General features: G+C 41.6%; 3 protein-coding genes and 1 long non-coding RNA gene across 5 annotated transcripts; 2 read left to right on the top strand and 2 right to left on the bottom strand.

Annotated features, from left to right (window-relative positions):
- The first annotated feature begins 8,523 nt into the window (after positions 1–8,523).
- Positions 8,524–14,902, top strand: EEF1A1 (eukaryotic translation elongation factor 1 alpha 1). Its single transcript, XM_027972283.3, has 8 exons — positions 8,524–8,556; positions 9,490–9,667; positions 9,926–10,105; positions 10,221–10,517; positions 10,598–10,748; positions 10,856–11,112; positions 11,196–11,430; positions 11,532–14,902. The coding sequence occupies exons 2-8, from the start codon at positions 9,524–9,526 to the stop codon at positions 11,654–11,656; spliced, it is 1,389 nt and encodes a 462-aa protein (XP_027828084.1). The 5' UTR covers positions 8,524–8,556; positions 9,490–9,523; the 3' UTR covers positions 11,657–14,902.
- Positions 14,903–23,798: 8,896 nt separating this feature from the next.
- Positions 23,799–54,759, bottom strand: MTO1 (mitochondrial tRNA translation optimization 1). Its single transcript, XM_015097285.4, has 12 exons — positions 54,444–54,759; positions 51,906–52,105; positions 51,690–51,807; positions 46,802–47,091; positions 44,792–44,904; positions 44,503–44,693; positions 44,137–44,267; positions 43,275–43,479; positions 43,022–43,193; positions 38,780–38,898; positions 35,884–36,044; positions 23,799–34,336 (listed from the first exon to the last, which is right to left on the bottom strand). The coding sequence occupies exons 1-12, from the start codon at positions 54,658–54,660 to the stop codon at positions 34,175–34,177; spliced, it is 2,079 nt and encodes a 692-aa protein (XP_014952771.2). The 5' UTR covers positions 54,661–54,759; the 3' UTR covers positions 23,799–34,174.
- Positions 54,760–57,634: 2,875 nt separating this feature from the next.
- LOC132660225 (uncharacterized) lies at positions 57,635–65,905 on the bottom strand. Of its 2 annotated transcripts, none has more exons than XR_009601584.1 (4): positions 61,958–65,905; positions 61,519–61,802; positions 59,639–59,764; positions 57,635–59,287 (listed from the first exon to the last, which is right to left on the bottom strand). It is a non-coding gene; the product is annotated as an uncharacterized LOC132660225 (long non-coding RNA). The 2 variants fall into 2 exon arrangements; XR_009601585.1 differs by having other exon boundaries at positions 57,635–59,171.
- CGAS (cyclic GMP-AMP synthase) lies at positions 65,890–88,462 on the top strand. Its single transcript, XM_027972282.3, has 5 exons — positions 65,890–66,666; positions 72,561–72,780; positions 78,674–78,916; positions 84,822–84,924; positions 86,825–88,462. The coding sequence occupies exons 1-5, from the start codon at positions 66,049–66,051 to the stop codon at positions 87,174–87,176; spliced, it is 1,536 nt and encodes a 511-aa protein (XP_027828083.1). The 5' UTR covers positions 65,890–66,048; the 3' UTR covers positions 87,177–88,462.
- Positions 88,463–144,179: the final 55,717 nt, after the last annotated feature.

Raw genomic sequence — 144,179 nt, 5'->3', positions numbered from 1 at the left:
AAAGAAAAAGATATAGGGCATTTAATCTTGGAAAGTACAAGGATGTGAAAGGACTTCAGAATTAAGGGTAACTAAGCTGCTCGGAGAAGGCAATGGCACCCTACTCCAGTGCTCTTGCCTGGAAAATCCCATGGATGGAGGAGCCTGGTAGGCTGCAGTCCACGGGGTCGCTACGAGTTGGACATGGCTGAGCGAATTCACTTTCACTTTTCACTTTCATGCATTGGAGGAGGACATGGGAACTCACTCCAGTGTTCTTGCCTGGAGAATCCCAGGGACAAAGGAGCCTGGTGGGCTGCCGTCTATGTGTCGCACAGAGTCGGACATGACTGAAGCGACTTAGCAGCAGCAGCAGCAGCAAGCTGCTTTTGATTTTTAAAGATCCTATCCTAGTTTTAAAAACTTTAACATTTATAACTTTGCAATATTTAATACATAGCATCGCCAAGATTCTGAAAATGAATCTGATAGGCAAATTAATAAGCAAATCTAAACTGCTGGATGTTAAATACAGAGTGCAAAGCAAGGTCATTGTGGCATCTTCTTAGTAAAGAAACTTCACTCTATGACAAGATTCCAGCTAACTAGGACTCAAATAACAACAAAAAAGAATAACAAGCAACAATTAAGATTTATTGGATGTTTACGAGGTTCCAGGCATTGAGTTAAGCACTTTACATCGACTGTCTTTATTCTTGCCACAGTCCTCCAGGGAAGATATCATTTATTATTATCTGCACTTTACAGATATGAAAACTGAGACTTAGGTTAAATCACTTGCCTAACATCCCATCACCAGCTATGGTGGACCCAACATGGATTTGGGTGAAGGCTTTCTGACTGCAGATCTGTCTCATTTTGAAAGCACTAGATAATACACGCATCAGGTGATAAAACAAACAAAAGGAAAAAAGGAAAATTCCCTGTCAACTATTGTTCTAACTTGGTACAAAAAACCATGCTCAGCACTTGAGATTCTTACCTTATTCTTACAGCAGCTTTACAGGGTAAGTACTATCATCTTCTTTTGATAGAGGAGGGATCTGAAGTTTAAAGAGGCCAATAAACTTGGCCAGAGCCGCACATTCAGCAAGTGATGGATCCAAGATTTGGACCCAGGTCCATTTGTCTCTGAAGCCCTGGTGTTCTTCACCGCTTCTTTGGGGGACCCAGTGAATACCCCAGGAAGATCTTGCTCTCTGTTTCTATCTGTGACGGTGCAAACTCTCCTTTCTCACCTTTTCTAGGGCAATCATCCAAAACACCCACCCTCCAGGGCCTCCTTCCACTGACCAACTCCCACAGTTCCTACCCAACCAGGTGAGACTCTGAGTAGATCTCCTGTCTGCTGTCCTCAGCCACTGCCCCAATCTGTGTCCCTCCTGACTGCTCAAATCACCCTAGGCTTACCTGCTTCCAGCGCTTATGTCCCACTGGAGTCACCTGCACATTGTTTGTTTCCTGTCCCTACCTCTCCAGAGTTCTGCCACACATACCATGCCGCAGTGATTGTTTTTGTCTCTTCAATGTCTTACTAAGCATCTGGCACACAGAGGTAGTTGTTCGTGACTGTGCTCAGCGTGTGGGATCTTAGTTCCCCAACCAGGGATCAAACCTGGCACAGAGTCCTAACCCCTGGGTCACCAGGGAATTCTCTCAACTAATGTTTGATGGCTGGATAAATAAATAGTGACTTCTGAAGTCCTATTCAACTACTATATTGTACTGAAGGCCATAAGTTGAAAGTTGCTGCCATTTATGGAACTCACACACATACACACACACAGTCACATAGTCACGTATATTGGTGAATTGACAGTTCTAATATTTACAAGGAATGGATTAAAGTACTCATTATTAGAATGAATAATTACAATTGGCAGAGTAAATTTCTCTGTGTTTTGAACAGATTTTTCTTTCTTGCTTTTTGAAAGTGCTAACAAATTTTTTTCTAATTAAAAGAGCACTAATGTGTGAAAGTGCTGCACTCAGTATGCCAGCAAATTTGGAAAACTCAGCAGTGGCCACAGGACTGGAAAAGGTCAGTTTTCATTCCAATCCCAAAGAAAGGCAATGCCAAAGAATGCTCAAACTAACACACAATTGCACTCATCTCACACGCTAGTAAAATAACGCTCAAAATTCTCCAAGCCAGGCTTCAGCAATATGTGAACCATGAACTTCCAGATGTTCAAGCCGGTTTTAGAAAAGGCAGAGGAACCAGGGATCAAATTGCCAACATCCGCTGGATCATGGTAAAAGCAAGAGAGTTCCAGAAAAATATCTATTTCTGCTTTATTGACTATGCCAAAGCCTTTGACTGTGTGGATCACATTAAACTGTGGAAAATTCTGAAAGAGATGGGAATACCAGACCACCTGACCTGCCTCTTGAGAAATCTGTATGCAGGTCAGGAAGCAACAGTTAGAACTGGACATGGAACAACAATTGTCACCCTGCTTATTTAGCTTACATGCAGAGTACATCATGAGAAACGCTGGACTGGAAGAAACACAAGCTGGAATCAAGATTGCCAGGAGAAATATCAATAACCTCAGATATGCAGATGACACCACCCTTATGGCAGAAAGTGAAGAGGAACTAAAAAGCTTCTTGATGAAAGTAAAAGTGGAGAGTGAAAAAGTTGGCTTAAAGCTCAACATTCAGAAAACGAAGATCATGGCATCCAGTCCCATCACTTCATGGGAAATAGATGGGGAAACAGTGGAAACAGTGTCAGACTTTATTTTTCTGGGCTCCAAAATCACTGTAGATGGTGACTGCAGCCATGAAATTAAAGGACGCTTACTCCTGGGAAGAAAAGTTATGACCAACCTAGATAGTATATTCAAAACCAGAGACATTACTTTGCCGACTAGGGTCCGTCTAGCCAAGGCTATGGTTTTTCCTGTGGTCATGTATGGATGTGAGAGTTGGACTGTGAAGAAGGCTGAGCGCCGAAGAATTGATTTAAACTGTGGAGTTGGAGAAGACTCTTGAGAGTTCCTTGGACTGCAAGGAGATCCAACCAATCCATTCTGAAGGAGATCAGCCCTGGGATTTCTTTGGAAGGAATAATGCTAAAGCTGAAGCTCCAGTACTTTGGCCACCTCATGTGAAGAGCCGACTCATTGGAAAAGACTCTGACGCTGGGAGGGATTGAGGGCAGGAGGAGAAGGGGACGACCGAGGATGAGATGGCTGGATGGCATCACAGTCTCAATGGACGTGAGTCTGAGTGAACTCCGGGAGATGGTGATGGACAGGGAGGCCTGGCGTGCTGCGATTCATGGGGTCGCAAGGAGTTGGACGCGACTGAGAGACTGAACTGAACTGAATGTTTGTAAAAATGGTCTGCATCTTCAGTTACATTATCTCAGTTTTGTAACATACATGTCATAAATATACTGTACGGTAGGATAATGAGTTAAAGGGTGACTTTTCACCGCAAGATCACACAGCTAATAAATAAAATTGCTTGGGGACTTCCCTGGTGGTCCAGTGGCTGAGACTGAACTTCTAATGCAGGGTACTTGGGCTTAATCCCTGGTCAGGGAACTAGATCCCACATGCTGCAACTAAGACCCAGCATAGCCAAATAAATAAATAAATAATTTAAAAAATAAAAAGGAATAATTCTAAAAATAAATTGCTGGGAACATACTGCGGCTCTTCTTTTAATCCAGTGTTTGTTCTATGTGTGTTCTATCTATGTATGTTAAGCAGATTTAGTCATGTTCAACTCTGGGCAATCCTATGGACTATAGCCCACCATGCTCTTCTGTCTATGGGATTCTCCAGGCAAGAGTACTGAAGCGCATTGTCATACCCTCCTGCAGGGCATCTTCCCAACCCAGGGATCGAACCTGCGTCTCTTGTGTCTCCTGCATTGGCAGGCAGGTTCTTTACCACTAGTGCCATCTGGGAAGCCCAGTGTTTATCTATGAAGACACAGATATTGTGGAGTCACAATAAGTAGTTAGGGAAGATTGTTTATCCTTTCCTTTATACCGAATGGGAAAGCATATATCCTGGTAGGCACTGGATTTGACATCATGAGAGCAGTAGCAGAAGTATTTTTAGTTTCCTTAATATTCCTGGCATATCCTTTATACTTTCTCTAAACTGCTAAAAAAAAAAAATGAGTAACATTTCGCTGTATAACTTATGTACATTTTTTCTACTATGTACCTATTTCAACATGTTTGCAAATAAAATGATAGCAAAAAGTTTATCTTCTCTACTGAATTAAGTTAGCATCACAACGAACGGCATACCAATTGAGGGCAGGTGTTCTGCCTATAGAAACATGGTCTTTACTAGATAATTGAATGCCCTTGGTGGTATCGTTTCATGTCATTGCATATTAGAATTGTGAGGTAGGTGCTCAGTATGAGTAAGGAGCAGACCCATGTAACACATGAACTGAGAAGCAAAGACTTGGGTATCACAGATCTGTAAGCAGCAGACAGACGTCTCCTTGAACCAAAACCTCTGCAATTTTCATTAGATTGTACTGCCTAGATCTGCTGGTAAAAGTCAGGACTAACTCTCTGGTCAGATTTTTTGGGTTTCAATGCTGCTCTGCTGGACACAATGTCCTCACAGAAAAGATCTCCAATATGTATTAAGTGTAAAAAGCAAGGCGATATATTTTATTTTACTACTTTTGCAGAAATAAAGCAAAACTTTAAAAAAGAATTTATGTCTGCATTTGCTTATTACCCACATACTCTCAGTTGCCTACAGGCTCTCCATCTGTAAAGTATGGGTGCTGGGATTACATTAAATATTGCAAATACCAGAACAGTGCCTGGCACTCTGAAGTACCATTTTACTTGGATTCTCAGTTCAAATTCCCTAGCATAATCATTTTCTAAACTACCCTTTTAAAAATCGTTTTCAACTGCAGAGGCAAGATGAAAATGTGGCAAGCTACAGCAAAAATGTAATTACTTAAAGCTGCTCTAAATTTGGCCCGAAACAGAGCGATTAGCCAATACCGAAAGACGCTTGGTGAATCACAATTACTGTACAGATATCCCAAAGAAATTGTTCACTACTTTACTGAATAATTTATTTGGTTATTACCAAGATCTTCCCCACACCCCTCCCAAAAAGGGTCGCGAAGATATTGACGACAAGGTATTTTAACAGCTCGCTACCCTGAAGGGTATAAAGCAACTTGAAGGAAAATCAAGCACAATAACGACCTTAGATTGCAATCCCCAAAACACATTTACAAGTCTCAACAACGTTATTGTTACCGCTTGAGCATCTAAGTTAAAGGCACACTGTAACTGCTGTAACGTCGTGGGAAAAGATGTGCTAGGATTACAGCACTGCAAAACTGGGGGTACGGGGAAAAGGGCGGACGCGCGAAGCTAACGAAAACCATCCCCCTCCCCCCTGCCCCTCGGCCACGCGCGGTTTTCAGCCTCCTCCCGGGCGCTTCCTTCCGCCGTCCGCGTCCAGAGAGTGATCTCAAGCAGGAGGCGGGGCCGGGGCGGGGCCGCCTCGGCGCAGAGTGAGCCGATTCCGCGGCCGCCGCCCCCCCCCGCCCCCGGCCTACCCACAGGTGTCGGAGCGCACGCGAGGCGCGGGCTCGCCCTCGCGTGCACGCCGGCGCGCCCTGCGCCGCGCGAGGCTGCCGTGCGACGCGCTTCCCGCCGCGCTCTGCGTCCACCCGGAGCACGGACGTGGGCTCTACTCCGAGCAGCGGCTTGGGGCCGCCGTCTAACCCTAACTCGCTCTGTGGCTCGAGATCTCTCCTGTTCTCTAAAGTCTCGGCCCTTAGCGCAGCAGGACTAAGAGCACCCGGTCGGTGGTGCTCAGTAGGTCACTTATGTGATCAATCAAGGACTATTGTAGGATTTTGCAGTTCCTTAAGAACTATTTTGAAGGACTTTTCTGGAAGGTATTTATAAAGTGTATATACGGATCCGCAGGCTCAGGCCTTGGGGACAACTTTCAATTAATTGTGCCTATTTTACAGAGGTCATGTGTCTCACTTTTATTTTTTTCTAAACTGAAATTATATTGGATGTTTTCCTCTTACCAATATCTGCTTTCATTTTGACTTTTCTTTCTTAGATTAGATGGATCTGCAATTCTGGATTTCATGTAAAACTTTGAAATACTCAACTTTTGGTGTCTTTAGTCTTTGTTTCCTTCCCTCCTGTCCCTAAATAACCGGTTCTTAAAGTTTCCAAAATGTTGTCAGTCCTGTTAGTATGACCTCCAATAATGTACACACCTAAACCATCTGAGGAGTATGGAAAGAAAGCATGGTAAAGAAGCGTGTAAAATAATAAATCTAATGTGGCAACCTAATCTTAATATGAAATAACACTGTGCTGTTAATATCACTGTTGTACACAAATATGACTGTGGGAATATAGTTCCAAGAGATTAGCCATTAATTAATATTTCCAAGTTAATAAGAGCAGAGGTATTTGCATTGTTCTATTGCTAGTGATTTATTTTCACTTGTACTTCTTACATCTTTCTTATTACAAACATGGACTAGCATATCAAGATGATTTCATTCCACATGTATATGACTGGGTAAGGACACTAGGAAAACGCACTGTGAAAAAAGAGTTTGTGGAAGAAGAAAAGCTAGAAATATAGACATTATAGAAAAGGCTTTTGTTGCTAGAAACAGATGTTACATGTGTTTCTAGAGAAACTTCATATGGCCTACTTTCTTTCATGAAAACTATATCAATGCTAAAACAAGCCTACAGACTCCTAATAAAGAAAGAAAAACTTGATTTTTAGAAATGTGTGGCTGCAAAGAATGTGTACAAAGGCTGTAACAAAAGACTTTCTTTTATAAAGAAAAAAAGGCATTTGGATTCTGAGAAGTGACTGGAAGCTAGGATTGGAAGAACTGTATTATAGAATGAAATTGAAAGTAAACACCATGGAAATTTGCCTATAACTGCTTCCCACTGTTTTATATATGTTTTCCTCTTCTAATTTGATTGTGGGTTCCTCTCCAAAAGGAGGTACTTCTTTTGCACGTGCCACAGTTTCACTTTGCCCTGGACACATAGTAGGTTCTCAAATTGTGTTAACAGATTGGCTGAAAAAGTTGTCCTGATGTGCTATATGTGGAAGAAGAGACAAAATGTGTGTTAGTTACTCTGTCGTGTCCGACTCTTTGCGATCCCATGGACCGCAGCCCACCAGGCTCCTCTGTCCATGAAATTCTCCAGGCAAGAGTACTGGAGTGGGTTGCCATTTTCTTCTCCAAGAAAATGATCTAGTAATTAAGCTCATTAAATATAAAGCTTCTTCTGCAGGAGTGTTTCTGAGAGTCTGCCCTTATTGCTAAACTAAAAAGGTCTCATCCAGTCTCACCTTAGATTTATGCCTAAAATGTAGTTAGAATCAACAGGATGAGGGAAAACAAAGCTATTTACTTAGACGGGATAGGCCATTTTTGGGAAGCAGTGATTTCGCAGCAGTGTCGGAGACTGTAAACTGCGTGGATAAGCTTGCTGATGCTGTAGATCTTAGTCTCTACATGAGATCATGTGGAAAGGCTGAATATGAGAAACTCTTTTTAGGTTTTCCATGCTTGCAATCAATCAAACGACTGTACACTGGAAAATGTACCAGAAGACCAGGCACAGACTCACGATTTCGTTAATGTAATAACACTAGAGTTAGAAGTAAAGCAAACTGCAGGATTTAAGTCTATTCTAAACTGAAAAACTGGACATCTGGAGTACCACATGGCGTGACTGTGTGGTATGAACTTTGAATAAAAGCTATGAATGGCGAAAGCAAAGAGGCCGCCTCTGGAGCATATTCGTCCGGCTGCTCGCCTCCGAACCGAACCAGTCGTGGATTCTCCGGCTCTGTCGGCCTCCGCCCTCGCCCGCCGCCCGGGTCCCCGGGCCTTAGACTTCTCTCCAGTCGGAAGGGGCGCGGAGGGTAGGAGGCGGTGAGACACCAGCCCTGGTACAGCAGGAGGCTCGAGGAGTTGGTCCGGAACCCGCGAAACTGCAAGGCTGGGGACGCGAGATGGACTGCCCTAATATCGGTTAAAGCGCTACCCTAATATCGGTGTCTGCAGTTAAACCGGGAATGGTATAGAGGGAAGCTTCTGGATGTCCCCACCCGGCCGCCTCCTCGCCGCCCCACCCCCCAGCTGTGCAGCGAGTAATTCATACAAAAGGACGACTCGCCTCTGCCCCGGGAAGCCCAGGGACCGTCGATAAACTCCCACTACCCTGGAACCGAGGGAGCGCTCGTCCCCGCCCCCCACCGACCCGCTCTCGTCCTCCTCTGGGTCTAGAGGAGCATGCGCGGGGCGCCCAGCGCTCGTCTGTGGGCTGACCGTACATCGCCTACGGTCCCCGAGACGTTGGGGGAGGGGATGGAGATTGAACTGGTGCCTGGTGGAGGCGGCGCGGGGTAAACTGGGAAAGTGGTGTCGTGTGCTGGCTCCGCCCTTTTCCCCGAGGGTGGGGGAGAACCGTATATAAGTGCCGTAGTCCCCGTGAACGTTCTTTTTCGCAACGGGTTTGCCGCCAGGACACAGGTGAGTGCCGGGTGTGGCTTCTGTGGGCCCGGCCTCCCCCGACGGCCGCGGCCTTCGCGTGCGTGTACTTCCCGCCGCGCCCGTGGGCATCTTCACCATGTTCTTGACCCGAATTTCGGGGTGTGAGCGGGTGGGGGTGGGGTGGGGTGGGGAGAGTTCGAGGCCTTGCGCTTTTCTCGCAGTACCTTCGCCTCGTGTTTGGGTTGAGGCCTGGGCTGTGGCACCGTGGCCGCTGCGTGTGGATCCTGCCGCGCTTTGCCGCCCGGTTCCCCCCACCCCGCCGCCACACACACTATTGAACAACTCCACACAGCCGCGGGTTTTCGGCCGGGGCGGTTCCCCCGAGGCCGGCCGGGGGCTGACAGGATGGGCTTCTCGGCGCTCGTCGGGATCTGGGGTGGGGGGCGGCCGCGAGGCGCGGAGGACTTGGGCCGGCTTCCCCCGCGCACATGCCATCGCGGCCTCGCTGGCCCGAGGCGGGGCGGGAGAGCCGTGGCGGCCGGGCGAGCAGAGCGCCGCCCCACCCGGCACCAGTTGCGTGCGCGGAAAGATGGCCGCTCCCCGGCCCCTCTGCACGGCTTCAAAATGGAGGACGCGGCGGCCCGGGCGGGGAGCGGCCGGTGAGTCACCCGCACAAAGGCCCCGGCCCGGTCCCAGCCTGGCGCCGCTTCTTTGGGACACCCACCCCCGCCCCCCGGGGCCGACCGGGTGCCGTCCTGGCCTCTCGATGCCTCGAGGTTCTAGAGCTACACATGGGGTGGGGGAGGGGAATCTGGACGGTGGAGCTTATGGGTGGAGACTTGAGTTGGGCCAGCTTGGCACTGGTTGTAATGCTCCTTGGAATTTGCCCTTGGAGTTTGGATCGTAGCTTTTTCTTCAGTTTCCAGACAGTGGTTTAAAGTGTTTAACACACCTCCACCCCTTTCCAATTAGGTGTCGTGAAAACCACCGTTAAACCTAAGCCAAAATGGGAAAGGAGAAGACCCACATCAACATCGTTGTCATTGGGCACGTAGATTCAGGGAAGTCTACCACGACTGGCCATCTGATCTACAAATGTGGCGGGATCGACAAGAGAACAATTGAAAAGTTCGAGAAGGAGGCAGCCGAGGTAGGCAAAATTAGAATGAATATTGGCTGAGCAAGTGCATTTGAGTGGCAATTTTCCGAAAACTAGCCACTAGTCTAGACTTACTAGTTAAAAGGTATATTGCAAAGTTTGCTAAGTCAGTTAACTTTTGAAAATAAGGTAAATGCACTTAAGTGTACAGTTGTAAGTGAAATCCAGCATTTTTTCCAAGTTAGGGAAAAGAATTTCGTGTTGGAGTTCATGTTTTAGTTACCAAGTAATTGTGGTTAATCTTTCTAGATGGGAAAGGGCTCCTTCAAATATGCCTGGGTCTTGGACAAACTGAAAGCTGAACGTGAGCGTGGTATTACCATTGATATCTCCCTGTGGAAGTTTGAGACCAGCAAGTACTATGTTACCATCATTGATGCCCCAGGACACAGAGACTTCATCAAAAACATGATTACAGGCACATCCCAGGTTTGTGAGACTAAAAACTACTGAAAATAACTCTGGGTCTGTTTTTACACTGGCAGAGCTGTGGATCCTTTTTAAGAACTTAGTTTAACAGGATGTGATTTGTTTTCTTTCAAAGGCTGACTGTGCTGTCCTGATTGTTGCTGCTGGTGTTGGTGAATTTGAAGCCGGTATCTCCAAGAACGGGCAGACCCGTGAGCATGCCCTTCTGGCTTACACCCTGGGTGTGAAACAACTAATTGTTGGCGTTAACAAAATGGATTCTACTGAGCCACCCTATAGCCAGAAGAGATACGAGGAAATTGTTAAGGAAGTCAGCACCTACATTAAGAAAATTGGCTACAACCCCGACACAGTAGCATTTGTGCCAATTTCTGGCTGGAATGGTGACAACATGCTGGAGCCAAGTGCTAATGTAAGTGATTTTAAAGTTTTTAAGACTTAAGGTCTGTAATGGGGTTTAGTTTGATGGTAACCCAGCCTTTCTTGTTTTAGATGCCATGGTTCAAGGGATGGAAAGTCACCCGTAAGGACGGCAATGCCAGTGGAACCACCCTGCTTGAAGCTCTGGATTGCATCCTGCCACCAACTCGCCCAACTGACAAACCCTTGCGTTTGCCTCTCCAGGATGTCTATAAAATTGGTGGTAAGTAGAATAAAACCATTAGAATTTGTTAGAATTTGTCTGGGTTGGTATAATACTATCGGCCTCCGTTTGAGGCATTTATTAAGTTCTGTAAACGTTTATTTTAGGTATTGGTACTGTACCTGTGGGTCGTGTGGAGACTGGTGTTCTCAAACCTGGCATGGTGGTCACCTTTGCTCCAGTCAATGTAACAACTGAGGTGAAGTCCGTAGAAATGCACCATGAAGCATTGAGTGAAGCCCTTCCTGGGGACAATGTGGGCTTCAATGTCAAGAACGTGTCTGTCAAAGATGTCCGTCGTGGCAATGTGGCTGGTGACAGCAAAAATGATCCACCCATGGAAGCTGCTGGCTTCACAGCTCAGGTAACACTTAGAGACAAGTTTTTATTTATTGCTATAACTTTAAGGGTCTTTGAGACACAACTAAATGCACGTCTTCTTTCCAGGTGATTATTTTGAACCATCCAGGCCAAATCAGTGCTGGATATGCACCTGTGCTGGATTGTCACACAGCTCACATTGCTTGCAAGTTTGCTGAGCTGAAGGAGAAGATTGATCGTCGTTCTGGGAAAAAGCTGGAAGATGGCCCTAAATTCTTGAAATCTGGTGACGCTGCCATCGTTGATATGGTTCCTGGCAAGCCTATGTGTGTCGAGAGCTTTTCTGATTATCCTCCCTTGGGTGAGGATGTTTTTCTGGTGTAATTAAAAACTAAATTTTAGAAGTAAACCTGAAGGTTTGAAAAATGTCTCTAATGGTAATACAATGTTTGTTTTTCATAGGCCGTTTTGCTGTGCGTGACATGAGACAGACAGTCGCTGTGGGTGTCATCAAAGCAGTGGACAAGAAGGCAGCTGGAGCTGGCAAGGTCACCAAGTCTGCCCAGAAAGCTCAGAAGGCTAAATGAATATTATCCCCAATACCTGCCACCCCAGTCTTAATCAGTGGTGGAAGAACGGTCTCAGAACTGTTTGTCTCAATTGGCCATTTAAGTTTAATAGTAAAAGACTGGTTAATGATAACAATGCATCGTAAAACCTTCAGAAGGAAAGGAGAATGTTTTTGTGGACCATATGTTTTGTGTGTGGCAGTTTAAGTTATTAGTTTTTAAAATCAGTACTTTTTAATGAAAACAACTTGACCAAAAATCTGTCACAGAATTTGAGACCCATTAAAAAAAGTTTAATGAGAAACCTGTGTCTTCTTTTGGTCAACACTGTAATTCCCTATAGTACTACTTTGGTAAGAGTTGCTTATAAGCTATTTCTAGTAAAACAATTTTCAAATTAAGGGTTTGTATTTCTAGGGTGGAGTTTCAGGTTTGTTAACCTTAAGTTGAGAGCTCATCTGTTTTAATAACATCTTAAGCATTGGTGCAACACTTTCTAGGTTAGGACAGATGAGCAAAGAGTAACTGTTTTATATGTAAGCTAGTTTGTAAGGTCAGATTCTATAGTATAGAAGCTCCTGTTGCATATAAAATTTTGTATGGTTACATAAATGAATAAATAGTCATTTAGTTTCCAGTTATGAGGATGTGCATTCACATTTATAATTGGTTAATCTAAAATGTGAGGCTTAAACAGTATTGAGTACTGCCCTGCTAGAGTTAATTGTATACAGGTTCTAGAAAAATAAAAGACTAGGAAAAATAAAAGATGCTGGAGGCTAATTGTGTTTCCTGTCACTTAAATAGAAATGAACTTTATAGGAATTTTTATCTAATGGGCAAGGTTGGGTGATGAGAACCAACTACATGGGCGAGGAGGGTATGGTCTTGAGCGTAGGTTCATCTAGTTAATGTTTTCAAAGTTAACTGCCATTTAAAAAACTAGAAAGGACGTTGGAAAGTTGTCATTTGCAGGTTGCTATAATTTGACAGTTGAATGAAAATAACCCTTAACACCAGAGGAATTTTGTAACCTGTCAATTGCAGGGCTTGGTCACAAATGGGAAAAGCTAGGTAGTCAGCTGATAATTGGTCTCTGGGTATAAGCAATGTAATTCTAAGTTAACCTTGGTTTTGATAGTAAGTCTTAACACATTTGCAGAAACTGAGTAATTCTGTATCTGATAACTTGGCTTTTATAATAGGAAAATTAATCCAGCTGAAGCTGGTGAAGTGACACCAGATAGCATTCTGGAAGCCTTTTTTGCAAATAGCATCCTGTGAAATGTAGACAGGTGGATTGTTAATTGCAATTTTTCCTGGATAAAAATAATTTATATGGCCATTGGTAGGGGCTCTAAAATGACAAAAGATTTGGTCCCTAGCTTGTTCCTTAATGTTTGACAGGTATGGGGTTAACTGATTTGAATAAAGATTGTTAGTAAATAGTGAAGATTTGTCTTCACAAGGAAGGTTTCATTGCAGAAAATAGCTTTCATTAAGTGTAAGTTTAAGGAGAGCAAGACAGTTGGCATACTTGGAGCCATAGATTTGTCTGTACAGAATTTCTGTGAGCACCACCTACTGGTGGTCACTACAGACTAGTTTAAAACATGAATTTCTAGATTCAGGATGAATGTTTTGCTCAGTTTTTTGTACAGTTGCCTTTTCCAATATGAACTGACTGAAAAGATTTTATAAAGCTAACTGGTGCTTGACCTTAAACCCCATTTTTAAAATTGCCTAGCTGTTGAAATGGAATCATGTTAAAACTTGGCCCCAGGAATTCTTGTGTCATTTCAGAATGAGAGGCAGGATGATTTCTGAAAAAATGATTCTTAATCCAATTTCCACAATAGGCAGTCTAGTTGAGTTTTGGCCAGATTATGCTTTGGGGGTTTTTTCAAGAGCATGAGCAGTTCATTTGTTTGGGTTCTGGTCTGCCCAAAAGCAGATTGCATATACTGAAGAGCTTGATTATTAGTAATTTGCAGAATGGGGTATATAATACCAGGACAGGACTATAGATTTTTTTATTAAGTATTTACCTTTGTTACCTTTTGTTAGGTTGAGCATTGAGCTCATGCCAAACACAGGCTGTTTCTGGCTCTATATACAATTCTTGAAATAGGCAACTCTAGAAAAGGGATGAAAAGTTGTGTGTCAAGATGTCCTTTTATGTTTTCGGTGGATAGGTGTTAGATGTCCTTTTGAAATGCTGCAGCACTATAGACAGTCACTTGGGAATTATTAAAGGTATATTAGTTGTTCCCTTGTATCTTGAATGAGCAGCATGAGTTCTCAATCTTGTGATAAGAGAAGAGCAAGCTCTTCCATATGAGAAGGTGGGATGAGATGTGTTTTCCTTTATTTGCAATGTTCCTGAAATTTTTCCTGACCTGGTTTTGCTTTTCATGACATCTCTCCTTTTTTCTTCCACCTTCTCACCACCTTTTTTCTTCTCTCACCCAGGTGGCATCAGAGTCCTCTGTTTGCAGGCCTCTGGGAACTTCCTAGACAAGTTAAAATCACAATTGAAGTTGCATTGCTTGCTCAGGTGATAGTGATTTAGAAAAAACCACATGGTTTCTGAAAGGTCATTGACCTCTGATCCAGTGGAAAACTTGGAAAGGACCGTAATGGGTGTCTTTTCTAAATAGGTTAGGCTACATAGTCCTGCTGTTAATAGGAATGAGTGAGATTAGTGAATTTGTCATATACCTGGGACAACCTTCAGCAGGCCCATGGATCTCCCAAGCCTTGAGTGCTCAGTGAGAACAAAGATCACGTTAATATTTCAAGTAAGCAATAATAGAAAACTTAGTGGAATATTTTAAAGTTCTAACCACTTTTTTCATTGAGGTTCCTTAACCTAAAATTTACCCTGTAAAAGCGTTTTGCAAGTTTTGGTAAAGTTTACCAAAAAATACTGTATTTACCACAATCATGGTATAGAATATTCCCATCACCTTTCCCCCTCCCTCAAATTCCCCATGCCCCTGTGTGGTCAATCACTCTTCTCTACCTCTTATTCTTCGTAACTACTGACCTATATTCTTTTCCCGTTTTGTTTGCAGCAGTGTCAGAAACCTGAGTTGATAATCATATGTAGCCTTTGAATCTGGTTTCTTTATAGCATGATGCCTTTGAGATCTGTTTTGCATGTATCAGTAATCTGTTCCTTTTTAATAACTATAAGCTTGTTTACAGCTGAGGGACATTGGTTGTTTTGGATAATTACAAATAAACCACTAAACATTCACATATAGGTTTGTGTGTGATTATAGGTTTTCATTTTCCTTGTGTAAAAACCAAGGAGTGGGATTGCTTATTCTTGGCAAGTGTGTACTTTTTAAGAAACTGCTAAAATTTTTCAGTGAACCGTTAGTAATTTAGGTGAAGTAAAGTTTTATTTTGATACGAATTTTTTGAAAATAATTCATTTGGCTGTTATTGTCGGGTCTCAGTTGTGGCACATGGGATCTTAGTTATATCACTATCTCCCATTGTAGCACAGCTAGGGGCCCTCTAGTTGTGGCATATAGGGTTAGTTGCCTGACCAGGGATCGAATCCACATCCTCTGAATTATTAATCATTGGACCACCAAGGAAGTCCTTGATGTGATTTATTTTTTAATGAAAATTAATTTGAATAAGGTTTCCCTTGTAGCTCAGTAAAGGATCTATCTGCAGTGCAGGAGACCTGGGTTCGATCCCTGGGTTGGGAAGATTCCCTGGAGAAGGAAATGGCAAACTGCTCCAGTATCTTTGCCTGGAAAATGTCATGGACAGAGGAGCCTTGTGGGCTGCAGTCTATGGGGTTGCAGAGTTGGGCTCGACTGAGTGACTAAAGTGTTACACTGAGACTCTAGGACAGGGGCGCCAGACACTATTCTGTTCCACACACTTGGGATAGGATTGTGAACAAAACAGATAAAAGGCTGTGCTCTTTGAGTTGACAGTCTACTGGGGGATCTAGATACTGAGTTAAGTAGGTAAAATTCTGAGTTCTGGTGATGCTCTTAAGGGAAAGAAGGATGCTGTGAGCAGCAAATGTGAAAGGGATGTAATTTAGATTGTTTAGAGAAGGTTATTTGTCAGAAATAGCTGAGATATTAAAGGATAAGTAAAAATTACTGAGTTGAAAAATGTGAAAACGTTGCACTACTTTGTAACAATTACATAGAATCAGAAGCCTTGTGGGTGTGAATCACTCGGTTGTGTCTGACTGTGGAAGCTCACACACTGTAATCTGCCAGGCTCCTCTCTCCATGGAATTATCCAGACAAGAATACTAGAGTTGGTAGCCTATTCCTTCTCCAGGGGATCTTCCCAACCTAAGGATCAAACCTAGGTCTCCTGCATTGCAGGTGGATTCTTTACCAGCTGAGCTTCCAAGAAAGCCCTAGAAAAGTCTTGAAAACCTAAAAACCGTTGAACTGCTCAAATCGATTTTGAATATTCTCATTGCAGTTTTTGGTTGATTACTTTGTCAGTGTGGGGTTGTCTGAGGCACAGTTGCTAGGTTGTGTCTGACACTTTCTGACCTCATTGATACTACTCTATTTGACTCCACTAGGCTTTTCTGTTCATGGAATTTTCCAGGCAAGAATACTGGAGTGGGTTGTCATTCCTATTCCAGGGGATCTTCGTGACCCAGGGATTGAACCCTCGTCTCCAGCATCCCTTTCCTTGGCAGGCAGGTTCTTTATCACTGAGTCACTTGAGAAAGCCCCATAGTGCTATCACTCCTATTACAAATGAGAGACTGAGGAATGGAGGCTACTAAATCATCCCATTGCTGGATGAAATTTTTTCTTTAAATATTATTGCTGGTAACATAACTAGGGTATTCTCTTGGTCTAATTGAATGATTTCATTTTCTTTTGTTAAGAGTTACTAATTTACCTGAAGACGCCAGTCACACCTGAGCTAAACACTTCAGTTCCTACAGCTGTTTCTTAAATTGAATAGTTGATTTACAATGTTTTTTTCAGGTGTACAGCACAGTGACTCAGTTATATGTGTGTGTATACTTTTTCAGGGGCTTCCCAGGTGGCTCAGTGGTAAAGAATCTGGCTACCAAGTAGGAGACACGGGTTCCATCCCCGGATTGGGAGCTGGTAACCCACTCCACTATTCTTGCCTGGGAAATCCCTATGTTCCATGAGGGCTATATTCCGTGGGGTCGCAAGAGAGTTGGACGTGATGTAGGGACTTAACACTTTTTCCCCAGACTCTTCCTATATAAGTTATTAAAAAATATTGAATATAGTTCTCTATACTATATAGTAGATTTTACTGGTTATATATTTTTTTGTTTTTTTCTTGGCCTCACTGCATGGCAACACGTGGGATCTTAATTCCACATTTAACAATGGATTGAACCCACACACCCTGCAGTGGAAGTGCAAAGTCTTAACTGCTAGACTGCCAGGGAAGTCCCTGGTTATCTTTTTATGTATGATTCCATTTATATGAAATGTCCAGACTAGACAGAGCCAGAGAGAAAGCAATGATTAAAAATATTCTAAATTTAGTGATGGTTACACAACAGTAGATATACTCCAAACCGTTGACTTATACTTTAAAGAGGTGAATGTTGTATGTGAGTTACATCTCATAGCTTTTTTAAAAAATGTCAGGTATCAGGACAGCCCAGAGGTCAGTTGCTAAAGGCCAAATGTCCATCATGGGCTGATTCTGCAGTCTGTCTTTGATCCACACACTACACAAAGCAGTTACTACACAGATTACTAGTTCCTTGCCCTAGTAGAAATCTGCACAATTGAGGGATCTCAATTTCTCTAAATAGGCTGATATTAGGTTGGGTGTGTGAATGTGTGTATGGCTTGTGAATTAAAGTGACTTGAAGCAGAACCACCTGTGTAACAGGCCCTGGCTGGCTTTTGGGTATGTGAGTCGGGAGAGGAAGGAAGGTGTCCCAGTTTTCTGTTATTTAATCACTAAGTCATGTCTGATTGCACCCCCATGAACCATAGCACACCAGGCTTCCCTGTCCCTGTGCTTCTCTATCTCCTGGAGTTTGCTCAAGCTCGTCCATTGAGTGGGCAATGCTATCCAACCATCTCATCCTCTGTTGCCCCCTTCTGTCCTCAATTTTTCCCAGCATCAGTCTTTTCCAATGAGTTTGCTCTTCACATAAAATCACCTGTGACCATTTCATGTGGCCTGGGTTTCTTTGTGGCAGGCACTGGGTTCCATGAGTGAGAATCCTAAAGGAAACAGATGGAAGCCTTATTATCTTTAATAGGACTCAGCTTTGGAATTCATGTAATGTCATTTCTGTAGTCACTGGCTCACTCCAGAAACCCCAGCTCTAGGTGAGAGGAGTGTCACTGTCATGTGGTGGGAAGAGCATGTGAGACAGAAGTTGTGGTCATCTTTGGAAAATATGGTATTTTTATGATAGTCTGTATAGTGCAGTCTCAGTCATGTCCAACTCTTTGGGACCCCATGGACTACAGCATGCCAGGCCTCCCTGTCCATCACCAACTCCTTCTGGAGTTTACTGAAACTCATGTCCATTGAGTCAGTGATGCCATCCAACCATCTCATCCTCTGTCGTCCCCTTCTCTGCCTTCAATTTTTCAGGGTCTTTTCAAAGGCATCAGTTTTTCACATCAGGTCGCCAAAGTATTGGAGATTCAACATCAGTGTTTACAGTGAATATTCAGGACTGATTTCCTTTAGGATGGACTGGTTGGATCTCCTTGCAGTCCAAGGGACTCTCAAGAGTCTTCTCCAACACCGAGTTCAAAAGCATCAGTTCTTCGGCACTCAGCTTTCTTTATAGTCCAATTCTCACATCCATACCTGACTACTGGAAAAACCATAGCCTTGACTAGATGGATTGTTGTTGGCAAAGATGTCTCTGCTTTTTAATATGCTGTCTAGGTTGGTCATAGCTTTTCTTCCAAGGAGCAAGTGTCTTTTAATTTCATGGCTGCAGTCACCATCTGCATTGAGTTTGGAGCCCCCAAAAATAGTCTGTCACTGTTTCCACTGTTTACCCATCTCTTTGCCATGAAGTGATGGGACCAGATACCATGATCTGAATGTTGAGTTTTAAGCCAACTTTTTCACTCTCCTCTTTCCCTTTCAAGAGGCTCTTTAGTTCTTCACTTTCTGCCGTAAGTGTGGTATCATCTGCATATCTGAGGTTATTGATAAGTCTCCCAGCAATCTTGATTCCAGCTTGTGCTTCATCCAGTCCAGCATTTCACCCGATGTACTCTGCATATAAGTTAAATAAGCACGGTGATAATATACAGCCTTGACTTACTCCTTTGCTAATTTGGAACCAGTCTGTTGTTACATGTCCATTTCTAACTGATGCTTCTTGACCTGCATACAGATTTCCCAGGAGGCAGGTCAGCTGGTCTGGTATTCCCATCTCTTGAAGAATTCTCCACAGTTTGTTTTGATCCACACAGTCAAAGGCTTTGGCATAGTCAATAAAGCAGAAGTAGATGTTTTTCGGGAACTCTCTTTTTTGATGATCCAGCGAATGCTGGCAATTTGATATCTGGTTCCTCTGCTTTTTCTAAATCAGCTTGAACATCTGGAAGTTCATGGTTCATGTACTGTTGAAGCCTGGCTTGGAGAATTTTGAGCATTACTAGTGTGTGAGATGAGTGCAATTGTGTGTTAGTTTGAGCATTCTTTGGCATTGCCTTTCTTTGGGATTGGAATGAAAACTGACCTTTTCCAGTCCTGTGGCCACTGCTGAGTTTTCCAAATTCAGTGTGTATATGTTAATCCCACGGAGAAGGCAGTGGCACCCCACTCCAGTACTCTTGCCTGGAATATCCCATGGACGGAGGAGCCTGGTTGGCTGCAGTCCATAGGGTCACTGAGAGTCGGATACAACCGAGCAACTTCACTTTCACTTTTCACTTTCATGCATTGGGGAAGGAAATGGCAACCCACTCCAGTGTTCTTGCCTGGAGAATCCCAGGTATGGGGGAGCCCAGAGTCAGATATGACTAAAGCGATTTAGCAGCAGCAGCAGCAGCATGTTACTCCCAAATTCCTAATTTATCCTCCCCCAGCCCTTCCCATTTGGTAACCATAAGTTTGTTTTCTAACTATGAGCCTATTTCTGTTTTGTATGTAAATTCATTTGTATTACTTTTTAGATTCCACATACAAGTGATGATCATACTTGTCTTTGGCTTAGTGTTATAATCTTAGGTCCATCTGTGTTGCTGCAAATGGCCTTGTTCCTTTTGTATGACTAAGTAATATTCTGCTGTGTATATATACCACATCTTCATCCATTCATCTTTTGATAGTCATTTACATTGCTTCCATTTCTTGCCTATTTTAAATAGTGTTATGAACATAGGGGTGCATGTATTTTTTTCAAGATACAATTTTCTCCAGATAAATACCCAGAAGTGGGATTGCTGGATCATATAGCAACTATAGTTTTTTTTTTTTTTTAAGGAGCTTCCATACTGTTCTACATAGTGGCTGCATCAATCTACATTCCTACCAGTATGTAGAGTGTTCCCTTTTCTCCACAACCTCTCCAGCATTTATTATTATTAATTTTTGATGGTGACCATTCTGACTGGTATGAAGTGATACCTTATGGTAGTTTTGATTTGCACTTCTCTAATAATTAGTAATGTTGAGCATCTTTTCATGTGCTTATTGGCCATCAGTATGTCTTTGGAGAAATGTCTCTTTAGGTCTGTAGTTCATTTTTTGACTGGGTTGTTGGATTTCCTTTTTTTTAACATTGAGCCCTATAGCTTTTCACTTACATGCATTGGAGAAGGAAATGGCAACCCACTCCAGTGTTCTTGCCTGGAGAATCCCAGGGACGGGGGAGCCTGGTGGGCTTCTGTCTGTGGGGTCGCACAGAGTCGGATGCGACTGAAGTGACTTAGCAGCAGCAGCAGCTGTTTCTTAACCTAGATTCTTTCCATGCCATTCTGCCAGATAGTTTATAGCTTTAGAGTGTTTTCACCAAAATTAAACATTATGACCGTGGATACATTAAAAGACTGGTTTCTTAACCTAGAGTGTACTTTCATTAATGTGATCCAAGAGATAGTCACCCAAATTTCTGTTTCCTAAACTGATATATTTGACTAGATCATCGGAGTGCTGTAAATGGATAAAAGCTGTCCTTTTCATCATCTAGCCAGTGGGTACAAAACTATCTATCTCTTAAGACTGCTGTGACGGTGAAAAACTGCCAATAAAAGGTAACTTTTATCATTACAGTCATTTGGAAGATCAGTTACTTTGAGCAATACCACTATTTCTATGGACTTCCCTGGTAGCTCAGCTGGTAAGAATCCAGAAGACACGGTTTTTCTTTAAGCCTGGAACTGATGATTACACAGCAAAGGACTCTGGAAGACACGGTTTTGATTCCATGGTTGGGAAGATCCCCTGGAGAATGGAGTGTGGCTACCCACTCCAGTATTCTTGGGCTTCTGTGGTGGCTCAGATGGTAAAAAAATCTGCCTGCATGCAGGAGACCTGGGTTTGATCCCTGGGTTGGGAAGATCCCTTGCCATCCCTTGGGCATGGCAACCAATTCCAGTATCCTTGCGTGGGTAACTCCCATGTTCACAGAAGCCTGCTGGGATAAAGTGCATGGAGTCACAAAGAGTCGGATACAACTGACTGACTAAGTACAGCACACTGTACTTCTGGATTATTCTAAATATTACCTGATTTTTAAATATAATTCCATTTATATGGAATATCCAGAATAGGCAAATCCATAGAGACAAAACTGATATTTAAAAAATTACCTTTGGCTGTGTTGCGTCTTTGAGTTCCAGAAAAACATCTGCTTTGACTATGCTAAAGCCTTTGACTGTATGGATCACAACATACTGTGGAAAATTCTTAAAGAGATGGGAATACAAGACCTCCTGGCCTGTCTCCTGAGAAATCTGTATGGAGGTCAGGAAGCAACAGTTAGAACCCAGCATGGAACAATGGACTGGTTCCAAATTGGGAAAGGAGTATATCAGGGCTGTATATTGTCACCCTGCTTACTTAACTTTTGCAGAATACATCATACGAAGTGCCAGGTTGGATGAAGCACAAGCTGTAATCAAGATTGCTGGGAGAAATATCAATAACCTCAGATATGCAGATAACACCACCCTTATGGCAGAAAGCAAAGAGGAACTAAAGAGCCTCTTGATGAAAGTGAAAGAGGAGAGTGAAAAAGCTGGCTTAAAACTCAACATACAGAAAACTAAGATCATGGCATCTGGTCCCATCACTTCATGGCAAATAGATGGGGAAACAATGGAAACAGTGACTATTTTTTTGGGCTCCAAAATCATTGCAGATGGTGACTGAAGACATGAAATTAAAAGACGCTTGTTCCTTGGAAGAAAAGCTATGGCCAACCTAGATAGCATATTAAGCAGAGACATTACTTGCTAACAAAGGTTCATTTAGTCGAAGTTACAGTTTTTCCAATAGTCATGTATGGATGTGAGAGTTGGACTATAAAGCAAGCTAAGCACCGAAGAATTGATGCTTTTGAACTGTGATCTTGGAGAAGACTCTTGAGAGTCCCTTGGACAGCAAGGAGATCAAACCAGTCTATGGTTAAGGAAATCAGTCCTGAATATTCATTGGAAGGACTGATGCTGAAGCTGAAGCTCCAATACTTTGGCCACCTGATGTGAAGAACGGACTCTTAAGACCCTGATGCTGGGAAAGATTGAAGGCAGAAGGGGATGACAGAGGACGAGATGGTTGGATGGTATCACCAACTTGATGGATATGAGTTTGAGCAAGCTCTGGGAGTTGGTGATGGACAGGGAAGTCTGGTGTGCTGCAGTCCATGGGGTTGCAGAGTTGGACACAACTGAGCGACTGAACTGAGTCTTCGTTGCTTTTTTGTTGTTGTTTGGGTTTTCTCTGGTGTTGAGCAGGGGCTACTCTTAATTGAGGTGTGTGGACTTCTCAATGCAGTGGCTTCTCTTGTTGCAGAGCACAGGTTCAGTTCCGCTCACAGGCTCAGTGATTGCAGCTCTTGGGCTCTAGAGCTTGGGCTCAGTGGTTGTGGTGCAAGAGCTTAGTTGCTTCATGACATATGGAAGCTTCTCAGATCAGGGACTGAACCCATGTCTCCTGCATTGGTAGGTGGATTCTTACCCACTGCACCACACGAATAAGTCCCAAAGTTGACTGATGCTTGCCCGAGACTGGTGAAGGGGGACTAGAGAGTGATCTTTAATTCAGGCTTTCTTAGATGGGGTGATGAAAATGTTCTGGAAGTAGATAGTGACTGGTAGTTTTGTGACCTTGCAAATGAACATACTAGAAACCACTGAACTGTATATTTCAAAAGGGTAAACTGTGTTATAAAAAAAACATGTATATGTACATACATATGTGTATATATAAAATGGCAGAAAACAAGAGTGACAGCCAAGGGTCAGAGTCCTGCTGTTACTATGCTTGAGCACAGCCAAGGGATCCTCTGCCCTCACTCTCACTGACCTGCCATGAGAACTGATGTTTTTAAACATAAGTTATATTTTAGGAAGATCTCTTTTAAGTTGTACTGAATTTTTTTTTTTTTTAAACAGGTAAACCTTTATTTTGGAATAACTTTAGATTTATAGAAAAGTTGCAAAGATAAGTAAAAGCTCCCATATACCCCTTACCTATTTTGTTTCTCCTCATGTTATCATCCTGCATTACCATAAAACATTTATCAAAACTAAGAAGCCAACATTAGTCTCTAGACTTTATTCAGATTTTGTCAGTTTTTTTTCAAATGGCCTTTTTATCTGTCTCAGGACACAACCCAAGATACCACTGTGTGATTAACTTTAAAAACTCAAATGTTCGGAGTTTACATCTCTGCTATACTTTATCATTTTGTTGAGATAATTTTGCATTTGGAGCCATGTTAAATAAAAATGGGGGCTTTGCCATTTATACAGCTAGTATTTTGTGTTTCTGTAGTTTTACCTTAATTATTGATAAGTACTGAGCAAACCAGGTCCAGAAACAGGGAACTTGGTATTACATTAGAGAACTATTGTTTGACTTTGGTCTCACCAATTGCAAATGCACCTAATACAATAACCTGTACCATACTTTACCATTTTAATCACAGGGTCACCACAGTGAAAACTTTTTCTTTTTTTTTCAGACTTTATTTTACAATACTGTATTGGTTTTGCCATACATCAACATGAATCTGCCACAGTGTACACGTGTTCTCAATCCTGAACCCCCTCCCACCTCCCTCCCCATACCATCTCTCTGGGTCATCCCAGTGCACCAGCCCCAAGCATCCTGTATCCTGCATCGAACCTAGACTGGTGATTTGTTTCTTATATGATATTTATTACACATGCTTCAGTGCCATTCTCCCCGTAGTGAAAATTTTATCAAATGTTTGGTTAAAGAAAAGTGAAGTAGGTGAAAGCTTTAAATTGACTTGGCCTTTTTGAGCAGACAAAAAAAAACAAAAAAAAAAAATCTGCAGAATTTACAGTTTCTATTTTAACCAGTCTACACTTTCCCTAAAAGAGTTCAGGTAGTTTTGTTTTTTTTTTGTCAAAGTTAATAACATATGCAGTCTGGATATTGCCTTTAACACTGTCTCTTTTGATACATTGTATAGAATGTAGGTTATTGCTTGCATAAAGCCAAATCAATTTTAAAATGGACAGAATCAAAAGTAGGTAGTTTATTTTAGTGAGAGTAACTGGCAGCAAAAACCAAGCCGAGAGAGCGTGGTATGATCATGTACGTGTGGTTAAACAACAGATGGTTAATATAAAAAATTACTAAAAACCCGAAAATATTCCACTTGGTTGAGTTTTCAGTAAAATCATCTGGTTGAGAGAATACCCTAGTTGGTGTTGCACTAACCATAGGGTTGCCACATAAGGAGTTTGAGTTCCGGTGCTGTCTGGAGGAACCCAAGGTGGGGATGTGGTCTTCTCAGCCTGCTGGTGAAGCCATCTGCAAAATTTTCGGAGACTTGGGTTGTAACCTTTCAGATGTAAGGACTGCAGCTATGCCATTGCAACAAAGGAAGGACCTGATCTAGACTTGACCTGTAGCCCCTCTCTTTTAACTATTGCCATACCTTCCTGATTGATCCTTTGGACTTCTCTGTTTAGCCTCCTACAGGATTCTGTGTAGAAACTGGCAACTCGGTAAATGTCTGAGAAGTGAGGTGGTTTTTATTCAGTCATGGTTCGGTATAAAAAACACTTTCCCAAACTAACTCTTTGAGTCTAGGGGTTGCATCTCTTGGAACTTAATTTCTCATATTTTATATAGCTGCTTATAAGTTTTCTTCTTCAAATCTCTGATACCTGTCTCTGCAGTTTGTTAAATTGCCCCCCTTGAGGTTTTTCTGTATAAAATTGGAAATAAAATCAGTCAAGTTTCACTGGTTGAAACACCACATGCTTGCACTCACGTATATAGTCTGGTCTTGTATTAAATACAGTAGAGTCTAGATGTTTCATTTTAAATTTATGCAGTGTGTTTTTATGTATATTTATGCATTTAAAACTTTCAATTTCCCATGTATCAAGAGGGTACAGACTGGACTTCCCTGGTGATCAAGTGGTTAGGAATCTGCCGTGCAATGCAGGAGACACGGGTTCTATCCTTGGTCCAGGAGGATTACACGTGCTGCCTGTGAGCTACAACTACTGAAGCCTGTGCACCCTAGGGCCTGTGCTCTGCAACAAGAGAGGCCACTGCAGTGAGAGCCCTGCACACTGGAACTAGAAGAAGCCCGCTGCAGCAATGAAGACCCAGTGTAGCCAAAAATAAATTTTTGAAAATTTATAAAAGGGTACAGACTAACTCTAAAACAGAATTAAAAGAAAAACCAACATAAGACTAAAAATGAATTAATCAGGAGGCACTGGATTTTAAAAAATAGTCTAGCAAACACTTAAAGCGTCTAACTCCATAAATACGTAGTATGAAATGGTCTGCAAAGAGTGAGAGTGGGAACTGAAGGGTAAGCCAAAACAGACTTCTACCCTATGTTGTTTAACAGGGAGGAAGAAACACTTTATCCAGTGGAGGAAAAAACCTACTTGAAAGTGACAGGCATTGTGAAGTCAGAATATCTGAGATCCATGCTCAATAGCAACTTGGAATTACATTCAGATCACATCACTTAATCAGGCACAGCACAGGGAGAGACCAATGTCTTGTTTTAAAAAGCTTTTTAGAAAAATTTGAGGAATGTATGTGTGTGTGTGCGCTTAGTCACTCAGTCATGTCCAACTTTTGTGATCCCGTGCACTGTAGCCCACCATGCTCCTCTGTTCATGGAATTTTCCAGGCAAGAATACTGGAGCAGGTTGCCATTTCCTACATGGAACAAATATGCCTCTTAAAATTTATGAAATATAGTTTGTACATAAATTACTGAAACAAAAGTATTAGAGCACTTGCTACATATGACAAAAAACTGATTTCATGATCTGATAATGAATTGCAGACAGCAGTTATAAAAACGTCGATTTAGCTCAGTGACAGTCAAAGGTGAGGTTTCTAGATTAAAATAGCTGCATCTTTTTCTTTATGGCATAAAAACATAGGACCTCAGGGCTTCCCAGGTGGTTCAGTGCTAAAGAATCTGCCTGCCAATGCAGGACACAGGTTCGATGCCTGGTCTGGGAAGATTCCACATGCAGCGGAGCAAATAAGCCCAAGCGCCACGACTACTGAGCCTGTGCTCTTGAGCCCAGGAACCACAACTACTGAGCCCACGCACCGCACCTGCCGAAGCCTATGCACCTGCAGCCTGTGCTTCACAACAAGAGAAACCACCGCAGTAAGAAGGCTGAGCACCCAACTAGACAGTAGCTTTCACTCCCTGCAACCAGGGAAAAGCCAGCGTAGTAACGACCCAGCACAGCCAAAAAATAAGTAGATAAAGCAGCACAGGATCTCAACCTATGTATCTGTCCACAGGCATCAAGTATATCCAAAAGTATATCCAAAAGTACATTTGAAAAAAATTTGCTTGCCTACAAATTACCATAGCCTACCTCTCACTGAAAGCTGGAACAGCTTTTAGACTTGAATTTCTGTAACAATGTGAGTTCACTTTTCTGCACAACTGAACTGCTCTAGTATTCCTTCAACAGTACAAATTATTTGTCATCTAGGTTCCTGAGCCATCACACATTATAAAGTTATAGCTTTGTTTCTGCCACAAGCTACCCAGTGGATATTTAATTATGAAGGAAAGTCAGTGACTCTCACAGTTGGCTGAGCATCAGAAACACAGATGTGTTAGGAAGGAAGTTAGACATGAGCAACAAGGGGAGGCTTGGCTCAAAGGGAGGCAGGCTGATCTCTAAACTCCAGCTCAGATGCACCCAGGAGAGCTGACATATGCCATAAAATAACCAGAGACTTTTCAACTGGTGCACATGCGCCCTGGGCACACAGTGGATACAAAATAACCACAGGGGCTTTTCCAAGGAACTTTAGGCAGTTAGGAGCCCAGTAAAGACTCTGATGCTAGGAGGGATTGGGGGCAGGAGAAGGGGATGACAGAGGATGACATGGCTGGATGGCATCACTGACTCGATGGACGTGAGTCTGAGTGAACTCTGGGAGTTGGTGATGGACAGGGAGGCCTGGCGTGCTGCGATTCATGGGGTCGCAAAGAGTCGGACACGACTGAGTGACTGAACTGGACTGAAGGATTCAGGAATATTTTACATCTAATTTTAACACACTGAATTATTGGAAGACATATGGGAAGACATAAACAACATAGCTTACAATTATTAATTGGCCTTGAGTGTATGCTTATTTGCATTCCTTTTCATTGACTGGTGGTGGGTATAAGCCCTACTTTGCACACAACATAACCAAAGGAGGAGACTGGCAGTACAAAAAGGGGAAGCCAAGTGGGATCGGGTTGAAGAATGAGGAAGACTCCTTTAGGATCAGCCTGCTCCCATGTCTAGGGAGTGTCTGTTTAATAAAAGATCTGTCTGCTTGAGCTGAACTGGGCTATAACTTGTCTGTTGTTTTTTATACTCTTTAACCACTGCTCTAAATTTTTGTTGTAATAAGACAGGAACTCAGGAAGAGAGATAAACTGACTTGCCAGATGCCAAGACATTTCCAATGAAACTAAATTAGAATTGCCTGTGATAAAGTTGGCTGTCTACAAGCTAGTATTGAAAATTCCGATGTCTTAACTAGATCAACTGTAAAGAACCTGGAATGCAGGAGACCCTGGTTTGATTCCTGCGTCAGGAAGATCTGCGGGAGAAGGGATAGGCTACCCATTCTAGTATTCTTGGGCTTCCCTGGTGGCTCAGCTGGTAAAGAATCTGCCTGCAGTGCGGGAGACCTGGGTTCAATCCTTGGGTTGCGAAGATCCCTTGGAGAATGAAATGGCTACCCACTCCACTATTCTGGCCTGTAGAATTCCATGAACTGTATAGTCCATGGGGTTGCAAAGAGTCGGATGTGATTTTCACATTTTTCAACTAGGTTTTGGGGCTTCCTAGGTGGCACTAGTAGTAAAGAAACTGCTTGCCAATGCAGAAGAAACGCAGGTTTGATCGTTGGGTCAGGAAAACCGCTGGAGGAGGGCATGGCAACCCATTCCAGTACTCTTGCCTGGAGAATCCCATGGACAGAAGAGCCTAACAGGCTACAGTCCATAGGAGAGTCAGATACAACTGAAGCAACTTAGCACATATACACATCTAGGTCTAAGAATCACTGTTCAGTGACATCCCTCGTGGTCCAGTGGCTAAGACTCCATGCTCCCAATGCAGGAGCCTAGGTTAGATACCTGGTTGGGGAACTAGATTCTGCATGCTACAACTAAAGCCTGACACAGCCAAATGAAAAAAAAATTTTTTTTAAATATGTTTCAAAAACATTTTTTAAAAGATTAAAAAAAAATCACTGCTCAAGGGCTTGCCAATCATACATACTTCCTTTATTTTTTATAACAGCTTTATTGATACGTCACATACTATAAAATTCACCCTTTTAAAGCGTACAATTCAGTGTTCTTTAGCATGTTCACAAAACTGTACAACAATCTAATTTCAGAACATACCATCTTAAAAACAGGTGCCCTTTTAAAGAGCAAAAACGCTACCTAGAGGACGGCCTTTCCAACTCATTGGGTGAGTCTGCACACCAGCCTCAGGCCTAGACCAAATGCTGGGGGGCTGCCATGACCAAGATTACTCTAAACTAATGAAGAGTTTAAGCTTCTCGGGCTGTGGAAGGAAAGAGTGAACGAAAGCATGGTTCTTTAGGCAAGGAGGAGGGCAGTGTACAGACATGGCTATCAGGAAGACAACTAGCAGTGTTTCTTAATATTTCCAAGTGTTGTTTCTCTTGTCTGTAGAACAGGAAGAAAACTGTTTTATCATGGATTAAAGAGCAAGAATCCATGTAAAGCCCTTAACTTCGTATCTGACACACATAAACGTTATTAGGTAGTAGCTACTCTTTTAAAAGAAGGCTGAGCTCCAAAGAATTGATGCTTTTGAATTGTGGTGCTGCAGAAGACTCTGAGAGTCCTTTGGACAGCAAGATCGAACCAGTCAATCCCAAAGGAAATCAACCCTGAATATTCACTGGAAGGACTGATGCTGAAGCTGAAGCTCCAATACTTTGGCCACCTGATGCAAAGAGCCAACTCACTGGAAAAGACCCTGATCCTGGGAAAGACTGAAGACAAAGCAGAGGGGGAGGCGACAGAGGATGAGATGGTTGGATGGCATAAAGACTCAATGGACCTGAGTTTGAGCAAGCTCAGGGAGATGGTGAAGGACAGAGAGGCCTGGCATGCTGCAGCCTAAGGCATTATAGAGAGTCAGACATGACTTAGCAACTGAACAATGAAAAGCATAACTCTCCCTATGGGGTTATGTGATTTCTCTTAGATTTTAGTTAATAGGAAAAAGTTTTCTTCTGGTCTCCTTGATGGGACAGAAAGAACTGGGGTTTAACATTTAAATGCAATGTGCCTTTTCCTCAGATAATCTTTAAGTCTGAACCCTTCTCTTTAAAATATCTCAATTATATTTTTAGAAATAAGAAGGGGATAAGTTATCAATCAGCAGGTTTTAGAGTCTGAGATACAAGTTAATTCATGGCTTTTAAAATTGTTATACACTATAAATTTTAACATCTTAATCAGTTTAAAAAAAATTTATTTGGCTGTGCCAGGTCTTAGTTGCAGCACAAGGGATCGTCGGTACATGGGATTTTTTTTTCAGTTGTGGCTTGCAAACTCATAGTTGTGGCATGTAGGATCTAGTTTTCTGACCAGGGATCAAACCCAGGCCCCTGCATTGGAAGCATGGAGTCTTAGCCACTGGATCACCAGATGAAGTCCCAGCATCTTAAATTGTTTTTAACTGTAAGGTGGTTTTAAGTACATTCACATTGTTGTGCAACCATTAACACCATCCTCCTGCAGAACTCTTCATCTTGCAAAACTGAAACTCTATCAAACAGTAAATTCCCATTCCTCCCTTGCCCCAACTCCTGGCAATCACCACTCTACTTTGTCTCTGTAAATGTAACTACTCTAAATACCCCATGTAAGTGGAATAATACAGTCTGTCTTTTGTGACTGGCTTATTTCAGTTAGCATAATGACCTGAAAGTTTGTCCAAGTTGTAGCTTGTGTCAGAATTTGCTTCCTTTCAAAAGGCTGAAAAATATCTCATTCCATGTACATACATTGTTTATCCATACATCTGTTGACGTGCTTAGGTTGCTTCCACCTTTGGTTATTGTGAATAATGCTATGAACATGGCCCTTGAACAGATCTCAGACTCTGCTTTCAATACTGTTGAATATATACATGCATGTGAGATTTCAGGGTCATACGGTAACTCTACTTTTGAGGGGAACTGTCACCCTGTTTTCCAAAGTGGCTACACCATTTTACACTTCCACCAGCAGTTCTAAGTGTTCCATTTTCTCCACAGTGTTCTCAACATTTGTTGTTCTTTTTAAAAAATCTATCATGTATTTTTTTGCTGCACTGGGTCTTAGCTGTGGCATGCCAGATCCTGGATCTTTGTCGTGGCACCAGGGATCTTTAGTTGCAGCATGTGGGATCCAGTTCTCCCACCAGGATCGAACCCAGGCTCCCTTTACTGACAGTGCAGTTTTAGCCACTGGACTACCACAGAAGTCCCAACGTTTACTATTTCTTGATTGTTAACAGCCATCCTAACAGGTATGAAACGGTGTCTCTTTTTTTTTTTTGGCCACACTGTGCAGCATTTAGAATCTTAGTTCCCTGACCAGGGAGAGAAACTATGCCCCAACAGTGTAAGCTTGAAGTCTGGACACCGGACAGTCTAGGGAGTCCCTCACTGTGGTTTTGATTTGCACTTTCCTAATGACTAGGGATGTTCAGCATCTTTTCATGGGGTCATTGGCCATTTGCATATCTTCTTTGGAGCTATGTCTATTCAGGCCTTTTGCCCATTTTAATTTTCTTTTAAATGCCTTTTACTTTTTTGCTGTACCAGGTGGTTTATGGGATCTTAGTTCCCCGACCAGGGATCAAACCTAGGCCCTGACAATGAAAGCACTGTGTCCTAACCACTGGACTGTCAGGGAATCTCCTCAATTGTGTCTTTAACCTGGCTTTTAAATTAGGAAATATTTTCTGATTGAATAAAATGGCCTGAATATAAAAAATAGGCTTTAGTATCATAACAGGAGCAGTGACAAGCAGGGATAACAGTACAGAAAGATAGAGGAAATGAAACGAAGAGAATGTGAAGACAGAAGAGACGGAGAAAGGCAAACGCATAAGTATGCAGCTCTTAATATGTTATAAATCTTTTTATCCCATTTAATTATTCAGTCAAGTTTTAGTTTTGCCATCTCTTGCCTTTAGTACTATTTTTTCATTTATTCAAAAAACATGTTCTGTCTACAACCATGCCGCTGCCTGCATTGAAGAGGTTTGCATGTTGATAAGAGTAAGTTAGAGTAGGACAGGTATTAAGAATTCAGGTGGATGAGGTAAGCGCAACAAGAGAAGACTGTGAACAGGGAGCCTGGGGAAAGTTTATCGATAACGTGTACCTTCTAGCGTAAGCAGCTCTGCCAACTCTGAGGGAACCCCTAGTCTGCTGGTAGCTTCCCTGGTACTTCTGACCACTTCTCCTGAGCAGGGCATTCTTCTAGGAGTTGAAATTTCTGAAGGGGAAAAGTCATGGCTATTCCAATGGAGGCTGGAACTCAAAAGTGACAAACCAGTTTAAAACTCAAACACCTGTCTATAAAGTAACTTCGTAATTCAAGGCTGTGATGGTTTAATTTAGCATAGGTCCTTATCTTCATATTCCCTCCCTCCTCAACCAATTTGACAAGTGCTTAGTGTTTCTTAGTCATTTCCTTTTTTGGCCGCTCAGTGTGGCTCGTAACATCTTAGTTCTCTGACCAGGGATTGAACCCATGCCCCTCCGTTGGAAGTGCAGATTCTTAACCATTGGACAACCGGGGAAATCCCTCATTTCCTCATTTTAAGTTTGGTGTTCCTGTTGAAATGAACGTCAGTATGTGCCCAACTTTTCAAACTACCAGGCTATGTGGTCTGTGGTGGGTGGAGGAGGTCATAAGGCCAACTTCTGTTGGATGCTGACTGTTGTCGTTGAGGGATTCCCATGGAGTAACTGGACTAAGGTTACATTTTCAGCTGATTTGTTCTGAAATATTCTGTTAAGTGAGATAATTCTGTATAATATATATAACAATATATTTTAAATTGTGGATTTCAAGAGGTTTCATATCCTAAACTAAATGCAGAAGCTAAAACATGTTTTCTATCAAACATTTTTCAGTAAGATAGTTACTACTGTAATGGAATCACATTATAAAACCCAAGCTTCTTTATATGTGGTGTCACCAGGCCCAAAGTACAGCTGTTGAGAACCTTCCAAAGCATTTAGGAATTTTTTATTTCCTCAAAATAAATTTTTGCTATATTCCATTCAATAAGCACCCTACTCACTGCTTTTACTCCTGCAATTAGCCAGAAAAAGAAAAGTTTACAATCAGTGGTTCCCCTCTCGTGATAAACAGTAGTACAAAATACCCTCTTTTAACAAACACCATACAGAAGTGTACTCAATATGCCTCTGTGGTAAGAATTCTGCCTAGGAATGGCCATAATAACTAAAAAGTTACCAGTTACTGAAATTACTACATCAAGTATCAATAAGAATTCACCACTGCTAAAACATCCAGCATTACACATATTGGGTTGGCCAAAAAGTTCACTCTGGGTGTTCTGTAACATCTTCTGAACAAACTTTTTGGCTAACCCAATGCTTTTTACTTGCTACTGATCCTGGACTGTGTTATGGAAAGGCAAAATTAGATGAAACTCATGGAAACCGAGCTACGTCCAAGACGCTATATATGATTATAGCAAGAAGATATTTGCCCCACATCCATAATCAGGCTTAACACACAGATCTGTAACCAAAGTGATTTCAGGGCGCTTAAAACTGTCTGATACCTGCTTTGGCTTGAGGCTGACATGGGAGCTTCTCCCCGGACTGACAGGAAAGGTCTGAGTTGGCATTTCCAAGGATAAGTAGGGTCCTCTTGTCCATTTGGCTACATTCATCCTCTAGTCAGTGAAGAAAGGTCAAGGTGTCTGAGGAGTTAGCCAAAGACCCGGCTGGTCACCACCCCCGACCCCTATAATCATGTATCACAAGTACTGGAGAGTACCAGCACCACTGAGATTTTTCTGTCAATTCTGACTTTCAACAGGGGAACTTTAGTCACCATGCTGCAGCCCAGCACTGGAAATTAGCTGAATGATTCTGGATGATTTTGCACAGTTTCAAATTTTTAGCCTTAAGAATTTGAGGGCTTTGAAATAACACAACTAAGCAGAAGCCTGCCAACTTTCAAAACTAATTGAAAGATAAGACTTTTAATTTGGTACCTTTTATGGACAAAGTTCTTATTATTTACTTTTGGCCACGCCATGCAGATCTCAGTTCCCTGACCATGGTTCCAACCTGGGTCCCCTGCAGCAGAAGTGCGGAGTTCTAACCACTGGACCACCAGGGAATTCCCAGTTAATTAGTCCTTATGAGTAGGCAAATTCGCAAGCTGAGATTTTTTTTTTCAGGTTCTGTTTTAGTTCCACTGTATTTCTCTTTGATGAACACTGCCCAAATTTATATTAATAGGTATACTGTATTAGAACACCTGAAACAAAGAGTATAAATACACTTTATAACTGTTTTTTCAGATATACAAAAAAGCAGAATTATAGCCTATTTATAAATTAATGACAAAGCCACAAAACCTAATTAAGAGTGTAGACAGGAGATAAGAAGTATTTATATTTAGCACCTGTTAAAATAACTTTATTTTTTATTTTTATTTTTAAAGTTATTTTAACAGGTGCTAAATATAAATACTTCTTATCTCCTGTCTACACTCTCGTTCAGATTAACTCTTCTATCAATAGAAAGCTACAACTGACTCTCTTCAAGTCTGTCTGTATCACGTAACTGTTGATCAATTTTGGGAACTCTATTCATAGCTGCCTGTCTTTGCTGAGTGGTCTTCACAAATCTGAGCAGGTTGACGATGGCAGCAGCTGTCACTCCAGGTATACGACTGGCAGCCCCAATCTAGGAATTAAAACCACAAGAGAAACATAAATGAGCTATGTCAGTTATAAGCAAATATATTTTCCTCTTGATAATGATCTGTACGTTACAGTTTATAAAATATTTTCAAAACTTTATCTTAATGTACTGTCAAAATAACTGTACAAAGTAGGTAAAAGAAATGTGGTTATAATTAATATCTTCACTTTAAAAACAGGGGAAACCGAGCCTCAGAGACATTAAAATGACCTAAGATGATATAACTAACAGATGTTAGAGTACCTAACCTTTTCTTTTTGTTAAACTATAAACTAACATTACTAGCAGTGTGCTGGTCAGTACCCTATGACTAATCTCAGTGATATTTCTATGGTATATTTTTGCAGTGAAATGTATGACTTATTCACTCCACGCGGTATAATAGACCTCATATCAGTTCACATCTGTTTTGCCACCAAATGACTCTGTAGCAAACGTTTGCCAGGGCTTTCGGTATTTCAGAATTTTGGTTAAGAGGTGAACTCTGATGACCAATATAATGCAACTGAACTTTTCTGTGATAATGGAAAATTTCTGTAACACTGGCAGTGTAAAAATATAACTGTACAGTATGACAGCCAATAGCCTTTTGTAGCTACTGAGCATCTGAAATGTGGCTAATATGACTGAGGAGTTGAATTTTAAACTTTATTTCATTTAAATTACTGTAAATGGTTGCACTTGGTTAGCGGCTATCATATTGGGCTGTACAGCCTATGACTATCCACAAAAACATAACCCAAAATGAGTAAGATACAGCTATAAAACTTCAGGCCTCTCTGCTGCTTTCCATGATGACTATGACTAAGAATACCATATTAGTTGATGAAATCACTCCTCTTTTAAAAAAATCTTTTCAAAATTTTTTGCAGGCCATGGCTTTGTTAAGTGCCCCTTTATTTTATGATCCACTGAAAAAAATTAAAAAAAACCCAACGCAATGCCCATTAAACTATGATACACCATCAATTTTTAAGCTACAACTCAGAGATGTTAAAAATGTATCTCAGAATCAATAAATACAGCCTACAAGTCTTTCAATATTTGTTATTACAAATTCACTGCTGTATGCTGCCAAGTTTTTAACAGATGTGTACAGCCCATGTACTCATGCAAATGCAAACCACATACAGACACACACAGGATCATGGGTGGGGGCCTCTCTGGCCCTCTACTTCCTCCTACTGGCTTCCAAGGCAACACTATGGAACTCCTTGGAGGGATCCAAGCAGTGATCTGAAAACCACTGACATGTATTCTATTTTAACCTGAAGTAGTTTAAGTCATGCATATAAACAAGCGTGCACATAGTTGGATAATTATAATCAACCCAATTCTTGACTTCCAGATACATATTTAGACTAAGCTTTTTTATCTCCCATAAAAAATATAATGACATATAAAGAGAATATGAAAATAAGAGGTTAAACTTTTTATGATGACATAAAATATTAGTTATATGGCCACTATAAATCCAGCTTTTAAAAATTAAAGCATTGGCTCTTTATGATCTGTTCCTGTTTTCTTACCGTCTGTGGGCGACTCAAATGGAGCTTCTCTCGAACTTCATAGGACAAAGATATATCCTTGAGAGTCAAATAATCTAGGTCCTTTGGTAGTTGGAGAGCTTCATCTCTCTGAACTTCCTTTATTTCTTGTTGCTGATGGAACAGTACTGATTCATAAGTGGCTGGTGAATGAAATTAATTATGTTGTGATACTCAGGTAACATTAAGAACCTACATGTTTCTAGCTTTTTACAATTTACAGAGAGCTGTTGCATATATGATCTCAGTATCACGACAGGTGGGGTAGGTGTTCCCTTTCACAGAAGAGGAGACTGAGGTTAAAATAAAAGAGAGGGAGTATCTTGTGTATTAACTACAATATTCTGTCTGGCCGTTTATTCCATGTCCTTCTCATTTAAAAAATCTAGAAAATTTTAAGTAAAAAAAAAAAAAATTGCTTTCTTTCTCAATGCAAATTTTGGTGGAACACTTTCTTCATTAGGCTATAGGTTTGAAGTTCTAAAGATTAGGTGTTTCTCCAAGAAGACGGTTTTCAAATAAAGCTATAATTGTTAAAAGTATATATTCTTGGATGATAACATATAATTTAAATAAATTAACTGATGTTTTATTCAGAGTGAAGTTAGAAAGACAATTCAGCAATTATTTTGTAATTAACGCATCCCATTTTTAGAAAAATAAATCCAAGACCTTCATTCTGTCCTGTTTAAGAAAAGCAAGTCTTCCCTAGAGGTTCTGGAAGCTTCTGCTTCTATCACTTGGCTGGTAGCCAGAAAGTCTCAGCTCTGAGCCTGGCTCCACCAATAAATTACCCTCTGACAATGAACACATCATGATACTTCTGGGCCTCAGGCACCTTATCTAGAAATGTTACGGGCTGACCCAGAGACTTATGATGGTCTTTCTGACAACAAAGGAGAGCTGTGAGGTGCACAGGCCTTGCAGACAGATATACTAGGTTCAGAGCCCAGTTCTGCCACTCCCCAACTGTGTGACCCTGGGCAAGTTATAACTATCTGTAAATTAAGACATAATGCTAGTAGCTATCCTTTACACGACACTTTTTAAGTATCAGATGAAATAATTCACATAAAGGGATTAATATAACACATCAGCATGACAAATTGTAATGAAATTTTATGACTCAGGAATAGACTACAGGATCACAGAATATAAATAATGTATATATTAAAGATATATTTAATTTTTCAAATATGTATAGCAAAACATGAGAGATAGTACAAAGAAGACTCTGAAACTGATTTCTGCCTTCCAGAAATTTGTCTAAGGACTTCCCTGGCAGTCCAGTGGTTAAGACTTCACCTTCCAATTCAAGGGGTGCAGGTTTGATCCCTGGTCAGGGAGCTAAGATCACATATGCCTCAGGGCCAAAAAAACCAAAACATAAAACAGAAGCAATGTTGTAATAAATTCAACAGATTTTTTAAATGGTCCACATTAAAAAAAAAGAAAAACTTATCTAGTGGAGGATCTAGGTAGTGATTTGAAAACTACTGATATATGCTATATTTTAACCTAGTGTGGTTTCTTTTAAGCCATGGGTATTAGTTAGAGTCTTTATATATGCCAGTCTTCAAGAACAAGGCAAAACAGTAACTACTCCATGGCTGAAGTCAGGGTTTCCTATGAACAAGTTGAAGATAATTATTTTGGACCATTTATTGGACACAGTAAAACAGCAAACCAAGTTTAAAATACAGAGTTTAATCACCTTTTCCCAGATGCTAATGGCCTAAATGTTCAATAAAGTAACCTTTACTCAATAGAGAGATCATGATGTTGAGATATAAGGTTAACAATACTTCTTACACATTAGCAAATGACCAGGCATGTTCATTTGTAAGAATGACAGGCAGCACTTGGGTCATTCTATATAAGCAGTCAAAGCATAGCAGGGTGACAGACCTCTCTGGAACTGAAAGAAAATGTTATTGCTAGAAGGACTGCAGCATTCTTACCACCTTCGCCGGTCCCCAAGGAGCCTGAAGGCCTTTCCTGTTTGAACAGTCCACCTTTTATCATGCTTTTCCTACCCTTCTCTCCCATCTCATTCTGGTTCCTGACTTTTTCTGCACACAATTTTCCAGAGGAGGAAAAAAAAAATCTTCTATCACATTGCAGAAGCTAATGCTATTATCAGTATTCCTGTTTGAATTTTTTTTTTTTTTTGGCATGCGGGATCTTCCCTAACTGAGGATCAAACCTGTGCCCCCTGCATTTGGAGTATGGAGTCTTAATCACCAGGGAAGTCCTGAAATATTTTTTTTTTATAAAGAAAAAGTTAAAAATTGCAGTACAACTCCAAAAGTCACATGTGACTTTGATGGTCAATATATTGACTAAGAGTGTGAGAACACACCAAATGTTAGAACATACAGGAGCAGACTCTGAACTTCTTTGCCTGATACAAAATAAGTCTTTGTTAATGGAAGAGTATTATAACATATCATCAAAGCCAAAGATAGCATTATTTTCCTCATTATTAGAACATTTAAGTGGAGAAAACATTAAAAGAAAAAGTTCAAAAGGAGAAAAGTTTTTTTTTTTTTTTTTAAAGGAGAGCTCTACAGTGGCACTTCCCAACATGAAATATACACACAGATCACCTAGGGAATCTTGTTAAAATGCAAATGCTCACTCAGTGGGTCTGGAGTGGAGCTTGAGATTGTGCATTCCTAACACATTCTGATGTGTTACAATGCTACCTGGGAAACCTACTCGGAGTGGTCAGAGCCTAAGACGGTAGATCTTAGGCTGGTCTTACGGTAATAACGGCTCCTCTTGACACAGAGCTCTCTGTGTATCTGCAGTTCATTCATTATTAGCACAAATGAAGAAGATAGCATACAGACATTCTCAGTAAAATATTTTCTACCTTCTATTTTCAGTCTTTCGGCCAGCTCTCTACATTGGGTGTACTTCTTCAAGGGCTCTGGAACAGCCCTGGCCAACAACTCCATGTCAACTTCCTCATACTTCAGAACATCAAGAGCTCTACAAACACAGAAAAGTTTCATTAACACAAGGGTCCATATTATATCAGGCAGATTAAGAACAAAATTCCTTGAAAGTAATACCAAATCTCAGAATAAATAATATCAATATATTTCTAATTTTCCCCAAGTATACTGAGCAAACACAGCAGCATCTGTGACACAGCGAGACCTCTAGAAGATCAGCATGTGATTCTCAGGCTGAATTCTGTTGAAAGCGTTTCTGCATCTACTGAGATTATCATATGATGTTTATCTTTCAATTTGTCGATATGGTGTATCACACTGATTGATTTGCGTATATTGAAGAATCCTTGCATCCCTCGGATAAACCCGACTTGATCATGGTGTATGATCTTTTTAATGTGTTGCTGAATTCTGTTAGAATTTTGTTGATTTTTGCATCTATGTTTATCATAATATTGGCCGGTAATTTTCTCTTTTTGTGATGTCGTTGTCTGCATTTGTTATCTGGGTGATGGTGGCGTCATAGAATGAGTTTGGAAGTGTTCCTTCCTCTGCAATTTTTTGAAAGAGACCATGTGATTCTCAACTCCTTTCCTTTATCAAGATGGGTAAGTAGCTGGTAAAGTGGTACTGCAACAATCCATTTGTCCTCTGGAGCTTTCCTATTAGGACAGAATATCCTCTGAAAACAAGGGTGTGATTGAACTCCCTAAGAATTCACATCTAAGTCACGTTAAGCCCACGTCCTGTGAACGCGTCATCCTTCTACACACATGCTCAGAACCAACTAAAGGAGATCTCCTGCTTGTTCCAAGACTGGAAAATACCCTGCAGTTTCCTTCTCATTTTGCTTGGTTCTCACAAGGTTTCACTGATCTGTACCCTTTCCCCACACTACACTTACTGCCTTAATTTTATTTTTATTTACTTTGCCCCCCTCTTTCAATAGATTGCTTTTTTGATCAACTCTGTCCACCCAAAATCAATTAAACCAATTAAGTTATCAAGTCAAAAGAAAGTCAAATCTGCCCACCCCAGGGTCCCAAGTCCCTTCAGGCCTCCCAGATGTGTTTTTTTTCTTTTTTTGCAGCTCATTCTATCACCATAGTCTTGTGTCACACTCTGCAGAGGCCTGTCTCATCTCAGACAGTCTAGGAAAGGCCAGACACCTCTTTGCACAAGGAGCTGTCAACTTTGTTGTGCTCCACAAGATGAATTATGTCAATTAATTTCAGAAGTCTCATCAGATAAGCTATTGATACAATGAAACCAAATAACCCTAAACTCCAAAAGGGGTTGTCCTTTCAGAAGTTCTAGAACAAGACTTCCCTGGTGGCTCAGTGGTTAGGAATCGCCTGCCAATGCAGGGAACATGGGTTCAATCCCTGGTGTGGGGAGATCCCACGTGCTATGGGGCAACTGAGCCTGTGTGCCAGAACTACAGAGCTCACTCGCCTTGGAACTGGTGCTCTGAGACATGAGAAGCCATCACAACATGAAGCCCATGCTCTGCAACCTGAGAGCAGCCCGCACCAGTCACAACTAGAGGAAGCCTGCATGTAGCAACGAAAACCCAGGGTGGCCAAAAATAAAATAAAAAAATTATAGAACCTACAGGAAAATACCTCCTAATGACTAACCAAAAAGAGAGCAATCTTAGAGGATGGTGACCTCAAAGAAAAGCCTATGACCATTTAACTTTTAAGAAGGTTTTAGGGTTCCCTGGTGGTCCAGTGTTGAAGTTAAGAATCTGCCTGCTAATGTAGGGGACGTGGGTTTGATCCCTGGTTTGGGAAGATCCCACAGGCCATGGGGCAACTAAGCCCGTGTGCCACAACTACTGACCCAGCACTCTGGAGCCTACCAGCTGTGACTACTGAAGCCTGTGCTCATCGACAGGATAAGTCGCTGCAATGAGAAGCCCCAGTTTCGCAGTGAAGAGCAGCTCCCGCTTGCTGCAACTAGAGAAAGCCCACAGGCAGCAGTGAAGACCCAGAGCAGCCAAAATAAACACATCTTTTAAAAGGCTTTTAAGCAATTTGTTTAGAAGGCTTGGAACTATTTGCAGGTCCAAACTTCAAAACCAGCTTTGAATGAAGCCTAAGCGTCAGAGTACAGAGGGCTGCCACTGAAGGACTCGTTAGCACACTTCTGCAGAACACAAGAGACAGTTCCTGCACTACCTGACGCATCAGTGGGTCTCCCTACGATCCTGACAGGCAATGTGCGCGCGTGCTCTGTGGATCTCTTCTGTCAAAAAGGTAGTTCAAAGTCTAGTCCCATTTCTCAGTGCCTGGCGGACAGCTTGCTATGTGTGCGGCAGACACAATACATGTCCTTGGACCAATTTTCTATCTTTCTGGCTTTATATGTCTAGGAATTGATCAAGTGAGTTCTTTCAGGGAGGCTCAACACTAGATTATAAATATTCTACCAAAATCAAACAGGAGGATGAGGCCCCTGTTTCCTTCTGAAAGGAAAGACACCTGAATTAACAAGAAAAGCATTTGGTCAAATTACTGTTTAAAAAAAGGTTACCTTAACAAAATGGGTACTCTTGGGATTAGGTAAAAATATAAAACTGACAGCCCCCTCCTTTTTCGTATTTTTATTCATCAATTAGCATTCTAAACAGTGTTGAAAACAATCACTTCCCTTGCTCTCACTATGACCTCAATCCACATGAGTCACATCGAATGCAAATTCTAATTATATAAAATCTAACACAGTGCAATATTGGATCTATGCTAAGCATAATGCTATAAATTCTTCTGCAAAGTTTGAAATAATAATAAACTCTCTTAAATTTAAACAAATAGCTGGACAACAGAGTGAAATACAAAACTGTGCTTATACTACTACCATCTCCCAGGACCACTTAACTGGTAAACAAATAAATCTGCCACCCTTATCTGTGAACCAAGCTGTCTTTCCTGTGAATGAGACCCCCTGGTTTAGGTGACAACCATGCAGATTCTTTATTATTTATTGTTGCTAAGTCACTTTAGTCATGTCTGACTCTTTACTATCCTATGGACTGTAGCCTGCCAGGCTCCTCTATCCATGGGATTCTCCAGGCAGGAACACTGAAATGGATTGCCATGTCCTTCTCCAGGGGATCTTCCTGACCTAGGGATTGAACCCACATCTCTTAGGTTTCCTGCATTGGCAGGTGGGTTCTGTACCACCAGTGCCACCTGGGAAGCTGATTATTTACTGTTACTATAATTAAAAACCTGCTTACTATCCTCTATCAGTGGTGCCAGTGCTTTGGGAAATTCTCATGAAAATGAAAATTTGGGAACACAAACTGTAAACAAAAAACACTGTGATGAGATGAAAGTCAAAGACATGTTATGCCTGGCTGTTAGTTAAAAAGAGAGCAGTTAGAGAGATTGGGGATGATAAAAAGTGGCATTAAAATGAATATACCATTAAGTCTACAAATTTCCTCACAAGCAAAACAAGGACTGAGAAAAAGAAAACTATCAACAAAAAACATACTGGAGACACAGCAGCAAGATCAAGTCAGCATGTGTGCTTCTAAGACACAATGATTGTAGATTTATACCTTCTAAACCCACCCTCCAATCCCCCTCTCCGCATTAGCTTACATTTTTTAAATGGGAAAAATCAGTGGTGACTGATGTAAATTGACTGATGTAAATTCTGAATTACATGAGGTTTTCAGAAATGCATCTCTGAATCATAAAAGCTCTCTATTGATGTCCTTTAGAGTCCATACAACCAGAATGGTAAAAACAAGGACAAAAAAACTCCTAAAATGTAGCAAGGGACTCTTCAAGAATTGATAACACTGCTTAATCAAAGCTTCTCTGCTATTATTCACAGGCAAGATGAGACCATTCCAATTGTTTAATGCCTAAAAAAGAAAGCAGATTATGCTATTTCTTGGTTTATGCCCTCTAGATCTTAGGAAAGGCAGAACTCAATGGGAACCACAGAGAAATAAAATAAAAAATAATTTAGAATCATGTATATTGTCATTCGTAACGAGATTATCTCTAACAAATGTTGAAAAGAAGCAAACATTAAGAGCTGCATTCATTTAAAATGTGTAGCTAGAGAATCTATAGGTAGGATCTGAGATGACTCCATTTTTCTATAAAAAGAAAGTTTATACAAAAAATGCATACCTGAGAGGCAGACTTTTACCACTACTTATAGAAGACTCTGGAATTAGGTTTTTCCATTTAGTACTTAAAAACTCAATGGATTTTAGCATAGAAATGCCTTCTTCTAAAGAAGACTTCATCCAAGAAGCTCTTTCATATCGTTGTTGGGACACACAACCAGCTTCCTTGTACCCTAGAAGGGGGGAGGGGGAGATTATAATGAAAGAGGTCTTAAAGGAGAGAAAGTCTGGCTGCAGGACTCAGTGTAAGTTACCTCGGAATGTGAGCCTGCTGTCGGCGTTATCAGGACGCAGTGACAAACGGAACTCGGCTCGGCTGGTAAACATGCGGTATGGTTCGTTGGTGCCCAGTGTGGTGAGGTCATCAATCAAGACTCCTATGTAACCTTCTGTTCGGCTAATGACAAAAGGAGGCTTGTGTCTGACCCGAAGACTTGCATTGATTCCAGCTATCACGCCCTACAAGAGGACTGAAATGTTTAAAAGGCCATTATGAACTGAACCAAGGGCTATCCTATTCAGACACTACCTGGAAAAAATGGTTCAGGCAGTAAGGAAGCAGGCCTGCCCAGAAGGGACACAACAGAGACAGAAAATGTGGTTCACATTTACAAACAGAATATGGGTAATGTACCACTTTAGAATGCTATAATTCACTGTTTTCAAAAATATCTAATATTCTTGATAAACCAGGTGGCTAATCTTTAAAAAAAGAAAAATCCACTTGTAAGACTTTTTTAGCCTTTTCCCACTTCCAACTAAAAATGACATAACTTTCTGTTTAAAAAGGAGTAACAACAGGGTAATTTTCAATAAAGTTAGGTTAGGTTAAAAGAACTAAATTTTCTTTTTTTAAATTTCAGAAGCAATACAAAAATCTAATCAAAATATGCAACTGGATCTAGGAGCTCAGAAAAGAGTAACAAAGACACAGTGTTTTAAAAATCCTGTTGTATACAGAAGCCACCCTCATATGTCCTGAAATAGAAGTCAGTTTTCTATTACAGTTATGAGTTGTATCTAAGCTCTATATAGCAATCATGACAGATGTCAAGCGGAGGAACACCAGTTAAATAGTTCTTTTCTGTTTATAGTAACATTTGAACCACTTCTTACTTGAGCTGCAGCTTCCTCGTAACCAGTAGTGCCATTTATCTGTCCAGCAAAGAACAGCCGCTGCACCAAACGAGTCTCGAGAGAAGGAGAGATCTGCCGGGGGTCCATGTAATCATACTGAACACCGTAACCTGGCCAAAGAACAGATGGTACAAAAAGCAAAAACAGGGCTGGGTTTGCCTCAAGGCGGAGATGCAAAGATTATCATTAAATGCTCTTCAAATGTGAAGACTATTTTATTAACAAACGTGCAGATGCTGGGTTTTGTCTTCTGGGGCTCTAAGCACCATGACTGTAGCTTCAATTTTCCGCTGCCTGCTAAGCAACGCTGAGCTCAGACCAAAGGGCAGCTGGCAGTCCCTTTACCTGGCTGAATCATTTTAGCGTTCTCCAAGCCTCTGATGCATGTGATCATTTTCTCCTGTAATTCAGCTGGCAGTGTCACAGATAACCCTTGGGGGTAGATGAGGTCAGAATCCATTCCTTCAGGTTCCAACCAAACTTGATGTACACGGTTTGGAAAACGCAAGACCTTTGATTCAATGGAGGGACAGTATCTAGAATAGGACATTGGAATTTAAAAATGTAATGAAACAAACAAAAGAGGGTTGACATTATTCCTTACTGCAATTAAGCACTGGTATTTTGTCCTTACCGGGGTCCTCTTGTAGTTTCCTTAACGTGACAGTTAAGGTGAAGGTTCTCAAGGACAATCTCATCCACTTGAGGGTTAGTGTGAGTCAAGTAACATGGCAGCTGATCTTCTGGCTAAAACATGAGAACTCGTCACAACACTGTTTCGCTTCTCTATTAGTTTGCCTCTAATTCAAATAAATTCCATACATGATATAAACTTACTTGTACAGACATCAGATCTATGCACAAAGCCAAATACTAATGGAGGAATATGCTTGTTAAAAACAACTCAAAAGATGAACCTAAATTTACACAAGCCTCCAGATCAACAGTTCATAAGAAATATTGATGATGTAGGAACATGTTTAAGGCACCAGAGCAGTGAAATCGGACAAATCTACAAATCTAGAATGTAGGAAATTCCAGAAATGTCTGAGTTTCTTCCCCATGTAGATGTAAAAGAGGGTCCCCTGGTAGCTCAGGTAGTAAAGAATCCACCTGCAGTGCAGGAGACCCTGGTTTGATTCCTGGGTCGGGAAAATCTGGAGGAGAGCATGGAAAACCCACTCCAGTATTCTTGCCAGGAGAAGCCCCATGGACAGAGGAGCTTGGCAGGCTACAGTCCATGGGGTTGCAAAGAGTTAGACATAACCGAGCGACTAAGCACAGCACAGCACACAGATGTAAAAAAGAGAGGAACTATTATAAGATATGTAATGTATGAATCTCATTCGGTTCTTGGTTCAAATAAAACAACTATAAAATACTAGGAATGCACTTGGAACATTGTAGTTCAACTATACTTCAATTATATATATATTTAATACTAGGGAAAATTGAGCACTGAGTATCAGATGATACTAAGAAATTATGTTTTGCTATGTGCGCTAATAGTATTATGGTTGATTTTTACAAAATCCTTATTTGTTAAAGACATGTACCAAGCTATTTCTGGATGAAATGATATCTGAGACTTACTTTAAAACTCAGTAAGACAAAGTGTTGAGGAAAGATAAGAATGTCAAAAGAGGGAATTCCCTGATCGCTTAGTGGTTAGGACTCCACACTTCCACTGTAGGAGGCATGGATTCAATCCCTGGTCAGGGAACTAAGTTCCCACAAGCTGTGCAGCATGGCTAGATAAATAAATAAATAGCCACTCATCAGGGTAACACTCACCCAAAATTAGGACCGTCAACTACTAGCCCTTAATTTTAAACACACAATATAGAGCTTGTTTTTTTCTTAAATTACAAGAACAGGTAAAAGTAGCCTATATCTTCAAAAGTATCAGTACTATTAAGACTGAGGAACTATTCCAGATTAAAAAGAAATGACAATTAAATGGAATATATGATGCTAGGTTGGAAAAAGAATGTTGGGACAAAAAAATTTATTGGGGTGGTCAGAAAACTCTATGAATTTTATTTTCGATAACAGCACTGTCAACGTTAAATTCCCCAAATTTCATCACTGCACTGAGGTTATATGAGGATGTCTTTGGCTTAGCTGAGATGCAGACTGAGGTATTTAGAGGTAAAGGGTCATGATCTCTGCAACTTACTCTTAAATGTTTTGGGAAAAGAAAAAAGAATAAAAATAAACGTGTATGCTACTGTTCTATATGTTAAATATATGTATCTATGTCTATATATATGGAAAGGGCAAGTAACAGTCCTATAACTTTTCTGAAATTATTTCAAAAAATTTAAATAGGTAAAGTTATCAAAGCAATGAAATTTAAGAATTTATGGGATTTGGGGAGGGAGGTGGAGGGAGGGTCAGAATGGGGAACACATGTACCCCCATGGCTGATTCATGTGAATGTATGGCAAAAACCACCACAGTACTGTAAAGTAATAGCCTCCAATTAAAAAAAAAAAAATTTATGAGGAAATACCCAAGTAGCCAAATCAGCTAATCCTTCTAAAGAACACATTTTTGTGCCCTAATTAATAGTGATGAAAAATGAATACAAAAAAAAGTCTATATTCCCTGTTTAAAGCCACATTTTCATAAATTATCTCACCTTAATCCACACTGTCTGATTGATAAAGCTGAATGGTATGGATGGATTATCTGGTGTCTGCTTGTTTAGAATGCTGAAATTAACGGATTCTTTGGCAATTCGGGGCGGAGTCCCAGTCTTCAATCTTCCCACCACAAACCCCAACTTCTCCAGAGTCTGAGCCAACCCTATGGAAGGCTGATCCCCTAAACGTCCTGCTGGATGCATCTCCAAGCCGATTACAATCATGCCTCTCAGAAACGTCCCAGTAGTCAGAACCACACTCTCTGCAAACACCGTACTTCCATCCGCTAAAGGACAGGAAAGAGAACAAAACTCATGCTCTAATTGTCACCATGGATCAAATTAGAATGTTACGCTTTTGTAAGAGAACTACAGAAAAATTTGTCTTTAGAAACCTGAAAAAGATTTTAAATCAGTAAGAAGGCTATATGTTACCAATCTGAAGAATCCAAAAAAGCTGAGATGGAGGGCATAATGTATTATCACAGATACACATGTTCCCAAAGTCTTGTCAGCACTGAATAGCTGGTCTCAGTTAATTTTTTAAATTAATTAAATTTAGACTTCTAGTTAAATTTAACAGATCCCACCTCACATCATTTCTTCTCCTTCTTACAATTCCGAAAGAAAATAAAAGGAGCAAAAAAGATATGAAACCACAAGAACCACAAGAATGGGAAAGAACTTGTCAAAAGATAAAAAATTTCAAATATTTTTGAAAGATAGAAAGTGGTTGGGGGGATAGATAAATTAGGAATTTGGGATTAACATATACACACCACAATAAATAAAATAGTCAACAAGGACCTACTGTATAACACAAGGAACTCTACTCAATATTCTATAATAACCTACAGTGGAAAATAACCTGAAAAAAGAATGGATAATATACATTATATACGTTTAACTGAATCGTTTTGCTGTATACCTGAAACTAACACAATATTGTAAATCAACTATACTCTAACATAAAGTAAATTTTTTTTGAAGTGGTTGGAAGAGTGATAACTGACTGAGCAGAGGGGAGAACACTGTAACTCAAGAACCTGAAGACAACATACAGATGACAGTGAAGCACTCTGCCCTGCAGCAGTGCAGAAACGGGAGGACTGAGTGTGAGAACTGTGGGAATGTAGCTGGGGGTTGAAGATGAGAAAGAGCTGAAATTCACATATGAAGGTTTGTCTATAGATGGATCTACCATACAAGAAAATGTAGGTTAATTCTTTGGGTAATAGAGAGTTACTGTTAATGGGTACAGTATTTCAACTAAATTTCAAAAGTTCTAGAAATGGAGAGTGGTGACAGCTGCACAACACTGTGCGGGTACTTGATGGCGTGGAACTGTATATTTAGAAATGGCTACAGTGGCAAACTTTATGCTATATACATTTTACTACAATAAAAAACTGATTATTGATAAGCTATAAAAAACTGATTATTAATAAGCTATAATGGAGAAGACTGAAAAAGAATATTTATATCACTTCACTGTACATCTGAAACACTGTAAATCAACTACACTTCAGTAAAAAAAGTTAATTAAAAATTGTATTGTTGGGCCCATAAAATATAGACAGGGTCCAAGAAATAGCATTTGAAGACACTAATTTAAATAACAAGTAAAAATAATTAAAAAGGATAAAGGGCTACCCTAATAAAAACAATATAATCATCAGTCTGGAGAGGAAAGGAGGCAGAGAGAAAGGGAAATGAAAATAAAAGTAGTAACTGTTCAACATAGGGAAGTCACGAAACGCTGACAGAAGGGAAGATTAAGTGTATTACAGAAAATCATAGTTACTAAGGTAATCACAGAACAAAAGCCATGAACTTGAAGGAAAGACACATAGCTCCCAAAAAGCAAAGCAAATACAGACTAAGTGGTTAAATAAAGTACAGCAGAGTGTGTACAATATGTTACTACTGTGTGTGGGGGTGGAATATATATACCTATGCGTGAAGCCAAGGATAAAATCACAGACAGAAAGACCACACCAGTGCCTAAGAATGCTCCTGAGGAAGGAAACCGGCTGCCTGGAGCACAAGATGAGAGACAGCCCACCTTTTCACTCTGCCTTCTTTCATCCCCTTTAAACTGTTGATGACGCAAAAGGAACATTTAAGTTTTTAAATACCTGGGTTGAGTTCCTGACTGTGATATTTTCTAGCTGTGGGACTTGGGGAAACTACTTGAACTTTACGAAAGTTGGCTTTCTAATCTATGAAAAGATATGCCTACATCATAAATATACTTATATGGAATTTAAAAAATTCAGGTGGAATGTAGAGCAAATTGAAAATTTCTTCAGACCCCTGGCTTTAATTGCCTGTGGTAAATGGCAATTTTTCTTAAAAAAATTTTTTTTAGGCATTAGCTGGCTGCAGCTACCATGTTTGTTTATTATTAATGTTGCAGTTATTTATTAAGTAATTCACTATAATTGTTTATTAAATATTATATTATGATCTATTAAATCCTTACTATATGCCAACCGCAACATTAAGTCACACTTTTCTCATTTGGTGAAATATACATTACTCTCCCAATTTTGTAGATGAAGAAACTGAAACTCAAAGCTAAGTCTGAACACTAGTCTAATTCCAAAGCACCTTCTCCAGCCAATGTATTTTCTTTTTACTCTTTGATTCCACCAAACTCCTCACAGTAAAGTTTGAGCAGTGTCTTTCTGCTTTTCTTCGTTTTGTCTTTCCTTTTTCCTTTTAATTAGAGGATAACTGCTTTACAATGCTGTGTTGGTTTCTACCGTAGAACAACTATATGAATCAGCCAGACATACACACATGTCCTCTCCCTCTTGAACCTTCCCTCTGATTCCCCATCGATTCCACCCCTCCAGGCTGTCACAGAGCCTTGGATTGAGCTCCCCGTACTATACAGCAACTTCCCACTTGCTATCTATTCTACACATGGTTTTGTATACGTTTATTTTTTTTTCATTTTGGATTTATTTATTTTTAATTTTACTTTACTTTACAATACTGTGTTGGTTTCTATACGTTTTAACGCTACTCTCTCAATTCGTCCTACCCTCTTCTTCCCCCACTGGGTCCACAAGTCTGTTCTCTATGTCTGTGTCTCTATTGCTGCCCTGCAAATAGGTCCATCAGTATCATTTTTCTATATTCCATATGTATGCGTTAATATACGATATTTGTTTTTCTCTTTCTGACTTATTTCACTTGTTTAACAGGCTCTAGGTTCATCCACCTCATTAGAACCAACTCAAATTCATTCCCTTTATGGCTGAGTAATACTCCATGGTGTGTATGTACCACAATCTTTTTCTCCATTCATCTGCCGATGGACATCTAGGATGCTTCCGTGTCCTGGCTGTTGTAAACAGTGCTGCAATGAACACTGGGGTACATGTATCTTTTTGAATTATGAAATTTTCTCAGGGTATATGCCTAGTAGTGGGACTGCTGCATTGTATGGCTACCACAGTATTTGATTATTGATTTTACTTGTAACACCAGATATGTTCAATGTCTATGTGGGATGTAAATTATAGGTGACGTATTTATGTCACAATAGCACTCTCAATATAAGTAATTCCTTATCCAACTGACACACTTTCTTGACTAATAACTCTAATTTTCCTTGGGTGAAATATACCAATCAAAAATATTTATCTTTTCACACCAATCTGAGGCCATAGAAGGCCATTAGGATGCAGTTTTGGTCAATGGACTTCAAGAAGATGCTGGGCTAGACTTCTATTAATAGGAAGGTGGAAATCCTCTTTGAAAGGAAATGCACCTTGTTTGCTCTGTCTTTGTTTGGTCTTTAGCCTTTCCCTCTTTTTCCTTTTCTTTCTGATATGATAATGGATACCTGGATATGTGACTTTGGTCTTGTGAACACTGGAATGAAAGCTACAGCCACAGGTGATAGAGCAGGACAATGGAAGGGGCACGGGTGTCTGGTGACATGGCTAGGACTTTCATGTGGATTGTCTACCCATGTCCTTCTTACTGTGTAAGACAAATACACTCAATTTTTTCTAAGTAAAAAAATTAATATGTATATCCCATTCTAAAAAATAAGTCTACAATAAAATTTAAACAGGGAAAACAAGTTAATAAGTGTATTTTAAATGATAAAATTTTTATGGCTGATTTGAGATGTTATATGGCAGAAACCAATAAAACACTGTAAAGCAATTATCCTCTAATTAAAAAAAAAAAAAGGATAAATTTCTCCAGTGCAGCCCCTTCTACTACTTTGTTCCTAGAAAGCTAACAGTCCAGTCCTCTGGCAGAAGACTGATTCTTCTCCTTAGGACTAACAGACGTAGATGTTTGGGAATTCCTCAACAAAAAAGCCAGTTCAATCCCTAATCATTAGACTGTACAGTCAGTCAAGCCATAAAATAACTATGCACACACAAATCTCCCAATTAGTGTTTGCAGTGAAGGCTAAAACAGCTGAAGTGGTTAAGTCTTTAAAGGGAGAAAACAGAGATAAATTGCTTTTCCATTCTTCTGTAAAAAATATGTGCATGTGCAATTTTATTTTAAAAATTAACATGTAACTCAAATAAAAACATAAATAATCTTGTAAAATAATAAATTTAAAATGTTGAAAGTCAGAACTAAGAAAAATAAAAATTATCACAGAAATACCAAGAGGAAAATACACAATTATGCAGGCTATAGAGTCCCAAAATAAGATGGTACCGAATGTGAATTTCATGATGAAAATGAAATGAGGAATAGGATTTTTTTCTATACAGTTTCCCTCATACTTGAACAGAAAACACAATTTCCTAGAATAAGCAAAACATCTCCATACACTACTCAGGATAAAATTTTCACATGGAGTTTGATGCCGTTATTATCATCTATAAGCAGTACATACCCAAAACAACGCCACTGACACGGTATTTCCCAGTGTGCTCAGGCTCTGGTTCTGTAAGGATGAGATCTTCTACAGCTCCCTCCTGAACAGTAAGCAGCGGTGTATTGAGGATTTCTTTCTATCAAAAGAGAATGCAAGTTGAAAATAACTTGCTAAAAATAACTTGCATGTTAAATAATCACTACAATCCTTCCTGTTTTCATGCCCTGTTCTTACCTGCATGTTCTGCTTATAAAGCTTCCTATCAATTTGAGCTCTCAGACCCCAAACAGCTGGTCCCTTGCGCCGGTTTAATACTTTGTAATGTATACCAGACTGGTCACAGATTCGAGAACACAGGCCATCCAAGGCATCGACTTCCCTCATTAAATGCCCCTTTCCAATGCCACCAAAGGAAGGATTACAGGACATCTGACCTAAAGAGAACAGACATAAACAAAATAAATATATGAGCATCTTGCACATAGTGCGTGCTTGATAGGGAAATGTCTGTACAAGTGACTAGAATCAGGTGATTAAAAATAAAAAACTTGATGCAAACACTAAAACTGCTGAAGGCCCAGTGGGACGCAAGAGTTATTCAGGGCATCTTGGAAGACAAACCATTGCTGGACGTTTCTTTTGAATCTTTCTCTTGCACATATTTTTAGCACTTCATTACGCTGCCTCTTCCTTTACAATGTGATTTTGAAAACTTTACCTCATGAAACCTTCCTAAATCAAGCATAATTTAAGAAATTTCTTTGTACTGGTTCACAGTTATAATTAATTATGTCTTCCATAAAGGCCATCTGCTGATCCTGTGACCAGCATTTAGGCCTCCAAAAGTTTTCATGGTCTCCAGAGGGAGGCTGAATAGTGCTGTCATCATGGGTTAGTACCAAGGCAGAGTTCTGGTTCAGTGCCTATATTTACCACTTATAAGCTCTATGTGATCTTGGCAAGTTGTCTAATATTCTGTATCTCAGTGTCCCTACAGTAAAAACAGGGATGACAGCTGCGTAGATTATTTTCCTCCTTCCTTTGATATAGAACCACTGTTTATTTAGGTAAATACTCTTCCTGATGAGGCTTTGTGCTTGGGGAGTGTGACCTAAACTTAGTTTAGGGATAAATCTTTATTGATCTAAAGTAATCCTGTTCCTACTTGCCAGTGAGTGGTTTGGTGTTAAAAGACTTCTCTTTCATCATGAATGGCAAACACGTTTGTCAAAAAGTATTATTTCCCAGGTTATTAATAAAATAAAAAATTTTCTACCTCTGACTTTATTATGGCAGATGATATGACAGAATTGATACAGGACAATTCCTGCATTCTGTATTCCTATGGAAGTTTAACCTTCTAAGTCAAAGCTATCTTTCTGAGAACAAGCAGAAATACTTCATACTCCACAACATCAAAGTACCTTAAAAAAATGAGACTTTGATTTTAAGATAGAACTGTCATTCATTAAGCTCATTTATAAGAGTTATTAAATATCTCTGAAATCCATTTATTTAAAAAGAAAACTTAGGTCACACTGTATTGGTATAAAAATATAAATACAGGTTTTGATGGGAATTCCTTTATCCTTGACAAAACTACACCACTTATACTATTATCTGATCATCTTATTTCAATAATAATTTTTGTTCATTCAACTTTTAAAATTATTATTATTGAAATGCAGTACCTGCTTTTTACTTGGGTAATCACATAGCCTCTATCCAAAAGAATCGCTGTTAACAAAAGTATATATTTCTTCACAGTTACAAACTGAATGGTTATTTCTAAACAGTATTTCAGTACAGAAAGCATAGTTAACATTTCAATTACTGTTCCCTCGTAAGCAAAATGCACAAGGAAAGACACAGGCATGCATAATTTACAAGATAGTGTCCTGCTGCTGCTGCTGCTAAGTCACTTCAGTCGTGTCAGACTCTGTGCGACCCCACAGACGGTAGCCCACCAGGCTCCTCCGTCCCTGGGATTCTGCAGGCAAGAACACTGGAGTGGGTTGCCATTTCCTTCTCCAATGCATGAACGTGAAAAGTGAAAGTGAAGTCGCTCAGTCGTGTCCGACTCTTCGCGACCCCATGGACTCCAGCCTACCAGGCTCCTCCGCCCATGGGATTTCCCAGGCAGGAGTACTGGAGTGGGGTGCCATTGCCTTCTCCGAGATAGTGTCCTAGCTGGCCCTAGCTGGCATCTATGATGATGCCAGAGAGGGGTCTTGCTTTAAATTATGGCCGTCCAGCCACTGCTTGTGAAGTGCCAAAAACCACAGTCGGGTCCTAACCATAAAACTGGGGAATAAACATTCAGTATGAATATAAAATACAATTTAAAAAGTAGCCTCGTTCTTCAAAAGGGTTTCACAAAAATCTCGAGAAAAACACAATGGGTATTTAATAAACGAGTACTAATAACGTTGATTCACTCTTTAACCGAGGCAACAAGCTAGTAAAGGGCAAAAGACAACACTGAAATAAAGTATCACCAGTGTTCTTAAAAGTTTGTTCTTTTCTTAACGTATCTCTCCCCCAGTCCTCCTCCAACTAATTACCTCTGTCAACAGCAGCACAATTCGTGGTCCACAGAATAGCCGAGACCAGAGTTCCGGCCCGGTCCCGCCTGATCTGCGAAACACACATCAGGCTAAAACAATATTCGGTAGGATTCTCACCAGAGTAACGGGAGGAAAAGGTACTGGGAGGGGGAGGAGGACCCTGGCAGCGTGCGTCTCTCTGCAAGCCTCACACCGCGCCACTCACCGATGGTGTCCACTCGGTGCGTGAGCAGCAGAGTCCGGGAGCCGCACCGAGCTGCTGCGGCGGCGGCTTCGGTCCCTGCGTGTCCTCCGCCGATGACCACTACGTCGAAGTGCGGCGTCCAGGGCGCCGCGCTGTCACCGCCGAACCGGACCGACGCAAGGTGCTGTTTGATGAGGGAAGCCGCGACCCGGCGGCCACAGCCTCGGATACAGAACATTGCCAAGTCTGTAACTCTGATCCTGACACGAGCGAGGGGAAAACACTTAGGAGAGAAAGCCTTCAGGGAGCAGCCATCTTGCTATGATGTCACAGCGTCACGTCTACGTCCAGCGTCGCCGCTGATTGGCAGTTTGGCGCGACTTTCCTGGCGAAGCGCGTTGGTGTGCACGTGGATTGGTGCGCATGTACCTCGTTTCTTGCCTGGCGGAGGTTGTTGGATTACCTGTGGTTGGAGAAGGGGACGACAGAGGATGAGATGGTTGGATGGCATCACCGACTTAATGGACATGGGTTTGGGTGGACTCCGGGAGTTGGTGATGGCCTGGCGTGCTGCGGTTCATGGGGTCGCAAAGAGTCGGATACGACTGAGCGACTGAACTGAACCTCGTTTCTTGCCTGGCGCAGGAGGCTGTTTGTTGGATTACCTGTGGTTCTGGATTTTGGGGTCAGGGGAGACTTCTACTCAGTCATCTTTTGTTCTTTTCAGCGAAATGCTGCCCTAATCACCAGGTGACTGCCTACAAACAATAATTTAGGTCCCTTTGCTTTATAGGGCTTCCCTGGTAGCTCAGACGGTAAAGCGTCTGCCTACAATGCTGGAGACCCAGGTTCGATCCCTGGGTCGGGAAGATCCCCTGGAGAAGGGAATGGCAACCCACTCCAGTACTCCTACCTGGAAAATCCCATGGACTGAGGAGCCTGGTAGGCTACAGTCCATGGGGTCGCAGAGAGTCGGACACGACTGAGCGGGTTTTGTATTTTGTTTTGCTTTATATGAGTCTTCGAAATTTATGGTGCAGCCATCACCTTGCCTTCTGTTTATGAAGATTGGGATAGATTCCAGAGACATTCAAATGTATTTGTGGATGAAAGGTTCATGAAGGCTAGTTAGAAGAACTGAAAGGTTGAAGGTTAAATGTCCAGCCTTTTGGAACTGATAGTTTTAAAACCTCTTTGTGGTCAGGTACATCGCCTGCTCTGTGTGCATGCCCTAGTCAGCCAGTGTCTACCTCACCTACACCCTACTCACATGACTGACTTTCCTACATACTCTTGCCCCAGACCTTAGCTGGTGACTGCTGAGCCTGCTGAGGGGGTCATGACCCAGTAACTTAACCATGTAACTGCTAACCTCTCCCTTTCACTGGGAGGGAATTCTGCTGTGGTCTGTCCCCGCTGCAAGGTACGCAGTGGGGTGTCGCTGGAGGACCTTGTTGCAGACAAGCAAGCATTCCCTGTCCCTTAAACCATTGATGTCTCTGTGCTGACTCTAGGCTGTTTCTTGAGTTTTCAAGCTGTGCAAACACACCCTGATTGAGGGGAGGAGGGTAGTGTGCAACGCAACACCTTCTTTAGAAAGGAAAATTTTCACTGGTTGGATTGTGAAACGATCCATGTGGTCGTTTTATTATTCTGATTATTAATCTCTATCGAATACATAATTTTTGTCATTACATTATTAGTATCTTTCATACACAGTTTAAAGCTTACAGAAATACAAAACTTTGAGAGTTAAGGAACTTGTAACTTCCATCGGGGCCTTCGGACTTTCATCTCTAATAATTGTCAGCATTTTGTTGCTAATACCTTCTAATTTTTATTAAAATAAAGACTGCACCAGGTCTTATTTGTGGCATGCGAACATAGCTGTAGCATGTGGAATCTAGTTCCTCTGACAGGGATTGAACCCAGGCCCCCTGTGTTGGGAGCGTGGAGTTTTAGCCACTGGACCACCAGGAAATTCTCAGTGTCTCATTTTTTATAGTTATACCAATGCTACTGTTATTTTGCACATGTAATATGTTACATGTGATTATATTGTTTTTTAGTTTGCTGCTTTTTTAAACAATTTTTTTTTTACTATCTCTATGCCAATATATATGAATCTATCTATCTCACTTTTTAGTGATCTAGTCAGTTGTTTATATGAACCATAGTTTATTTTTGAGCAGATGGCTACAGCAGTTGATTGCTAGATGGTGGGCATTCCTGGTTTCCATCCTGCGTTCCCTCAGCGCTCACCATCCAGACATGTGGTGGCTTGATGGCTCCAACATCCTTTGTTTACTAATATGACAAGCAGCATTCTTAGTTCACATTTCTAATTTTTTGATATTATGATCATCTTTGTACATATATCTTTTAAAAGTTATGGGACTCTTGGGCTTCCTTGGTGGCACAGTGGTAAAGAACCCACCTGCCAATGCAGGAGCCATGAGTTTGATCCCTGCCTAATCCAAGAGGATCCCACCTGCTGCAGAGCGACTAAGCCCACGCACCACAACTACTGGAAGCCCATGCACTGCAACTTAAGAGTAGTCCCCACTTGCCGCAACTAGAGAAAAAGCCCTCACAGCAATGAAAACTCAGCAGAGCCAAAAATAACTAAATAAAAACTATTTAAAAAAAAGTTACGGGACTCATTATAAGTGAAAATTCTGGGTAAAAGGACTCCTCAATGTTTAAATTTTTCATAACTACTAAATTAACTTTCTAAAATCTTTGTGTCAGGTTGCATGGACAGTGTAAGATTATTTCATCTCATCGTAGCCAGCACTGGATTTTAATTTTTAATTATAAATGTATTTTCATTATCTTTTAATGAAAATATGTCATACTGTGATCTATATACACTGTTTGGTAACCTACTTTTTTTTTTTCTATTACAACATCATTATTTATTAAAGCACAGCATTCTGTACAACAAAGGGCCTTAACAATGGTCTATTCTCAGCCAAATTTCTCTGTAAGTTAGTTTCTCTTAATAAAAAACATGTTATACTTTACATTAATAATTTAACTGATGAGGAAGTTACCGTAATACCTATTTTAACATTGAACAAATCTAACCACCTATTGGACATTAATGTAAAATCCTGACATAGAATTTGATTTAAAACTTCTCAAAATAAATTTATTAAAGCAAGTTCCCTGTGAAAATATGTAAGAATGAAAGCCAGCATAATAGCAGGTGCAGTCTTTACATTTTATTAACCGTAAAAGATACTTTTTTAAAGAGTCTAATAGAGACATTAACTGTGCAAAACCTGATGAGATTTACAGTCTTAAATACAAGCACCAACACAGAAAGGAGATTGTGTCAGTTCAGTTCAGTCGCTCAGTCGTGTCCAACTCTCTGCGACCCCATGAATCGCAGCACGCCAGGCCTCCCCATCCATCACCAACTCTCGGAGTTCAACCAAACTCATATCCATCGAGTCGGTGATGCCATCCAGCCATCTCATCCTCTGTCGTCCCCTTCTCCTCCTGCCCCCAATCCCTCCCAGCATCAGAGTCTTTTCCAATGAGTCAACTCTTCACGTGAGGTGGCCAGAGTACTGGAGTTTCAGCTTTAGCATCAGTCCTTCAAATGAACACCCAGGACTGATCTCATTTAGGATGGACTGGTTGCATCTCCTTGCAGTCCAAGGAACTCACTCTCAAGAGTCTTCTCCAACACCACAGCTCAAAAGCATCAATTCTTCGCCGCTCAGCTTTCTTCACAGTCCAACTTTCATATCCATACATGACAACTGGAAAAACCATAGCCTTGACTAGATGGACCTCTGTTGGCAATGTAATGTCTCTGCTTTTTAATACACTATCTAGGTTGGTCATAACTTTCCTTCCAAGGAGTAAGCGTCTTTTAATTTCATGGCTGCAATCACAATCTGCAGTGATTTTGAAGCCCCAAAAAATAAAGTCTGACACTGTTTCCACTGTTTCCCCATCTATTTCCCATGAAGTGATGGGACCAGATGCCATGATCTTCATTTTCTGAATGGTGAGCTTTAAGCCAACTTTTTCACTCTCCTCTTTCACTTTGATCAAGAGGCTTTCTAGTTCCTTTTCACTTTCTGCCATAAGGGTGGTGTCATTGGCATATCTAAAGCTCCATTAAATCTACACTTAAGAGGATCTTTTCTTTATGTCAGCACAATCTCATTTATGAATTACACATGATATGCAGTTTAGGATCCATCTACATTATGTTTGTAACTGCGTGCCGCTGCTGCTAAGTCGCTTCAGTTGTGTCCGACTGTGTGTGACCCCATGGCCTGCAGCCTACCAGACTCCTCCGTCCATGGGATTTTCCAGGCAAGAGTACTGGAGTGGGGTGCCATTGTCTTCTCCTTGTAACCTACTTTTGCATATAATAGTTCATCATGGACATTTTTCTATGCCAAGGAATACAGGTTTATGTCATTTTCAAGGCTACACAACGTACTGTTTTATTAATAAGTATTTAAAAATTAGTAGCTTGAGCCTTTGATTAGAGAATCACAGGCCTACGTTTTCAATTTGACCATTCCTTTCACATGGTGTATATTTATTTTTAACTATTTATTTGTTTATTGGCTGTGGTGGCCTGTGCTGCTGTGGGGGCCTTCCTCTATTTGTGGCCAACAGGGGCTGCTCTCTAGTTGCAGTGCACTGGCTTCTCATTGTGGTGACTTCTCTTGTTGTAGAGGACAGGCTTTAGGCTTCAGTATTTGCAGCTCCTGGACTCTGGAATAAAGCCAAAGTGAGCTGCAATTACAGGGGGCATGATCCTGCCCACAACAGATGATAGGAAATGCTTCTTAAAATAATTGATTTATGAAATGGACTTGAAGTCAGTCATCCTAAAAGGAAAGCACAGTGGTTGGATTCCTTATTATCTGGCCTCCAAATACCTTCTTAGTCTTTTTTCTTTTGCATTTGCTGTTCCTTCAGCCTGTAATACATTTTTCCTTTAACCCTTGCCCTGCAACCACATCTCCCCACAAACTTTATGGTATTTCATGCTTAAAAAAAGAAGAATAGCATTCAGCAGAAAAGGAAGTTAACTGTAGGCAAGAAGGTGGACATTTGTATGGTAATCTTCCCCTTCACAGCTGTTTCTTTTTTGTAATACTGGATTATAACATGATGTGCTTCACCTGCACCATATTATGGGCTTCCTAGATGGCACTAGTGATAGAGAATCCACCTACCAATGCAGGAGACACAAGAGACACAGGTTCAATCCGTCGGGCCCCGGGAAGAGGAAACAGCAACTCACTCCAATATTCTTGCCTGAAGAATTCCGTGGACAGAGAAACAGGCTACAGTCCATGGGGCTGCAGAGAGTCAGACACAGCTGTGGAACTGAGCACAGGTTCCACACTGTATTTCTTCTCTGTATACACTACAGAAGGGTACTCACCACCAAAAGTGTAGTTTCCACCAGTCACCATACAGTTGACCCCCTTTACCCATTCACTTTCCTTCCACTCCTTTTTCCCTCTGGTAACCAATACTCTGCTCTCTATATCTGTGTGTTTTTGTTTGGTTTGGTTAGTTCACATATTTTGGTTTGTTTAAATTCCACCTATGAGTAAAATCATATGCTGTTTGTCTTTCTCCATCTGATATATCTCACTTTGCATAATATCCTCAATATTGTTGCACATGGAAAGATTTCATCTTTTAATGGCTGAGTAGTAGTCCATTGTACATATAGACCCATCTTCTTTTTTCATTCATCTGTCAATGGGCACTTAGGCTATTTCCATATCTTGCCTATTGTTAATTTTAATAATACTGTGGTGAACAAAGGGGTACATATCTTTTCAAATTGGTGTTTTTTTGAAATTCGTCAGATAAATACCCAGAAGTGGAATAATGGGATCATATGGTACTTCCTTGGGCTTCCCTGGTGGCTCAGATGGTAAAGAATCTGCCTGCAATGCGGGAGACCTGGGTGTCAGGTTGAACCTTGGTATCTTCATTTTGTCAATCCCCTGCTACTCCCTCTATTATGTGGAAACTGCGGGAAACGTCTTCCTGCAATGTTCCTCCAGCAATTTCTACTGAAAAAAGTTACCATAGTGGGCACTTTCAAAGAGAAATGCTTGGGCTTCCCTGGTGGCTCAGTTGTAAAGAATCTACTGGCCAATGCAGGAGACACTGGTTTGATCCCTGGTCCAGGAGTATCCCATATGCCACGGAGCAACTAGGCCCATGTGCCACAACCAGTGAGCCCAGGCTCCAGAGCCGGGAGCTGCAACTACTGAGCCCATGTGCCACAACTACTGAAGCCCGCACGCCTAGAGCCCATACTATGCAACAAGAGAAGCCACAGCAATTATAAGCTTGAGCATTGCAACCAGAGAGTAGACCCAGCAAAGGCAAAAATTTTTCTTAAATATATAATTGATTTAAAATAAATAAATAAAAGAGGAATGCTTAGCGGAATTCTGTTTATCAGTAAGCTTTTATTGAAGGGCGTGTTTGAAGCTGAGAGGCATTAAGGGGATAACCCACCCTCTTCCCCTGGGTATCCCCTCCTTTAACTTTTGCTCAAGTGTCATTCTCTCACTATTTTACTGAGAGTGAAAGTTGCTCAGTCTTGTCCGATTCTTTGCGACCCCACGGACTACACAGTCCGTGGAATTCTCTAGGCCAGAATACTGCAGTGGGTAGCCTTTCCCTTCTCCAGCCCAGGGATCAAACCCAGGTCTCCCACACTGCGGGTGTATTCTTTACCAGCTGAGCCACAAGGAAAGCTGAAGAATATTGGAGTGGGTAGCCTATCGCTTCTCCAGCAGGTCATCCTCACCCAGGAACAGAACCGGGGGTTCTCCTACATTGCAGGCATATTCTTTACCAATTGAGCTATCAGGAAATCAGTAGAATGGGAAGGACTAGAGATCTCAAGAAAATTAGAGATAGCAAGGGAACATTTCATGCAAAGATGGGCACAGTAAAGGACAGAAATGGTATGGGCCTAATGGAAGCAGAAGATATTAAGAAGAGGTGACAAGAATACATGGAAGAACTATACAAAGAAGATCTTAATGACCCAGATAACCACAATGGTGTGATCACTCACCCAGAGCCAGACATTCTGGAGTCTGAAGTTAGGTGGGTCTTAGGAAGCATCAATGAATGTTGAGTTTTAAGCCAGCTTTTTCACTCTCCTCTTTCATTTTCATCAAAAGGCTCTTCAGTTCCTCTTTTTTCTTGCTGCCATAAGGGTGGTGTCATCTGCATATCTGAGGTTATTGATATTTCTCCCAGCAATCTTGATTCCAGCTTGTGCTTCACCCAGCCTGGCATTTCACATGATGTACTCTGCATATAAGTTGGAGGTGATGGAAGTCCAGCTTTCAAGTCCTGAAAGATGATACTGTTAAAGTGCTAGACTCAATATGCCAGCAAATTTGGAAAACTCAGCAGTGGTCACAGGACTGGAAAAGGTCAATTTTCATTCCAATCCCAAAGAAAGGCAATGCCAAAGAATGTTCAAACTACTGCACAATTGCACTCACCTCACACGCTAGCAAAGTAATGCTCAAAATTCTCCAAGCCAGGCTTCAACAATACATGAAGCGAGAACTTCCAGATGTTCAAGCTAGATTCAGAAAAGGCAGAGGAACCAGAAATCAAATTGTCAATATCTGTTGGATCATCGAGAAAGTAAGAGAGTTCCAGAAAAAACACCTACATCTGCTTTATTGACTATGCCAAAGCCTTTGACTGTGTGGATCACAACAAATGGACTCGTTCCAAATTGAGAAAGGGAAAGGAGTACATCAAGGCTGTATATTGTCACCCTGCTTATTTAACTTATATGCAGAGTACAACATGTGAAATGCCAGGCTGGGTGAAGCACAAGCTGGAATCAAGATTGCTGGGAGAAATATCAATAACCTCAGATATGCAGATGACACCACCCTTATGGCAGCAAGCAAAGAGGAACTGAAGAGCCTTTTGATGAAAATGAAAGAGGAGAGCGAAAAAGCTGGCTTAAAACTCAACATTCAGAAAGCTAAGATCATGGCATCTGGTCCCATCACTTCATGGCAAATAGATGGGGAAACAATGGAAACAGTGACAGACTTTATTTTCTTGGGCTCCAAAATCACTGCATATGGTGACTGCAACCATGAAATCAAAAGATGCTTGTTCCTTGGAAGAAAAGCTATGACCAACCTAGACAGCATATTAAAAAGCAGAGACATTGCTTTGCTGACCAAGGTCAAAGCTTGGTCAAAGCTTCTTTCATAGCTTCTAGTCAAAGCTATGGTTTTTCCAGCAGTCATGTTTGGATGTGAGAGTTGGACCATAAAGAAAGCTGAGCGCCGAAGAATTGATGCTTTTGAAATGTGGTTTGGAGAAGACTCTTGAGAGTCACTGGGACTGCAAGGAGATCCAACCAGTCAATCATAAAGGAAATCAGTCCTGAATATTTACTGGAAGGACTGATGCTGAAGCTGAAGCTCCAATACTTTGGACACCTGATGGGAAGAGCTGACTCACTGAAAAAGACCCTGATGCTGGGAAAGATTGAAGGCAGGAGAAGGTGACGACAGAGGATAAGATGGTTGGATATGAGTTTGAGCAAGCTCCAGGCGTTGGTAATGGACAGGGAGGCCTGGCATGCTGCAGTCTGTGGGGTTGCAAAGAGTCAGATACAACTGAGCAACTGAACTGAACCGAACACTATTTTAATATTGTACGATTCCTCATTCCTGATTTTTCTTTTGCACTATTTTTTTTTCCTGTTATTTCTTGCACTGTTTTCCCCTGGTAGCTCAGACAGTAAAGAAGCTGCCTGCAAGGTGGGATCCCTTGAGTCCCACCTTGGGGATCTCCAAGAGCCCCTGGAGAAGGGAATGGCTACCCACTCCAGTATCCTTGGACAGAGGAACCTGGCAGACTATAGTCCATGGGGTTGCAAACAGTCGGACATGACTGAGCAACTAACATTTCACTTCAACCCTTAAATGGTCCCATGTTCCATATGTTATTTGGGCTTCCTTGGTGCCTCAGGTGGTAAAGAATCTGCCTGCAGTGCAAGAGACTGTGTTCAATCCCTCAGTCGGAAAGATCCCCTGCAGAAGGGAATGGCAACCCACTCTAGTATTCTTGCCTAGAGAATTCCATGGACAGACGAGCCTGGTGGGCTACAGTCCATGGGATCCCAGAGTTGGACATGACTGAGCGTCTTCCACTTTTTAAAATACAGCTCATCATTTTCTGTGATATGGAGTAATTTATGTATGTGTTATTTTATTGTGTTTTTCCCTGCCAGAGTGCAAGCTCTAGGAGGGCAAGATCTTTGTTTATCAGTATATTGTGAGCGCCTATGCTTGAGCTTGGCACATAGTATTTGTGCCAAATATTTGTTGAATAAGTGAATTACTGAGATAAACATGGGACATAAAATAAAATATATAAAATCATCTAGGTAAAATATATACCCATAAGCAAATCTCTTGTGTTTTCCTACCTGATAAAGTCCAAACTCCATATAGTCATTCCTTCTGTGATTTGGACATTGATTGCTGCTGCGAGATTGAGCAAGGAATGTTTTCCTTTTTTGACAGGTCAGCAGAAGAGGTACTTGATTGTGGTCTTGTGGCCTGTTGCTTGCACGCTTTTGGTTAAGCTAACACTAGTGCACTTTGAAAACAGCTAGAAGACAACATTCTCCACTACTCTTGACTGGAAAATCCCATGGACAGAGGAGCCTGGTAGGCTGCAGTCCATGGGGTCTCAAAGAGTGGGACACGACTGAGCGAATTCACTTTCACTTTTCACTTTCATGCATCGGAGAAGGAAATGGCAACCCATTCCAGTGTTCTTGCCTGCAGAATCCCAGGTATGAGGGAGCCTGGTGGGCTGCCGTCTATGAGGTTGCACAGGGTAGGACATGACTGAAGCGACTTAGCAGCAGCAGCAGCCGCAGAAGACAGCATTAAGCCGGCTACCTCAGCATTTACAGGATTTCAGGACAGGCATGGAGCCCTTGGAGGACAAAAACAGAATCACAGAGCAGAGGTCTTCAATGTGGAAGAGGCATACTCCTGCACATCCTGGAAGACAGTCCGAGGGACCTGAGATTTTAAGGAAATGGCTTCCAACTTTCAGCTTCCGTTTTACTCTTGCCTGAAATTGGTCTGCTTGAGAAGTCTGACTACACACTAGTCCTCCTTCCATTTTACAAAAGAAAGACATCTTTTAAAATTCAGAGAAGGATATATCAAAATAGTGGTTTCAAGGAAACCTTTTAGAAAAGTAATCAAGGCATTTTGTCCCTTGACAGATGAATGGAAAACAATGTGTTTTATATACATACCTATCAATTCAGTCAGTCGTGTCAGACTCTTTGAGACCGCATGGACTCCACCACATCAGGCCTCCCTATCCCCCACCAACTCCGGACTTTGCTCAAACTTATGCCCATCAAGTTGGTGATGCCATCCAACCATCTCATCGTCTGTCGTCCTCTTCCCCTCTACATACATGTAATACAATGAAATTATTCAGCCTTAAAAAGGAAGGCTGAGGTGTGCTACAACATAGAGAAACCTTGAGGACTTTATTATTGAATAAGCTCATCATGAAAGGAAAAATATGATTCCACTTACATAAGGAACCTGGATGGTCAGATTAGAGACAGAAGGGTGCTTTCCAGAAGACAGAGCAAGCAGGAGGGAATGGGGTGTTAGTTTAATGGGTAGAGTTTCAGTTTTTCAAGATGAAAAATTCTTGAGACTGATGGTGGCGATGGTTTCACCCTGAACTGTACACTTAAAATGGTTAGGATGGTTAAAAAAAAAAAGAAAAAGTACCAAGGCACGCTAAACCTAGGACTTTCTATCAAACATGTATTTCTGTAAAGGACTTGGCTTTAGAAATCGATACTTAAAAGCTTGTATTGAAATACTCTGGAATCACAACGGCCGAAGCAGTATTATTTAAAAATATAAGTGCTGATGTGCCGATGTTTGATGGGCTTTTGAGAACCAGCGGATAAAACTCACCAATAAGAACTTTACACTTTGATTGTGGGTGCTTTTAAAACGATGTTTTAAAAAAAGGTTAAGTAATATTTATTCCCTATTCAATCCATATTATTCAATCCAATTATTATTCAATATTCAATCTTTATGATTCCACCTAGTAAAAAAAAATCTGTTTACTATTAATAAGAAAATCCTTCACTTATACTTGCATTTAGAAAGTTGCTCCGTCAAGTTCAATGTGTGAGATAGTTTTTCCCAAATGTTCTTAGGCGATACGCCATTAAACGCCTCTCGCTTTCAGAGCTCTTTTGCGCTTTCCTCGGTTCGGTTCTGCCTAGTTCCCAAGCCACAAGGCAGCGCTCGACGCAAGGAAATCCAGCGGACACCTGGGCGCGCGCGCGCTCGCGCGGCCCCGCGCTTCTGAGGCGGGGACGTGCCTCCGCGTGACCGCCCCGCCCCGCCAGGTTTTCCGCGCGTGCGCCTCACCGCGTTCGCTCAGTTCCCGCCACATTTTTAAGTTTCATTTCTTACCGCGACTGCCGGTTCCTCCTCCCGCGCGGCCTGTTCCCCGAGCTGGTCTCCCTTAGGGAAACAAGAGAACGCCAGCCATGGCCCCACCGCGGGGAAAGGCGACGCGGAGAGCTTCGGAAACCGCCTCCGGGGTCTCGGCGCCGGCTGTGGAGGGCGGAGCGTCCGCGGCGCCCAGCGAGCCCGCGGCTGTCCCCGAGGCCGCCCGGCCCCGCGCTCGCAGGTGCGGTCCCGCTGGGGCGTCGGGCTCCCGGAGGGAGAAGAGCCGCCTGGATCCTCGGGAGAAGCCGCAGGTGCGCGCGCGGGCGGCCCGCGCCGAGGACCAGGCGGAGGGCCTGGCGGCTCCGACCGCGGACGCAGAGCCTCCCGCGGACCCCGGGCACCCCTTGCCCAGGGCTACCGCTCGCAGCCGGGCGACCCCGAGCTCTGCTCGGGCGCGGAGACCCCAGTCCGGGCCCCCGGAAGGCCCCGGCCCGTGGGCCCCCGCTCCGCATCTCGGGCGAAGGGAGGAGGCGCCCGGTGCCTGGAAGCCCCGGGCCGTGCTGGAGAAGTTGAAGCTGAGCCGTCAGGCGATATCCATGGCGGCGGAGGTGGTGAACAGGTTGGTGGACCACCTGCTGCGGCGGCTGAACAGTTGCGAGTCGGAGTTCAAAGGCGTCGACCTGCTCCGCACCGGGAGCTACTACGAGCGCGTGAAGGTGAGCCGCCGGGCGCCTCCTCCGCGCCCCTCACTTCGCTTCGGAAGTAATGCTTGAGTGAGTGGTCTGTGACACCTGATAAAACGCTGATTTGTTTTGCCTTTCCATCTAGATTGTAAACTGCACCGTCAGAGAATGTTTTACATCATTTTGAACCCTATATGGCTGCTCATTGTTATTGGTCACAACTTGGAACCCTATATGGCTGCTCATTTTATTGGTGTGGGCTCAGTGCTATTTGAAGTTCATTGTTGAAGCCGAAACTCCAATATTTTGACCACCTGGAAGAGCTGACTCATTTGAAAAGACCTTGATGCTGGGAAAGATTGAAAGCTGGAGAAGGGGATGACAGAGGATGAGATGGTTGGATGGTATCACCGACTCAATGGGCATGAGTTTGAGTAAACTCCGGGAGTTGATGATGGACAGGGAGGCCTGGCGTGCTGCAGTCCATGGGGTCGCAAAGAGTCGGACATGACTGAGTGACTGAGCTGAACAGTGCTATTTGAGCTTCCCGGGTTAGCACAGTGGTCAAGAATCGCCTGCCAATGTGGGACACCTGAATTCGATCTCTGTATGGCGAAGATGCCCTGGAGTAGTAGTTGTTCTGTCACTAAGTCGTGTTTGTCTGACTCTTTGCCACACCATGGACTGCAGCGCACCAGGCTTCCCCGTCCTTCACCATCTCTGGGAGTCTGTTCAAACTCCTGTCCATTGACTGTGTGATGCCATGGAACCATCTCATCCTCTGTCTCTCCCTTCTCCCCCTGCCCTCAATCTTTCCCATCATCAGAGTCTTTTCTAATGAGTCAGCTCTTCCAGGTGGCCAAAGTGTTGGAGCTTCAGCTTTAGCATCAGTCCTTCTAATGAATATTCAGGGTTGATTTACTTTAGGATTGACTAGTTTGATTTCTTTGCTGTCCAAAGGACTCTGAAGAGTCTTCTCCAGCACCACAGTTTGAAAGCATCAGTTCTTCACAGGTCCAGCCTTCTTTTAGGTCCATCTCTCACATCCATACATGGCTACTGGAAAAAGCATAGCTTTGACTAGATGGACTTTTTTTGGCAAAGTGATGTTTCTGCTTTTTAATACACTGTCTAGGTTGGTCATAGCTTTTCTTCCAAGGAGCAAGTATCTTTTAATTTCATGGCTGCAGTCACTGTCCACAGTGATTTTGGAGCCCAGGAAAATAAAATCTGCCACAGTTTCTGTATATTCTCCTTCTATTTGCCATGAAGTGATGGGACTGGATGCCATCATCTTAGTTTTCTTAATGGTGAATTTTAAGCCAGCTTTTTACTTTGCTTTCAGCTTCATGAAGAGGCTCTTTAGTTCCTCTTCATTTTCTGCCATTAGGTGGTATCATCTGCCAGATGGTGATATCTGCATATCTGAAAGTGAAAGTGAAGTCACTAAGTTGTGTCCAACTCTTTGTGACCCCATAGACTGTAGCCTATCAGTCTCCTCAGTCCATGGAATTTTCCAGGCAAGAGTACTGGAGGTTATTGATATTTCTCCCTGCAATCTTGATTCCAGCTTGAGTTTCATCCAGCCTGTCATCTGCATGATGTACTCTTCATAGAAGTTAATTAAGTAGAGTGACAATATACAGCCTTGACTTACTCGTTTCTTAGTTTGGAACCAGTCCGTTGTTCCATGTTCGGTTCTAACTGTTGCTTCTTGACCTGCATACAGATTTCTCAGGAGGTAGGTAAGGTGGTCTGGTATTCCCATCTCTTAAAGAATTTTCCACAATTTGTTGTGATCCACACAGTCAAAGGCTTTAGCATAATCAGTGAAGCAGAAGTAGATGTATTTCTGGAATTCTCTTGCTTTATCTGTGGTCCAGCAGATGTTGGCAATTTGATCTCTGGTTCCTCTGCTTTTTCTAAATCCAGCTTGTACATCTGGAAGCTCTTGGTTCACTTACTGTTGAAGCCTAACTTGAAGGATCTTGAGCATTACTTTGCTAGCGTGTGAAATGGGTGCAATTGTGTGGTAGTTTGAACATTCTTTGGCATTGTCCTTCTTTGGAATTGAAATGAAAACTGATCTTTTCCAGGCCTGTGTCCATTGCTGAGTTTTCCAAATTTGCTGCCAGTTTGAGTGCAGCACTTAAAACGGCATCATCTTGAAGGATTTTAAATAGCTCAGCTGGAATTCCATCATCTCCACTAGCTTTTTTTTGCAGTAATGCCTCCTTAGGCCCACTTGACTTCACTCTCCAAGATGTCTGGCTCTGGTTAGTGACCACACCATCGTGGTTATCCGAGTCATTAAGACTTTTTTTTTTGTACCGTTCTTCTGGAGTAGCAAATGGCAACCCACTCCAGTATTCTTGCCTGGAAAATTCCAAGGACTGAGGAGTCTGGCAGGACAGACCACTTGGTCCCAACAGGTTGAACAGGACGGAGCAGGAACGCATGCAGGATATTTATCACAGGAAGATGTAGTGTATGTACCTGGTTTTGGATTTTAAATGCTTTTAGCACTGAAGACCTCTCATAATTTCATCTAAAGCTACTTGAAAGCCAAGTGAGCAAAACTTATATCAACTATCTGTCTAGAGCATGATTCTTATTACATAAATATCAAACTGTTCAGTTCTATGGATGGTTCAAAGGAAAAGAGAAAGTTATTAGTTAGAACTCAAGGACAATTAAGACCTTTACAGAGCAGTGTCCAATCAGAATCACTGTCCTTTTTATTTTTTAAAAACTTTATTTTATATTGGAGTATAGTTGATTATCAGTGTTGTGATAGTTTCAGGAGTACAGCAAAATGATTCATTTATACATATACATGTATCCTTTTTCAAATTCTTTTCCCATTTAGATTGTTATATTGAGCAGAGTTCCTTGTTATCCATTCACAAGTCTCCTTTTTAAAATCAAGCTGATGAAAAGAAACCCAATGAAATTTGTTTTATCTAAAACATATATTGATTTAAAAAAATTGATTATAAAAGGTCTTCATGTTCATTTTAGAGTTGACCCAGTGCCTGCCCTCCAGTAGTAGACCATGGCACAGCAGTATGAACCCTCCATACTTCTGTCCTCAGCCTCTCCCATATTTGCCAGTGTTCTGTGTTGATGTCCCTGGAAAATTCAGAAAAGCACATAAAAGAACAATATTATTGCTTTTTATTTTGTTCACTGTTATTTTGGTGTATTTTTTAGTTTATGCATGCACTTGAATTTCAAAATGGGATTCTAAACTTTGTGACCTGATACCATTACTTTGAAAAGTAAAAGACACTTCTCATTAACCTTTCACTTGGATTCATGTTGATGCATTTCCATTCATGTATGTAATATCAAATTCTGGGTGAAAATATGGAAATTTTCTTGTAGAAATTCTCTGTGGGATTACCAGTTCATATGTTGTTTTTTTCAATCCCCAGCACCTCACCTCAACCCCCATCTAAGCCAGCATCTTTCACCTGAACTTTTGCCTTTCTGATCTCCTTATTTACCTTCTTGTATTATCTTCTCCACAGATGCCAGAGTAAATTTTCAAAAATAGAAAGCTAAAACCTGCATTCTCAATGAACATGGTGGAATAAATCTGAACTCCTTTCTGGGATCTACATGTCCTCGCAGAATCTGGGCCCTGGCCTCCTCTTCAGCTTTGTTTCATGTCATCTTCCTCTTGTCCACATGAACCTATTTTTTGCTCATTGAGCTAAAATTTTAAATGTTAAAATTTTGACAATTCCAAGTTTGAGGAAGCAACTGAAACTCCCTTATGTTGATGATGGGAGGATAAATTGGTACTTCTTTTGAAAACTAAAAATTTTTCTAAAGTTAAAGGTTTGCCTGTCCTATGGTCCAGCAGTCCCATTCCTGGGTGTATAACCAATAGAAATGAGTGCCCATGGCCACCCAAAGACATATGTAAGAATGCTCAGAATAACTATAATAATTAAACTCAGAACTATTTGTAGTAAAAATTGGAAACAATATTCAACAACAGAATACATAAATCTATTTTGGTATATTCCATTAATTCAATGGAATACTATAAAGAATGAGAAAGAACTGCCACTATAGATACAGTGATATGGATGAATCTCACAAACAATGATGAATGAAAGAAGTCAGATGTAAAGAGTTCCTACTATATGATTTAGTTTATATGATGTTCCCAAACAGGCAAACCTAACATTTGCTGTTAGAAGTCAGGGTCGTGTCTACTCTTGATGGAGGTTTCTGATCAGAAGTGGGACTGCTGCTGGGCATGGCGGTAGAATGTAGAATTTAGAATGTCCACAAGGCTCATTGTCCTTACCGAGATTCAGCCATTTTTCTTGAATAAATCCTCCTTGGATTGTTGCAGGTCATTTGGTTAATTTACAGAGACCTGAAAAAGCTGAATTTGACCATTTCTGGAGGAGTGGATTTTCAGAGGCTTGTACTTCATTCCCACGGATGGCACTTCAAGTGTTTGTTTTACCCTTGTAGTATCTCCAAGTCAGCTTGGGCTACCATAACAAAATATCATAGACTGAGAGGCTTAAACAGTAGACATTTATTTTCTCACAATTCTGGAGGTTGGAAGTCCATGATTAGGGTGCCAGAATGGCTAGGTTCTGGTGAGGGCTCTCAGCCTGCTTTGCAGATCTTGTCCCTGTATCCTCACCGTGTTCCTCAGCACGTGTACAGAGGGACATGACTGATCTCACTTCTTCCAGTCCTGTCAACTAAGACCCTCCCCTTTATGATCTCATTTAACCTTCATTAATTCCTAAAAGCCCTGACATTGAGGGCTAGGGCTTCAGTATATGAGTTTGGAGAGGATATAGTCCACACACCGCCTGGTACATCTCAATGTGGACTAGCCACATTGATGTGGGAGGCAAAAAACATAGGGCCACCAGATAATTGTGTTCAATAAGACAGTCCAGTACCCGTATTTGAAGCTTACCGTTAATGAGTGAAAGACTTGTGCATTTAAAATATTTATTTTTTATTTATTTTGGCTCCATGAGGTCTCCGTTGCAGCACGTGGGATCTTACGCGGTGGCTCATGGGCTTCTCTGGAGTTGTGGTGCACAGACTAGAGTGCACAGGCTCCGTAGGTGCAGGTCTTGGGCCCAGCTGCCCCACAGCGTGTGCAGTCTTAATTCCCTGACAAGGATTGAACCCATGTGCCCTGCATTGCAAGGCAGATTCTTAACCACTGGGGAAGTCCCTGCATTTTTAATATAAGAAAGTAATCACTGATTATAATTGCTATCATTATTATTGCGGTGATGAAGAAGATTCTTTGATGCTCTTTATATATATGATGATATTTATTTTTTATCCATGCTGTGCAGCTTTTGATATTTTCGTTCCCCCACAAGGGACTGAACATGTGCCCTTGGCAGCAAAAACTTGGAGTCCTAACCACAGGACTTCCAGGAAATACCATGAAGCTTTTAAAATGGTGTGGTTCAAAGACACTAATTAATTAGTGTGTGACTTGGAGCTAATACTCAGTTTGGATGACAGCTATAAGGCGAGGGCCCTTCATCAACTAGCCAGGAGGTAACTACACACACTTTTGAGACCAGACAGGAGGGTGGCTCAGTGTGTAGCTTGTGACATAAAAGGTAGCATCTTAAAGGTCTTTAATTTTATCAAGCTTTGAACTCAGGGAAAAAACTGGTACAGATTTTAAACCTTGAATAGTATTTTAAATTGTTTTTAAAAATGAGTATAAATGAGAATAGAACCTGCAAGTGAAACCAATAATATTCTCCCAGCTCTACTAGTCTCAGTGGGTATAAATATTAGGATTCTTGCTTTACACAGTATGATTTTAAGTGGAAATTTCATGAAAAAGATTGTAGTGGGTTGGAAAATATTCACAAGCAAACACAATCAGTGCTATTTTTCCTGTTTCTTAGATTTCTGCTCCTAATGAATTCGATGTTATGTTCAAACTGGAGGTTCCCCGAATTCAGCTGGAAGAATATGACAACAGTAGTGCTCATTACTTTGTGAAATTCAAAAGAAATCCCAAAGGAAGTCCTCTGGATCAGTTCTTAGAAGGGGGAATCTTATCGGCTTCTAAGATGCTGTCCAGGTTTAGGAAAATCATTAAGGAAGAAATTAAAAATATTGAAGGTAAGATCTTTGACTTTTGATTCTTTAAGGTGTAATCATACCTACTAATTTCTTCTCCTAATCTTTTTTGATTTCCCTGCAGCAGACTGTTGACTGCACGCATGCCAAGTCATTTCAGTCGTGTCCAACTCTTTGAGACCCTACGGAAACTGTAGCCCACCAGGCTCCTCTGTCCATGGGATTCTGCAGGCAAGAATACTGGAGTAGGTTGCCATGCCCTCCACCAGCGGATCTTCCTGACTCAGGGATTGAACCCATGTCTCTTAGGTCTTCTGCATTGGCAGGCGGGTTCTTTACCACTAGCACCACCTGGGAAGCCCAGACTGCCTTCTAGAAACAAGCTTTTGCTCTTCATTTTAGTCTACTACATTTTCTTGGTATTCATCCTAAATGTTGATTGGCTCTATTTTGTTTGTTTTTTGTTTTTTTAGCTGTACCATGTGGCCCTGCAGAATCTTAGTTCCCTGATCAGGGATTGAACCTGGGCTCCTGGTGGTGAAAGCACAGAGTCCTAGCCACAGGACTACCAGAGAATTTCAAGTTGGCTCTATTTTGATCTTCACTGAATATTTGCTGAGAAGCTGCCCGCACCCTTGGGTGTAGGTGGTTGAGTAAAATCAATGGGACTCCCCTCCTGAATTTGCAAAAACAAATTACAGTGTGTGCTTTGAAGGGAATGAACTGGGAGGCGTGGTAGCAGTTGGGATAGAGTGGGTGGTGGAGTAAAGCCCTGTGGCGGAAAAGAGCTTGATAAGCTCGAGGAGCAAAAAGAGGGCCGTATGGACAAGGGGAGGAGTGACATGAAGTAAAAGTGGCTATGGGCCAGATTCTAGGAGGACTTGTGGATCCTGGAAAGGAGTTCAGATTTTATGCCGTGTTCCATTGAGAATTCAGGTCTTAATTAGAAGGTAATTGATTCCCTTGTGGCTCAGCTGGTAAAGAATCTGCCTGCAATGTGGGAGACCTGGGTTCATCCCTGGGTTGGGAAGAACCTCTGGAGAAGGGAAGGGCTACCCACTCTAGTATTCTGGCCTAGAGAATTCCATGGACTGCAAGGTCCATGGGGTCACAAAGAGCTGGACACAACTGAGTGGCTTTTGTTCATTAATGATTGATTGGCTTCATACTTTTAAAAATTTGCTCTGACTTCTGTGAAGAAGATAGTTTAAGAAGGCAGTTGGGAGTTTGGCTTTGGATAAATTAGAGAATCCTATGGTGAAAAAGTATTGTAAAGTGAGAGGGTTCAGGAATGCTGGGGGCATGGCCTGGGGGCAGTATTAAGCAGAGTGGTAAGAAGAGGATCTCATTAGGGGCTGGAGAGAAGAGAGGGAGCAAAAGGAGACTATGCATGTTCTGTAGGAGTCATCAGTGTTTACAGCGCACTAACATCCAGATCATGTTTGGACTTGGTTTGGTTTGTTTTGTGGGGATTGTTGGTAAGTTTGACTCAGAAGTTTCAGTGGAGTCCTCAGCACATGAGAGAGAAAGGTCGGGATGCTGTAGAGATAGCATCATGGTAACTCTCTAGAAAGTGTTGGCTGCAAAGGAAGTGGAAGGATGGATAAGTGGGGAGGCAGCATAGATGCAGGGTCAACGGAGAGTGTCCTTTAGGATGAGAGACACTGGATCCTCTTTGTGTGAAGTCAGGAATGATCCGGTAGGAGGGGAGGCCACCGATGGGAGAGGAAGCAATGGAAGGAATGAGGTAAGAAGGAAGGGATCCAGAGACCATGTGTGGGGTGCCTCTGAATGGTGGATGGACACTCCTAGGTGGTGAAAGGACTAAAGGAGACGTAATGGGTAAGAAGGAGGTGGGTTTCTGGATTTAGTGACAAAGAAAATGAAGGTATGCAGTGGGATTTTCTCCTTGGAGATACGTCCTCTCTCCCGTTGTGGTCCTTTCTGAAAGTCTTATCTGGGAGCGGTCTTTCACTACTGCTTGTACACCCCGCCCCCCAAAGCCAGTATCTCTCCTCTAGAAGCCTTTCCCAAATTTCTGGCCAGTGGCCACCTCCAGTTGGGTGTCCCACATGTACCTAGAATTCAGTGTAGATGAAATGAAGTTCATCTCAATCCAGTCTTTCTTCCTTTAGCCAACTCTGTGTTGAACAGTAGACTCAGCGTCAACCATTTCCCAGGCCAGCATCACAGGATGGCTTCCCCGACTCCTACCTTCTCCCTTACCTCACAGATTCAGTTTTACCTACCAGTTCAGTTCAGTTGCTCAGTCTTGTCCGACTCTTCGCAACCCCATGAATCGCAGCATGCCAGGCCTCCCTGCTCATCACCATCTCCTGGAGTTCACTCAGACTCACGTCCATTGAGTCAGTGATGCCATCCAGCCATCTCATCCTTGGTCGTCCCCTTCTCCTGCCCCCAATTCCTCCCAGCATCAGAGTCTTTTCCAATGAGTCAACTCTTCGCATGAGGTGGCCAAAGTACTGGAGGTTCAGCTTTAGCATCATTCCTTCCAAAGAAATCCCAAGGCTGATCTCCTTGCAGTCTGAGGGACTCTCAAGAGTCTTCTCCAACACCACAGTTCAAAAGCATCAATTCTTCAGCGCTCAGCTTTCTTCACAGTCCAACTCTCACATCCATACACGAGCACAGGAAAAACCATAGCCTTGACTAGATGGACCTTAGTCGGCAAAGTAATGTCTCTACTTTTGAATATACTATCTAGGTTGCTCATAACTTTTCTTCCAAGGAGTAAGCGTCTTTTAATTTCATGGCTGCAGTTACCATCTGCAGTGATTTTGGAGCCCCCCAAAATAAAGTCTGACACTGTTTCCAGTGTTTCCCCATCTATTTCCCATGAAGTGATGGGACCGGATGCCAGTTCTATTAATTTGAACCTCTTTATTGCTTTCACTTCTGCTACATGGGTCTTTTTAAAAAAATAAAAATTGTCTATAATCGAGGTGAACAACGTGATGTTTTGATACACATAATGAACTGACTAGCACGGTCAAGCTAATTAGCATCTTCTCCCAGAGTTGCCTTTTTTGTATGTGAAGTGAGAGTATCTGAAACCTACTCTCTTGGCACATTGCCCGTAAACAGTACAGTTGTATTAACAGTCACCACGCTGTACGTTAGATCTTACTCTCCCTACATAACTGCAACTCTGTACTCTTGGATGAACGTCTTCCCATTTTCCCCACCTGCCCACCACTGGTAACCACTGTTCTACAGTCTGCTGCTATGTATTCGACTTTTTTAGATTCTTTGTATAAATGAGGTCATGCATTTTGCTTAGCACAATGACTTCCACTGCTGACCTGTACTTCCGCAGGAGACACTCAAACACAGTTCTGTCTCAGTCTCTGTGGGGTCTTTGGGTCCTGGTGTGCACAAGGTTTGTTTGAGCCCTCTGAGCATCTCTGGCAGGTATCGGGTTTGATTCTAAATGTAATTTTGCCCCTCCTTCCGTCTTGCTGGGGCTTCTTCCTGCCCTTGGACGTGGGGTAGCTCCTTAAAGATGCTCCAGCGCTGCTCAGCCTCTGCATTGGGAGCGAGGCATCTTAGCCACTGGACCGCCAGGGCTGTCCCCGAGTGTCTTCTGAGTGTCCTCTGAGATAGAGGGGTCATGCTCAAACTTGGAAAACAGAGCTGAGTAACAGCTGACTTACCTGCTCCCACAAGCAGGGTTTCAATGCAGGCCTGACACACCCTGACACATGGGAAGCACTCAGATGGCCTGCCCAGGATGCTGAGACTGGATAGGAAGTTGGGGGGGGGGGGCTCCTGTCTTGCCCTGCTCTGCCCCTTCCTTGGGTGGGGACCCCAGCAAGGCTGGTGGAGCTTTGTCTCCCAGGCTCTAGCTTCCTCTCCTTCTGTGTCACTGGCTGGGCAAGGGTCCATCCTCCCCAAAGGTTTGCTTCTATCTGGTTCACTCTGTTCCCTCTTCCTTTCTTTCCTTTCATACTTTCATCTTAATCCCTTTGAGACCTGAGGCCTCAAGCCTAGACCGTGTCAGCTCTCTTAAATGTTCAAGCTGGATTTAATAAAGGCAGAGGAACCAGAGATCAAATTGCCAACATCTGCTGGATAATTGAAAAAGCAAGAGAGTTCCAGAAAAACATCTGCTTTATTGACTATGCCAAAGCCTTTATTGTGTGGATCACAACAAATTGTGGAGAATTCTTAAAAAGATGGGAATACCAGACCAGCTGACTTGCCTCCTGGGAAATCTGTATGCAGGTCAAGAAGCAACAGTTAGAAATGGATATGGAACAACAGACTTGTTCCAGATTGGCAAAGGAGTAAGTCAAGGTTGTATATTGTCACCGTGCTTATTTAATTTATATGCAGAATACGTCATATGAAATGCTGGACTGGATGAAGCACAAGCTGGAATCAAGATTGCTGGGAGACATCAATAACCTCAGATATGCAGATGATACCACACTTATGGCAGAAAGCGAAGAACTAAAGAGCCTCTTGATGAAAGTGAAAGAGGAGAGTGCAAAAGTTGGCTTAAAACTCAACATTCAGATCATGGCATCTGGTCCTATCACTTTATGGCAAAGAGATGGGTAAACAGTGGAAACAGTGACAGACTTTATTTTGGGGGGCTCCAAACTCACTGCAGATGGTGACTGCAGCCATGAAATTAAAAGACACTTGCTCCTTGGAAGAAAAGCTATGACCAACCTAGACAGCATATTAAAAAGCAGAGACATTACTTTGCCAACAATAATCCATCTAGTCAAAGCTATGGTTTTTCCAGTAGTCATGTATGGATGTGAGAGTTGGACTGTAAAGAAAGCTGAGCACCAAAGATGCTTTTGAACTGTGGTGTTGGAGAAGACTTGAGAGCCCCCTGGACAGCAGGGAGATCCAACCAGTCTATCCTAAAGGAAATCAGTCCTGATTGGAAGGACTGATACTAAAGCTGAAACTCTTAATATTTTGGCCACCTGATGCGAAGAAATGAGTCATTTGAAAAGACCCTGATGCTGGGAAAGATTGAAGGTGGGAGAAGGGGATGACAGAGGATGAGTTGGTTGGATGGCATCACTGACTCCATGCACGTGAGTTTGAGTAAGCTCCGGGAGTTGGTGATGGACAGGAAAGCCTGGCATGCTGCAGTCAGTGGGGTCACAAAGAGTAGGACACGACTGAGTGAGTGAACTGAATGACTTCCACATTCATCCACATTGTTACAAATGGCAGGATTTTCTTCCTTGTTAAGGCTGAATAATATTCCATTGTCTGTATGTGCCACAGTTTCTTTACTTATTCATCTGTCAGTGGATTTTCTCCATATCTGGGCTATTGTGAATAATGCTACAGTGAATGACAGTTGATCCCTGTGCCTTAATGCTCACTGCCTCTCTGTATGACAGGCCTCTGCTCTCTGAGTTGGTCTGTTGCTGCGGTCTTTTTTTTTTTTTTTTTTTTTTTAAATTTGGCTGCACCACATGGCTTGTAGGATCTTAGTTCCCAGACCAGGGTTTGAACCCCTACCCTTGGCAGCATCAGCTCGGAATCCCAACCATTGGGACTATTGCTAGGGACTTCCTGCTGAGGACTTCTAAATCACGTCTCTCCTCCGTGCTGGTCATCCTACCTCGTAGGCAGGCCTCCCTCCAACTGCCAAACAAATATTGAAATGAAAATTTAATCACAGCACTCCCAGATCCCACAGTCCTTGGGGGCTCTTCGTTTTATATATGAAACAGAATTTTCATGATACCCCCACTGCTTGAGGGGTATCAGTCAATACTGGTTAAATGAGTAAAACACTGTCTTGTGGGGTCATTTTCTTCTTTAGAACTAATTTTTGTCTTACAGTTAGTATTTACAGATCTCCAATTATAGTTATTTTTCCTGTGTTAGAGAAAAATGGATTGATAAGCCCTTTCTTCCTTATTATATCTTTAAACAGATACTGATGTCATTATGAAGAGGAAGAAAAGAGGGAGCCCTGCTGTAACACTTCTGATTAAAAAACCTAGAGAAATATCTGTGGATATCATCCTGGCTTTGGAATCAAGAAGCAGCTGGCCTGCTAGCACCCAGAAAGGCCTGCCCATCAATAACTGGCTTGGAGCAAAAGTTAAGAACAATCTAAAACGACAGCCATTTTACCTGGTACCCAAGCATGCAAAGGAAGGAAGTCTTTTCCAAGGTATCTTGATTATGAAGCTTTATGTAAAGATATCCATAGATAAAAGAGTCGTTAATGTTACATCCTAGGGCAGTGAAAGATCAACTGGTGCTGTTGGCGTTTCAAGAACCGTTGGGCTAAGATGGGAGTTTGGTGAGAGATGGAATTGCAAAGGGCATAATTTTAATAGTAATATCAAATACTCAGCTTTAAAATGTTTACTAGCCCACGTTTGAATGTTGTTTTTGTTTGTTTCTTGCTAGTAAAGAAAAGTAATACTGGCCTTGCAATCTGACTGCCCTGGATTTAAATCCTGAGGCTTCTTCCCTCATTAGGTGTGTCATCTGGAGCTAGTTATTAAGCCCCTCTAAACCTGTTTTGGTCATCTGTGTATGTGGGTTAATCAAAACTACTTGAAAGGTTCTGGGAAGATAAAAATGAGGTGGTGCTTGCAGAATCCCTAGTTGAGTTAATAGCAGCTGTGTATTCCTGATGTTACCACCAGAGCCTCAGCTGTCACTCCAGCCTTGTTCCTCTCTTTCCTCTGTCTGCTTCCACTGCTCCCCATGCCGCTGGCAGAACTTCCTTGCAGCCTCAGCTGCAGTTCTGCCCACTGATTGGGTCTCCTCACCCGTGTACCCTGGTCTCCTGGGTCAGGACAGGTTTTCAGGTGGTGCTCTTGGGTAACATTCAAATTGTGAAGACTGGGCTGAGATAGTCTACAGGTGAAGCTGAATAATGGCGATATCTTCTGAGGTAGAAAAAAAATTCACCTATTATTTTCTTTTTCTCTCATAAATTATAAAGGACTTTTAGCACCTACTACTGCTGGACTCCAGGGAAATTGGAGGACAGATAACAAATGAAGTCAAGTTATCCGATAACAGATGAGATCAGATAACAAATGAACATATCCGAGAAATCGTCCATCATGCTTAGTTTGATGGATTGTTTTGTGGACACACATCATAACTTTATATTGCATATATGTAGGAGTCATTTTCTGTAAGAAAAGTTGTTTATAAGAAGGAATTACATGTATCATTATAATTTTATGAAAGAAATATAACTTCTGGAGAAGGGTGTACAGTTTCTACAAGGGCTATCCCAAGAAACCCTCATTGACTGCTCTCTTTGTGGCCCTTGGCCAACTACCTTGGGGTTGACTGGGAGACTCATCAGCCTAGGGATGAGGAAGTATCCTTCAGTGGCCATGTGCTTATACAAAGGCCAGTGTGGTTGGATAGTTCCTCATATCCATGCCCAAGATAAAAGTGGAGGCGGTCAGGCACTCAGCTGACCTCTGCTCTGGTACCCTTGGCTGCTCTCCATCTCTCCTCATTTCAGATTATTCATATGTAGGCAAAACCCTGTGGCTATGTCTGTGTGTATGTGTGTATCTGAGTGGCTAAGAGGGGCAATGAAAATAACTTGTATTATCAATAGATAGGCATGTATTATACCTATTTTAGCTTTTTTCTTTTCAAATGTCTTATTACAAATTTCCTGGTCACAGGTATATTTTAAAATATATACTTTGTTTGATTTTTTATCAAAAATTTCAATCTTTTTTAAATAAAAATCTAATATGATTTTGATATTATCAAAAAATGAAAAATTGATATTATCAAAATAATAATACAGGTGTTGTTACCAAGAATATAATAATTTTTTAAAAGTATAAACTTTATTTGCAGTTCTTTTTGTTAAGATAAAAAGACAGTCAAAATATTAAGTTTATTTTTTGACCTTAAGACTTGAGACATAGTTTTTATTACACTAAAATGTACAAACATTAAAATACAAATTCCTTCAAACTGATAATCATCCATAGTTGGCTTTATCTAACAAAAGAGATTGAACGTCAACTAAATAAAAATATCATCATGTATAAAATAAAACTAGAAGATATTTCTTTGCATTAAAGATCATTTTCAGAATGATACTTAATGAGCATGGCAAGGACTATACATTTATCACATTTATCAATACCTCATGTCAAGGCATGTGTGCAATGAATGCTAAAATAGAAAAAAGTCAGTAAAGCTGTAGTGTTCTCAAATATCTAAATTGTCTGTCTGCATTTTAAATTCATTTAAATGCAAAAAAGTTATTCATCAATTTCAGTTCTGATATTCCAGTCAATGAACATGAAAAGCTTTATTTAAAAAGAATAATCCATACACTGTTGATGGAAGTGTTAAATGGTGCAATATTTTAAGATTTTGTGTGTTTCACTGTTTGCAAATGTATCAGTATCCACCTGCATGATCTCTGCCCCATGCCATGGGGCAGCTTACTGAGCAAAGACCTATACTAAGCTCATGTCTGGTCCCCAAAGTCAAAGCTAAGAATATGTTCTGTATGTTTTCTGTCCATTAATTAAAAAGTACAAGCATTCATATATATATGATGAGTACAGTATTTTAATAAGTTGTGGCGAAACAGATTCTCATTGAAAAGGCTCTTGTATAGTTAAAGTTTCTCCAAGATTAACCTGAAAGGTGGAGTCATTGACTGGCATATACAGTAACTTTTGTAACTGGTAACTAGTTGATGTATAAATCATGTCATGATAATGTTCGTCTATTTTAGTTTGTCAAGGAATAGTAAATCCATATCTAATTTTGCTAGTATTGCCAACTCATTAAACTTTGGAATGTTTGCCAATAATTCAAAAAGGGAGAAATGATGCCTCAATGTCGTTATTTAAAATAAACTTTTAATTTTAGAATAGTGTAAGATTTGCCAAAAAAGTACAAAGATAGTATAGAGAGTTTCTATATACCACATAACCAATTTTCCATTTTAGCATCTTACATTAATATGACACACTTGTCACAATTAATGAACCAATATTAGTGTAGTCCTGTTACTCTGATTTCCTTGGTTTTTACCTGATGTCCTCTTTCTGTTCCAGGAGCCCATGTAGGACGCTACATTCCATTTAGTCGTCGTGTCTCCTTAGTTTCCTCTTGACTGTGACAGTTTCCCAGTCTTTCTTTGTTTTGATGACCTTGACAGTTTTGAAGAGTACCAGTCAGATATTCTGTGGAACAGCCCTCATTTGGCATGTGCCTCATGTTTTTCTTGTGATTAGATTGCAGTTCTGGGTTTGGGGGAGGACTGCAGAAGTGAAGTGCCGTTCTCAAAACATTGCATCAACGGTACATCGTGGGCCTGACTTAGCACTGCTGGTGTGGACCTTAGTCTCCTGGCTCAGGGAGTGTTTGCCAGGATTCTTCCCTGTTAAGATCTTCTCTTTCCCCCTTTTCGTACTGTGCGTTTTGGAAGGAAGTCACTGTGCACAGCTCACACTTAAGCTCACCTCTTTAAGAGCAGAGTCTTTACACAAATTATTCAGAATTCTTCTGCATGGGAGATTTATCTCCTCTCTAATCTGTTTACTTAAATCATATCAGTATGGACTCATGGGTATTTGTCTCATATTTTGGCCTATAATTCAATACTGCTTTCATTTTGTTGCCTAAATTGTTCTAGCTTTGGTCTTCAGGAGCTCTTGCAGTTGGCTCCTGTATCCTTTGGACATATGTCCCATAATTGTGGGGTTTTTTGTTTCTATTTTCAGCACTAACTCACTTTCTGGCACTACAAGATGCTCCAGGCTCATCTTGTATAGTTCCTGCTTCAGTCCTAGAATCAGCCATTTCTCCAAGGAACTCTCTGGATCCTTTTATTGTAGAGTGTGTACTAGAACTGTAGAAGTGTGATTTAGGTGCTGTGTGTGTTCTGCTGCTAGAGTGTCATCCCTTTCAGCTGGAGGAGCAAGGAAATATTTGTATGTATACTATCCCCAGGATATGCACAGCTCACCACCTGTATCTGTATCAAGTGCTACATGAGTTCATGCTGATGTCTCTAACTGTAATCCATTACCACGTGGGTCATCCTGCCTTTCCTCCTTGCTATCTGTGACCTTTCCTTCCAACAGTGAGAAGCCTGGCTCCTACCATCTGCTACCCACCTAGCCCATCGTTCCTTGTTCAGTTCCCGCCCACACATATGGGCGCGTCAGAATTGCAAACCCATTCCCCCGTGTGCCTGGGGCACGTGTACTGTTCCTTTCACCTTCAGTCTTAGAGATTCCATTTCCAAAGCAACTTCAGTCAGCACCTTTTGCCCCTAGCCCCTTCAGGGAGGTTGCGTCATATGTTTGTGATACAGTTAGAGCCCCTTTGCACAGTCTGCATTCCTTCCTGAGATCCCTTGACCATCTAAATGACTTTTTAACAGTTTGTGTACGTTAAGTTTCACTCTTCATGCCATGACGTCCTATTGATTTTGACAAATGCATTGCATCATTATCTATAATTACATAATAGTTTCACTTCCCTGAAAAGTCCCTCTACTTACTCAACCTTCACCATTCCAAATCTCTGGCAACCACTGATCTGTTTACCATCTCTACAGAGTTTGCCTTTTCCAGAATGGCATGAATGGATTGTTTTAAATGGATTTATATAGCAGCAGTGAGCACACCTCTCTCTGTGCCACCTTTTCCATATATTTATTATCTGTATATTGTGTACATATTATATGCTTTATTCTGTCCCCCCAAAATCTTTGTCTGTCCATGGGCTATATACCATTATGTCATACATAATGTCACTTTATAAGTCTTGATATTTGCTTTCCCACTCTGTCCTTCTTCAAGAGTGTTTTAGATATTCTTGACTCTCTGTTATTTTTATAAAAATGTTGGTATTGTCAAGTTCCACAGTCATTTTTTCCTGGAGTTTTGATTGTGAGAGCATTGACTCTACAGATGAATTTGGGGAGACGTGATGTATTTATAATAATGAGTCTTTAATTCATGTGCAGCTGCACATCTCTGTTTATTTGGATTGCCTCTAATAGTTTTCAGTGAAGTTTTAGAATGTTCTTCACAGAAATTTTATATATCTTTTATCAGATTTACTCATAGGCAGTTGTAACATTATGAAAAGTTGTAAAACAGAAAAGTAGACTGAAGAATATATGGAACTCACACATACCTGTCATTCTGTTTCTTTTGTATTTTCTATATACACGATTATATCATCTATCAGTAATGATGGCTTTGTTTTTCTCTTTCCAGTGCTATCACCCTATTTTTCCTTCTCTTACTGTGCTTGCTACGATAGCTATTGCATGTCAAACAGAATGAGGATAGCAGCCTGCCTTCCTGTTTTCAAAGAAAAAGCTTCAACTTTTTATGTTAGATTATCATATTGCTATCATCAGATCCAGGTTCCATCTGCATTTAAATTACTGAAAGGTGTTTTAATGATGAATGAATATTAAATTTTATTGGCTGCATTTTCTGCTTCTGTTGAGTTGGTCATATGTTTCTCCCCTGTTCTGCTAATGAGACAGGTTGTGTTGATTGATTTTTAAAACGAAAAACCAATTCCTGGTATTAAAACTCAACAGTGATAGGATGGGTCAGAGCTATCCATGGTAAAACTTGGGGAGACGGGGGAAATCATTCTATTCTTATGTAAACTTCCAAAAAATAGAAAAAAAGGAAACGTACCCTGATTCATTTTGCATAAATACTAAAACTTTGCAAGGATAGTATAAAAGAATAAACAAAAAATTTCAATCAGTGCAAATTATTATAGAGACAAAACATCAGCAAACAGAATTTAGCGACACATAAAAACCAATAGATCTTACCATAGCTCACTATATTAAGCTCTGACTTCTTCCGCTAATTGTTCTCTATCTTGGCCCATTGTTTGCTTGGTCAAATCACTTGTTTTAATATGTAATCACATTATTTATCCGTTCACTTCTTTTGGTCTGTCTCCCCCTAGAAATTTTTCAGAATTATATTATAATGAAGGAAATCACTTAAATATTTGTTGTTTGTAAATTGATGTTTTTGGTAAAGTGCTTTTCTGTTTTTCTTTTGGATATTAAGAGGAAACATGGCGGCTGTCCTTCTCTCACATTGAAAAGGCCATTTTGAAAAATCACGGACAATCTAAAACATGCTGTGAAACTGATGGAGTAAAATGTTGCAGGTAAGCTCCTTATTTTGTAAATGACAGACATACCAATAGAATGCTTAGTTCTTTGCTGACTCTAGTTGAAACCTGAAGATTACCACTGCTGGGTTGAGTTCTGGGGGCAGCACATGGCTGGATTGACCAGGGGTATTGGAGTAAGCATGAAACCAAGGATGCCGGGTCCAAGGGACTAAGGAAAGAATGTTGTTAGAAGGCAATGCTGGGACCTCCCTGGTGGTCCAGTGGTTAAGACTTCAGCTTCCAAATGCAGAGGGTGTGGGTTCGATCCCTGGTCGGGAAGGTAAGATCCCATGTGCCCTGAGGCACAAAAACTAAAACAGAGAACAGAAGCAGCATTGTAACAAATTCGATAAAGACTAAAAATGGTCCACATTAAAAAAAATAATCTTAAATAAAAAGGGATTGCTGGGGAGCATAGACCTGAACCTGGATGCTGTGGACGTCTGAGAGGAGGAAAGAGTGGAGAGTGTGAATACTAGTCATGACTAGCCATGACAGTTGGGTTTGCCTTAATGTTCTGGTTGGTTCAAGGCAATGAATAATAATGTTGCATAATGGGAAGAGACCAAAGGACCACTCTTACTGGATTCTGGGGCTTGCTTTGAGATGGTTTAGCTATGAGGAAGGCTAGGGAATGACAAGCCAAGTTTGAAACAACACTAAGATGTTGGTAATTATTTTTCTTGATTAGCATACATACCATAAAGTACTGAGTTTTGAAAAGAATCATTCATTTCAGTTTTTAAAGTCAGGCTTTCCTGATAGCTCAGTTGGTAAAGAATCTGCTTGCAATGCAGGAGACCCCGGTTTGATCCCTGGGTCGGGAAGATCTGCTGGAGAAGGGACAGGCTTCCCACTCCGGTATTCTTGGACTTCCCTTGTGGCTCAGCTGGTAAAGAATCTGCATGCAATGTAGGAGACCTGGGTGTGATCCCTGGGTTGGGAAGATCCCCCGGGATGGGGAAAGGCTACCCACTCCAGTATTCTGGCCTAGAGAATTCCATGGACTGAATATAGTCCATAGAATTGCAAAGAGTCAGACACGACTGAGTGACTGTCACTTTTACTTTCAAAGCTGAATAGAATAAGGATCACAAAAGTTAAAAGCTTAAAGCAAGGATACCCAAAGTGTGAGCACAGGGGGTCTTTAAGGCTTCACATGCAGGTTTTGAAGCAAGCATTAAGAAAAGTATATTGTTGATAAGGCTTAATAATTGTATAAACATTAAATTTTGTCAGCTACCAAAATAACTGAATGATTAATGTAAATCAAAATAAGACAATGATTTTATAAAAATTAAAACAGGATTTTTCTAAATACTAAGCTGGATGAATAATGTAAAATATCTGCTAGTTTTCATGTAGTTGAATTAATCCTAATAGAATAAAATACTTAAGCTATGAATGAGGAAGAAGGAAGGAGAAAATATGTTTTTGAAACTTTTAAAGTATGTATTTGAAAAAATAATTAGGTTTTAGAATGACTCTAATTATATTATTTATACATATCAGTGGGCTGCCCTAGTAGCTCAGCAGTAAAGAGTCCGCTTGCAATGCAGGAGATGTGGGTTCAATCCCTGGATTGGGAACATCTCCTGGAGGAGGGCATGGCAACCCACTCCAGTATTCTTGCCTGGAGAATCTCATGGACAGAGGAGCCTGGTGGGCTACAGTAAATAGGGTCAGAAAGAGTCCTACAGGACTGAAGTGACTGAGCACATACGCACACATACATACCTTTATTGTTTTTTGTGTCTTTATAAAAAATGTATTATATATCTGTATTGTTTATTACATCTTTGTATGTTTTTCCTGTAAGATGCCTAAAGTTCTTTGTGGAATGAAAAAGGTTGTAAAGAAATAAAACTAAATGCTTCTCTTTTCTGTTCAACAGGAAAGAGTGTTTAAAGCTGATGAAATACCTTTTAGAACAACTGAAAAAAAAGTTTGGAAACCGAAGGGAACTGGATAAGTTCTGTTCTTATCATGTGAAGACTGCCTTCTTTCATGTCTGTACCCAGGACCCACATGACAGTCAGTGGCATTACAAAGACCTGGAGCTCTGCTTTGATAACTGTGTGACATACTTTCTTCAGTGTCTCAAGACAGAACACCTCGAGCACTATTTCATTCCTGATGTCAATCTCTTCTCTCGAGACAAAATTGACAAGCTAAGTAAAGAATTTCTGTCAAAGCAAATTGAATATGAGCAAAACAATGGATTTCCAGTTTTTGATGAATTTTGAAATTTTGCTTTTAAGAAGAATCCAAGAATTAGAGTGACTTTATAATAATTGAAATGTATCACAACAGTGATTGACTAAAATGAATATAATTATTCAGCCATCAGGTTGTCTTCATCAAGTCTAATCAATATAAAAGGATGGATTATCCTAGAAAAGAGATTATGTAATAGAAGCAAAGGAGTATTTAAGGGTCTCCATTGTGGTCCAATGGTTAAGAATCTACCTGCCAAAGCAGAGGACATGAGTTTGATCTTTGCTCTGAGAAGATCCCACATGTCCCGGGCGACTCACCACGTGTCGCAACTACTGAGCTTGAGCTCTGGAGCCTGCAAGTCGCAACTGCTGAGCTCATGTGCTACAGTACCCCCTAGAGCCTGTGCTCCATAACAAGAGAAGTCACTACAGTGGAAGGTCCTCAAACTACTAGAGAATAGCTCTCATTCTCTGCAACTAGAGAAAGCCCTCATGCAACAACGAAGACCCAGCCATAAATAATAAGTAAAATATAAAATATAAAAGCTTCATCAGAGTGGGGTGAAAAGAAGGACGAAATACAGATCACCTCAATTAAATTCATCAAACACTTACTGAACAGCACTCCTCACCTAGCACAAGTGTGTGGAAGGTGGCAAAAGACAGTGTTAGAAATGATCATTGCCTCTATGAACGGGTAGATTTTGTTGAACATATGGACATATTTGGAAGCAGGGTCCTGTCCTATGTGATAGGATAGGTAAGAAGGAAATGAAAAAATTGGTTCTGCATGTCTTGGGAAATTGATTATCTTTTATAGAAAAATATAGGATACTTTACTACATGGCTAAATATAAAACATAACTTATTTTCTTTTACTTTAAGTAATACTTTTATATGTATTTCTAAAAAAGCAATAATACACATATGGTACAAAACTCAGAGTATGAAAATGTTACCCTCTCTCTGTATTCGGGAAGCATTCAACTTGAGGGAGCTGCTGCTTGTTAACTTTTTTCTATTTATGTATTTTGCACATTTTCTTATTGGCTATTTTATAGTTTTCTCATCGTCATTTTATTTTGTTGTCATTCTCATGTAATGAATAACTTCTGTGTGGATTGTCTATATCATTTTTTGTGTCTTCGTGAGTGAGGTTTTAAAATTTACTTCTTGAACTTATCAGTCTTTATGCTTATGTGCAATTTTATGTATCTTGTTTAACAACCTAGTGTGTTTGAACATACTAATCATTGGACATTTGGAGAAGAGTTTCAGTGATAAATAAATAGAAAATCGAGCAAACAAAAAAATCCAAGCTTCTTTTAACTCCAGGAAAAATTGTATGCAAGAAAAGAAAATTAATCATAGTCTAGTTTGAGAAAATTGCTTAGCTGTATTTATGAAGTCAAAGTAATATTATAACTATTGGCTGTTAATTGTATCAGAATTATGATTAGTTATATGGAGAACATAGGTTAACAGTCTGAGTGCTTATGTGTAACAATGATGGTGGAGTTGGGCTACATTGGTTTTCTACTGCTGCGTTAAACTTACCGTGAAATTAGTGGCTGAAACAATACATATTTATGATCTCACCATTTCTCTGGGACAGGATTCTGGAATGGTTCTGCAGAACACCTCACAAGACTTCAATCATGGTGTAAGTGGGGGTTGCAGTCTTATCTGAGGCTTGCCCAGAGAATTCAGTTTCTTACAGTTGTAAGACTGAAGACTTCAGTTTCTTGCTGACTCTTGGCCAGAGATTGTCCTCAGCTGCTAGAAACTGCCTTCAGTTCCCTGCCATGTGAACCAGCCAGCATTGGCAGCCCTCAGCATGTCAGCAGTTCACTGCTGGCAAGGGAGGGAAAAACTCCAGCAAGAGGGTGTAACAGTCTTATTTCACCTAACAGTGAACACGTAATCATGTGTATCTCATAACCTTTACCACATAATTGGTTGAAAGCAAGTCACTATTTCCACTCATATTCAAGGGGAGGGGAATCACTGAAGAGTGTTATGTCAGTTTAAACAACCGTATAGTTGGGGGGAAGACAGTTCCCCTAGACCAGTCCTGACACCAGTTGCAGCTTGAGGAGGTTCTCCAAATCATTCTTAGGTTTGATAAGTCACTGGAAGATAGAACTCAACTGAAACCAGTATATTCATGATTACAGTTTATTGCAGGGTAAAGATACAGGTTTAAATTAGCCAAGGGAAAATGTCCACGAGGGTACCAAACACTGAGGTTCTGTTCTTTTTTCCCTGGGAAGTCATGGGTATGTTTTTTATCTTGTCATTCATGAATATCAATAAACACAAATACTGCCAAGCAGGGAAGCTCACCTAAGTTGAGAGTTTTTATTGGACCTCAGTGATTGTCTTAATGAAATGCTATGTTTTCAGTTTTGTTATCAGTTATCCTAGCTTTTGGGCTTCCCAGGTGGCTTAGTTATAAAGAATCCACCTGCCAAGGCAGGAAACACAGGTTTGATCCCTGGGTGGGGAAGATCCCCTGGAGGAGGAAATGCCAACTCTCTCCAGTATTCTTGCCTGAAAATTCCCATGGAATTTGGTGGGCAAATTGGTGGAGCTTGGTGGGCCCTAGTCCTTGAGGTCTCAGAGTTGGACACAACTGACTAACACTTTGACATATGTATATGCATATGCTGGGCACAACTGAGCAATTTTCACTTTCACATACATGTATAATTTTACTTATATGTACATACGTTATGTCTTGCAAAAATATTTCAAAGTAATTTACACATATCACTATACTTCATCCTTAAGTAGATCATCCTTCTCTGCAAACCAGTAATTCCCTACCTCATACTATTCTCATACTAACAATAATTATCTAACACTACCTGATATCCTTTTCTCCAACTCTCAAGATCTGAGAACTTTGAAAGGCAGAAGTCCTATCCATAAGTGATAAGATATTTCCTTAAAGTTTAATAAATGTAATTGATACATTATGGTTGGTAATAGTTGAGTATAATGAAAAATGTTCTGGTCTGTCACAGCACAGCACACAGCACATCCTAGCTTTACATGAGTTGAAGAATTTTCATCTTTTATTTCTGGTATGCCAGATTCCTCTTGAAAGCCCTTGATTACTTATCCTGTTTCTTCTGTTTTATCTATGCAACTTAACTACCAGGTAAAATTTGCTCATTTAGGAAGATATAGTCACACTTGTGAATTCATATTTGACATACAGTGATCCAGTGGTTAGGAGTTCGCATTGCAATACAGGGGACATGGGTTAGATCCCTGAATTGGGAAGATTCCACACGCTTGGGGGCAACTAAGCCCGTGTGCCACAGCCACTGAGTGTGCAGCCTAGAGCCCGTCTCTGCAACAAGAGAAGCCACTGCAATAAGTCTGCCCGCCCCAGCTAGAGAAAACAGGTATAGCAAGGAAGACTCCGTGCACACAAAAATAAAAGGAGTCCGTCGCTTTTCACCAAACTTGTATTTTCTAATTTGTTAATTTCTACTTTTACCTTTCCTTTTCTCTACAATCTGCCTATCAGTAATACCAGGAAACTTACTACATAAATAAATAATGTAAGATTAGGTAATAAGGGCCTAACATTATACACAAACATAAATACTAAATGTTAATATTAGTGATTATCATATAGGGAATAGAATACACAAAACTATAGCGAAAAGTAAGAGAACATCAGTCATATGTTTTCATGCAGATGAATTTATCCAGGATTTATTCTAGCATGGGGTGCTAGTCTAAAATGTAAGAAATAGCTGTTACATATTTTGGTCCCATGAAATCCTTTCACTGTTTCATCTCAAGGTAGGTTAAGTTTTAAAGTACTAAATAATATTTGGTAAGTCTAAAAGGCTATGGAAAAAGATCACTTTGTTTCTTTTTTCATAAAAAATTTATTGTGTTGACAGCTTTTTCACAGCTTTGACAACATTGAAAAAGCTTTTAACTCTTTAAAGACTGCTATTGAGAAAGATCAATTTGTTTCTTTTGTCATGGAAAAAAATTTACTGTGTTAGCTTCTTTTTCACTGCTTTGACAACATTGAAGAAGCTTTGAACTCTTTAAAGGCTGACCTTAACACAGTAATATTATAGGAGATAATATTTACTTTTCTTTAAATATAGTAAAACCCTATGTAAAAATGTATATACTCCTTAAGTGAAAAATGTTATAGTTCTTAAGATCCATACATGAAATTTCAACTCAAATTTAAGTACCTGGGGTTTTACAAAAACACTGAATTCTACATTTTTAAACATTTGTTTTAAGAATCAGTCAAGTCTCTCCAAACTGCCATCATGAATCCAGTACTTCCATATATTATTTAAATTTCTCCAAGAAAACTTGAGAAATGTAAAACACACACACACACACACACACACACACACACACACACACACACACACCCAAAAATTGATGTTCCCAAATCCTTTAAAAAATTTAATTTTGATAAAATTTACTGTTCTAACCATTTCAAAGTATATAGTCCAGTAGTATGAAGTAGCAGCTATCCTAATTGAGGTGTGGTGAACTTTTTTATTTTTTATTTTTTTATTTTTAAAATTTTAAAATCTTTAATTCTTACATGCGTTCCCAAACATGAACCCCCCTCCCACCTCCCTCCCCACAACATCTCTCTGGGTTATCCCCATGCATCAGCCCCAAGCATGCTGCACCCTGCGTCAGACATAGACTAGCGATTCAATTCTTACATGATAGTATACATGTTAGAATGCCATTCTCCCAAATTATCCCACCCAGGTGTGGTGAACTTTAATTTGCGTTTCCCTAGTGATAAGTGCGGAGAAGGCAATGGCATCCCACTCCAGTACTCTTGCCTGGAAAATCCCATGGATGGAGGAGCCTGGCGGGCTACAGTCCATGGGGTCGCGAAGAGTCGGACACGACTGAGTGACTCCACTTTCACTTTTCACTTCCATGCATTGGAGAAGGAAATGGCAACCCACTCCAGTGTTCTTGCCTGGAGAATCGCAGGGACAGAGGAGCCTGATGGGCTGCTGTCTATGGGGTCGCACAGAGTCGGACACAACTGAAGTGACTTAGCAGCAGCAGTACCCATGATAAGTGACCATCTTTTCACTTGTTAGCCATTTGTATGTCTTCAGGAAATGTCATTCAAGTCCTTTGCAAGTTTATTAGTTTTTATTGTTTTAATTGTAGTTGATTTACTATGCTGTGCCAATCTCTGCTGTACAGTATCTTTGCACATTTTAAAATCAGGTTGTTTTGTTCAGTTTTAGTTCTCCATGTTGTTGCCATTAATCTCTTGTGCTATGTGATTTGCAAAAGTATTTTCCCCACAGTTTGTTCATATTGCCCCCTACTGGGCATTTATGTTATAGTCTTCCTGCTGCAAATACTGCTGTAATGTGTAAATCTTTACTTGCATATACAGAGATATTTATAGATTACATTCCTAGAAAGGGAATTGCTGGATTAAAAGGTATATGGCACCCCGCTCCAGTACTCTTGCCTGGAAAATCCCGTGCACGGAGGAGCCTGGTAGGCTGCAGTCCTTAGGGTCGCTAAGAGTCAAACACGACTGAGCAGCTTCACTTTCCCTTTCACTTTCATGCATTGGAGAAGGAAATGGCAACCCACTCCAGCGTTCTTGCCTGGAGAATCCCAGGGACAGGGGAGCCTGGTGGGCTGCCGTCTATGGGGTCGCACAGTCGGACACGACTGAAGTGACTTAGCAGCAGCACTTAAAATTGATGCAGTTCAGTTCAGTTCAGTTCAGTCATTCAGTCGTGTCTGACTCTTTACGACCCCATAAACTGCAGCAGCCAGGCCTCCCTGTCCATCACCATCTCCCAGAGTTCACACAGACTCACGTCCATCGAGTCCGTGATGCCATCCAGCCATCTCATCCTCGGTCGTCCCCTTCTCCTCCTGCCCCCAATCCCTCCCAGCATCAGAGTCTTTTCCAATGAGTTGACTCTTCGCATGAGGTGGCCAAAGTATTGGAGTTTCAGCTTTAGCATCATTCCTTCCAAAGAAATACCAGGGCTGATCTCCTTCTGAAGGAACTGGTTGGATCTCCTTGCAGTCCAAGGGACTCTCAAGAGTCTTCTCCAACACCACAGTTCTAAAGCAGCAATTCTTCGGTGCTCAGCCTTCACAGTCCAACTCTCACATCCATGCACGACCACAGGAAAAACCATAGCCTTGACTAGACGGACCTTGGGTGGCAAAGTAATGTCTCTGCTTTTGAATATGCTATCTAGGTTGGTCATAACTTTCCTTCCAAGGAGTAAGTGTCTTAATTTCATCTGCAGTCACCATCTGCAGTGATTTTGGAGCCCCCAAAATAAAAGTCTGACACTGTTTCCATTGTTTCCCCATCTATTTCCCATAAAGTGATGGGACTGGATGCCACAATCTTCGTTTTCTCAATGTTGAGCTTTAAGCCAACTTTTTCACTCTCTTCTTTCACTTTCATCAAGAGGCTTTCTAGCTTTTCTTCATTTCTGCCAGAGGGTGGTGTCATCTGTATATCTGAGGTTATTGATATTTCTCCCAGCAATCTTGATTCCAGCTTGTGTTTCTTCCAGTCCAGCATTTCTCATAATGTACTCTGCATATAAGTTAAATAAGCAGGCTGACAATATACAGCCTTGACATACTCCTTTTCCTATTTGGAACCAGTCTGTTGTCCCATGTCCAGTTCTAACTGTTGCTTCCTGACCTGCATACAGATTTCTCAAGAGGCAGGTTAGGTGGCCTGGTATTCCCATCTCTTTCAGAATTTTCCACAGTTTATTGTAATCCACACAGTCAAGGGCTTTAGCATAGTCAATAAAGCAGATATAGATGTTTTTCTGAAACTCTCTTGCTTTTTTGATGATCCAGCAGACGTTGGCAATTTGATCTCTGGTTCCTCTGCCTTTTCTAAATCAGCTTGAACACCAGGGAGTTCATGGTTCATGTATTGCTGAAGCCTGGCTTGGATAATTTTGAGCATTACTTTACTAGCATGTGAGATGAACGCAATTGTGTGGTAGTTTGAGCATTCTTTGGCATTGCCTTTCTTTGGGATTGGAATGAAAACTGACCTTTTCCAGTCCTGTGGCCACTGCTGAGTTTTCCAAATTTGCTGGCATATTGAGTGCAGCACTTTCACAGCATCATCTTTCAGGATTTGAAACAGCTCAACTGGAATTCTATCACCTCCACTAGCTTTTTTCGTAGTGATGCTTTCTAAGGCCCACTTGACTTCACATTCCAAGATGTCTGGCTCTAGATTAGTGATCACATCATCACAATTATCTGGGTCATGAAGATCTTTTTGTACAGTTCTTCTGTGTATTCTTGCCACCTCTTCTTAATATCTTCTGCTTCTGTTAGGTCCAGACCATGTCTGTCCTTTATCGAACCCATCTTTGCATGAAATGTTCCCTTGGTATCTCTAATTTTCTTGAAGAGATCTCTAGGCTTTCCCATTCTGTTGTTTTCCTCTATTTCTTTGCACTGATCGCTGAAGAAGGCTTTCTTATCTCTTCTTGCTATTCTTTGGAACTCTGCATTCAGATGCTTATATCTTTCCTTTTCTCCTTTGCTCTTCCCCTCTCTTCTTTTCACAGCTATTTGTAAGGCCTCCCCAGACAGCCATTTTGCTTTTTTGCATTTTTTTTCAAGGGGATGGTCTTGATCCCTGCCTCCTGAACAATGTCATGAACCTCAGTCCATAGTTCATCAGGCACTCTATCTATCAGATCTAGGCCCTTAAATCTATTTCTCACTTCCACTGTATAATCATAAGGGATTTGATTTAGGTCATACCTGAATGGTCTAGCAGTTTTCCCTATTTTCTTCAACTTGAGTTTGAATTTGGTAATAAGGAGTTCATGATCTGAGCCACAGTCAGCTCCTGGTCTTGTTTTTGTTGACTGTATAGAGCTTCTCCATCTTTGGCTGCTAAGAATATAATCAATCTGATTTTGGTGTTGACCATCTGGTGATGTCCATGTGTAGAGTCTTCTCTTGTGTTGTTGGAAGAGGGTGTTTGCTATGACCAGTGCATTTTCTTGGCAAAACTCTATTAGTCTTTGCCCTGCTTCATTCCACATTCCAAGGCCAAATCTGCCTGTTACTCCAGGTGTTTCTTGACTTCCTACTTTTGCATTCCAGTCCCCTATAATGAAAAGGACATCTTTTTTGGGTGTTCTAAAAGGTCTTGCATTACTACCTAATTGCAGAAGAGTTTCTACCAAATTATACCTCCACCAGCTCCATTATGCTCTTAATGATCTTTCTGTACAACTTAATGTTTTTTTCTCCCCTCTGAATTGATACTTCTAAGATACATTAACTAGAATTTAGGTGACAGATAAAGAATAACATCTGTTAGTGATTCTTAGAGATAACACTGATTGCAATACACACACCTAACAAAGCCTAGTTAAGCAAAATAGGTATTTGAAGATCCATGTGTTATTCAAATTTTACCTCTTTTAAGTAGGCTGGTACCACTTTTCAACAGACAATAAAACTTGTGGGGTTTGCCTTGAGGTCTTCCTAATTTGTTTTCCATTTCTTTTTTCAGTTTAATTGCTTTATATCTCTCACATACGATCCTCTGAAGCCATTAAATATATATATTGTTTATTTTATTTTATTTTTTTTTGGTAATGGGTTTTTAAATTTTTATTTATTTATTTATTTTTCCTTTTTAATTTTTAATTTTACATTATTTTACTTTACTATACTGTATTGGTTTTGCCATACATTGACATGAATCTGCCAAGGGTGTATATGAGTTCCCAGTCATGAACCCCCCACCCACGTCCCACCCCATATCATCTCTCTGAATCATCCCCGTGCACGAGCCCCAAGATCCTGTACCCTGTATCGAACATAGACTGGCGATTCGTTTCTTACATGATAGTATACATGCTTCAATGCCATTCTCCCAAATCATCCCACCCTCTCCCTCTCCCTCTGAGTCCAAAAGTCCGTTCTACACATCTGTGTCTCTTTTGCTGTCTTGCATACAGGGTCATCATTACCATCTTTCTAAATTCCATATATATGTGTTAGTATACCGTGTTGGTGTCTTTCTTTCTGGCTTACTTCACTCTGTATAATCGGCTCCAGTTTCATCCATCTCATTAGAACTGATTCAAATGTATTCTTTTTAATGGCTGAGTAAGACTCCATTGTGTACATGTACCACAGCTTTCTTATCCATTCATCTGCTGATGGACATCTAGGTTGTTTCCATGTCCTGGCTATTATAAACAGTGCTGCGATGAACATTGGGGTACATGTGTCTCTTTCAATTCTGGTTTCCTCGGTGTGTATGCCCAGCAGCAGGATTGCTGGGTCATAGGCAGTTCTGTTTGCAATTTTTTTAAGGAATCTCCACACTGTTCTCCATAGTGTGCACTAGTTTGCATTCCCACCAACAGTGTCAGAGGGTTCCCTTTTCTCCACACCCTCTCCAGCATTTATTGCTTGCAGATTTTTGGATCGCAGACATTCTGACTGGTGTGAAGTGGTACCTCATTGTGGTTTTGATTTGCATTTCTCTAATAATGAGTGATGTTGAGCATCTTTTCATGTGTTTGTTAGCCATCTGTATGTCTTCTTTGGAGAAATGTCTATTTAGTTCTTTGGCCCATTTTTTGATTGGGTCATTTATTTTTTTGGACTTGAGCTGCGTAAGTTGCTTGTATATTTTTGAGATTAGTTGTTTGTCAGTTGCTTCATTTGCTATTATTTTCTCCCATTCCGAAGGCTGTCTTTTCACCTTGCTTATAGTTTCCTTTGTTGTGCAGAAGCTTTTAATTTTAATTAGATCCCATTTGTTTATTTTTGCTTTTATTTCCAGAATTCTGGGAGGTGGATCATAGAGGATGCTGCTGTGATTTATGTTGGAGTGTGTTTTGCCTATATTCTCCTCTAGGAGTTTTATAGTTCCTAGTCTTACATTTAGATCTTTAATCCATTTTGAGTTTATTTTTGTGTGCGGTGTTAGAAAGTGATCTAGTTTCATTCTTTTACAAGTGGTTGACCAGTTTTCCCATCACCACTTGTTAAAGAGATTGTCTTTACTCCATTGTATATTCTTGCCTCCTTCGTCAAAGATAAGGTGTCCATAGGTGTGTGGATTTATCTCTGGGCTTTCTATTTTGTTCCATTGATCTATATGTCTGTCTTTGTGCCAGTACCATACTGTCTTGATGACTGTGGCTTTGTAGTAGAGCCTGAAGTCAGGCAGGTTGATTCCTCCAGTTCCATTCTTCTTTCTCAAGATTGCTTTGGCTATTCGAGGTGTTTTGTATTTCCATACAAATCTTGAAATTATTTGTTCTAGTTCTGTGAAAAATACCGCTGGTAGATTGATAGGGATTGCATTGAATCTGTAGATTGCTTTGGGTAGTATACTTATTTTCACTATATTGATTCTTCTGATCCATGAACATGGTATATTTCTCCATCTATTAGTGTCCTCTTTGATTTCTTTCACCAGTGTTTTATAATTTTCTATATATAGGTCTTTAGTTTCTTTAGGTAGATGTATTCCTAAGTATTTTATTCTTTTCATTGCAATGGTGAATAGAATCGTTTCCTTAATTTCTTTTTCTACTTTCTCATTATTAGTGTATAGGAATGCAAGGGATTTCTGTGTGTTGATTTTATATCCTACAACTTTACTATATTCATTGATTAGCTTTAGTAATTTTCTGGTGGAGTCTTTAGGATTTTCTGTATAGAAGATCATGTCATCTGCAAACAGTGAGATTTTTACTTCTTTTCCAATTTGGATTCCCCTTTTATTTCTTTTTCTGCTCTGATTGCTGTGGCCAAAACTTCCAGAACTATGTTGATTAGTAGCAGTGAAACTGGGCACCCTTGTCTTGTTCCTGACTTTAGGGGAAATGTTTTCAGTTTTTCACCATTGAGGATAATGTTTGCTGTGGGTTTGTCATAGATAGCTTTTATTATGTTGAGATATGTTCCTTCTGTTCCTGCTTTCTGGAGAGTTTTTATCATAAATGGATGTTGAATTTTGTCAAAGGCCTTCTCTGCATCTATTGAGATAATCATATGGCTTTTATTTTTCAATTTGTTAATGTGGTGAATTACATTGATTGATTTGTGGATATTGAAGAATCCTTGCATCCCTGGGATAAAGCCCACTTGGTCATGGTGTATGATCTTTTTAATGTGTTGTTGGATTCTGATAGCTAGAATTTTGTTAGGGATTTTTGCATCTATGTTCATCAGTGATATTGGCCTGTAGTTTTCTTTTTTTGTGGTATCTTTGTCAGGTTTTGGTATTAGGGTGATGGTGGCCTCTTAGAATGAGTTTGGAAGTTTACATTATTCTGCAACTTTCTGAAACATCGAAGAATATGTGCACAGAATAGGGGATAATGGAAGAGCAGGTTAAGTAAGCATAGTCTACTCACAAAAAGAGCTAACCCTGGCTCTTCATTTTCCTGACTATTCTTATCTTGTTTTTTTTTTTTTTCATTTGAAGTTGTTCAGTGGTGTCCAACACTTTGAAAACCCATGGACCATAGCCTGCCAGGCTCCTTAGTCCATGGTATTTCCCAGGCAAGAATACTGGTGTGGGTTGCCATTTCCTCCTCCAGGGGATCTTCCTGGCCCAGGGATCACTCATGTCTCCGCATCACCTTCATTACAGGTGGATTCTTTACTGCTGAGCAGTAAAGCCAACTCTCTTGCTGGCCCAGAACCTGCTTTGCTATGTTATCCGTGTCTTTTTGACCTGTTCCAGAACCATCAGACCCCTCTGTGATTAGTGGCATGTAGCTGTTTCCGATTCCAGTCTTGGGTTTATTTCCATAGTGCCTCAATTTAGCTATACTCAGTGTCAAAGTTGGCATATGTAAAGGGACCTTTTTTTCCCTGTGAGCGTGATCATAAAACCCCTGAAACATGCTGTTTAAATAACTGCGGATCATTTAGATTCCAATTGTTGTTTGAATGGCAGAGTTGAGGTTTTGCTGCTGCTGTTTTTATTCTATTTTGCTAGCTGAAACATAATGAGTATAAATCAAGTTACATTGAAGTTCTTTTCCCCTCTTCTTTGAAAGAGTATGAGGGTATCTATTACCCTTATCACTAGAAATAATTAGAAGATCACCAGTGAATTAATTTTCTAGAGGAAGCAGGAGTCATTCTCAGGCATAGAAGTCAGACAGTAGCCCCAGGTAGGGGCACTGGGAAGTAACTGATGGGCCATGTGAGCAAGAGAGCAGTGCACTTACTGATGGGTATTTTGTAAGATCAATTTGGATTTTAGAGCTTGAGGATTCAGTGCTTAGGGCACAGAGGGACATGTTTCACTTTGCTTGGAAGATGTCCTGTGATCACTGTGGAGATTCTCTCAAGATCTGGAGGCATTTCAGCATATTGTAGAAAAGCTGTTACATTGAAAGAATCATCTCAATCCTAAAAATATATTTAGAGAGGCAGTTCTAAGATGGCAGAGGAATAGGACGGGGAGACGACTTTCTCCCTCACAAATTCATCAAAAGAACATTTCAACGCTGAGTAAATTCCACAAAACAATTTCTGAATGTTGGCAGAGGACATCAGGCACCCAGAAAAGCATATCATTGTCTTCAAAAACACATAGGAAAAAATATAAAAGATGAAAAATGAGACAAAGGAGGTAGAGAGGGAGCTCTAGGGATGGGACTCCCTTCCCGGGAAGAGAATCTTAAGAAGAGAGGTTTCCAAACACCAGGAAACAGTCTTGCTGCTGAGTCCGTGGCAAGCCTTGGAAGCACAGAGGGCAACATAACAGGGAAGAAAAATAAATAAATAATTAAAACCGACAGATTATGAGCCCAACAGTAAATCCCCCAGTGGAGAAGCAGCGCGGACACCTGCATCCACCACTAGCAAGTGGGGGCTGGGCAGGGAGGCGCAGGAGGTGCGGGCTGCAGTGCTTTTTAAGAATTGGGACAAAACAACCCGCGCATAACTAGAGCGAACTAACTTGGGCTAGCAAACCAGACTGTGGGATAGCTACAAAGTGAAAAGCTCGAACATAAGACACCGCCAGGACCGTGCACAGAACAAAGGATGGAATAGAAATAGCTGGCTGCAGACCATCCCCCTCCAGTGACCGGCAGCCAGAGCCGTAAGGGCTGGAAGGGGGCAATCGCAGCCCAAGAGAGACATTACCTACCAAAATGCAAGCAGGCTTCTTTGCTAACTAAGACTTCTGGGGGTTTTGGAGAAGGGACGCCAGAGGTACACCCAGAAAACTGAGCAGCAGAGACGGGAAAGGCGATAAATCGCAGCGACCGCGCTCGCCAAAAACCTGAGCTACTCGGACCTGGGAAGGGCACAAAACACATGCCCAACCAAATCTGCACCTCGGAGGGCTACCTGAGCACCGAGCCTGAGCAGCTTAGACCGGGGAGGTGCATGCAGCCTAGGGCCGGCCTCAGATGGTTCCCGGAGGAGCAACGTAGAGCCTGAGCGGTGCGCCACAAGCAGGGGCAGGCCCAGCGTGGCTGAGACACTGTGAGCACATGCCAGTGTTATTTGTTTGCAGCATCCCTCCCTCCCCACAGCGCGACTGAAAAAGTGAGCCTAAAAAATAAAAGTGTCCACCACTGCCCCCCCCCCCCCGACCCCGTGTCAGGGCAGAAATCAGACACTGAAGAGACCAGCAAACAGAAGAAGATAAACAGAGAGAACCGCCTTGGAAGTTACCCCACACTGCCGACAACACCAGAGAAAGGGCTAGATATATCTTTACTATTTTTAAGATCATTCTTTTTTTTTTTGGTTGATGTTGTTGTGTGATTGTTTTTTCTTCTTTTCTTTTTTTTTTTAACTTTTTAAAGTTTCTAGGTCCTCTATTTCTCCTTTAATTTCTATTTTTATAACCTACTATTACTTTTCAAAAAAAAAAGACCCTATTTTTAAAGCAAACGCTATATATAGTCTTTTTGTGGTTGTTGTTGTTGTTGTTTAATAATTCTTGTGGCTTTGTGGAGGTTTTTTCCTTCTTCTTCTTTTTTTAATATTGTATTTTTGAAAATCCAACCTCTACTCTAGATTTTTAATCTTTGCTTTTGGTATTTGTTATCAATTTTGCACCTTTAAGAACCAAATCTTCAGTACCCATTTTTACTTGGGAGTGAGATTACTGGCTTGACTGCTCTCTCCCCATTTAGACTCTCTTTTTTCTCCACCAGGTCGCCTCTATCTCCTCCCTCCCCCTTCTCTTCTCTACCCAACTCTGTGAATCTCTTTGTGTGTTTCAGATGGTGGAGAACACTTAGGGAACTGGTTACTGGCTGGACTGGTCTCTCTCCTTTTGATTCCCCTCTTTATCCTCCTGGCCACATCTGTCTTCTTCCTCCCTCTTCTCTTCTCTGTATAACTCCGTGAACATCTCTGAGCGGTTCAGACTGTGGAGCGCACATAAGGAAGTGATTGCTGGCTTGCTCTCTCCTCTTTTGATTTCACCTCATCTCATTCGAGTCACCTCTAACTCCCTCCTCCCTCTTCTCTTCTCCACATAACTCTGTAAATCTCTCTGGGTATCCATCACTGTGGAGAAATTTTTCATCTTTAACCTAGATGTTTCATCAACGGTGCTGTATAGATGGAGAAGTCTTGAGACTACTGTAAAAATAAGGCTAAAAACCAGAAGCAGGAGGCTTATGTCCAAATCCTGAGAACACCAGCAAACTCCTGACTCCAGGGAACATTAATTGACAGGAGCGCATCAAACGCCTCCATACCTACACTGAAACCAAGTACCACCCAAGGGCCAACAAGTTCTCCAACAACACAGGAACACAGCCCTGAGCTTCAATATACAGGCTGCCCAAAATTACTTCAAACCCATTGACATCTCATAACATATTACTGGACACTTCATTGCACTCCAGAGAGAAGAAATCCAGCTCCACCCACCAGAACACCGACACAAGCTTCCCTAACCAGGAATCCTTGACAAGCCACCCATACAACCCCACCCACAGCAAGAAAACTCCACAATAAAGAGAGCTCCACAAACTGCCAGAATACAGAAAGGCCACCACAAACTCAGCAATACAAACAAGATGAAGAGACAGAGGAATACTCAGCAGGTGAAGGAACAGGATAAATGCCCACCAAACCAAACAAAAGAGGAAGAGATAGGGAATCTACCTGAGAAAGAATTCCGAATAATGATAGTGAAAATGATCGAAAATCTTGAAATCAAAATAGAATAACGATAAATAGCCTGGAGACAAGGATTAAGAAGATGCAAGAAAGGTTTAACAAGGACCTAGAAGAAATAAAAAAGAGTCAATATATAATGAGTAATGCAATAAATGAGATCAAAAACACTCTGAAGGCAACAAATAGTAGAATAATGGAGGCAGAAGATAGGATTACTGAAGTAGAAGATAGAATGGTAGAAATAAATGAATCAGAGAGGAAAAAAGAAAAACAAATTAAAAGAAATGAGGACAATCTCAGAGCCCTCTAGAACAATATTAAACGCTCCCACATTCGAATCATAGGAGTCCCAGAAGAAGAAAAGAAGAAAGATCATGAGAAAATACTTGAGATAATAGTTGAAAACTTCCCTAAACTGAGGAAGGAAATAATCACCCAAATCCAAGAAACCCAGAGAGTCCCAAACAGGATAAACCAAAGGTGAAACACCCCAAGACACATTTTAATCAAATTAACAAAGGTCAAACACAAAGAACAAATATTAAAAGCAGCAAGGGAAAAACAACAAATAACACACAAGGGGATTCCCATAAGGATAACAGCTGATCTTTCAATAGAAACTCTTCAGGCCAGGAGGGAATGGCAAGACATACTTAAAGTGATGAAAGAAAATGACCGACAGCCCAGATTACTGTACCCAGCAAGGATCTCATTCAAATATGAAGGAGAAATCAAAAGCTTTACATACAAGCAAAAGCTGAGAGAATTCAGCACCACCAAACCAGCTCTCCAACAAATGCTAAAGGATATTCTCTAGACAGGAAACGCAAAAGGGTGTATAAACACGAAACCAAAACAATAAAGTAAATGGCAATGGGACATACTTATCAATAATTACCTTAAACATAAATGGGTTGAATGCCCCAACCAAAAGACAAAGACTGGCTGAACGGATTAAAAAAAAAACACAACAAGACCCCTATATATGTTGTCTACAAGAGACCCACCTCAAAACAGAACACATACAGACTGAAAGTGAAGGGCTGGAAAAAGATATTCCACACAAATAGAGACCAAAAAAAAAGCAGGAGTAGCAATACTCATATCAGATAAAATAGACTTTAAAACAAAGGTTGTGAAAAGAGATGAAGAAAGCCACTACATAATGATCAAAGGATCAATCCAAGAAGAAGATATAACAATTATAAATATATATGCATCCAACATAGGAGCACCGCAATATGTATGACAAATGCTAACAAGTATGAAAGGGGAAATTAACAATAACACAATAAAAGTGGGAGACATTATTACCCCACTCACACCTATGGATAGATCAACTAAACAGAAAATTAACAAGGAAACACAAACTTTAAATGATACAATAGACCAGTTAGACCTAATTAATATCTATAGGACATTCATCCCAAAACAATGAATTTCACCTTTTTCTCAAGTGCACATGAAACCTTCTCCAGGATAGATCACATCCTGGGCCATAAATCTAGCCTTGGTAAATTCAAAAAAATTGAAATCATTCCAACCATCTTTTCTGATGAAAATGCAGTAAGATTAGATCTCAATTACAGGAGAAAAACTAAAAAATACCAACTTATGGAGGCTGAACAACACACTGTTGAATAACCAAACAATCACAGAAGAAATCAAAAAAGAAATCAAAGTATACATAGAAATGAATGAAAATGAAAACACAACAACCCAAAACCTGTGGGAAACTGTAAAAGCAGTGCTAAGGGGAAAGTTCATAGCAATACAGGCATACCTCCAGAAACAAGAAAAAAGTCAAATAAATAACCTAACTCTACACCTAAAGCAATAGAAAAGGAAGAAATGAAAAACCCCAGGGTTAGTAGAAGGAAAGAAATCTTAAAAATTAGGGCAGAAATAAATGCAAAAGAAACAAAAGAGACCATAGCAAAAATCAACAGAGCCAAAAGATGGTTCTTTGAAAGGATAAATAAAATTGACAAACCATTAGCCAGACTCATCAAGAAACAAAGGGAGAAAAATCAAATCAATAAAATTAGAAATGAAAATGGAGAGATCACAAAAGACAACACAGAAATACAGAGGATCATAAGAGACTAGTATCAGCAATTATATGCCAATAAAATGGACAACGTGGAAGAAATGGACAAATTCTTAGAAAAGTACAACTTTCCAAAACTGAACCAGGAAGAAATAGGAAATCTTAACAGACCCATCAGAAGCACGGAAATTGAAACTGTAATCAGAAATCTTCCAGCAAACAAAAGCCCAGGTCCAGACAGCTTTACAGCTTAATTCTACCAAAAATTTCGAGAAGAGCTAACACCTATCCTACTCAAACTCTTCCAGAAAATTGCAGAGGAAGGTAAACTTCCAAACTCATTCTATGAGGCCACCATCACCCTAATACCAAAACCTGACAAAGATGCCACAAAAAAAGAAAACTACAGGCCAATATCACTGATGAACATAGATGCAAAAATCCTCAACAAAATTCTAGCAATCAGCGTCCAACAACACATTAAAAAGATCATACACCATGACCAAGTGGGCTTTATCCCAGGGATGCAAGGATTCTTCAAAATCTGCAAATCACTCAATGTAATGCACCACATTAACAAATTGAAAAATAAAAGCCATATGATTATCTCAATACACACAGAGAAAGCCTTTGACAAAATTCAACATCCATTTATGATTAAAAAAAAAACTCTCCAGAAAGCAGGAATAAAAGGAACCTACCTCAACAAAATAAAAGCTATATATGACAAATCCAAAGCAAACATCATCCTCAATGGTGAAAAATTGAAAGCATTTCCCCTGCAGTCAGGAACAAGACAAGGGTGCTGACTCTCATCACTATGATTCAACATAGTTTTGGAAGTTCTGGCTGCAACAATCAGAGCAAAAAAAGAAATAAACGGAATCCAGATTGGAAAAGAAGAAGTAAAACTCTCACTGTTTGCAGATGACATGATCCTCTACATAGAAAACCCTAAAGACTTCAGCAGAAAATTGCTAGAGCTAATCAATGAATATAGTAAAGTTGCAGGATATAAAATCAACACACAGAAATCCCTTGCATTCCTATACACTAATAATGAGAAAATAGAAAGAGAAATTAAGGAAACAATTCCATTCACCATTGTAACGAAGAGAATAAAATACTTAGGAATATATCTACCTAAAGAAACTAAAGACCTATATATAGAAAATTATAAAACACTGGTGAAAGAAATCAAAGAGGACACTAATAGATGGAGAAATATACTGTGTTCGTGGATCAGAAGAATTAAAATAGTGAAAATGAGTACACTACTCAAAGCAATCTATAGATTCAATGCAATCCCTGTCAAGCTACCAGTGGTATTTTTCACAGAGCTAGAACAAATAATTTCAAGATTTGTATGGAAATACAAAAACACCTCGAATAGCCAAAGCAATCTTGAGAAAGAAGAATGGAACTGGAGGAATCAACCTGCCTGACTTCAGGCTCTACGACACTTTATCTTTGACAAAGAAGGCAAGAATATACAATGGATTAAAGACAATCTCTTTAACAAGTGGTGCTGGGAAAACTGGTCAACCATTTGTAAAAGAATGAAACTAGAACACTTTCTAACACCATACACAAAAATAAACTCAAAATAGGTTAAAGATCTAAATGTAAGACCAGAATCTATAAAACTCCTAGAGGAGAACATAGGCAAAACACTCTCCGACATAAATCACAGCAGAATCCTCTATGACCCACTTCCCAGAATATTGGAAATAAAAGTAAAAATAAACAAATGGAATCTAATTAAAATTAAAAGCTTCTGCACAACAAAGGAAACTATAAGCAAGGTGAAAAGACAGCCTTCTGAATGGGAGAAAATAATAGCAAATGAAGCAACTGACAAACAACTAATCTCAAAAATATACAAGCCACTCAATCAGCTCAATTCCAGAAAAATAAACGACCCAATGAAAAAATGGGCCAAAGAACTAAATAGACATTTCTCCAAAGAAGACATACGGATGGCTAACAAGGACATGAAAAGATGCTCAACATCACTCATTATCAGAGAAATGCAAATCAAGAGCACAATGAGGTACCATTTCAGGCCAGTCAGAATGTCTGCGATCCAAAAGTTTACAAGCAATAAATGCTGGAGAGGGTGTGGAGAAAATGGAACCCTCTTACACTGTTGTTCAGTTCAGTTCAGTAGCTCAGTTGTGTCCGATTCTGTGACCCCATGAATCGCGGCACTCCAGGCCTCCTTGTCCATCACCAACTCTCGGATTTCACTCAGATCCACGTCCATTGAGTCAGTGATGCCATCCAGCCATCTCATCCTCAGTCGTCCCCTTCTCCTCCTGCCCCTAATCCCTCCCAGCATCAGAGTTTTTTCCAATGAGTCAACTCTTCGCATGAGGTGGCCAAAGTACTGGAGTTTCAGCTTTAGCATCATTCCTTCCAAAAGAAATCCCAGGGCTGATCTCCTTCTGAAAGGACTGGTTGGATCTCCTTGCAGTCCAAGGAACTCTAAAGAGTCTTCTCCGGTACCACAGTTCAAAAGCATCAATTCTTCGGCGCTCAGCCTTCTTCCCATCCAACTCTCACATCCATACATGACCACTGGAAAAACCATAGCCTCAACTAGAGGGACCTTAGTCAGCAAAGTAATGTCTCTGCTTTTGAATATGCTATCTAGCTTGGTCATAACTTTTCTGGGAATGCAAACTAGTACAGCCACTATGGAGAACAGTGTGGAGATTCCTTAAAAAACTGGAAATAGAATTGCCTTATGACCCAGCAATCCCACTGCTGGGCATACACACCAAGGAAACCAGAATTGAAAGAGATACATGTACTCGCAGCAGTTTATAATAGCCAGGATGTGGAAGCAACCTAGATGTCCATCAACAGATGAATGGATAAGAAAGCTGTGGTACATATACACAATGGAGTATTACTCAGCCGTTAAAAAGAATTCATTTGAATCAGTTCTGATGAGATGGATGAAACTGGAGCCAATTATACAGAGTGAAGTAAGCCAGAAAGAAAAACACCAATACAGTATACTAACACATATATATGGAATTTAGGAAGATGGCAATGACGACCCTGTATGCAAGACAGGGAAAGAGACACAGATGTGTATAAGGGACTTTTGGACTCAGAGGGAGAGGGAGAGGGTGGGATGATTTGGGAGAATGACATTCTAACATGTATACTATCATGTAAGAAGTGAATTGTCTGTCTATGTCTGACGCAGGATGCAGCATGCTTGGGGCCGGTGCATGGGGATGACCCAGAGAGATGTTATGGGGAGGGAGGTGGGAGGGGGTTCATGTTTGGGAACGCATGTAAGAATTAAAGATTTTAAAATTTAAAAAATAAAAAACTAAAAAAAAAATAATAAAATTAAAAAAAAAAAGAAAAAAAAATACATTTGAATCAGTTCAAATGAGGTGGATGAAACTGGAGCCTATTATCCAGAGTGAAGTAAGCCAGAAAGAAAAACACCAATACAGTATACTAACGCATATATATGGAATTTAGAAAGATGGTAACGATAACCCTGTATCCAAGACAGCAAAAGAGACACAGATGTATAGAACAGTCTTTTGGACTCTGTGGGAGAGGGAGAAGGTGGAATGATTTGGGACAATGGCATTGAAACATGTATAATATCATATAAAAAATGAATCGCCAGTCCAGGTTCGATGTAGGACACAGGTTGCTTAGGGCTGGTGCACTTGGATGACTCAGAGGGATGATACAGGGTGGGAGGTGGGAGGGGGGATCAGGATGGGGAACATGTGTATACCCATGGTGGATTCATGTTGATGTATGGCAAAACCAATATGATATTGTAAAGTAATTAGCTTCCAAATAAAATAAATAAATTTAAATTTAAAAATAAAATAAAATAATTAAAACATAGTTCAGTTCAGTCTCTCAGTTATGTCTGACTCTTTGTGACCCCATGGACTGCAGCACGCCAATCTTCCCTGTCCATCACCAACTCCCAGGGCTTGATCAACTCATGTCTATCAAGTCAGTGATCCTATGCAACATCTCATCCTCTGTAGTCCCCTTCTCCTCCCACCTTCAATCTTTCCCAGCATCAAGGACTTTTCCAGTGAGTCAGTTCTTCACATCAAGTGACCAAAATATTGGAGCTTCAGCTTCAGCGTCAGTCCTTCCAGTGAATATTCAGGACTGACTTCCTTCACAATTGACTGGTTTGATCTCCTTGCAGTCCAAGGGATTCTCAAGAGTCTTCTCCAACACCAAGTTCAAAAGCATCAATTCTTCAGCGCTCAGCTTTCTTTATAGTCCAACTGTCGCATCCATACATGGCTACTGGAAAAACCACAGCTTTGACTAGATGGACCTTTGTTGGCAAAGTAATGTCTCTGCTTTTTAATATGCCATCTAGGTTGGTCATAGCTTTTCTTCCAAAGAGCAAGCGCCTTTTAATTCCATGGCTGCAGTCACTACTTGCCCAAGAAAATAAAATCTATCACTGTTTCCATTGTTTCCCCATCTATTTGCCATGAAGTGATGGGACCAGATGCCATGATCTTAGTTTTCTGAATGTTGAGTTGTTTTAAGCCAGCTTTTCCACTCTCCTCTTCCACTTTCATCAAGAGGCTCTTTAGTTCCTCTTCACTTTCTATCATAAGGTGGTGTCATCTGTATATGTGAGGTTATTGATATTTCTCCCTGCAATCTTGATTCCAGCTTGTGATTCGTCCAGCCTAGCCCTTCACATGATGTACTCCACATATATGGAGAAGGTAGAAACAGTGTCAGACTTTATTTTGGGGGGCTCCAAAATCACTGCAGATGGTGACTGCAGCCATGAAATTAAAAGACGCTTACTCCTTGGAAGAAAAGTTATGACCAGCCTAGACAGCATATTCAAAAGCAGAGACATTACTTTGCCGACTAACGTCCGTCTAGTCAAGGCTATGGTTTTTCCTGTGCTCATGTATGGATGTGAGAGTTGGACTGTGAAGAAGGCTGAGCGCCAAAGAATTTATGCTTTTGAACTATGGTGTTGGAGAAGACTCTTGAGGGTCCCTTGGACTGCAAGGAGATCCAACCAGTCCATTCTGAAGGAGATCAACCCTGGGATTTCTTTGGAGGGAATGATGCTAAAGCTGAAACTCCAGTACTTTGGCCACCTCATGCGAAGAGTTGACTCATTGGAAAAGACTCTGATGCTGGGAGAGATTGGGGGCAGGAGGAGAAGGGGACGACTGAGGATGAGATGGGTGGATGGCATCACTGACTCGATGCACGTGAGTCTGAGTGAACCCTGGAAGTTGGTGATGGACAGGGATGCCTGGCGTGCTGCGATTCATGGGGTCGCAAAGAGTTGGACACGTCTGAGCGACTGAACTGAACTGAACTGAATGGTAACCCACTCCAGCATCCTTGCCTGGAAAATCTCATGGACAGAGGAGCCTGCCTGGTGGGCTGCAGTCCACGGGGACTCAAAAATACGGGCACGACTGAGCAACTAACACTTACTTACTTGCACTTACTCTGCATATAAGTTAAATAAGAGGGATGACAATATACAGCCTTGACATACTCCTTTCCCAATTTGGAACCGTCTGTTGTTTCATGTCCAGTTCTCAGTGTTGCTTCTTGAACTGCAAACAGATTTCTCAGGAGGCATGTCAGGTGGTCTGGTATTTCCATCTGTAAGAATTTTCCACAGATTCTTGTGATCCTCACAGTCAAAGGTTTTGGCATAGTCAATAAAGCAGAAGTACGTTTTTCTGGAACTCTCTTGCTTTTTTGATAATTCAGTGGATGTTGGTAATTTGATCTCTGGTTCCTCTGCCTTTTCTGAATCTAGCTTGGATATCTGGAAATTCTCAGTTCACCTACTGGTGAAGCGTGGCTTGGAGAATTTTGAGCATTACTTTGCTAGCGTGTGAGATGAGTGCAATTGTGTGGTAGTTTGAGCATTCTTTGACATTGCCTTTCTTTGAGATTGGAATGAAAACGGACCTTTTCCAGTCCTGTGGCCACTGCTGAGTTTTCCAAATTTGCTGGTATATTGAGTGCAGCACTTTCACAGCATCATCTTTTAGGATTTGAAATAGCTCCACTGGAATTCCATCACTTCCACTAGCTTTGTTCATAGTGGTGCTTCCTAAGGCCCACTTGAATTCGCATTCCATGATGTCTAGCTCTAGGTGAGTGATCACACCATCATGGATATCTGGGTCGTGAAGATCTGTTTGGTACAGTTATTCTGTGTATTCTTGCCACCTCTTCTTAATATCTTCTACTTCTGTTAGGTCCATACAGTTTCTGTCCTTTCTTGTGCCCATATTTGTATGAAATATTCCTTTGGTATCTCTAGCCCATCCTAAAGGAGATCAGTCCTAGGTGTTCACTGGGAGGACTGATGTTGAAGCTGAAGCTTCAGTACTTTGGCCACCTGATGCAGAGAGCTGACTCATTTGCAAAGACCCTGATGCTGGGAAAGATTGAGGGCAGGAGTAGAAGGGGACAACAGAGGATAAGATGGTTGTATGGCATCACCAACACAATGGACATGGGTTTGGGTGGACTCTGGAAGTTGGTGACGGGCAGGCAGGCCTGGCGTGCTGCGGTTCATGGGGTTGCAAAGAGTTGGACACGACTGAGTGGCTGAACTGAACTGAACTGAATTTTCTTGAAGAGATCTCTAGTTTTTCCCATTCTATTGTTTTCTTCTATTTCTTTGCACTGATCACTGAGGAAGGCTTTCTTATCTCTCCTTGCTATTCTTTGGAACTCTGCATTCAAGTGGGTATATCTTTGCTTTTCACCTTTGCCTTTAGCTTCCCTTCTTTACTCAGCTATTTCTAAGGCCTCCTCAGACAACAGTTTTACCTTTTTGCATTTCTTTTTCTTGGAGATGGTCTTGATCACTGCCTCCTGTACAGTGTCACAAACTTCCATCCATAGTGCTTCAGACACTCTATCAGATCTAATCCCTTGAATCTATCTGTCACTTCCGCTGTATAATCATAAGGGATTTGATTTAGGTCATACCAGAATGGTCTAGTGGTTTTCTCCACTTTCTTCAGTTGAAGTCTGAATTTGGCAATAAGGAGTTCATGATCTGAACCACAGTCGGCTCCTGGTTTTGTTTTTGCTGACTGTATAGAGCTTCTCCATCTTTGGCTGCAAAGAATATAATCAGTCTGATTTCAGTATGGACCATCTGGTGATGTCCATGTGTAGAGTCATCTCTTGTGGTGTTGGAAGAGGGTGTTTGCTATGACCAGTGCATTCTCTTGGCAAAACTCTGTCAGCTTTTGCTCTGCTTCATTCTGTACTCCATGGCCAAACTTGCCTGTTACTCCAGGTATCTCCTGACTTCCTGCTTTTTCATTCCAGTCCCCTATGATGAAAAGGTCATCTTTTTTTGGTGTTAATTCTAGAAGGTCTTGTAGGTCCTCATAGAACTGTTCAACATCAGCCTCTTCAGCATCACTGGTTGGGCATGGACTTGGATTGCTGTCATAATGAATGGTTTGCCTTGGAAACAGATCATTCTGTCATTTTGAGACTGCACCCAAGTACTGCATTTCGGACTCTGTTGACTATGAGGGCTACTCCATTTCTTCAAAGGGATTCTTGCCTGCAGTAACAGATATAATGATCATCTGAATTAAATTTGCCCATTCCAGTGCATTTTAGTTCACTGATTCCTAAAATGTCGATGTTCACTCTTGTCACCTCCTGTTTGACCACTTCCAATTTGCCTTGATTCATGAACATAACACAGCATCGGACTTTACTTCCATCACCAGTCACATCCACAACTGGGCATTGTTTTTGCTTTGGCTCTATCTCTTCATTGTTTCTGGAGTCATTTCTCCACTCTTCTCATAACTACTATATAATCTCACAATTCCACCTCTGGGTATCGTATCCAAAGAAAATGAAAATTACCATGGAGAAGACATACTTGCACTTTCATGTTCATAGTAGTTACCATAGCCAAGATATGGAAACAGCCTACGTGCTCATCAATAGATGACTGGTTGAAGAAGGTATGAAATGTGTATATATACACACATGCATACATACATATATATACATGCATATATGCACATACACAAAATAGAATGTTACTCAGCATAAAAAGAATATAAGAGATTCCGGTTGGATCCCTAGGTTGGGAAGATTCCCTGGAGAAGGAAATGGCAACCTACTTCAGTATTCTTGCCTGGAGAATCCCATGGACAGAGAGGAGCCTGAAGGCTGCAGTCCATAGGGTAACAAAGAGCCAGACATGGCTGAAGTGACCTTACATGAGGACAATAAAATAAAATATTGCTATTTTCATCAATATAAATGGATCTAGAGGTTATTATACTAAATGAAATAAGTCACACAAAGAAAAGCAAATTATATATATATATAATTTATACGTGAAATCTAAAGAAATAATGCAAATGAATATATATACAGTGAGTCTATATACAGAAATAGATTGGCCACCATAGAAAACAAACTTATGAGGAAGGATAAATTGGGAGTATTGGATAAATAGATACAAGCTACCATATATAAAATAAGCAACAAGGCATTACTTTATAGTTCAAGGAACTATATTCAATATCTTATAATAACCTATAATGAAAAATAATCTGAAATATATATAACTGAATCATTCTTGGTACACTTGAAACTAACACAGTATTGTAAATCAACTATATTATATTCTGTAAAAAAAAAAAAGACAAGGGAAAGAATAGATATAACAAAAGGAGCATCATCTGATTCTCATGCTCATTTCACCATTATTTAAAACACTGTATGAGATGGTCTGTTTCTAGGAAAACTGACCTTATTAAGATCTGTTCTAAGACAACAAAATGAGCACACAATGAATCAATTATTGCAAAGATTCCTAGATTATTTTTGATTTTAGATATGGTCACAAACTATAAAAGTTTTTTTTCAGAAATAGTATACTAACTGTGCAAAATTGAAATGTATATTATATCATTGTCTGTAATTGAAAATGACTTAATAATATATTTGAACCATAGCTTTACATTAAAAGAGGGAAGCATTTTTATAGATCTTTGACTGTAAAAGCAAGTCTATAGTCAAAATTTAGGGACTGCTCTATAAATTTCTAGTGCCTTTTATTTTTAATCTCTGTGTGTGGCTTAAGGGATCTTAGTTCCCAGACCAGAAATTAAACTAAGGTCCCAGCAGTGAAAGCCTCGAGTCCTAACCACTGAACCCCCAGGGTATTCTCTCTAATGCTGTCTTAGTAAAATCTTTATTTAGTTTAACAGAATTTACATCTTTCAACAGAATGTTTTTAGAAAAGTTTAAGCTAATAATAAATCAAGCATTAAGATATGGTTAATCAAAATGCCCCAAACCAAAAAATAGTAATGTAAAGATTTATTCAACCTATTTGAAAGGTAATACAAAAAGATGCTATCTTATTAATCCAAATTTGCTGCAATATATTATGTGCTCAAGTATCAGCTAACTGCTATGGCCAGAATTATACACTTTAACAATGAGGACAAATTGTACCACATTTAGAATGAATAATCTATTATTAATATTAACTTTTTGGTATCAGTTCAGTTCTGTCACTCAGTCATGTTCGACTCTTAGAGACCCTATGGACTGCAGCACAACAGGCTTCCCTGTCCATCACCAACTCCCAGAGCTTGTTCACACTCATGTCGGTGATGCCATCCAACTATCTCATCCTCTGTAGTCCCCTTCTCTTCCCGCCTTCAGTCTTTTCCAGCATCAGGGTCTTTTCCAATGAGTGAGTTCTTCACATCAAGTGGCCAAAATATTGGAGCTTCAGCTTCACCATCAGTCCTTCCAATGAATATTCAGGACTGACTTCCTTTATGATTGAATGGTTGGATCTCCTTGCAGTCCAAGGGACTGTCAAGAGTCTTCTCCAACGCCACAGTTTGAAAACATCAATTCTTCACCGCTCAGCTTTCTTTATAGTCCAACTCTCACATCCATACACGACTACTGGAAAAACCACAGCTTTGACTAGACGGACCTTTGTTGGCAAACTAATGTCTCTGCTTTTTAATATGCTATCTAGGTTGGTCATAGCTTTTCTTCCAAGGAGTAAGTATCTTTTAATTTCATGGCTACAGTCGCTATCTGCAGCAATTTTGGAGCCCAAGAAAATAGTCTGTCCTTGTTTCCCCATTTGCCATGAACTGATGGGACTGGATGCCGTGATCTTGGTTTTTTGAACGTTGAGTTGTTTTAAGCCAGCTTTTTCATTCTTCTCTTTCACCTTCATCAAGAGGCTCTTTAGTTCCTCTTCACTCTCTGTCATAGGGTGGTATCATCTGCATATCTGAGGTTACTGATATTTCTCCCTACAATCTTGATTCCAGCTTATGCATCATCCATCTGGCATTTTGCAAGATGTACTCTGCATATAAGTTAAATGAGAAAGGTGACAATATACAGCCTTTACATCCTCCTTTCCCAATTTAGAACCAGTCCATTATTCTATGTCCACTTCTAACTATTGCTTCTTGACCTGTGTACAGATTTCTCAGGAGACAGGTCTGGTGGTCTGGTATTCCCATCTCTTGAAGAATTTTTCCACAGTTTGTTGTGATCCACACAGTCAAAGGCTTTGGTGTAGTCAGTAAAGCAGAAGTAGATGTTTTTTTGGAACTCTTGTCTTTCTATGATCCAATGGATGTTGGTAACTTGATCTCTGTTTCCTCTGCCTTTTCTAAATCCAGCTTGAACATCTGAAATTCTCAGTTCACATACTGTTGAGGCCTTGCTTGGAGAATTTTGAGCATTACTTTGATAGTGTGTGAATGCCATCACCTTCTCTGATATTACTGAATACCTAAGCCAATTTACCTGGTGGGCTAGAGTTCATATGGTTGCAAAGAGTTGGACACAACTGAGTGACTAACACTACACTATCCATAAGTGGAATTGCTAGATCATATGGCAATTTAAAAAATTTCTTTTTAGAAATGTTCACACTCATCTCCACAAAACTGTACCATTTTCTGTTTCCACCACCATGCACAAGGGTTCCAGTTTCTCCACACCTTTGTCAATACTTTCTCTCACACTCTTTTTCTTTTTGGCCACACCTTATGGCATGTTGGATCTTAGTTGCCTGACCAGCAATCAAACCCATACCCCCTGCAGTGGAATCACAGAGTTGTAACCACTAGACCGCCAGAGAAGTCCTGTTGAACATCTTCTCATATGCTTATTAACCCTGCATATGTCTTCTTTAAGAAAATATCTTTTCACATTGTTTGCTTTTTTCAGTTACATTTAAAAGTTCTCTGTTCCAGACGTTAAGCCCTTATCAAATTTATGAATTGTAAATATGATCTCTCATTCTGTCGGTTGCATTTTCACTTGGTTGAAAATGTCTTTGACACAAAAGTTTTTAATATTTAGGAAGTCCAGTGTGTGCATTAAAAAATTTTTATGGCCTATGTCTAGGGTGTCCTATCCATTAAATCATTAGCAGGCATGAAATAAAAAGACACTTATTCCTTGGAAGAAAAGTTATGACCAACCTAGATAGCATATTCAAAAGCAGAGACATTACTTTGCCAACTAAGGCCCATCTAGTCAAGGCTATGGTTTTTCCTGTGGTCATGTATGGATGTGAGAGTTGGACTGTGAAGAAGGCTGAGCGCTGAAGAATTGATGCTTTTGAACTGTGGTGCTGGAGAAGACTCTTGAGGGTCCCTTGGACTGCAAGGAGATCCAACCAGTCCCTTCAGAAGGAGACCAGTCCTGGGATTTCTTTGGAAGGAATGATGCTAAAGCTGAAGCTCTAGTACTTTGACCACCTCATGCAAAGAGTTGACTCATTGGAAAAGACTCTGATGCTGGGAGGGATTGGGGGCAGGAGGAGAAGGGGACGACAGAGGATGAGATGGCTGGATGGCATCACTGACTCGATGGAGGTGAGTCTGAGTGAACCCTGGAAGTTGGTGATGGACAGGGAGGCCTGGCTTGCTGCAATTCATGGGGTCCCAAAGAGTCAGACACGAATAAGTGACTGAACTTAACTGAAAACCTACTTTGTCAAGTTGCTAAAATGATTACTATTGAATTTCATTTCCAGATATTAAAAAAAAAAGTTTGCTTGGTGCAATAGGACAGCAGCCTTAGAGCCAGTGGCATGAGGGATGGGGCCATGACATGTGACAGCATGGTGAGAGGAATATGCTTGGTGGGCAAGTGTGTGATGTGCACAGAGAATGGTAGCTTCTCCAGTGTTTATACTCTCTACATAATGATGGGAACTGTGAGAGACACAGTTGGAATTGTCCCCAAGTCAGCTCATCTTCAAAGCTAGCCACTCATTTCACTGATTGCACTGATGTGTAGAGTTTCTTAATCCTATGAGAAGGGGCTTATCCCTTAACTGTAGGATAATAATGAGAGTGTGAGGTGACTCCTAAATCCAGGAACTCATGATCCTCCTCAGTGTGATGTATCCAGTGTATGGAGTCAATTTTAAAAGAGTTTAGAATGACTGGAAAAGACCCAGTTCAAGCCCAAAGGATGAACTGTCTGTTATTCACACGCTAAGGAGAGTGAAAAACCTGGCTTAAAACTCAACATGCAAAAAAACAAGATCATGTCATCCGGTCCCATTACTTCATGACAAATAGATGGCAAAACAATGGAATCAGAGAGAGACTTTATTTTCTTGGGTTCCAAAATCACTGCAGATGTTGACTGTAGCTATGAAATTAAAAAACACTTGCTCCTTGGAAGAAAAGTCATGACGAACCTAGACAGTATATTAAAAATCAGAGACATTACTCTGCCAACAAAGTTACGTCTAGTCAAAGCTATGGTTTTTCCAGTAGTCATGTATGGATGTGAGAGTTGGACCATAAAGAAGGCTTAAAACCAAAGAATTGATGCTTTTGAGCTGTGGTGTTTGAGAAGACTCCTGAGAGTCCCTTGGACTGCAAGGAGATCCAACCAGTCAATCCTAAAGGAAATCGATCTTGAATATTCATTAGAAGGACTGATGCTGAAGCTGAAGCTCCAATACTTTGGCCACCTGATGTGAAGAACTGACTGATTGGAAAAGATCCTGATGCTGGGAAATATTGAAGGCAGAAGGAGAAGGGGATGACAGAAGATCAGATGGTTCGATGGCATCACTGACTCAATGGACATGACTGAACAAACTCTGGGAGACGGTGATGGACAGGAAGCCTGGTGCGCTGCAGTCCTTGGGGTTGCAAAGAGTTGGGCACAACTGAGTGACCAAACAACAACAAAGCTGGACTCAGGTGAGAACTTGAGACATTGGCTCATCAGCCCCTGTTCCTTTTCACTGAGTTCTTCTAGTTTGTATATGGGAGAGATGAACTTATATGTAAAGGTGAGCTGCAGTGCCATTTCTCCTCTATGAATGCGATATGGACACTGACCCCCATCACCCTGTAGGTGAAAGAACTGATTGATGTCACTAAAGGTAAAACTATCCTCCCACCACGGTGCCACATGCAATGGGAAACTGAGAAGAGACTTACAGGTGGTGTCAGGTGTACACCTGTAGTAGTAGTAGGGTGACTCGTATTGGAGGAAAAAATGTGTTACAACCCAGTTATTTTTGTTTGTTTGTTTTGGCCATATGGCATACAGGATATTAGCTCCCTGACCAGGGATGGAACCAACACCCCCTGCAGAGGAAGCCTGGAGTCTTAACCACTGGTCCGCCAGGGAAGTGCCTCACAATCCAATTATGATGCCCATGATTCACACAAAGGGCACGGGGGTTGAAATTGAAGACATTTTAAAATGCCTATTAAAGAGACTCACAGACTTAGAAAACGAATTTATGGTTGTGGGGAAGAAGGGATAGTTAGGGACGTTGGGAAGGTCATGTACACACTGCTGTGTTTAAAATGGATAACCAGCAAAGACCTATTGTATAGTGTGTGGTGCTCTGCTCAATGTTGTGTGCCAGCCTTGATGGGAGGGGTGTTAGGGGGAGACTGGATTCACCTACATATATGGCTGAGTCCCTTCTCTGTTCACCTAAAACTACCACAACATTGTTAATTGGCTGTACCTCAATACAAAATAAAAAGTTCAAAGTTAAAAAAAGATCAATAGAATATTAGAAAGTTATAAAATAAATAAATGAATAAAAACACCAAAAGAATATTAGAAAGTTATTAAATAAATACATAAATAAAAACACCTACTGAGGGCCGAACTGAAAATGTCAACATTTAGTGACAGTTGCCACATCTCAAATAACCCATTTTGTTTCAGTGCTAATGGGAAGAGTGAAATTGTCTTGCGTTTCTGTGTTTGGGGGTAAAAAACCCACAAATCTTAACTATTCTTTAAGACAATATGTTTGTATCTTCCAAATATTTACTGAATGTCACTCTTTTTAAAATAAGACACATATCCTGGATATGTCCATTGAACTTTGAAAAAGGAAAGTTCTTCATTTTTCCTTCCTCAGTGATAGAGGACCATAATCCTTGTGTCAGGAAACTTTGTGTCATTGTTAAAGTGGTGACTGCACTAATTAGCTGTAAAATGGAGGTGGATAGGGATGCTAGGTATTTTCCAAAAGTTTGTGGTTCTGAGATTCAGTGGGCATATAATCAAGTGCCCACTTGATTAAAAAGACATTTTAAAATTATTAAGACATAGCCTTGTAGAATCTAGAAGCCAGATGTGTATAGCCATAATATGAATTATTTAAGTGAATTTCTCTACACATAAAATGTAGTGAACATTACCTTTAGCTTGAAGAGAAAGCCAGGTATGTCTCCTTCCATATTATTAAACTCTACTGTTGCCCTTGGCCTTTAAATTATCTTTAATGTAGATTTAGGTTCTGCCCGATGTGACACTTGCTATGACCCCCAAGGAGCACTTTCTAACCTTTACTATCAATAATATCCATGAATTCAAAGTCTTACCTCTGGATGTGAGGGCCAGCTGACTGGCACACCTGTCACCCTAGTGATCACCAAAGTTGACCTGGCTGACAAGCAGATGACCCGCTCTGTCCCACCACTCCACATGTGTGTCTTCCTTTCTGCTTTTGCATGCTCTTGGTTCCCCAGGCCCCAAGCTCTCTCTCCTCTGAGGGACCTCCGTGAACGGAAAGCATTTTTCCCAAGCTCATATAGCACGGCGGGTCGTGGTTGGAGAACTAAGGTTAACAGACCTTTCAAGTGCACAGAACCCTTGGGGTCAGCCAACATAAGCATCCAAGGAAAGAAACAGTCCCTCTTGTGTGTAGCTTGTCTATCCTAGGAGATAGGGTGTGCGCTCAGTCTCTCGGATTTGAAAGTGGTGGGTTGTAAAGCCCCAGGCCCTGTCCCATGGAGGACACTATGGAAATGGCCCAAGTGCAGGCAGGACTGTAGGTATTTCAGAATCCCCGTCATACTGTGACCTCTAGACAGATTGCCAGGGCAGTAGGTGTGCCTGATCCATGGGAGAGCTGTCTCCAACTTCTCTCTCCTCTCTCACTTGTCACTTCCATTGTGTCTGTTCTTCCTTAACTACCCTCCCATGGTCCCCAACTTCAGAGTCTGTTTCTGTTTGTGCACACCTCTGCAGTTATGATAATGCAGGCAGATAAACGGCCTGAATTGTAAGGGGATGGCTCGTGTTCACCAAGATCTTAAGATGTTTCATTTCCAAACTAAATATGATGGAGGGATTGAGTGGTGGCCTACGAAACTGGAATCATCACTTTTCTTCTGGATTCTGCCCACACACGTGCATGCATGCTCACTCGCTCGGTTGTGTCCAGCTCGTTGTGACTCATGGACTGCAGCCCGCCAGCATCTTCTGTCCATGGGATTCTCCAGGCAAGAATACTGGCATGGGTTGCCACTTCCTCCTCCAGGGGAATCTTCCCAACTCAGGGACTGAACCCACATTTCCTGCATCTCCTGCACTGGCAGGCGAATTCTTTATCGCTGAGCCAGCTGGGAAGCCCCTTATGCCCACATACTGAGCTCTAAACCAGTCTCCACCTCTTGAAGGTCTCAGTTTCCCAATTATACAGAGTGTTTGGACACAGAATTGCATAAATGCATGCATGGGTGGGCATTTTCTCAGGCTCCATCAACACTGGATGGGTTCCTGGTGTGTGTGGGTTCAGGAGACACATGTGCAAAGGTATCCTAATGTGGGCAGAGGCAGGTGGATCCGTAGCAGGAGTAGCCAGGACTCCTGCCAAAGTCCCAACTGAAACAAGTGGCCACGGTTGGGCCCCATGACAGTGAGTGCATCTGAAACCCACCTCCTTGCATAAACACGCACCCTAGACCAAGGGCTCTATTCTGCTCAGGAGCTGATCTGTTTGCAGTGCTCCTGCATGCAGCCTCTTAAGTACCTCACATCCTCTGGATTCCAGAGGGCAAACGTAATTTTACATGCAAGTAGTTCTCAGTGAGGCAATGGGAGTGGAAGTGACATTTACCCATGTACAGGCTCATTTCCCCCTTAGGACTAAGTGGAATAAACCCAACCAATTCAACAAGAGTTGAAGTCACATGTTGATTATGGCACATCCACACACTGAAGGTTGCTGGTTCAGTTCAGTTCAGTTGCTCAGTCGTGTCCGACTCTTTGCGACCCCATGAATCGCAGCACGCCAGGCCTCCCTGTCCATCACCAACTCCCAGAGTTTACCCAAACTCACATCCATCGAGTCGGTGATGCCATCCAGCCATCTCATTCTCTGTCATCCCCTTCTCCTCCTGCCCCCAATCCCTCCAAGCATCAGGGTATTTTCCAATGAGTCAACCCTTCACATGAGGTGGCCAAAGTATTGGAGTTTCACCTTCAGCATCAGTCCTTCCAATGAACACCCAGGACTGATCTCCTTTAGGATGGGCTGGTTGGATCTCCTTGCAGTCCAAGGGACTCTCAAGAGTCTTCTCCAACACCACAGTTCAAAAGCATCAATTCTTCAGCCCTCAGCCTTCTTCACAGTCCAATTCTCACATCCATACATGACAACTGGAAAAACCATAGCCTTGACTAGACAGACCTTTGTTGGAAAATAATTAATGTCTCTACTTCTTAATATGCTATCTAGGTTGGTCATAACTTTCCTTCCAAGGAGTGAGCGTCTTTTGATTTCATGGCTGCAGTCATCATCTGCAGTCATTTTGGAGCCCCCCAAAATAAAGTCTGACACTGTTTCCAGTGTTTTCCCATCTATTCTCCAAGAAGTGATGGGATCAGATGCCATGATCTTATTAGTTTTCTGAATGTTGAGTTTTAAGCCAACTTTTTCACTCTCCCCCTTCACTTTCATCAAGAGGCTTTTTAGTTCCTCTTCTCTTTCTGCCATAAAGGTGGTGTCATCTGCACATCTGAGGTTATTGATATTTCTCCCGGCAATCTTGATTCTAGCTTGTGCTTCTTCCAGCCGAGCCTTTCTCATGATGTACTCTGCATATAAGTTAAATAAGCAGGGAGACAATATACAGCACTGACGTGCTCCTTTTCCTATTTGGAACCAGTCTGTTGTTCCATGTCCAGTTCTAACTGGTGCTTCCTGACCTGCATATAGATTTCTCAAAAGGCGGGTCAGGTGGTCTGGTATTCCCATCTCTTTCAGAATTTTCCACAGTTTACTGTGATCCACACAGTCAAAGGTTTTGGCATAGTCAATAAAGCAGAAATAGATATTTTTTCTGGAACTCTCTTGATTTTTCGATGATCCAGCAGATGTTGGCAACTGGTTCTCTGGTTCCTCTGCCTTTTCTAAAACCAGCTTGAACATCTGGAAGTTCATGGTTCACGTATTGCTGAAGCCTGGCTTGGAGAATTTTGAACATTACTTTACTAGTGTGTGAGATGAATGAAATTGTGCAGTAGTTTGAGCATTCTTTTGCATTGCCTTTCTTTGGGATTGGAATGAAAACTGACCTTTTCCAGTCCTGTGGCCACTGCTGAGCTTTCCAAATTTGCTGGCATACTGAGTATAACACTTTCACAGCATCACCTTTCAGAATTTGAAATAGCTCCACTGGAATTCCATCACCTCCACTAACTTTGTTCGTAGGGTTGCTTTCTAAGGCCCACTTGACTTCACATTCCAAGATATCTGGCTCTAGGTGAGTGATCACACCATCATGATTATCTGGGTCGTGAAGATCTTTTAGGTACCATTATTCTGTGTATTCTTGTCACCTCTTCTTAGTATCTTTTGCTTCTGTTAGGTCCATACCATTTCTGTCCTTTATCGAGCCCATCTTTGCATGAAATGTTCCCTTGGTATCTCTAATTTTCTTCCTTAATGAAATCAACAAGCAGAATCATTTGTTATTTGAGAGCCTCTGTTGAGGTGTGTTATGTGAAGTAAATAGAAGTTTATAAAAAGTTCAACTAATATGTTCATATACATCTGTTACAGCAGCTAACTTAGAAACAAAAGAATTTTGCACAGTTTTTCAAGAAAGAGTTTGTGCCAAAATCTGAAAGCAGCATATATTGCTTGAGGTTCTAAAAAAGGATAAATTAAAAAATTCTTGGGTTCGTTTATTTAAGAAACATAGATTGTGTTCTCTCTAAGAAATTGTTTGGATATTCAAGATGTATCATATTTCAAATCTATTACTATTGTTTTGTCTTCAGGTGTTTTACAGCTGGAATGAGTGCTGCTTACGTTCTAGTGCATAAAATATAATTAATAAGAGGATCATGAGCTTAATGTTCTTCCTTATTTCTTTATATTTTGAGAGCAATTGATGAGAGAGAAGCACAGTTTGATCACCTCCCTGACAAGCTCCAAGACTTCCCAGCTATATTTCTCTGCTTCAGATAGGTATTGCTTCCTTGGAATCATCTCTGGAACTCGGTTCCCAGAGAATAATATACAAACAGCATGCCTGAACCCTCTCATGCTGCACCACAGCACTAACTGCTTTCTGCTTTACAAGATAATTGTTTTCCATTTGTTACTACCAGCATGTCTGTCCTACATGATTATAAGGTACAGAATAGACTGCAGACATCTAGAACATTTAGCACATCAGATGATCAATGACCACTGATTAATGAGAAATGAATCCACACTCTTACCTGGATGGTCTCACCCATCATCAATGCCATTTATATTTACATGCAGCCCAAACCGATCCTCTGATCTCTAAACCCATATCCAACTACGTTCTCAACATTCATTTCAATATATCATAGGAATCTCTAAGTTAACAAATCCAAAACCAAACTTTTAATTCATATCCCAATATGTTACTTCAGACTCCTGCTAATGAAAGTAAAACTAATGACTTGATGGTGGTATTAGAATAAGCACTCAGGGGCTTCCCTCGTGGTCCAGTGGTTAAGAATCCACCTGCCAATATAGGGGACATGGGTTCCAACCCTGGCCCGGGAAGGTCCCACATAACCACCGGCCAACTAAGCTCCCAAGTCACACCTTGGCTGCCTGTCACCAGAGAGGGATGGTCTGAAGCCGACCAGTCCTTTGTTCTGTGAGCAGGCCTGGTGGTGTCTTAAGTTAGGGCTTTTCGCGTCGTAGCTATCCCACAGTCTGGTTTGCTAGCCCAAGTTAGTTCCCTCAGATTGCCCTTGGGGCATTCAGGCCTGGTCCTTACTCTAAGCAATGCAGCCTGCACCTCCCTGCCCAGCCCCCTCTTGCTAGTGGCAGGTGTAGGCATCTCCACTGCTTCTCCGCTGGGGGAGTTACCGTTGGGCATGTAATCTGTGGGTTTTATTTATTTATTTATTTTTCCTCCCAGTTATGTTGCCCTCTGTGGTTTCAAGGCTCGCCACAGACTCAGCAGTGAGTGTGTTTCCTGGTGTTTGGAAACTTCTCTCTTTTTAATACTCCCATCCTGGGACAGAGCTCCATCCCTACCTCTTTTGTCTCTTTTTTTTTTTTTTTGTCTTTTATATTTTTTCCTACCTCCTTTCGAAGACAATGAGCTACTTTTCTGGGTCACTGATGTCCTCTGCCAGCATTCAGTTGTTTTGTGGAATTTACTCAGCGTTTAAACGTTCTTTTGATGAATTTGTGGGGGAGAAAGTGGTCTCCCCGTCCTATTCTTCCGCCATCTTCACTGATGCTTCTGAACGATGTTTTTAATATTTTGACTGTTTTCCATAGCAATTGCAGCAATTTACATTCCTACCAACACTGCAAGAGGGTTCCTTTTGCTGCAGGTTATTGTTAGCATTTATTTCTGATCATTTTTATGTCAGCTATTGTAAGAGGTGTAAGGTGATCTCTCAGTAGGGTTTTGATTTGCATTTCCCTGATGGTTAGTGATGTTGAGCACCATTTTATGTATCCAATGGCCATTTCTATAATCAGGTTAATGACCCAGCAGAGAATCTGATGGTGGAATCACGCAGCTCTTTTCTAGGGATGGAATGGAGGGGATTTTTTTCAAGTGGCATAAAAAGCTGATGACTCTTGTTCTCTAGGTGGTAGTTCCAAGGGGTGAGACACATGTCCAGCAGGAAAGCAGGCATGACGAGAGCAGGGCATCACCAGTGTCATCAGCAGAGAGGTTGGGACATTGATACATTTAGTAATTTTATCAATCCCGCACAAGCGGGGTGGGGGGAGAGTAGGGAGCACGTCCCTCTCCAAATGCTGTTCTGAGCATCCCGCTCTGCCATCAGATGGCCAGCAGGTGGCGCAAGAACTCGTCCTTTCTTCTGTGTGCAGGGCTCCAGTGCAACCTGTCCACTTACTTGCAGGCCATTCTTCCCTGTGGCCAAGAGATTCCGGCCCCCCCTCCCCCCTGCCTCAGGATGGCTGAGGAGGGCATCACAGTACCTTTGGGACAAGTGCCTGTGTGTGGCCACGTCTGAAGGAAAAGATATCTCCCTGTTGGTACCACGGCATCTGAGGAGAGGCTGTGGGGCTCTTGTCCAGGACATTGTTTTCTTAAACAGCAGCACAGAACCAAGATTGCTGGGAGAAGTATCAATAACCTCAGATACATAGATGACAGATGACACAACCCCTATGGCAGAAAATGAAGAGTAACTAAAGAGCCTCTTGTTGAAAGTGAGAGAGGAGAGTGAAAAAGTTGGCTTAAAACTCAACATTCAGAAAACTAGGATCATGGTATCTGGTCCCATCACTTCACAGCAAATACATGGATAAACAATGGAAACAATGAGAGACTTTATATGTTCTTGGGTTCCAAAATTATTGCAGATGGTGACTGCAGCCATGAAATTAAAAGATGCTTGCTCTTTGGAAGAAAAGCTATGAGAAATCTAGACAGCATGTTAAAAAGCAGAGACATTACTTTGCCAACAAAGGTCTGTCTAGTATAAGCTATGATTTTTCCAGTAGTCATGTAAGGATGTGAGAGCTGGAGTATAAAGAAAGCTGAGCACCGAAGAATTGATGCTTTTAAACTGTGGTGTTGGAGAAGACTCTTGAGAGTCCTTTGGAAAGCAAGGAGATCCAACCAGTCCATCCTAATGGAAATCAGTCCTGAATATTCATTGGAAGGACTGATACTGAAGCTGAAACTCAAATACTTTGGCCACTTCATGCAAAAAACTGACTCATTGGAAAAGACCTCGATGCTGGGAAAGAGTGAATGTGGGAGGAGAAGGGGACAACAGATGATGAGATGGCTGGATGGCATCACCGACTCGACGGATATGAGTTTGAGTAAACTCTGCGAGTGGGTGATGGAAAGGGAGGCCTGGCATGCTGCAGTCCATGGGGTGACAAAGAGTCGGACACGACTGAGCGACTGAACTGAACTGAACTGAGGAGCACAGAGCTTTCCTTTTCTGGAAGCTCCCCTGTCTTTTCCTCTCTACTTTCTATATAATTGTTTAAATTTTTTCATTTTAAATCTTTTTTATTGAAGTATAGATGATATACAAAAAGTCTGTGAGGCAGTGATTCACAATTTTAAAACTATGTACTCCATTTATGGGACCTTTCCCAATGGCTCAATGGATAAAGAAGCCCCTTCAATGCATTAGATGCAGGAGACGCAAGTTCCATCCTTGGGTCGGAACGATCCCCAGAAGGAGGAAAGGGCAGCCCACTCCAGTATTCTTGCCTGGAGAATCCCATGGACAGAGGATCCTGGCGGCCTACTGTTCATAGGGTCGCAGAGTCAGAGGCGACTGAGCATGCACTCTGTTTATAGTTTTTATAAAACATTGGCCATATCCCCTGTGCTCTACAATATTTTCTTGTAGCTTAAACATAAAACTGTGTACCTGCTAATCCCCTGGTCTTATACAGCCAGTCTCTCTTTCCTCTTCCCACTAGTTTGTTCTCTGTATCTATGAGTCTTTCTTTTTTTGTTTTATTCACTAGTTTATTATTTATATTCAGGTAATATGTTAACAAGGCTTATTTTATATCTGGAGCTGGTTTTAAGGGTCTGGTTGGGAGGAAATGCATGCTCTGGGGTCTGTTACAGACTCAGGATTGTCTTGTGGGAGGAAACCCTGCACAATTCAGAGACGGAAACATGTGTGTAAGGAAAGGAAAGTATCAGTGACAAGGACCTTCCACTCCAAGGAGTTGAATGAGATGGGGACACGGAAGGTGGGCCTGGTGAGAGACACATGATCCCTTACAATCATGAACATGCTGTCATTATTTTTTCTTAACATGCCCTCTGTCAGGTTATAAAAATGTTTATTTTCACTAGTGGCATAGAAGAGAGTTTGCCTCCCTGATCCTTAAGGGCACTGCAAAGATCTTTACTAAACATATGCTATGGGCAGACAATATGCATAGAATGTAAACCTGATTGAAAACATATAATAAAAGAACACCTATGATGGAAGTGTATGAAAACACATTAATGTATTCATATTTTAAATATGTTGAAATCAGAATTTTTTAAAATTTTACTTTCGTGGCTTTAAAAGAATACAAATTATCTGTAGGACATCTAAAATATACTTCTTAGCTTGTTTTCAAATTAAAATATTGCCATGCTTGATATTTTCTCATAGCATAGAGATAAATATTTGTAAATATTATTAGTTTATCGAAACATGTTTTGCAACGTCTAATACGATTAGTATTGTTATAAATAAAAATACCAAGGTCACTACCAAAACTTTTTGAGATTAATAAAAATATTGTCAATCAGCTTAGAACATCCAAACTGTTGTAATTTTTAAAATACTAGCAATTGCACACTACTAAAGACAATTTAAGACAAAATACAATAAAACATAAATCTTAAGCATATTTTAAGAGACAAGACAATGACTCGTTGCTGTTGTTCAGTCACTGAGTAGTGTCTGACTCTTTGCAACCCTGTGAACTGCAGCAAGCCAGGCTCCTCTGTCCTCCACTTTCTCCAGTAGTTTGCTCAACTTCATATCCATTGAGTCAGGCATGGTACCTAACCATCTCATCCTCTGCCCACTGTCTCCTTTTGCCTTCAATTGTATCCAGCATCTCGGTCGTTTCCAGTGAGCTGGCTCTTTGCATCAGGTGGGCAAAGTGTTGGAGGATCAGCTTCAGCATCAGCCCTTCCAATGAATATTCAGAACTGATTTCCTTTAGCACAGACTGGTTTGATCTCCTTGCTGTCCAAGAAACTCTCAAGAGTCTTCTCCAACATAATTGGAATGCATTGATTCTTTGGTGCGCAACTTTTTTTATGGTCCAACTATCACATCCATATAGTATGACTACTGGAAAAACCATAGCTTTGCTATATGGACAATTGTTGCCAAAGTGGTGTCTCTGCTTTTTAATACAGTGTCTACGTTTGTTATGGCTTTCCTTCCAAGAAGCAAGTATGTTTCAATTACATGGCTGCAGTCATCGTCCACAGTGATTCTGAAACCCAAGAAAATAAAATCTGTCACTGTTCCTACTTCTCCCCATCTATTTGCCATGAAGAGATGGGACCAGATGACATGATCTTAGTTTTTGAATGCTGAGTTTTAAGCCAGATTTTCATTCTCCTCTTTCTCCTTCATCAAGAGGCTCTTTAGATCCTCTCTGCCTTCTGCGATTGCAGTGGTATCATCTGCGTATATGAGGCTGTTGACAACATGTAATCCTCCTCTTTCTTTGTTTCTTCCCTTATTCTGGATGTCTCCAATAAATGCCTACCAATGAAACCATAGAAAAGGTGGCTTTTTCTGACTGCCACATAATTTAGGACTGGACTGGGGTACTCTTGCTTTTGATTTCATTTGAAATAGCATTTTGGTATCAGAAAGGGCAGTGCAGGTGGTTTTGAGATGTCATCTGAAAAATGAAGCCATTCTGGCAAAGATGGGTAGGCACTGCTGTTGTAAGTGTGACACCTCAGCCAAAAGGGAAATACTGAGTTCTTCCTCTGGCACAAACAAACTCACAAAAATAAACCAAGCAGCAGAACAGGAAAGATAAACCCACACCAAAAAAGGGACAAGTGTTCCTAATGTCAAGGCCAGAGAGAGACCCAACATCCTCGTGGCCCCCAAATGCTCTAGAAAATCAATATTCTGTAAGGAAACAGAAGAAACATGGGCAGGTCTAATGAGAGGCAATGCACATGGATAGTGTAGCTCAGAGACGGCCTGAGACTTCAGATGTACATGCAGCCAAATGTAAACAGTGTAGAGAGCAGTGGTCATCATCTCAGTGCTAGGTGCTCAGTATGGTGACAACCAGCCTTCGGGACCGCAAGAGGGAGCAGAGGGCCTAGCAGAGCCCATAGACATCTCTCTCTCTCTCTCTCCCTCTCTCTGGGAGAAGAGTGTGCAGGACGCATCAAGGTACCACAGGTGCATCTCTTTACTATCAGAGCCCATCCTCAGGGTTGATCCTACTCCACTTCTGGCAAAGTTTTTCCTGTCATCTTAGATGCTCACCTTTGGTGGTCCAAAGCTGAAGGCCTGGTGGGCGCCTGCGGAGACTAAACTCCCTTCAGCTGCTCACAAAGCCAAGGGCACAGAAGAATGCCTGTGGCCTGTGGCTCACAGATGTAAGATCAGCGCCCTGTCAACCCGACCTGGGGGTCGGTGCTGAAAGTGAGGCCACACCCAACTCACCTTTCACTGGACACAGCGTTCTTGCTGGTTGAACTGCTGAATCCATTAAACTGTGGAAATTCTAACTGAAAACCCACCATCTTTCTGATAAGGTTTCCAAAAGAGTTTAGGAGCAATGAATTTGAAAACCAGAGGGGATAACATGAATGTAGATGGAAACTTGACACCTTACAACAAATTCACTTCAAATTATTCCTAGACATAGTTTCCATGCAAAACGTATCACAAATCCAGAAGGAAATCGAGCAGAAATTAGACATGAGCTCTGAGTCTTCACACACTATACAAGAAGGCAGTACACAAAGAATAACAAAGGAATACAGTGAACTTTGTAAAATCAAAGATTTGTGCTCTGGTAAAGACATTATGAAAAACGAAAAGGACACATCACAAACGGGGAGACAAATATTTGCATACACAGAGCTTATAAAGGATTTGTCTCCTAATACACAAAGAATATTCACACAAATGAGCCTGAAGGAAAGTCTGAAAGGACACCAGGCTAAGGAGGATACACGGAGAGTACAACAAATGATGCCCAGCACTGAGAGCCTGAGAAACACGGTCTAGCTCCACTCCCCGAGCCCCATGTGACCCTGACTAGGCCTGTTCTACCTGGAGGCTCAGAGAGATGGACAGGGAGGAAGGGGAAGAGAAATCATTTGCATTTCCAGCACTCACAGCAAACACTTAGAATGAGAAAGCAAGTGTCAAACACACTGACAGTAACATTCACTGAAAGGAAATACCTAGGAGTCCATCTAACCCAGGAGGGAAGCACCTGTTCTCAGGGAACTGCAACAGATGGGTGAAAGAAGGTGAGGCCCACATAATCCAATGGAAAATAAGCTGTGCTCATAGATCAGAAGAATTCCTATTGGTAAAATGATGTCACCCACCTCCACCCCTCGCTGTGGGGGGAATCCAGAGGGTCCATGCTATCCCTCTCAAAATACCAACGGATGTTCTTAGGGCATTATAACCAAAGAATTCCAAAATGTGTATGGAAACACAAAGGAGCCAAAATAGCCAATACAGTATGGCGAAAAGCCCTGAAACGGACATACCAGGCTGCCTGATAGACAATTAGACTACAACACTAGGATCATCAGGACAGCATGGTGCTGTTAATAAAGAAAACACAGAGAACCAGATCCATGGAATAGAGTTGAGAGTCCAGAAATAAACCCAAGCTTGTATGGTCAATTCATCTACGACAAAGGAGGGGAGAATATACAAATGGGAACAAGAGCTTCTTCAATAAAAGGCTATGGGAAAATTAGATGGTTACATCTGAACAATCACATTGGCTTTTGGTCTCATAACACCTCAGATTCAGTGAAACATCAAAGCAAAGCCTGAAGTTATGAAACTCCTTGAAATAAGCATGGGCCATAGGCTTCTAAATGTCAGGAGCTTCTGAACATGTAGTGTGTGTGGGTGGGGGGGGGGAGTGAAAATGGGTCTCTTTAAGTAAAGAAAACAGGAAACCAAAGTACACCAATGGGCTGTCATCCAACTGAACAGCTTTGCAACAGAAAAGCTAAGCATTCGCAAATCAAAATGGTAGCAAACTGAACATGAAAGAATATTTGCAAGCAGAATGTCTGATAAGGGGTTCGTACGTAACATAGACTAAGAATTCACACCACTAAGTCTCCCAGAAACACCACCAGACCTATCCCTTCCCCTAACACCAACTCCAACCCCAAACCTTTATCTCACTCTAAACTAAACCCTAAAGCCTAACCCTAAGTGAACAATATACATGTGTACATGCATGCATGCATCCACAGGAGAGACACAGAGAGGAAGAGATAGACTGAATTTAGAAAGGTCAAGAAAGAGACGGATCTAGAGAGACAGACTGAACGATGGAGAGAAGAAATGAGTAGGTCTCACATAATTTGCATGAATCTATCTTGAGGTTTGAGCCAATGACAGTGCCTATTCACCCTGCAAGGGGGGAAATGACCCAAGGCACTAAGTGCAGGCGGCAGCGGTGGGCAGGCGCACTAAGCGCAGCTGGGAGCTACCCCATGTCCGAAGTCAGGGACAGCAGCCCAGAGTGCCAGGCTGTGATGGTGCAGGAACGGCCAGGAGGAGCCACCCTGCGTCCGAGGTAAGGGGTGGCGGCTGAGAGGAGCTACCCCGTGTCTGAGGTCAGTGGCGGCCGGGAGGAGACACCTCATGCCCGAGGCCAGGCGTGGTGACCCTGAGGAGCCACACCGAGCCTGAGGCCAGAGGTGGCAGCTGGGAGGAGCCACCCACGCGTGAGGCCAGGGCCGGTGGCCGGGAGGAGCAACCCGAGGAGCGGTGGCTGAGCAGGCACAGGAGGGCCTAGAGGAGCTATCCCACGTTGAAGGACAGGAACGGTGGTGGTAAGGAGATATCCCTCGTCCAAGGTAAGGAGCAGTGGCTGTGCTTTGCTGGAGCAGCCGTGAAGAGACATCCCACGCCCAAGGTAATAGAAACCCAAGTAAGATGGTAGGTGTTGCAGAGGGCACCAGAGGGCAGACACGCTGAAACCATACTCACAGAAAATTAGTCAATCTAATCACACTAGGACCATAGCCTTGTCTAACTCAATGAAACCAAGCCATGCCTGCGGGGCAACCCAAGACGGGTGGGTCATGGTGGAGAGCTCCGACAGAATGTGGTCCACTGGAGAAGGGAATGGCAAGCCACTTCAGTATTCTTGCCTTGAGAATCCCGTAAACAGTATGAAAAGGCAAAATGATAGGATACCAAAGAGGAACTCCCCAGGTCATTAGGTGCCCAATATGCTACTGGAGATCAGTGGAGAAATAACTCCAGAAAGAATGAAGGGATGGAGCCAAAGCAAAAACAATACCCAGCTGTGGATGTGACTCATGATAGAAGCAAGATCCGATGCTGTAAAGAGCAATATTGCATAGGAACGTGGAATGTCAGGTCAATGAATCAAGGCAAATTGGAAGTGGTCAAACAAGAGATGGCAAGGGTGAACATCAACATTCTAGGAATCAGCGAACTAAAATGGACTGGAATGGGTGAATTTAACTCAGATGACCATTATATCTACTACTGCGGGCAGGAATCCCTCAGAAGAAATGGAGTAGCCATCATGATCAACAAAAGAGTCCGAAATGCAGTACTTGGATGCAATTTCAAAAATGACATAATGATCTCTGTTCGTCTCCAAGGCAAACCATTCAATCCAAATCTAACCCCAACCAGTAACGCTGAAGAAACTGAAGTTGAATGGTTCTATGAAGACCTACAAGACCTTTTAGAACTAACACCCAAAAAAGATGTCCTTTTCATTATAGGGACTGGAATGCAAAAGTAAGAAGTCAAGAAACACCTGGAGTAACAGGCAGATTTGGCCTTGGAATGTGGAATGAAGCAGGCAAAGACTAAGAGAGTTTTGCCAAGAAAATGCACTGGTCATAGCAAACACCCTCTTCCAACAACACAAGAAAAGACTCTACACATGGACATCACCAGATGGTCAACACCGAAACCAGATTGATTATATTCTTAGCAGCCAAAGATGGAGAAGCTCTAGACAGTCAACAAAAACAAGACCTGACTGTGGCTCAGATCATGAACTCCGTATTACCAGATTCAGACTCAAATTGAAGAAAATAGGGAAAACCGCTAGACCATTCAGGTATGACCTAAATCAAATCCCTTATGATTATACAGTGGAAGTGAGAAATAGATTTAAGGGCCTAGATCTGATAGATAGAGTGCCTGATGAACTACGGACTGAGGTTCCTGACATTGTACAGGAGACAGGGATCAAGACTATCCCCATGGAAAAGAAATGCAAAAAAGCAAAATGGCTGTTTGGGGAGGCCTTACAAATAGCTGCGAAAAGAAGAGAGGGGAAAAGCAAAGGAGAAAAGGAAAGATATAAGCATCTGAATGCAGAGTTCCAAAGAATAGCAAGAAGGGATAAAAAAGCCTTCTTCAGCGATCAGTGCAAAGAAATAGAGGAAAACAACAGAATGGGAAAGCCTAGAGATCTCTTCAAGAAAATTAGAGATACCAAGGGAACATTTCATGCAAAGATGGGTTCGATAAAGGACAGACATGGTCTGGACCTAACAGAAGCAGAAGATATTAAGAAGAGGTGGCAAGAATACATGTAAGAACTGTACAAAAAAGGTCTTCACGACCCAGATAATCATGATGATGTGATCACTAATCTAGAGCCAGATATCTTGGAATGTGAAGTCAAGTGGGCCTTAGAAAGCATCTCTACAAACAAAGCTAGTGGAGGTGATGGAATTCCAGTTGAGCTGTTTCAAATCCTGAAAGATGATGCTGTGAAAGTGCTGCACTCAATATGCCAGCAAATTTGGAAAACTCAGCAGTGGCCACAGGACTGGAAAAGGTCAGTTTTCATTCCAATCCAAAGAAAGGCAATGCCAAAGAATGCTCAAACTACCACACAATCGCAGTCATCTCACATGCTAGTAAAATAATGGTCAAAATTCTCCAAGCTAGGCTTCAGCAATATGTGAACCATGAACTCCCTGATGTTCAAGCTGGTTTTGGAAAAGGCAGAGGAACCAGGGATCAAATTGCCAACATCCGCTGGATCATCGAAAAAGCAAGAGAGTTCCAGAAAACATCTATTTCTGCTTTATTGACTATACTAAAGCCTTTGACTGTGTGGATCACAATAAACTGTGGAAAATTCTGAAAGAGATGGGAATACCAGACCACCTGACCTGCCTCTTGAGAAATCTGTATGCAGGTCAGGAAGCAACAGTTAGAACTGGACATGGAACAACAGACTGGTTCCAAATAGGAAAAGGATTACGTCAGTGCTGTATATTATCACCCTGCTTATTTAACTTATATGCAGAGTACATCATGAGGAACGCTGGACTGGAAGAAGCACAAGCTGGAATCAAGATTGCCGGGAGAAATATTAATAACCTCAGATATGCAGATGACACCATCCTTATGGTGGAAAGTGAAGAGGAGCTAAACAGCCTCTTGATGAAAGTGAAAGAGGAGAGTGAAAAAGTTGGCTTAAAGCTCAACACTCAGAAAACGAAGATCATGACATCTGGTCCCATCACTTCATGGAAAATGGATGGGGAAACAGTGGAAACAGTGTCAGACTATTTTTTTGGACTCCAAAATTACTGCAGATGGTGATTGCAGCTGTGAAATTAAAAGACACTTACTCCTTGGCAGAAAAGTTATGACCAATCTAGATAGTATATTCAAAAGCAGAGACGTTACTTTGCTGACTAAGGTCCGTCTAGTCAAGGCTATGGTTTTTCCTGTGGTCATATATGGATGTGAGAATTGGACTGTGAAGAAGGCTGAGCACCAAAGAATTGATGCTTTTGAACTGTGGTGTTGCAGAAGACTCTTGAGGATCCCTTGGACTGCAAGGAGATCCAACTAGTCCATTCTGAAGGAGATCAACCCTGGGATTTCTTTGGAAGGAATGATGCTAAAGCTGAAGCTCCAGTACTTTGGCCACCTCATGCAAAGAGCTGACTCATTGGAAAAGACTCTGATGCTGGGAGGGATTGGGGGCAGGAGAAGAAGGGGACGACCGAGGATGAGATGGCTGGATGGCATCATGGACTCGATGGACGTGAGTCTGAGTGAACTCCGGGTGTTGGTGATGGACAGGGAGGCCTGATGTGCTGTGATTCATGGGGTCGCAAAGAGTTGGACACGACTGAGTGACTGAACTGAACTGATGAGAGTAAAACACAGGGATGCTGGGAGCAATTGTAAGGGCAGCCTCCCCTTCTCCTAGAGTCTGAGATGGGAAACTTGAACCAGAATTTCAATGGAAGAGGAGAACAAGGAAGGTTGATATCAGAGGGGCCATGTCTGAATATTACTTTCCGGTCCTTCCAATGCAGGGGTCAAGAAATAGGCAGGAAGGGAGTGCATTTTCTTGTTCCCACAGCTCTCCTGTTTCTGCCCTATTTTGTGCTAGTTTAGCCCAGTATTGAGTCCTTCCTGTGTGAAGTCTCAGTGCACAGCTCCATGTGATACCAACCCATGAGATAAACCGCCACTGGAGCTGTTTGTAGGCCAAGAGACCTAGGCAGGAGATGGGAGAATGACCCCTACTCTGCAGTTGGAGAGACGGGAAACCCTGAGGAGCACATGGCTTATCCAGGGCCACATCAAAGATGATGATGAGGAGTCTGGTTGGGCAGCAGCTATGTCCTCAGAGCTCAGGCCATGACTGCACCCAGGGCTCCCAAGACTGAGGGGTGGCCTGTGTGGTAGTCACTGTGTCTGCACATGGCCTAAGGGGGTGGGTGAACAGTCAGAAACCCAGAGGTTCCCTTGGGGAGCTTTGTGTAAGGGACCTCGGCAATGAACCCAGGAAATGATGACACTTTCCGGCAACAGAACCCAACAGAACCCAGAGCCCGGGTATCCAGGCCTCCACAGTGGAGAGGAGCCCACAGCCAGATCACGTGCTGCCAAGATGTTCTGCTATTAGCCCCTGCCCAGAGGCTGGGGCCTCGGGAGAGCTCACAGGCAGAGTGTGTGGAAACGTGGTCAATGCTGGCTCAGAGCCCCCCCCCCAGAGGCCTCTGGCCCTTTGCCTGAAGGAATAGGAAGGTAATATGGGAGCCCCAGGCCAGGCCAGGTCCCCTCTCCCATCCCACCCGGGTAACCCTGAGTCCTTTCCCTGTGAGTGTGAATGGGGGTTTCTCAGGTTGTGTCAGCCTCAAGGAAGTCCAGGCGGATGTGGGTCAGAAGCCTGTGGGCCAGTTGTGTCCACACCCCAGGGGAGAGTAGGCTGGGTGGGATGGGAAGAGTCCAGGCAGGGTCGGCTGCCCAGGCTGACCTCACGCCCTCAGGTGGGTCTGCTTCATCCCGGGTGGGTATCTGAGCAGACATTAGTCTCTGCTTGTTGTGGGACAGAAGTTCGAGTGGGCAGAAGCAGCAGTGATATTGGCCAGGCCCAGCTTGGAAAACTCCAAGCAGGGCTGGTTGATGGTAACTTGCCAGGGGCCAGCGTGAGGAACTCAGCCCATGGCAAAGGTCATGAGGAAGGAGGCTTGGCATACGCAAAGGCGTGATCAAGCCTCAGGAAACAACCTGTTTCCGAGCATCTAACCCCAAAACCAGAGTCTGTTTTATGCTCTCATCTACACCTCTGACTTTACGGGGGGCTCTCCCCCATAACCGTGTTTCTCGGAGAAGGAGTAAACGTGCAGCTCCAAGGCAATAAAAATTCTTGGGCATGACAAGAGTGTTTTAGTTTACGGACTCCTCTGAAGGTTATCTAGCCCACCTGTATAGGTTTGTCTGGCCACATGTGATTGTTTACAGCCTCCAAACCTGAGAGGCATGAGATGTTTTAGACTTACTAAAGGCAAAATCTTTTGGGGAGTTGGAAATGATTCGTATAGTGTGTTGGTTAGGAATTATATTGGTGAAGGGTTCTTCATTTGTTGTGTCAATAATTGCTGCTAATTCCCTGCTCTGGGTGGGACAAGGATGTTTCAGGTCAAACCTCTCTGCTGACAGACTAGCTTGTGTGACAGGATTATCCATACTGCTGCCACTGTTTACTACCTCTCAACCATAAACAGCACAGAGAGTTTTGGAGTATTTTGAGAGTCTTAATTAGCATAGGGCTTTTTCTTCTTGTTGAGTCAATGATTGCCGCCAGGCCTCCATATCCTTAGGCACTTGGGAATATATTAATCAATATATTTGGACTATAGAAAAGGAAACATGGTAGTTTTTGATGTTAGCAATACTAGACTTTTTAAGTTAAGGGATTTTCTCTTTTGTAATAGATCGTTGTACTTTGTTATAAATCACTGTGTCCTTGCTATGTAAAAATGTAACTTTATCATATCTTAAGACTAAATAGATCTTACGGGGAGCATTGGTGAAAGGATTTTCATTTGTTGGGCTGATGTTTGCTGCTAAATCTCCATGTTCCCTACCCTTATAATGAATATAAGTAACATATAGAAGAAATAAGTATTAACCTTTAAGCATATAGGAGAAATAAGTATTAACCTTTAAGACTAATCATGTTAACCTTGGGTTAAATAAATTCCTTTCTTAATTGTAACTCACTACACCCTCACCCTATAGGAATGTAACTTCATTTGGAGGGTGGTGCCTGGTTTAAGAAAAAACACCCTTGGAAGAAATAAGTTTTTTGGTTATCAAAAAGAAAGGATCATAAAATGTCAGCAGGTCTCACTCATGGCCAGAAGATGATGTAATATCCCTAAGACCTTTTTTTATACATTTATGTGAAGCACCTGATTTTGATAAAGGTCAGGACTGCTGACCCCCGCGTGACACTGTATTCATCCCTATGTGTAACAAAAGGTATATAAGCAAACCCCAAAATTAAGAAGTCGGATCAGTTTCCAGAAAGACTGATTCCCCATGTCGCTTCTTTCTCGCTCCCGTTTTTCTGGCTGAATTCCCATCTGGAGCATGGATGCTATTCTACGTAATCCAAGTTATTCAGCCTCTTTTTCTCCACTAATCTTCCTACTACACTATCCATTTCTAATCTCTCTATATCTGTGATTAAATATGTATTTTTCCAAAGACGCTGACTCCATCCCCACCTTCGAATCACCCTGGATCCACTGGGGCTGGACCCCGGCAGTAACTGTCATTTCAGAGTATCCCACTGGATGCGGCTGATGAGGGGGACACCCCATGCACCTCCCCACGGGAGGGGTTGGACCACAACCCTTCTGCCTGTGAGGCCCAGTGCCGGCTCCAGGTAAGTGTGCCCATGGAGGAGTCAGCCCAACTGCGAATGAAGAGGAAGTGGAGAAGGCCTGCTACCCAGATGCCACCCAGGACACACCCTGGGGCCCATTCTCAGGATGCCACGGAGCTCAGCACACCCGGCTCTGACCCAGAGCCCTGAGAACCCCTGCCTCTGAGGCAGCAGGAGGACCTGGAGCCCAGTACTGCACAGCATAGAGGTGAGGAAGTTGGGGCTGTGCATGTGAGTGTGTGAGGAAGGGGTGCTAAGCCACACAGGGAGGAGCCCCCCATATCTGGATCTGGGCCCAGAACAAAGGCTGGCTTCACACCACCCACCTTTCACACTGCAGTCAGAGTGCATCCTATGCTGGGTATTTTTGGGATTCTCTGGGAAGCTTTCTGTCCCCATATACACACATCAAAATGCTGGCTCTGGGTAACCTTCTCTTCTCTCAGAGCTCTAGCTGCTGCTGCTGCTGCTGCTAAGTCGCTTCAGTCGTGTCCAACTCTGTGTGATCCCATAGATGGCAGCCCACCAGGCTCCCCCATCCCTGGGATTCTCCAGGCAAGAACACTGGAGTGGGTTGCCATTTCCTTCTCCAATGCATGAAAGTGAAAAGTGAAAAGTGAAACTGAGGTCTCTCAGTCATGTCCGACCCTCAGCGACCCCAGGGACTGCAGCCCACCAGGCTCCTCCACCCATGGGATTCTCCAGGCAAGAGTACTGGAGTGGGGTGCCACTGCTTTCTCCTCACAGCTCTAGCACTGGCCTCTAATTAAAACCAGACTCCACTTCCAAGTCCTGTCCCTACAATGTGGGTGCTACAGGTGCAGGACCCAGGGATCCACTGAGGGGAGATCTAGACCTGAGACTTGACTTCCCAAAGACACCGGGCCATTAGGTACTGGCCAACCCACTGGGCATATCACACATCTGTGCTTGAAGGACCCCCAGCCATAGGCACCGATGTCCGACCCCCTCAGCAAGAACATCCACCTCCACCTGCACCTGTACCTGCTCGGGCTTTGGCAGGACAACCCATGTCAGGAGATGAGTCATCACCTCAACAGGGAGAGCCTGCCCTGGCTCCTGCCCAAGACCCAGATGCCAATGATCACTGACCCACCCCTGCAGGGAGAACCAGCCCCAAACCTGGACAGACACCCAGAGCCCTTTCTGGAAACACCTCGTCCAGGGGAGTGGTTGGCTCTGCAGCTGACATCCCTGTCTGCTTCCTGTGGATGCCATCAACTGGCTCCCCACCCAGGGCAGATTGAGTGCACTTCCCCTGAGCTCATTTTCATCTGGTTTGTGTGTAGCTTTCTTGTGATTTTTTTTATGGCTTTATGTATTTTTTTTCTGTTAAGCTTTTGTTAATAAATTTTACTTTACTTGATGCAATTTGGGAATATTAAGGCCTTCAAATGTTGTGTAACCATCACCACTGTCTACATTCGGACTCTCTCATTCTATCTCCCCAACTTAACAGTAAAGCCTGGATTCATGTCAAGTACTCTCCATTCCTCCCTCCCCCACCTGACAACATTTAGTCTTCTTCATTCTCCATTTCTTCCCATTCTTTGGGTGCCCGCAATAATGAAAATTGCTGAAATGATAGAAAAATGGATTTATTTTCTGAAAGAAAGTGAAAGTTATAGTTGCTTGGTCTTGTTAGACTCCTTGCAGCCCCATGGTTTTCACAGTCCATGGAATTATCTAGGCCACAATACTGGAGTGGGTAGTTTTCCCTTCTCCAGGGGATTTTTCTGACTCTCCACATATTGTAAGACTAAACTTGAGAATTCTTGTTTTTATTTCATTTGAAGTAGCCTTTGAGTAACTGAAAAAACAGGGTAGGTACTTTCAATTTGTCATCTGCAAAGATCTCCTTTGTTTTTCTCTTCTCTTCTTTTCACAGCTATTTGTAAGGGCTCCTCAGAGAGCGATTTTGCTGTTTTGCATTTCTTTTTCTTGGGGATGGTCTTGATCCCTCTTCCTGTACAATGTCATGAAACTCCATCATAGTTAAACAGGCACTCTATCAGATCTAGTCCCTTTCATCTATTTCTCACTTCCACTGTAAAATCATCAGGGATTTGATTTGGGTCATATCTGAATGGTCTAGTGGTTTTCCCTACTGTCTTCAATTTAAGTCTAAATTTGGCAATAAGGAGTTCATGATCTGAGCCACAGTCAGCTCCCCGTCTTGTTTTTGCTGACTGTATAGAATTTCTCCATCTTGACTGCAAAGAATATAATCAGTCTGATTTCAGTGTTGACCATCTGGTGATGTCCATGTGTAGAGTTTTCTCTTGTTTTGTTGGAAGAGAGTGTTTGCTATGTCCAGTGCATTCTCTTGGCAAACTCTGTTATTGCCCTGCTTCATTCTGTACTCCAAGGCCAAATTTGCCTGTTACTCCAGGTATTTCTTGATTTCCTACTTTTGTGTTTCAGTCCCCTAGAATGAAAAGGACATCTTTTTTAGGTGTTCATTCTAAAAGGTCTTGAAAGTCTTCATAGAACCATTCACCGTCAACTTCTTCAGCATTACTGGTTGGGGCATAGGCTTGGACTACCGTGATATTGAATAGTTTGCCTTGGAAATGAACAGAGATCATTCTGTCATTTTTGAGATGACATCCAAGTACTGCATTACTTCACCTTAATCCTGTGAAGACTCTTTAGGGTAATCCTACAATTAGTAGCTGGTGTTAAGTGATACTGGGCTTCCCATTGGACTTCACCTCTCCTGGTGAAGAATCTTCCTGCATTGCAGGAGAGCCCAGTTTGATTCCTGGATCAGGAATCCTGATCTGCTGCAAAGGGTCAGGCTACCCCGTCCAATATTCTTGGGCCTCCTTTGCGGATCAGCCCATAGAGAATTTGCCTGTGATGCGGGAGACCTGGGTTCGACCCCTGGGTTTGGAAGATCCCCTGGAGAAGGGAAAGGTTGCCCAGTCCAGTATTCTTGCCTGCAGAATTCCATGGATCATATAGTCTAAGGGGTCACAAACAGTTGGACACGACTGAAGGAATTTTCCCTTCACTTTCAAGAGATAACAGCTGAATCCAGATTAGACTGCAGTCTCCCAGTGCCATCTGGCATTTCTTCCCTGAACCAGCCAAAACCCACACACTTGCATTTGCAGGGTCTCCATTTAGCCCGCTGGACAGAAAACTCAGCGTGGTTCTAACAAGCTCACAGATAAGCAGGAGGACTCACAGGCAGATGGCTTCCCTCAGGTCTCAGGAGGAGCTCCGAGACCACAGCAGGAGCCAGTGCTCTCAACCACTGGGGTCAGCAGCCTCTCATTCTCAAGCCCGTGCCTCTGCCCTGACGGGAGCAGGAAGGTCACCAATCGCCCCAGGCTGACCTCATGCCCCTCCCAATGCTGTAGACTGACCTCATCGGCCCCACCCCTTCTAGCACAACCAGAGCTCCTCTTCCCCTTGATTGCAGCGTGAGTCCTGGGCCTGGGTCCTGATTGGTCACTGCCCCAGTCCTGAGCCCATCACGGTAGCCAGGGAGGATGGAGCACATTGATTGGGCAAATTCAGGTGATTTAAACATACTCTCCAGGACACCTGTGAGCACCTCACCATATGTCAGGGGTGGAGACATTGTGATGCCTCAAGAGCAGGGCTGAGAATCCAGTCACTGTGTCCATGGGCTCATTGTCATGGGACGAGCTTGCACATCATCTCTACACAGAGCTTTGTTCTCTGCATACAAAATACTCATGACACACCTCTTCCCTTCCCAAGCACAGGTTCACACAACCATATTCAAGGGAGCAAGGCCTCCTGTTTGAAGATAGTTTTGGAGATCCCCCTCCTAGCATCTAGGCTTCTTCTGTGTGTCATGGTAGAATAATTGATTCAGTCAAAAATACCCATGAGCATCACCACATGTTGCTCTGTGTTTCCAGGATTATTGCCTGTTCTGAGTAGAGGACATGTCCCAGAGACCCCTCAAATGGAGTGAATTTTGTCCAAGGAAGCACCTGAGACACTGAATCCCTGAATCACGTTGCTGTACACCTAAACTAATAAATCTTTAAAAATCCTTAATACCTCAATTAAAAAGAAAGGCATGCAATCATCCAAAATTGTAAAATTTGTCGAGTTTTCCTTTCAAGTGTTGGTTCTTAGTATGTGTCTTAATTGCTTTGGTGGTATTTTGTGAGGCAGGGATCCAACTTACTTTCCCATTGGGTGTAAAATAGCCCTGATGGACCTCCTCTTTTTATTTACATATTCAGTTCAGTTCATTTCAGTTCAGTTGCTCAGTCCTGTCTGACTCTCTGTGACCCCATGAATTGCAGCACGCCAGGCCTCCCTGTCCATCACCAACCCTGGAGGTCACTCAGGCTAATGTCCATCGAGTCAGTGATGCCATCCAGCCATCTCATCCTCTGTTGTCCCCTTCTCCTCCTGCCCCGAATCCCTCCCAGCATCAGAGTCTTTTAAAAGAGTCAGTTCTTCCCATGAGGTGGCCAAGGTACTGGAGTTTCAGCTTTAGCATCATTCCTTCCAAAGAAATCCCAGGGTTGATCTTCTTCAGAATGGGCTGGTTGGATCTCCTTGCAGTCCAAGGGACTCTCAAGAGTCTTCTCCAACACTACAGTTCAAAAGCATCAATTCTTTGGCACTCAGCTTTCCTCACAGTCCATCTCTCACATCCATACATGACAACTGGAAAAACCATAGCCTTGACTAGATGGACCTTTGTTGGAAAATAATTAATGTCTCTGCTTTTGAATATGCTATCTAGGTTGGTCATAACTTTCCTTCCAAGCAGTAAACGTCTTTTAATTTCATGGCTGCAATCAGCATCTGCAGTCATTTTGGAGCCCCCAAAATAAAGTCAGACACTGTTTCCACAATTCCCCATCTATTTGCCATGATGTGATGGGACCAGATGCCATGACCTTAGTTTTCTAAATGTTGAGCTTTAAGCCAACTTTTTCACTCTCCTCTTTCACTTTCCTCAAGAGGCTGTTTAATTCCTCTTCACTTTCTGCCATAAGGGTGTTGTTATCTGCATATCTGAGGTTATTGATATTTCTCCTGGCAATCTTGATTCCAGCTTGTGTTTCTTCCAGCCCAGCATTTCTCATTTTGTACTCTGCATATAAGTTAAAGCAGCAGGGGAACAATATACAGCCTTGGCATACTCCTTTCCCTATTTGGAACCAGTCTGTTGTTCCATATCCAGTTCTAACTGTTATTTCTTGACCTGCATATAGGTTTCTCAAGAGGCAGGTTAGGTGGCCTGGTATTCCCATCTTTTGAACCATTTCCCACAGTTTATTGTGAGCTACACAGTTCAAGGCTTTGGCATAGTCAATAAAGCAGAAAAAGATATTTTTTTCTGGACTCTTTTGCTTTTTGATGTTTCAGCTGATGTTTGCTATTTGATCTCCGGTTCCTCTACCTTTTCTAAAACCAGCTTGAATATCTGAAAGTTCACGGTTCACGTCTTGCTGAAGCCTCACTTGCAGAATTTTGAGCATTACTTTACTAGCGTGTGAGATGAGTGCAATTGTGCGGTAGTTTGAGCATTCTTTGGCATTGTCTTTCTTTGGGGTTGGAGTGAAAACTGAACTTCCCCTGTCCTCTGGGCACTGCTGAGTTTTCCAAGTTTACTAGCATATTGACTGCAGCACTTTCACGGCATTATCTTTCAGGATTTTAAATGGCTCTACTGGAATTCCATCACCTCCACTAGTTTGTTCGTAGTGATGCTAAGGTCCACTTGACTTCACATTCCAGGATGTCAGGCTCTAGGTGAGTGATCACACCATCGTTATTATCTGAGTTGTGAAGATCTTTTTGGTACAGTTTTTCTGTGTATTCTTGCCACCTCTTCTTAATATTTTCTGCTTCTGTTAGGTCCATAACATTTCTGTCTTTATCAAGCCCATCTTTGCATGAAATGTTTCCTTGGTAACACTAATTTTCTTGAAGAGATCTCCTGTCTTTCCCACTCTGTTGT

This window comes from Ovis aries, chromosome 8 (genome assembly GCF_016772045.2).
Source record: "Ovis aries strain OAR_USU_Benz2616 breed Rambouillet chromosome 8, ARS-UI_Ramb_v3.0, whole genome shotgun sequence".
Taxonomy (NCBI): domain Eukaryota; kingdom Metazoa; phylum Chordata; class Mammalia; order Artiodactyla; family Bovidae; genus Ovis; species Ovis aries.
Note: the sequence above shows the minus strand (reverse complement) of the source record. Positions and strands in the feature narration are given on the sequence as shown.

Bases quoted from the DNA above. Each gene is read 5' to 3' on its own strand.
- EEF1A1 (XM_027972283.3), top strand. From the start codon at position 9,524: ATGGGAAAGGAGAAGACCCACATCAACATCGTTGTCATTGGGCACGTA. The intron at 10,518-10,597 runs GTAAGTGATTTT...TTCTTGTTTTAG, and splicing joins TGCTGGAGCCAAGTGCTAAT to ATGCCATGGTTCAAGGGATG. The intron at 10,749-10,855 runs GTAAGTAGAATA...CGTTTATTTTAG, and splicing joins GGATGTCTATAAAATTGGTG to GTATTGGTACTGTACCTGTG.
- MTO1 (XM_015097285.4), bottom strand. From the start codon at position 54,660: ATGTTCTGTATCCGAGGCTGTGGCCGCCGGGTCGCGGCTTCCCTCATC. The intron at 51,808-51,905 runs GTAAGAACAGGG...CTCTTTTGATAG, and splicing joins TTTATAAGCAGAACATGCAG to AAAGAAATCCTCAATACACC. The intron at 36,045-38,779 runs GTAGAAAATATT...TTCATTCACCAG, and splicing joins CGAAAGACTGAAAATAGAAG to CCACTTATGAATCAGTACTG.
- CGAS (XM_027972282.3), top strand. From the start codon at position 66,049: ATGGCCCCACCGCGGGGAAAGGCGACGCGGAGAGCTTCGGAAACCGCC. The intron at 78,917-84,821 runs GTATCTTGATTA...TTGGATATTAAG, and splicing joins GGAAGGAAGTCTTTTCCAAG to AGGAAACATGGCGGCTGTCC. The intron at 84,925-86,824 runs GTAAGCTCCTTA...TCTGTTCAACAG, and splicing joins GATGGAGTAAAATGTTGCAG to GAAAGAGTGTTTAAAGCTGA.